At 53.2% G+C, this 106,825-nt stretch overlaps 7 protein-coding genes across 15 annotated transcripts; 4 read left to right on the top strand and 3 right to left on the bottom strand.

Moving 5' to 3' along the window:
- Positions 1-18,162: 18,162 nt before the first annotated feature.
- Positions 18,163-31,240, top strand: AARS2 (alanyl-tRNA synthetase 2, mitochondrial). Its single transcript, XM_082639496.1, has 22 exons — positions 18,163-18,839; positions 19,480-19,671; positions 20,214-20,359; positions 20,564-20,731; positions 21,286-21,430; positions 23,798-23,943; positions 24,143-24,251; positions 24,627-24,665; positions 24,742-24,853; positions 25,308-25,441; positions 25,895-26,039; positions 26,275-26,447; positions 26,570-26,683; positions 26,782-26,922; positions 27,613-27,750; positions 27,851-27,960; positions 28,113-28,221; positions 28,519-28,641; positions 28,891-29,001; positions 29,582-29,665; positions 29,779-29,889; positions 30,337-31,240. The coding sequence occupies exons 1-22, from the start codon at positions 18,597-18,599 to the stop codon at positions 30,499-30,501; spliced, it is 2,958 nt and encodes a 985-aa protein (XP_082495622.1). The 5' UTR covers positions 18,163-18,596; the 3' UTR covers positions 30,502-31,240.
- A 1,583-nt stretch (positions 31,241-32,823) lies between these two features.
- Positions 32,824-50,205, top strand: DRC5 (dynein regulatory complex subunit 5). Of its 2 annotated transcripts, none has more exons than XM_082638709.1 (5): positions 32,824-33,073; positions 42,140-42,512; positions 43,477-44,045; positions 47,602-48,051; positions 49,976-50,205. In XM_082638709.1, exons 2-5 carry the CDS (start codon positions 42,236-42,238, stop codon positions 50,183-50,185), a joined length of 1,506 nt encoding a protein of 501 aa, XP_082494835.1. In that variant the 5' UTR covers positions 32,824-33,073; positions 42,140-42,235; the 3' UTR covers positions 50,186-50,205. The 2 variants fall into 2 exon arrangements, with proteins under 2 accessions (XP_082494835.1, XP_082494836.1); XM_082638710.1 differs by lacking the exon at positions 32,824-33,073 and adding an exon at positions 33,074-33,097.
- Positions 50,206-53,741: 3,536 nt separating this feature from the next.
- Positions 53,742-58,784, bottom strand: TMEM151B (transmembrane protein 151B; the record flags this gene model as incomplete). Its single annotated transcript, XM_082638565.1, has 3 exons — positions 53,742-54,875; positions 56,108-56,548; positions 58,656-58,784. 3 exons carry the CDS (start codon positions 58,782-58,784, stop codon positions 53,742-53,744), a joined length of 1,704 nt encoding a protein of 567 aa, XP_082494691.1.
- Positions 58,785-63,636: 4,852 nt separating this feature from the next.
- On the top strand, positions 63,637-70,904 carry NFKBIE (NFKB inhibitor epsilon). Its single transcript, XM_082639288.1, has 6 exons — positions 63,637-64,692; positions 67,013-67,115; positions 67,803-68,025; positions 69,210-69,298; positions 69,393-69,632; positions 70,319-70,904. The coding sequence occupies exons 1-6, from the start codon at positions 64,325-64,327 to the stop codon at positions 70,382-70,384; spliced, it is 1,089 nt and encodes a 362-aa protein (XP_082495414.1). The 5' UTR covers positions 63,637-64,324; the 3' UTR covers positions 70,385-70,904.
- A 1,073-nt stretch (positions 70,905-71,977) lies between these two features.
- On the top strand, positions 71,978-75,435 carry SLC35B2 (solute carrier family 35 member B2). Its single transcript, XM_082638203.1, has 4 exons — positions 71,978-72,131; positions 72,640-72,833; positions 73,001-73,155; positions 73,866-75,435. The coding sequence occupies exons 1-4, from the start codon at positions 72,121-72,123 to the stop codon at positions 74,802-74,804; spliced, it is 1,299 nt and encodes a 432-aa protein (XP_082494329.1). The 5' UTR covers positions 71,978-72,120; the 3' UTR covers positions 74,805-75,435.
- A 2,029-nt stretch (positions 75,436-77,464) lies between these two features.
- Positions 77,465-83,319, bottom strand: HSP90AB1 (heat shock protein 90 alpha family class B member 1). 2 transcript variants are annotated; one of them, XM_082637857.1, is made up of 12 exons: positions 83,208-83,319; positions 81,697-81,843; positions 81,180-81,386; positions 80,919-81,078; positions 80,638-80,771; positions 80,224-80,532; positions 79,640-79,805; positions 79,237-79,427; positions 78,976-79,123; positions 78,568-78,836; positions 77,952-78,285; positions 77,465-77,837 (listed from the first exon to the last, which is right to left on the bottom strand). In XM_082637857.1, the coding sequence occupies exons 2-12, from the start codon at positions 81,841-81,843 to the stop codon at positions 77,728-77,730; spliced, it is 2,175 nt and encodes a 724-aa protein (XP_082493983.1). In that variant the 5' UTR covers positions 83,208-83,319; the 3' UTR covers positions 77,465-77,727. The 2 variants fall into 2 exon arrangements, with proteins under 2 accessions (XP_082493983.1, XP_082493984.1); XM_082637858.1 differs by having other exon boundaries at positions 83,177-83,313.
- A 5,575-nt stretch (positions 83,320-88,894) lies between these two features.
- SLC29A1 (solute carrier family 29 member 1 (Augustine blood group)) lies at positions 88,895-105,882 on the bottom strand. Of its 7 annotated transcripts, XM_082637320.1 has the most exons (14): positions 103,200-103,276; positions 99,711-99,793; positions 97,712-97,793; positions 97,395-97,597; positions 97,151-97,290; positions 96,733-96,867; positions 96,543-96,640; positions 96,317-96,395; positions 95,785-95,909; positions 95,203-95,311; positions 94,872-94,957; positions 94,226-94,425; positions 89,432-89,491; positions 88,895-89,173 (listed from the first exon to the last, which is right to left on the bottom strand). In XM_082637320.1, exons 2-14 carry the CDS (start codon positions 99,737-99,739, stop codon positions 89,122-89,124), a joined length of 1,398 nt encoding a protein of 465 aa, XP_082493446.1. In that variant the 5' UTR covers positions 99,740-99,793; positions 103,200-103,276; the 3' UTR covers positions 88,895-89,121. The 7 variants fall into 7 exon arrangements, with proteins under 7 accessions (XP_082493446.1, XP_082493447.1, XP_082493448.1 ...); XM_082637321.1 differs by lacking the exons at positions 88,895-89,173; positions 89,432-89,491; positions 103,200-103,276 and adding exons at positions 93,241-93,899; positions 105,822-105,882; XM_082637322.1 differs by lacking the exons at positions 88,895-89,173; positions 89,432-89,491; positions 103,200-103,276 and adding exons at positions 93,241-93,899; positions 103,690-103,728.
- Positions 105,883-106,825: the final 943 nt, after the last annotated feature.

The raw sequence follows: 106,825 nt of genomic DNA, 5'->3' as shown, positions 1-106,825 counted from the left end.
CCTCCTATGTGCCAGGCACTGTGCTAGGGGCAGGGATTCTAAGGTGAGTAAAACCCAGTCCCTTCCCCAGTTGAGCGCCGATGATGTGCCAATCTCTTTACATTCATTATCCCATTTAACTCTAACAATGGTAAAGGGTTGTAAGAATCATCCCCATTTTACAGATGATGAAAAACAGACTCAGAGGGCTTCCCTGGTGGCGCAGTGGTTGAGAGTCCGCCTGCCGATGCAGGGGACACGGGTTCGTGCCCTGGTCCAGGAAGATCCCACATGCCACGGAGCGGCTGGGCCCGTGAGCCATGGCCGCTGAGCCTGCGCGTCCGGAGCCTGTGCTCCGCAACGGGAGAGGCCACAACAGTGAGAGGCCCGCGTACCTCAAAAAAAAAACCAACAGACTCAGAGGGGTAAAGTACTAGTCCCATTAGTAACTGGCAAAGATGGAGTTTACACCAGCTCTCTCTAGATTCAGAGCCAGGGCCCTCACTACCGTAAGCATTCTTAGTATGTGCTCTTACAAGGTTGAGAGGATTAATGAATAAACACATGTAAAGTGCTTAGCATGACGTGCACACCTTAAGAAGCCAGTAAGTATGCACTTTTGTTAAGAGCATTCCCTTCTATAACTGATTTCTCTAACTATGAAGTACCAGCTCAAATCTGATGCAAGAGGAGCTAAACAGCATCCGACCTGTTCTGTTGGGGAAGGGGTGAGGAGAGAAAACTGTAGATGCAATTTTCACTTCTGCAAGTTGTTGAAGAGCCAGAGGCCTTTGGGAAGGGGTCAGGTCATCCCCCCTACCCCGCTCACCCTGCACTCTTGTGAGGAGGGCTGCTAAACCCCCTCATGTCCCACTCCCACTCAGGTGTTGAACCAGGACCAGGGACAAAGAGCCTTCTGAAGGACCAGCTTTAGGAAGCAAATAGGGAAGACTTCCTCCTGGGGTGGATGGGCTCCGCCACACAAACTCAAAGAAAAATGTAAAAATGGCTGGGTTAGTGAATCCAGGCAAATCTAGGAAATTCTCCCCAGGAAAAGGAGGGTGCAAGACAGAACTGGAGCAAATGTACACAGTAAACTCGGAAAATAAATTCAAGTTAGTGTTCAGAGGGACTTCCCTGGTGGCCCAGTGGTAAAGAATCCACCTTCCAATGCAGGGGACGCAGGTTTGATCCCTGGTTGGGCAACCAAGCCCATGTACCACAACTACTGAGCTTGCACACCTCAACGAGACAGCCCGCATGCCGCAAACTACAGAGCCCACGCGCCACAACTAGAGAGAGAAAACCTGCACGCCACAACTAGAGAGAAGCCCACGCGCGGCAACAAAGAGACCGCGTGCCGCAACTAAGACGCAACACAGCCAAAAACAAAATAAAGATGAAAATAAAGAAAATAAATATTTTTTAAAAGAATTTAGAAAACTCTTTAAAAAAAAAAAAGTTAGTGTTCAGAGACCAGTGTAAGGAAAAATACCCCAGCTGATGTTGTGATAAAGGTCATGTGATCCATTTTATAAAACATTAGGTGTGACAGAGAGGTCACCTAGCTCATGGTGGAAAAGCCAACTAGAAAATGGTACAGCCACAGCCCAAACTGGTGGTGAGATGGGGTGTCCTGCTCAGCTCTGCCCTCTTCTCCTTCAGGTCCACCTCCATGCTTTTTTTCCCTACAAGCTTAAGAATAAACAGACTTCCCCGAGAAAAAATGAAAACAAAAGCTGGGAGATGGGCTGACGTGGTCTGAGGAAGAAGGTAACCAAAGGTGGGAGGGTTGCTTTCTGCTTAGAGGATTGCCAGGGAGGGTCCAGGGCTTGGTCAGGTATCATAGTCCATTTGGTGGGACTCCTACCTTTACTAAATATCTGGGCTCAAGGAAAACAAGATACGTCCATTTTTTACTCAACACCAGATATCTGTTCTCCTTTCAAAATTGTAGTATGTTTATTGGTATTGATTTATGGAGGGCTTACCCTGCGCCAGGCATTGTGTCAGATTTTCACTCTCACTTACCCACATGACAGTTCTGTGTGATGGGTAATATTCTTCTTCCATTATCTCCAAATCTCAGCGCAGAGAAGTTAATTAACTTCCTCAAGGTCATAAGACCTTACAGAACCCAGCTCACACCAGGCATCTGCGTTTTGGAGGGCTGGTTCCCTGTGTTAATAACTGGTTAGAGTTAGGGAGCATCCCAGCTAATGGAGCCAAGACACATTCAGCAGAGTTCTGTCCTTAGAGCGCTCATTTTTTTCTTATTCTTTTCTTTTTTTTGCTGGTTTTATTTTTATTTTTTATACAATTTTTAAAGGTTACACTCCATTTACAGTTATTACAAAATATCAGCTATATTCCCCGTGTTGTACAATATGTCCTTGTAGCCTATCTTACACCCAATAGTTTGTACCTCTCACTGCCCTATCCCTATATTGCCCCCACACACTGATAACCACTAGTTTGTTCTCTGTATCTGTGAGTCTGCTTCTTTTTTGTTCTATTCACTATTGTCATATTTTTTTAGATTCTTTTATTGCTCCATTGACCCAATGTGACCATAAGCCCAGGTAGACCCCAAAACTGGACATCTAGACCCTGTTAGGAATCAAACTTATACTCCCTGGAAACCTCTCAGACATTGGCAACACTGAACAAAGACAGCAGAAAGGCCCAGTGCTCACCAGAGGCATAGGGGATGTGTGTGTGTGCGTGTGTGTGAGCGTGCGTGTGTGCACTGCTCCTTTCCCACCACCCATCTGAGGGAGCTGCAGCTGCAGTATTCCTTTCCTCTCATCCACCTCATTCTTCTTGGAGGCCTTTCCCCACTTGCTCTATCCTCAGATCCCACCACCACTTCCTTCCTTACTCATATGTCAGCCACCTACTTCACTTACCCTTTTTCTCTCTGCTTCTGCATTTTGGTCTTTGTATGAGTCAGCTATTGCCACAATAATGCTCCGTAACAAACTTCCCCCAAACACAGTGACCTACAACAAGCATATATTCTTATCACTCATGGGTCTAGAAGTCAGCTAAGATCAATCTACTTCAGGTTCAGGTCAGCCTGGCTCCAGGGTGTCCCTTAGATTCAGATTCACTCCACAGGATTTGTCTCATTCTCCTGAAATCAGCAGGAGGCATCCTGATGAACATCCCCAAGGCATGTTCTTCTCATGTCAAATAGCATAAGCACAAGAGGGGTTGAGTGAATTGGCACACTTTACCTTCCACCCATATTCTGTTGGCCAAAGCAAATTATAATACATGGGAAAACTCAAAACCATTGAAGTGGGGACATGTTCTCCATCCACACCAGCGGGGGATAATACAAAGTCCCATGGTACAGGGTGTGGATGTATAATTCAAGTACAGGGAGGGTCTGATGAATTGAGAATGATCATTTCATCCAGTGAATTTCACGTCCATCCTCAAGAGTTCCACCAAAACAGCCATGAGGTTAGGAGGCTGTTGGTCCTTGTTACCGTACAAGTGAAGGGAAAAACATCTTCCTCTCCAGTCATCTCCAATGCCTATAACAAACTGTGGTCCACTTTTCTGACACCTGTACTGCTCACTGGTTCACTCTATGGGGCTTTGGAAAGAGTAAGGCCTTGGCTGCAGGACTGCCCACTTCCTCCAAACCAGCGTGCTCATGATGCTCATGCTCTGAAGTAGGGAATGGACATGTCCTCTCATCACACTTCCATCTTTTCAAATTCCTATCCTGCTTTTTTGTTTTCCAGAAACATTCTAAACCAGATGTGCCTTTCTCCCGGATGAAACAGGCCTTGAAGAGTTCCAGATGTTCCTTCCTCAGCTAAACAGGATTCAGATTTAGGGAAGGGGTCAGGGCAGGAAAGAGGTAGAGCTGCATACTTAACACATTTTTCTTTTAAACAGACACTCTTGGATACAAAGCCCTCAGATTCAGAAAGCAAGTCTTTCAGAGCAGAGGAAGAAACATTCAGAAATCATCATTATTGGAAGGCAGCATCCTTCAAACATGACTTAGATTTATTCTAAAAGATGGCGTTCGTATCACCGATGAGCACGTAACAAAATCCACTTATTACTGAGGCAGGCAAGGGAAATTAACTGTGAAGTTGGCAGCTCCTATTACACTGGAGGCCGTGATCTGACACTGAGACATCAGCTGCATAGCAGTTTCTCATGGTGACGACAGAAAATCAGAAAAATCCATGAGAACAGTCTTCGAGGCACCATTGCTGGCTGGGGACTGTCATCACACAGGTGGACATTAATAAACTTACACCAAATGAAAAGAAATGGGAAACACATGGTGTCTGGTCTCAGGGCCACAGCCAGTCCACTTCATATTGAAAGTCCACGGACATATAGGAGATCCCTGGAGTGGTCAAATTTATAGAGAAAGAAAGTAGAATGGTGGTAATGGGGGCTGGGGGTCGGGGGATGGGGTGCTGTTCTTTAATGGGTATAGAGTTTCAGCGTGGGATGGTGAAAAAGTTCTGGAGACAGATGGTGGTGATGGTTGCACAACAATGTAACTGTACTTGAGAATGGTTAAAATGGTAGATGTTACATAATGTATATTTTACAATAAAAATAAATGTTTTTAAAGCCCATGACCACTGGAAAATCCATCTAGCAGTTCACCTAAGTGCACCTATGTTATACTTCAGTGACTTTTAATTTTTTTTAAATTTTTTACACAATTTTTAAAGGTTACTTTATAGTTACTACAAAATATTGGCTATGTTCTCCGTGTTGCACAGTGCATCCTTGAGCCTATCTTATACCCAACAGTTTGTACCTTCCACTGCCCCACCCCTATATTGCCCCCCCACCTCCCTACTGCTAACCACTAGTTTATGGTCTATATCGTCAATGACTTTTATATATATGTATATGTGTGTTTGTGTGTATATATATTATATATATATATATATATATATATATATATTTTTTTTTTTTTTTTTTTAATTTTGGCTGCATCGCCTGGCTTGTGAGATCTTAGTTCCCTGACCAGGGATCGAACCCGAGCCACGGCAGTGAAAACGCCAAGTCCTAACCACCGGACCACCAAGGAATTCCCTTCAATGACTTTTTTAAACAGCAGAGAAATACGAGAATGAGAGATAGAAATAAGTGCAGTGAAGACAATGAAATCAGGTAAAACAACAGAGAATGAAGGAGAGAGAGGCAGGACTCAGGACACAGGGCTTGCTAAGGCTATGCAATGGATTTCGTTCTCTCTCCTAAGAACATCAGGAAGCAATTTTATACTTTTTTTTTTTCTGGGAGAAATTAGATTGAAATTCAAGTACTTAGTGCAGCATGCCAAACAGTTACTGCTCAATATATTTATCTATTATATCAAAGAGGACAATATTAACTCATCCAGGATAAATCAAAGCCTTCTCATTTATAATTGAAATTCCATTTCAGCAAAATTCAAGGGCTTTTTGCTTAGGTATTTTATTTATTCCATTTTTAGTATCTTTTTTAAAAATCTGGGGTTTTTTACAGGGGACGGTTTGGCCACACCACTTGGCTTGTGGGATCCTAGCTCCCCGACCAGGGATCAAATCCAGGCCCTTGGCAGTGAAAGTGCTGAGTCCTAACCACTGGTCTGCCAGGGAAGGAATTCCCTAAAAAATCTGGTCACAAAGTTTTGCATGAAAAACAAATGTGATCAATCTTTATTAAAAGCTAAATTAAAATATTGATATATATATGTGTGTATATACATTTATACATGTCTATGTATGTGTATGTACGTGTGTGTGTGAAAGAAAACAATTTTCCTTAAAATAAAATTATACGCAATTTTTTTTTAAGTTCATGAGCATAAACTGCTGGATTTTGGCTTTGACTTAGGGCTCAGCAAAAATCAGGCCCAGGTCTTAACTTTGGGGACTGGAAAGGTCAGCAAAAAGTTTGGAGTGAGACCCCAAGGAAGCCAGCCTTGAACCACCATTCAGGGAAAGACCGTTCTCATGACCGCCCTACTCCAAGTTTCCTTGCTTCTCCTCTGTGTTCTGCAACTCACCCCTCTGCCCTGTCATAATCTGGACTCTTTTCCAGAGTTAATACTGTCTGGGGAAAAGAAAACATCAAGTGTCTCTCAGGCATCAATATTTCTGCAAGACTGCTCTGAAGTCATTACTGACTTTCAGTCTGCCAAGTGCCTTCTAATACCTTTAATTTATCATCCCCAAAGTCCCCTGCTCGGGGAAGGGTAACATCATCATCCACAGAACTGACAGCCAGACTGAGATAATTGGTCCATTATCTATTAGCCTGTCATTGAGGACAAGAAGGAGAGACACAGAGAGAGAGAGCGCTGACCATGCTTCTGGGGACACTGTTTTAATTCCTCAGGCTCCTGGCTGCTCCTTCCACTTTTACCACTATTTAAAGATGAAAGAAAAGATACTCAGCTGAAGACCCTTCTGATTCCTGGAAGGTATATCCTAGGGAGTATCTTTTTTTTTTTTTTTTTTTTGCGGTACACGGGCCTCTCACTGTTGTGGCCTCTCCCGTTGCAGAGCACAGGCTCCGGACGCGCAGGCTCAGCGGCCATGGCTCACGGACCCAGCCGCTCCGCGGCATGTGGGATCTTCCCACACCAGGGCACGAACCCGTGTCCCCTGCATCGGCAGGCAGACTCTCAACCACTGCGCCACCAAGGGAAGCCCATAGGGAGTATCTTTTAACCCACATCCCAAGAGGGCACCATAACACCCTAAAGTTTGCTAGAATCTGGGAGGGATAAATTAGGAATTTGAAATTAACAGATACACACTACTATATATAAAATAAACAAGGACCTACCATATAGCACAGGGAACTGTATTCAATATCTTGTGATAACCTATAATGGAAAAGAATCTGAAAAAGGATAGATATATGTACATATATAACTGAATCACTTTGTTGTACACCTGAAACATTGTAAATCAACTATACTTTAATAAATAATAATAAAGTAGAATTAAAAAGTTTGCTGGAATCTGTCCCATGGATGGGGGGAGCTTGGAAGAAGAAGGAAAGAAGAAAGGGGGAAACTCAAGGTGTCAGTTTCATGGGTCACATTTCTCAAGCCCTCTGGATGAGCTTTTCAGTCCTAACTTCCATAAAACACAAGTACTTGTCTCTTTAAGGAAAACCTAACCCTGCCAAGAGGTGGAACAGTGGCCAGCAAAGCTTCCGAATCAAGAGTCTTCCTTGATGTCCAAACTCGGGGCAGGGTGTGTGCCCACCAGCGTTGATCACTTTTTATATCCATGTGCTCATCTGTCTGTGTTCCTGCACCCCTCAACCCCCAACCCTGACTGTCAGCTCCCTGAGTACAAGGACTCTATTGGCCTTGCCTGGCATGAAGTAACTGTTCCATAAGTATCTGTGGAACTGAACTGAATTTACATATTCTCCTTATCACATCAACCAAGTAGAGTATGCTCTTTTTTTGCCAGCATTTCGAAAGTTTCTGGGGATGTTTCCAAATAATTAAAGTTGTTCCCATTAGGCCTCAAAACTTGTTATCGTAACACTTTCTAAAATGCTTTGAATATTTCCTTGACTTGTTAACAACATACAGCAAACGTAACGTAACCTTTCCTTGATGCCCTGGGTGTATCCATCGGCTTGTGAGTTTGGCTGCTCTAAGAGAGATTTAAAACAGCTTCGACAGGAGAGCTAGTTTCTCTCACATGTAACAATGCAGGAATGAACAGTCCAGGGCACCCGTGGTGACTCCACAGAGTTGGAGACCCAAGCTCTTTACATCTTTTGCTATAATCCCTGGGTGTTTCCCTGTCCCCTGAGACCGCATCCCAGCCCATGGAGAGGAAAGGCAGAAGGGCAGAGCTTCTATGACCTGGTACATCTCACTTCTGCTCCTGGTCCAAGGGCTACATGGCCACACCTAGCAGTATAAGACCCAGCAGCATGGTCCATGGAAAAGCTGAGGGTTCTATTACTAAGATAGAGAAGGGGAAATTGAATAGCAGGGACAGCTTAGAGTGTCTGCCACAGTCATCTTTATAAATTGAATCATGCTACTCTACTGTGTTTGGTGGTTCCTGCAAGGACAGCTGAAATGTGCAGGACTGACTCCTAGTAAGGACCAGACCACTTGAGGTTACTGGTTCTCTGCTCCTCAGTCACCATCAGCCCACCAGTCTGCCTCCTGAGGTTATGCATGTGCTTGCTTCTAGTGGCCCCACTCCCTAATCTGCAGAGAATTAGAATACCAAATCCAAATATCAGAGCTTTTTAGAATTATATGTGCTAAACACACACACACACACAAACACACACACACACGCTCAGATGGGAGGTGAGTAGAGGTGGTTAATAAGCTAGGCCCTGGAGCCTGGTTGCGTGGGTTCAAATTCCTACTCTACCACTCACTGTCTGTGTGACCTTAACCAAGTCACTTAACCCCTCTCAGTTTCTTCATCTGTAAAATGGGAATACTAATAGTTACTTATTTCGCTGGGTTGTTATGAGGATTAAATAAGTTACTACATAGAAAGCATGTTACCTGGCATACAGTAAATGCCCAGTAAGGGAGAGCTACCATTATTAATATAAAATAAGTTACTGATTCCACAGACCAAGTGAGTGTGGCAAAGACACTCCTTTGAATTGAGCCTTTTGAGCTTTATGGCAGCACCTTCACTGCTCAGAGGCTCTCTTCCCTCACTCCCAGGCTCTGGCCTGTATCCCAGATGGCTAAAGCCGCTGGAAGCCAGAGGACCAGAGAAATGGAGTGTCAGTGTGAATTGGAATCAGCTTGAATTTTGATATGTTTTATCTCACTCACATCCTGCATGCATTTTTAATGGCATCTCAAAGATGGAGGGCAGTAAGCTGATAGCAAGTGCAAATTGCATTAATGTTGGGATTCCTAATGCTGTGTTTACTTTTCCACTCTCCAGACATCCTTACAGACAGACAGTGGCCCCATTTCAGGAAGGGATAATGGAAATCTGTGTTAATTTATTAAATACTTATTGCAGGAAGGGCTTCTCATCATATGTCTCTAGACCAAAGCCAGAGTGACTATCTCCATCCCTAAAAGCCAAAACGACAAGAAAGAAGGAAGCCACAGGAATTCTGACGCTCTCACGAGTAAGTTGATTTGATTCCCAGGAGGCACAGCCATCACAGGATGCCGGCCTTTGCGGCATGTGTTCTAGAAGCCAATACACTTCTGCATCTCCAAATCGCACATATAGGCAGGGGTCTGCCCATATACCTTTGCGAAAGGGAAAGGGGGTGATGACAAACTTACCTGTAGAATACACGCACAAAATACAAAACAAAGCAAAGAGGGAAGTTTCCTGATGATCTAGTGTCTAGGACTCAGTGCTTTCACTGCCGAGGCCTCTGTTCAACCCCTGGTCGGGGAACTGAGATGCTGCAAGCCATGTGGCACGGCCAAAATAAAAAAATAAAAATAAAAATAAATAAAAAAGCAAAGAGAAGTAAAACCAATATCAAAATAATGCACCTTGCTGGCAGAGCCATGTGCACAATACTTAGTAAGACACAGAGTCCCTGATTCTCACAGTGTAGTGCTGGTCTTTGTAACTGAAATTCTGATTAATCAGGGAATGCCAAAGCCTTAACATTTCCCATTTTGATGTGTTCCAAGGCACTGGAGAGCATTGTCTCATGTTATCCTATATCCTCTCTTTTTACATTTTATTTATTCATTTTTCAATAGGAAATGCATTTATATAGCTTGCAAAATCAAAAACTCTAAAAAAGTATACAAGGAAAGCCTCCCTCCCACTGCATCCCTCGTTGGGACAGACCCCACCTCCATCCACTCCTGGCAGAAACCACTGTTCTTCCTTACGTATATCCCTTCCAGAGCACTACAAGCAAATATGGATGTGTGGGTTTTTTCCATCCTTTGTACACAGTAGTAGCATACAATCACACTATTCTTTTCACTTTTGGAGATGTTTTCATAGCATTACATACAGAATTTCTTTAGTCCAGACTCTCTCAAGGAAGGAAAAAACACTCCACAGGAACCACTGCCCTTGGTCAACTCTGATAGGAGAATGGATTCTTTCTCTTTTTAATTGAAGTATAATTGACTTACAATATTGTGTTAGTTTCAGGTATACAGCAAAGTGCTTCAGTTATACATATACTTTTTCAGATTATTTTCCATTATAGATTATTATAAGATATTGAATAGAGTTCCCTGTGCTATACAGTAAATCCTTGTTGCTTACCTATTTTAGGTATAAGTTTGTTAATCCCATACTCCTAATTTATCCCTCCCCCCCTTTCCCCTTTGGTAACCGTAAGTTTGTTTTCTATATCTGTGAGTCTGTTTCTGTTTTGTATATAGACTAATTTGTATTATTTTTTGGATTCCACATATAAGTGGTATCATATAATACTTGTCTTTCTCTGTCTGACTTACTTCACCCAGTATAGTATTCTCTAGGTCCATCCATGTTGCTGCAAATGGCAATGTTTCATTCTTTTTTATGGCTGAGTAATATTCCATTGTCTACATACCACATCTTCTAAAAGACAAAAACTCTAATTCAAAAAGATACATGCACCCCAATGTTCACAGCAGCAGTATTTACAATAGCCAAGACATGGAAGCAACCCAAGTGCCCATCAACAGATGATTGGCTTGAGAATGCATTCTTAATTGTGCAGCCCCTGGGAAAGCTACCCAGACACTTCCCCCAGTGAGCACTGTTGGCTAGTCAAGCGCACTGCTGAGCCACAGGGCTGGGCTCCTTGACACACTCTCCGTATGTCTTACCTGCCCTTCCCTCCCCTCACAGCACCAAATCATCTCAGGCCCATGACACAACCCCATCACTCGCAACCACGCTTAAATGAAACTACTTAATCTTCAGCTTTTTTACAATACACAGGCTCTTCTTCTGAAATTAGAAAAATGTGTAATAAATACTACTTTTAAAAAAAATCAGGGCTTCCCTGGTGACGCAGTGGTTGAGAGTCCACCTGCCGATGCAGGGGACACGGGTTCGTGCCCCGGTCTGGGAAGATCCCACGTGCCGCGGAGCGGCTGGGCCCATGAGCCATGGCCGCTGAGCCTGCGCGTCCGGAGCCTGTGCTCCGCAAGAGGGCCACAACGGTGAGAGGCCCGCGTACCGCAAAAAAAAAAAAAAAAAGAAAAAAAATTCAGTATCTAAATGATGGTGCTCTGTTATACATGGCCTGTAAGTCTTGAGTTCTTTTCCCCACTGTCTAAAATGAATACCTGTAAATTCATCCTATTTCTGATGCATGTCACAGCCAGTTGCAAATATCAGAATGCTTTACCCCTAAAGAGTTCAGCATGCATATCATCAACTAGATTCAATATTGCTTTAGTTTTTTTAAATTATACACCATAAAATGTTTTTAATTGAAGTATAGTTGATTTACAATGTTGTGTTAATTTCTGCTATACAGCAAGGTGATTCAATTATACATATATATACTCTTTTTCATATTTTTTTCCATTATGGTTTATTACAGGATATTGAATATAGTTCCCTGTGCTGTACAGTAGGACCTTGTTGTTTATCCATTCTACATATACTAGTTTGCATCTGCTAATCCCAAACTCCCAATCTATCCCTCCCCCACTCCCCTCCCCCTTGGCAACCACAAGTCTGTTTTCTATGTCTGTGAGTCTGTTTCTGTTCACCATGAGATGTTTTGACATGAGTTTTGACAAACACCTACAATACCTCAGTTAGCCAAGGTAGTGATGTTGTACACTTTTCTATCTGCCAATCAGGTGAAGAATGCTCTGCTAGGGGCTGCAGCTGAGATGATGAGAGAAGATCCCATTAGATTCAACATTAGTGGTACGTAGAGCCTTGCTTTAGCTGAAACCAAAAATGCATTTGTAGGAACAGAATGCACAGAAAAATGCCACTCTCCAAGGTATCAAAAATGGTTCCAGGACTTCCCTGATGCCACAGGGGTTAAGAATCCGCCTGCCAATGCAGGAGACACGGGTTCGAGCCCTGGTCCGGGAAGATCCCACATGCTGCAGAGCAACTAAGCCCATGTACCACAACTACTGAGCCTGTGCTCTACAGCCCGCGAGCCACAACTACTGAGCCTGCACGCCACAACTACTGAAGCCTGAGCACCTAGAGCCTGTGCTCCACAACAAGAGAAGCCACCGCAATGAGATGCCTGCACATCACAATGAAGAGTACCCCCGTTCGCTGCAACTAGAGAAAGCCCACGCGCAGCAACAAAGACCCAACACAGTCAAAAATAAATAAAATAAATTTTTTTAAAAAGTAAACACAACAGGAAAAAAAAGATATTTATGCTGGATACAGCATTCTGGGTTGATAGGTTTTTTCTTTCAGCACTTTAAAGATGAGTTTCCAATGTCTTCTGGCCTCTATTGTGACTATCTCTTTAACATAATTTTAAAATGTTACAGGCTAACACTCTCTTGTCTTTTTCTCCACCTTAAACAACAAAACTTCCGAAGGAGGGAGGGTGGGAGGAGCCATATACACATACATATATTTTTCATTATGCTTTTGTTCAAGGTTTGAGTTTTAAGATTTGAGCCATGATACTAACTAAGGCTGTTAGATAAGATGAGGGCCTGTATGGATAGTGTTTAGCACTCAAATATGGGCCAAGGTTCAGGACTTCAAACATTTCCCTGCAAACACCCTTACTCATGCCTGCCCCCCTCCCTCCATCACACTCAGATGGCAGAACTGCAGCCCTAATTACACCCAATAATCCATGTGCTCTGTGCTTGCACCTGAGCAGCTAAGCATGGCTGGAGAAAATCCCATTGTGCTGATCAGTCTCAGTGTAAATCGAAGACCTCAAATCTTAAATGAGCAGCCAATGCTACCAGCTAATCCTACCGCACCTCCCAGGTAAATCTTCTCTCTTTCAAGACAGCAATTTCACCTCTTCACCTCACTGCATATTTATTAAGGAAACAGATGCTTGAAGGTGAGTCCTCCCTTGGCTTCCCAGCCCTAGATCCACCGACCTATTGCATTTGTATCCAGATCTCCTCCTCTTATTGTAATGGAAAGAGTGTCCTTGCTTGTGGCTGCAGACTATCCCTCCACTTTGTACTGAATTTTTTAATCCCTTCAAGTACTTAAAAACTTGGCTACTGAAATGATCCTCTCATTCTCTCCTTTGTCAGTTTCTTCTCCATACTGGATCATACCCATTTGCATACAAATAAGACTTAATGTTGCAGTTCTTAAAAATAAACATGCTGGGGACTTCCCTGGTGGTCCAGTGGGTAAGACTCTGTGCTGCCAATGCCGGGGGCCCGGGTTCGTTCCCTCGTCGGGGAACTAGATCTCACATGCATGCTGCAACTAAGAGTTCACAGCTAAGAGTCTGCATGCCGCAACTAAGAAGTCCTCATGTTGCAACTAAGAAGCTTGCATGCCGCAACTAAGACCCGGCACAGCCTAAAAAAATAAACATGCTCCCTAGAGCCCATAGCCCCTGCCAAACTCTACTTTTTTTTTTCTGCTTCTCTTTTTCTGCAAAATCCCTCCAAAGTTGTTTCTATTTCCTGTCTCCACCTTCTCACCTCCCCTTCTCACTCCAGTTGGGCTTTCCATTCAACCATCCCACTGAAACTTCTCCCACTTTGCCCAATCGATTCATTAGGTCTCTGCTCTTATCTTGTTCAGCCCTCAGCAGCACTTGATATAGCTACTCCCTCCTACCTAAACATCATCTTCTCTTCCAGTTTTCCTCCTGACCCCCACGGCTTTCTCAGCCTTCCCTGCAGAGTTCTCCTCTTCCAGCTCCCCAGAATACAGGCCAGGACATGACTCTCCTCTCTTCTCCTCCATCCTGCTCTTCCACTAGGTGCTCTCATCCAGGACCACCAATGTACCAGTGACTCCCAAATCTATAGCTATAACCCTGATCTTGCTTCTGCACTCCTGACTTTTATATCCAACACTGAGTGACATCTCCACTTGGATTTCTAAACTCAATGTGTCCAAAACAAACTCTTGATTTCCCTTCCACGGACCTGCTTCCGCAGGCTTTCTGAGGTCAGTGAATGGAAACACCACCTACCTAGTTTCAGGTCAGAACTTAGAAATTGGTCTTTTCTCTCTCCCTGCATCCTATCCATCAGCTACATACATACATATATATATATGCATGTACATATATATATATAGTAGCTCTATCTCCACATATAGCCTGAATCCAACCACTTCTTGTCTCCACTGCTGCAGTCCTATCACTTCTTTCTTGGAAAACAACATCCTAATATGCATTCCTGCTTCCCCTCTTGTCCCCATAGTTCATTCTCTCCCAGGGGAAAGATCTTTCAAAAGCGTAAATCAAATGATGTTGCTCCCTTACTTAAAACCCTCTAATGGAACATTTTATCTGTAAATATATATTCTCCCTGTCTGTGTCCTCTATAAAAACCTAGAAACAATGATTAAACCAGTAGCAATGAGCATCCCCAGTACCCAGTTTGTAGTTCTGAACCATGGTTTCCCACTAAAAGTAACCAGGATTTTTGGAAATGGCTGATTCCAAGTCTGGGGTAAGAAAAGTCTGGGGTTGGCAAACTTTTTTCAAAGGGCCAGACAGTATTTTAGATTTTGCAGGCCAAGAAGCAAAATCAAGGATATTATGTAGGTACTTATATAACCATTTAAATGTAACCATTTAAAAATGCATAAGGACAAACCCGAGCATTGCGACCCTCGAAGGTCCACTAATCCTTGAATTTCCGATCCCAGGAGGCTCCGACCCTTCCAGCCCCGCCATCTGCTCTCCCAGCTCTAGCTGGGTTCCCAGCGCCGCTCCCCTCCCCCGCCGCTGGTCCTTACCACCTTCGTGTCTCTTAGCAACGGGCCGACGCAACCTCCACCCTCCCTAGACTCCGGGTGGGGAGGAGGGGAGCGAGCACGCATGCGCCCAAGGAGCTCCCGGCTCCACCCACCCTCTCCGGGAGAAAGAGGAGATCATTGGAGCACCCAAGCCCAAGGGCCTGGTCCCAAGCCAAAGTCTGTGTCCACACTCTTCCCACAAGTCCTCTACCACACCCTTGGCCTGGTAGAGGAGAGGCAGCAACAGCACCACCATGGAGCCTGGTAGAAATACAGAATTTCAACCTCACCCCAGACCTCCTGAATCAGTGTCTGCATTTTTAACAAGATCCCGGGAGATTCCTATGCATATTAACGTTTGACAAGCGTTGCTTTCACAATAAATTGTTGCTTTATTTAAGGCAAAGCCATAAATAAATATATCGGGGTCTTCCCTGGCGGCACAGTGTATAAGAATCTGCCTGCCAATTCAGGGGACATCCCTGAAGCCGATCCCTGGCCTGGGAAGATCCCACATGCCGTGGAGCAACTAAGCCCGTGTGCCGCAACTACCGAAACCTGCGCGCCTAGAGCCCGTGCACCACAACAAAGAGTACCCCCCGCTCCCCACAACTAGGGAGAAGCCCACGCACAGCAATGAAGACCCAAAGTAGCCAAAAACAAATTTATTTAAAAATTAATAATAAATACATAAAAATAGGAACACCTCTTGTAGGTTGAACTTTTAACCTAGACCCTAAAAAACAGCCTTTACGATTTACAAGCGGAAGTTCCCACAGCCAAGTTCCTTATGCTTAGCAAGGGTGAAAATCCCCTCGTGTCTCCTCTGACCATCCGTCCAGGATGGAATGCATCACTGACCTCAGGTTCCTGGTCTCAAAGTCAATGGGGAAATCAGGAAGGCCAATTTCCATTCCCAGTGCAAAGGCATTACTTCTTATGAATAATGTGGAAAGAGAAGGCTCAAAGAATAGGCTCCTTGGACTTGCCAAGATAAGTAAGTCAGACAGCAACATAAGGGCAATTCCAGCCCCAGGGAAGGCAGTACCCAAACCCTGCTGAACGGCTCCCAGGAGACAGACCCCATTTCCATTTTAAACCCCCAAACGAAATTTCTATTATTATTAAGACATATGAGAACTCCTAAGAGAAGTTCTGAGGTCAGTAACTTCCCACTCTGGTGAGTTGTCTCCATATTCATCTATCTTGGGAAACTGCAGAACTTAAATTTAACTTCCTCATCAGATGACAGTGGCAAATCAGAATAAGCACATCCCAATCCTAGAAGAACCACTTTGCTTCACTGGGGAATATCAAAGAGAAGAGACTGACTCACCAGAGGACACCACATTCCAAAAAAAAAAAAAAAAAGGACAAAATAACAAGATGGGGGGGAAAAAACGTTCTTCAAACAGAAAACAACCCAAAATACCCATTTCTAAAAATCCATGATACATACTACAACATGGATAAGCCTTGAAAACATTATGCTAAGTGAAAGGAGCCAGTCACATAGGACATATATTGTATGATTCAAATTATATGAAATGTTCAGAATAGGCCAATCTTTAGAGATAGAAAGTAATTAGTGATTGCCTAGGGCTGGGAGGGATGCAGGAATTGGGGGTTAATAGCTAAAGGGTATGGGGTTTCTTTTGGAGGTGATGAAAATGATCTCAATATTCTAAAAGTTAGATAACAACTCTGTGAATGTACTAAAAGCCATTTGAATTGTGCACTTTAAGTGGGTGAATTGTATGGTATGTGAATTATATTTTATTAAAGCTGTTTGGAAAAAAGAAATCCATGGCTCCACTCTAGATCCACAATAGTCTAAAAACATGGAGTTCCTACTATAATGCAAAGACTTTCTGGGCAAAATCTGAAGGGGAGAAAAAAGGTGACGTCAGTACTGGGTAGAGGCTCTTACTAGATTTCTCTAGCATAACACTCCCATCTGAATTTGGGGAAGAATTCCACAGTCTTGTCTCAAGATCATGAATCTCACAGAAATCCCCATCTGGCTTTAGGTTCCTGTTCCAAAAATACTGGAAAAACCAACAGGCAAAACACTTTCAAAACAACACCTTTAATCTACGTGGGCAAGGGAAGAAACAGAGGATCACAGGATAGATGCCATGGGTTCTGTCAGAATACAAAGTCGAGAATTCATTATCACTATAGAAACTCAAGTCCAAAAAAAGACTACACATTTCCCAAGGAAACTGTCTTCAAAGTCCCTGAAAAACATAACTCACAAAGAATGGTAGCCAAAAGAGTTCAGCTGGATGGCTGAAGCCTTAGAGGTGATCACACTGACCTCAGCTCTGCTGCCCCTGTTGGGCTTTAACCTTATCAAATTCTCTTCTCTACCTGCTTAATTTCCCACACCAAGAGCAGAGGGTATCAAGAGAAGCCCGTGAAGAATCTGGCTCCACCCACAAACACCTGTGTTGGCCTCATGGTCACAGCTGTTACCATGGAGAGTAAGACAGAAAGCGAGGTGGAACAGGTGTCTCTCTTATCCTAAAGCAAAACACACAAAACCCTAGAGCATTGGGAGGCTGAGAGAGAGAGAGAGAGAGAGAGAGAGAAATCTCTTCAGCAATCATCCAACAGCTTTGACCTGCCCTGACGGCCTGGAGTCTCTCTAATCCCCAGGCACATTAAAAGACCAAATGTTATTAAGCAATTAATAATGGAACAGATGCTGCTTGGCTTCTGTGTCTCCCCTGAACTCCTGCTCCAAAGGGCCTGCTTCACTCCCTAAGAACAAAATGGCCATTTCCAATGCCAAGGGCAAAAAGAACCAGGAAGTACCCAGCACACTGTCTGACACATAGTAGGTATCAATAAATATTAGTTGAATGACTCTTGAATGAATGCTGATATCACCTCCCTTGGCCATCTCTGCCTTCTTCCCTCAGCCTGGAAACACACACACACACACACACACACACACACATACATACACCACACAGAGTTGAATCCACACCTTTTCACCGCAACTGTATTTGTAAACTTGCAAAATTAATAAACATAATTGTATAAACAACAAGGTCCTACTGTATAGCACAGGGAACTATATTCAGTATCCTGTGATAAACCATAATGGAAAAGAATATGAAAAAGAATGTATACATATGTATAACTGAGTCACTGCTGTACAGCAGTAATTAACACAACACTGTAATTCAACTATACTTCAATAAAAAATAAAGAAAAATAAAAGTAACATGTAAATGAAAAAATTAAACATTAAACATAATTATCACTGCTATAATATAGATTTCTGGAGAGCAGGGACTTTTGTCAATTTTTTTTTTTTTTTTTTGGTCTGTGCCTTGTGGCTTGCGGGATCTTCGTTTCCCCACCAGGGATCCAACCCCGCCCCAGCAGTGCAAGCTCCAGAATCCTAACCACTGGACCACCGGAGAATTCCCTGTCAGTTTTGTTACTAATGTACCTTAAGCGCCTAAAATAATGCCTGGCACACAGTAGCCTCTCAATGAATATTTGTTGAATGCCAAATGAATTAAAGGCCTACTGTGTTCCAGGCCGCTTGCGTTAGATGGACTCTGGCAGGCGCCTCCTTCCCCATCACCTCCACCCAGAGGCAGAAGCTGCTTTGACTCCTCCTGCAGCCAGGGGTCGCTGTAGGAAACGCCTGGCCTCCTTCTCAAGTTACCTTCTATCCCCGCACTGCCCTTTGACCCCGTGAAGTCATTGCCCCGAGTTAAGATGGAGGCGTCGGTGGCAGCTGCAGCCGGGCGACTTCGGCGGGCCATTCGAAGGTTGCCGCAATGGCGGGGCCCCAGCCGTCGGGCGCTCTCGTCCGAGGCCCCTCCAACCCAGGCCGAGGCCGTGCGGGACGCCTTCCTGAGCTTCTTTCGGGACCGCCATGGCCACCGCCTGGTGCCGTCCGCTTCCGTGAGGCCCCGCGGCGACCCCAGTTTGCTTTTCGTCAACGCGGGCATGAACCAGGTAGGGGCTGAGACGCTAATCCGGGCGGAGTTTGTGACTTGTTCCTGAGAGAAAGGCGTTGCGGGATTGGGCAAAAGAAGCGAAGGGCGGAGCTCCTAGCTTTCGGGGGAAAGAGGGCTGTACGTGGTTAGGCTACGAGATTGGGGCGCAAATTAGACCTTGGAGAGGGCTACCCCGGGCAACTTCCGAGTTGAGGTTGAGTTTTAGGTCCAGGAATGGCGGGTGTGGAGTCCCGTGGAGGAAGTCTGGCTTCACTTATTAGTTCTTTAAATAAAGATAAGTCATTGATTAAAATAAATGTTGATGTTGAGCACATGCTATGTGCTAGACTGGGTTCTCTAAGCTTTTGACTTTGAGCACCGCTTACCCTCTCTAGACTTGCTCTGTTTCCAGCCACCAACACACTCCTCCTTCTTTTACCTTGCTTATTTTACTAGCAGAGTCTCTGTTTCATGATTTATTTACCCCTTGTCTGCCCAGACACACCAGAGATGGGTGCCCCCACGCTCCCAGTCTGCCCCCCTGGCCTCTCAGGGGCACGGTCAGCCTTCAGTCTGAACTACCATCTCTCTCCATACCCTCCACGTTTCCCTTCTGCTGAGGGTCTGGACTATCTCTCTCGCCCTTCATCTGTTTCCAGTTCAAGCCAATCTTCCTGGGCACTGTGGATCCACGAAGCGAGATGGCAGGCTTTCGACGTGTGGCCAACAGCCAGAAATGTGTGAGGGCTGGAGGACGCCACAGCGACCTGGAGGATGTGGGCCGAGACCTTTCCCATCATACCTTCTTTGAGATGCTCGGCAATTGGGCCTTTCGGGGGGTATATTTTAAGGTGAGTCTCCAGGAAGCCCTGGAGTTAGGAAAGGGTCAGTGGTCAGCCAAGAAAGGGGTCAAGGTTAGTCCTGTCTCCACTCTTAGAGTCTGCTTAGGGAGGGCTTCAGACCAGACACAGAGGCAAAGTGCTAGATGAACACTTATAATAGGAATGTGTCTCGTTTCCCTGATGGGGTTGTAAACTCCTTGAGGGCCAGGACTATGCCTCCTGCCTAATGGCTGGTCAATAATTATTGTATGACTAAATGGTGAGGCAGCAATACTAAAGTGCAGGAGTTAAAAATCATCCCAGGCTAGGGTGCATAGAGGATTTCATGGAGAAGGTGGGACTTGAAAGAATGTAGGATTCAGAAGAGGGAGGAGGCTTTCTATGCAGGAAAAACTCAGAATTAGAAATGGTCATGGCGTGTTCTGGAAACAACGTGGACAGTGGAAATGGTTTTGTCTTAAGCCGAGGGCTGAACTCATGTGGCTTGATTGGAACTTCAGTGGGGCCTTCTTCTCACCCATTTTCCTCTTCCCAATGGGTTTGCACTGCAGGAGGAGGCTTGCAGCATGGCCTGGGAACTGCTGACTCAGGTCTATGGGATCCCTGAGGACAGGCTCTGGGTGTCCTACTTTGGTGGTGACCCCAAGGCTGGGCTGGGCCCGGACCTGGAGAGCAGGGACATCTGGCTCAAGTTAGGGTGAGTCCACCCCCACTTGTGTCCACTCCTGGAGCACAAGAGGACTGGAAAATAGAGACTACCAGAGAGTCTTGGCATATCCCGGGATACTGTAGGGTCAGCCCTGTTCCTCCTCCTGCTGAGCTTAATGGAAGGGTTCTCCTGGCAGAGGGAGTACCAGGTTCTGCCTTTGTCTCCCCACCACCTGTCTGGCTTCCTTCCCAGGGTGCCTGCCAGCCGCATGCTCTCCTTTGGACCACAGGAGAACTTCTGGGAGATGGGGGATACTGGCCCTTGTGGGCCCTGTACTGAGATCCACTATGACCTGGCTGGTGGGGTGGGAGCCCCCCAGCTGGTGGAGCTTTGGAATCTGGTCTTCATGCAGCACAACAGGTAATGGGGTGCGAGAGCAGGAGGGAAATCCCCGACTGGAAGTGAAAAAGTCGGCAGTCAGGACACTTTCATCCATTTTTTATAAAAACAAACACTTAAACGGCGTTTACAATATGCCAGGCATATTTCTAAACACTTTTCAAATAGTAGTTGATTTAATCCTCATCTTTGCCCATAACAGTTGAAACTAGTCACTGCTGCTCTCCAGACTCTGCTCCCTTATATGATGGAGTTGAACTTGATGATCTCTTAAGATTTTCTACCAGCCTTGACATGTCTCTTTCTAAAGCAAAGAATTGTGTCCCAGAAAGGGGATGCCTGGGTCCAGGCAAGGGCCCAAGCAGAGGGTGAAGGCGGAGGTCACTCTTTATGAGAAAGGACGGGACCCAAGGCCATCGTCGTCTGCTTTTGGGGGTGGGGGGATGATACTGCCCTCTGGTTCCTCCCATTGTCAGCCCCCCAGACCCTCCCCCATCCCTTTATGCCACTTGAGCGTCTGCCTCATACCTGTAATCCTGTGGCGGGGCCTCACCTTGCACACCCTTCCTGGCCAGAGAGGCAGATGGAAGCCTGCAGCCCCTGCCCCAGCGGCACGTGGACACGGGAATGGGCCTGGAAAGGCTGCTGGCCGTGTTGCAAGGCAGACGCTCCACCTACGACACCGACCTCTTTTCCCCACTGCTCAATGCCATACACCAGGTGAGCCCACCTCTTCCCTTCCAGAAGCTCCTCTGACCTGCTCTCACCCGTGCTCACTGCCATTGCTTTCCATCTTTGTTGAGAACTCAGAATATTTTCTTGCCTGTGGGGACAGTGACCAGCCAAGGATACAAAGGTGTCAGACGTGAGGCTCCGATTCATATTTACTACCTGATATTGCTCCTAACTCCTTCCTTCCTTCATTTATGCAAAAAATATGTGTTGAGTGCCTACTTTGTGTTAAATCTTTGTGCTTGGTTCAGGAGATACAGCAGTAAAGAGAAAAGAGATCATGGAGATTACATTCTAGCCTAAGAAATAGGTAATAAACAAATGTATTAAAGAACAAGATAGGGCTTCCCTGGTGGCGCAGTGGTTAAGAGTCCGCCTGCCGATGCAGGGGACACGGGTTCGTGCCCTGGTGTGGGAAGATCCCACATGCCGCGGAGCGGCTGGGCCCGTGAGCCATGGCCACTGGGCCTGCGCGTCCAGAGCCTGTGCTCCGCAACGGGAGAGGCCACAACAGTGAGAGGCCCACGTACCGCAAAAAAAAAAAAGAAAAAAAGAACAAGATAGCCGTTTACAGATCGTGAATAGGCAGTAAACCTGGGTGATAGTAATTGGCAGGGGACAGGGTGTCGAGAAGAATCTTAGATGACATGTTTGGGGAAGGCTCACCAAGGAGATATCTCTGAGCTGAAACCTGAAAGAAGAATCAGCTACAGGAAACTCATTCCAGGCAGAAGCAACAGTGAATACCAAGGCCCTGATACAGGAAAGGAACAAAAAGTGGCCAGCCAGCTAAAGTAGAATCACGTGGGATAGGGTTGGAGTGTGTGTGGGTTCGCTCTTGCTGTATAATAAACCACCTAACATTTTGTGGCTGAAAACAACAACCATTTATATAGCGTACGAGACTGTGGACAAGCAATGTAGGCTGGGCTCAGCTGGGTCACTCTTGGTCCTGTATGAGCTCACTCATACATCTGTGGTCAGCTGCTAGGCACCTCTACTTCTGGGAGTTGGCTGGCTGTCAGTTTAGGGCTATGGCGATGACCGGGTTGTATGTCTGTCATCCAGCAGGGTAGCTCGGGCCTGTTCACATGACAGCTTGGCAAGGTTCCAAGAAGGAGAGTGGAAGCACATGAAGCCTCTTAGGGCCTGGGCTCCGAACAGTGTCATTTCCACCACATTCCGTTGGCCAAAGCAAGTCAAAAGTCTAGCCCAGATCCAAGGGATGGAGAAATCAATTCTATTCCCTGATAGGAAGCACCTGTAAAGTCACGCTGCAAAGTGGCATGCACACAGGAAAGGGAAGGACTGTGGCCAATTTTGCAAACAGTCTACCACAGAGAGGAAGGCAGGAGTCAGATCTTGTGGGACCTTGAAGTCCAAAGTGAGTCTTTTATTCTAAATGTGGTGAGATGGACTCCAAGGCAGGAGGTGCACAATCTGATTGACACTTTTAAAAGGCCACTCCTGTTGCCGTTTGAAGGATAGGCTGGAAGGAGACCAGAGTAGAAGCTGAGAAACCAATTGGGAGCCTTTTTCATAGTTCAGGAAAGATAATAGGGTGTGGCCTAGGTTGGTAGCAGTGGAAGTGGAGAAAAGTAGATTGATCTGAAAGATCTCATGGAGGTAGACACAAAAGACCCCACTGATGGATTGGATGGGGAGAGGAAAGAAAGTCAAGCCTGGCTCCCGAGTTTTTGACTTGAGTAATGTGGTGAATGGCAGGACTGTTTATTGAGAGGGGGAAGCTTGGGGAAGAGACAGGTTTGGAGCTGGATGAATCAAGCACTCTGCTTTGGAGCACAGCTTAATGTATTCACAGCTCACACACTCCTTCCCTGCGGCCATAGAGGCTGTAGAGGCAGGTGTGGGGAATGAAGGGCACCTGGGTGGGACGGTCCTGGTTCAAATCTCGGATCTGCTCTTGAATTGTGTGCCCTTGTAGAACTTGGCTCCTCTGAGTCTCACTTTCCTCTTTTTTTGTTTGTTTTTATTTTTTTCCACTTTTTTTTGGTCTTGTCTTTTTTTTTTTTTTTTTTTTCCTTCTCCACTTGCCACTTTCCACTTTAACACAGGAAGTTTTAGGGATTAGACACCATATCATTCAAGTACCCACCCGGTTCTGATAATAGAAATTCAGTAAATGATCGCAGCTGTGCTCCTTGTCTGTGCTGAATGTGGGCCCCAGGAGGCAGGGACTGGCTCTCTTTCACCTTTGAAGCTTCTCTGGCCCAGGCCATTCCAGATGCGGTCAGCTTTAGGGGTGAGGGCAGATGCTCCAGGAGTGATGGAGAGTGTCCCTCCTGGGCCAGGGCAGGCAGGGCCGGCAGCCATGTCTCCTCTCCTGCTTCCCAGGGTTGCGGGGCACCCCCTTACTCGGGCCGGGTTGGGGCAGCAGACGAGGGGCACACAGACACAGCATACCGTGTGGTGGCTGACCACATCCGCACGCTCAGCGTCTGCATCGCCGATGGCGTCTCTCCTGGGATGTCTGGTGCACCGTGAGTCTGGAAGGGCTACAGCAGGGGCAGGGTCTGCTGGGAGTTGCAGGGGACAGGAGGGAGGAGATGGAGAGGTGGGTCGGGTTGAGATGGCAGGAGGAGGGGGAAGCGAGCACACACGCTGGACCTTGCCCTCCCCTCTCCCCTCCCTGCTGACCAGGGGCTGCTGGGGGCTCATCTGGGCTCTGAATCCTTCTAGGCTGGTACTTCGTCAGATCCTCCGTCGAGCCGTGCGGTTCTCTACAGAGTTGTTGCGGGCACCACCTGGCTTCCTGGGCAGCCTGGTGCCTGTAGTGGTGGAGACGCTGGTAAGGGCAGAGCTTCCTCACTTCCCTGGGCCTCCCTTGGGTCTCAGGGAACCTGTTGCTGAGCCCATACAGTGCCCCGGCCTGGGTTCCCCACCCTAAATGTCCAGCCCAACGTCCTCTCAGTGGGCTTACAAAAAGCAGGGAGCCTTCAGGAGGCCTTCTGGCCCAGGCTGCTGAGCCTTTGACCTCGGGACCCCCCTTCTGCCCGTATCAGTCCCCCTCCCCCGAGAGAAACTGATTCCCCATTTGGATCCCTCCCCCGTCCATCAGCCTCTCTGAGTCTCCACGGCAGGTGTCCCCAGGGAGGCCCAGGGTGGAGGTGCAGAGTGGGCTGGTTGCTTTTGACACCTCCTCAGCCCTGTCCGCCACCCCTAGGGAGGTGCTTATCCAGAACTGCAGAGGAACTCAGCCCAGGTACTGGATTTGGATCGGGGAGGGAGGGGCTCCTTCTCAGGAGACCCAGCTCCAGCCCTGCCGTGCCCCCATTCAGATAGCCAGCGTGGTGTCAGAGGATGAGGCGGCCTTTCTGGCCTCCCTGCAGCGGGGTCGGCGGATCATCGAGCGGACCCTGAGGCGCCTGGGGCCTTCCGATATGTTCCCTGGTGAGCAGGGCACCTGGCCGAGGTGTGAGGGACCCACTTAGGCGAGCCAGGCCCAGGCCTCACATCCCACCTCCTCCCCCACGTCCCTCTCCCCGTACTCTCTCTCCAGCACCTCCCTGCTTCTCCTCACTTCCGTGCTGCCCAGCTGGCCCTGCCTCTGGTCTCTGCTTTCCAAGGCTGGCTTCATGCCAAGAATGAGCTTCTCACCTCCTTTGAAATCACATATGCCAAGGGAGGACCCTGGGCTACCCCCAGCTCTGGCTTTGGGGCCTGAAGGTGACCCCTCTCCCGGGCCTGCCCAGTGTGGGGAGGGGGCACTTGTGCTTGGCACCCAGTGGCTTCTGTGTGGTCAGAAAAGCCCTGGCCCTTACTTCTCCCTCACTTCTTCTCCCTCCCTCCATCCTGCCCCTCCTCCCTCAACACCCCTTCCGTCTCTTGTCTTCCTTTCTCATAGCCGAAGTGGCCTGGTCCTTGTCACTGTCTGGGAACCTGGGGCTCCCCCTGGACCTGGTGGAACTGATGCTGGAGGAGAAAGGGGTGCAGCTGGACTCTGCTGGACTGGAGCGGCTGGCTCAGGAGGAGGCCCAGGTACAGGCTGGGGCACTCCCACACAGGGCTCTGCTGGGGCATGTCGGCCCCTTCCCCAGCCCTGAGTTCTTGTGGGAGGAGCTACAGCTATTGAAGGAAACAGGAGTCTGAGGTAGGGTCTGCCCCTTCACTCAGGCTCCGCCCACAGTCCATGGAGGGGAACGCTAGTTCAGTGGGCCACACAGAGTAGCAGAAGGGGAGAGGCCAGCACAAAGTCCTAGAGAGGGGCCGTCGGAGGCAGCAGTGGGTGAGGGAGGCCTGGTCCTGAGACCCCCGCATGAGGGTGGTTCACTAGCCAGCCCAGGGTCTCTAGCAGCCAGCCCAGCCTGAGGGCTTATTCCAGAGGGAGTGCAGGTTTCACACAACTGTGTGGCAGGGACAGGGCTCTCTGGAGACTCAAGTCCCGTTGCACTCTCCGTGCACCCCTTCTGTGCACACACGCCTGTCCCGCAGCACCGGGCACGGCAGGCCGAGCCAGTTCAGGAGCAGGGACTGCGGCTTGACATCCACGCGCTGGGGGAGCTACAGCGCCAAGGGGTGCCCCCAACCGATGACAGCCCCAAGTACAACTACTCCCTGCGACCCAGTGGCAGTTACGGTGAGAGCCTAGACTCAGGTGGGTGGCCACGGGCTTGCCTGACCATGATTGGGAAGGACGTCAGAGACCAGCTACCAGGCCTGTGCCTTCCCTGGGGTAGCCGCCGGGGTTCTCTGGGGGCCCCGGCTGGAAGTGCCCCCCAGCCCCGTGCCTATTGACTTCAAGGAAGGCGCAGACCCACATCCTGCATCCCGAGCCCCTGCCTAGCACTGATAACCATTCTTGGCCCTGGCAGAGTTCGGCACCTGTGAGGCCCAGGTGCTCCAGCTGTATACGGAGGATGGAACAGCCGTGGCCTCCGTGGGGGAAGGCCAGCGCTGTGGCCTCCTCCTGGACAAAACCAACTTCTACGCCGAACAGGGAGGTCAGGCTTCCGACCGAGGCTACCTGGTGCGGGTGGGACTGCAGGTGAGCCCCCCCAGCCCCCCTCACACACAGAGGCTCCTGCAGGAGGCAGACCTGAGCCAGAAGGGAACCAAGGGGAGGGAGAGGCTGCAAGCACTCAGTGCCTTGGCCCTGCCCTCCCCTAGGACGTGCCGTTCCCAGTGGCCCGGGCGCAGGTCTGCGGAGGCTTCATCCTGCATGAGGTGGCGGCCCCTGAGTGCCTACAGGTGGGGGACCAGGTACAGCTGCACGTGGATGAGGTGAGGACCCCACCCCTGCTGTTCGTGACGTCCCACAGCCCCTTTGCTCTCCCCATCCCCACCTACACCCAGGACCCTGGGTGACAAAAGTGTTTCAGGCCTGGCGTCTGAGCTGCATGGAGAAGCACACAGCCGTCCACCTACTAAACTGGGCGCTGCGGCAGGCCCTGGGCCCTGGCACAGAGCAGCGAGGGTCCCATCTCAATCCTGAGTGGCTGTGCTTCGACGTGGCCACACAGGTGAGCAGGGCACAGAGGGGCAGCCTTCAAGTGAGGCGACAGGCTTAGAGGGAGTCTGGTAGTGTGGGAGTTTGGCCAGTAAGGGGGCCTGGGCTGCCTCTCGTTCAGTCACTGGGGGGCCTGGGGCAGGGGTTTCCCATCAGGCTCCTCCTGCACCAGTGAGGGTTAGGCTAGCCAGTGTGTGGAGCCACCCCTTCACCTCCAGCCACCCAGCTTCCTTTTCCCTGCTGTCACCCAAGCCATTCTTGCTCAAGCGGAGCTGCCCTCTCCCTTTACTGCCATCCTGTCTCCTTGTACCTCTGGCTCAAATCCTCTGGGAAGTGCTCACTGACTAAATCTCGTTCCACTTGATAACTCCTTGCTTCTGCGTCTCCCCCACCCTGTATTTCTCTTCCACTGGCTGACCCTTGTTGTAAGCTCCCTGAGTCCAGAGCCTCCATTTTCTGTCTCTTCATCCACTTTCAGTGCCTAGTGAAAGGCCTGCAGCTTCCGATAGGCCCAACCCCCAGGTAGATTTCTAAAGAAAAGAATTGTTAGCTCCACAAATGTGTATTGAGCACATGTTATGTACTAATCCCTGTTCTAGAACCTGGGGGTAGTTCAGTGAACACTGACTGCTTCTTCATGCATCACTCCCAGGCATGGGGCTGACTGCCTGTTGGTCTATCTGTTTCCCCGCAACGCCCCCAGGCCCCACTGACCCCAGAGCAGCTCCGGGCAGTGGAGGGCACTGTGCAGAAGGCAGTGGGGCAGGATGAGGCCGTGTACATGGAGGAGGTGGCCCTGGCACGCACTGCCCGTGTCCCTGGCCTGCGTTCTCTGGATGAGGTGTGCTGGGGGAGCCCACGGGGTGGAGGTTGCCTGCCCGCCGCCCCCACCCTCCCCTCCCCTCGGGCCCCTTAACAGACCTGTGCCCTCTCACTGTCAGGTATACCCAGACCCTGTGCGGGTGGTGTCTGTGGGTGTGCCTGTGGCCCAGGCGCTGAACCCAGCCTCCCAGGCCGCACTGCAGACTTCTGTGGAGCTGTGCTGTGGGACGTGAGTCACTCCTCTCTGCCTGCTCTGGCCTGGGGCCCTGGACCTCCTCCCTTCCCTGGTCTTTGGAGCCACCAGCCCCTGGTTTGGAGCTCAGGCTGCTCTTTTCTCTCCCGTCGTCCCCCCGGCTTCCTCCTCCCTCCCTCTGCCCACAGGCACCTGCTACGCACAGGGGCTATAGGGGACCTGGTCATCATCAGGGAGCGCCCGCTCGCCAAGGGCACCACCCGCCTCCTGGCCATCACTGGGGAGCAGGCCCAGCAGGTCAGCACGCCAGCAGGGCCTGGGAGGCTTCTGGGTGTGGATGGGGGTCAGAGAACGCATAGCTGATGCTCTCAGGCCGGGGGATGCCCAGCAGCAGAACCAGTGTTCATACCTGAGCACCAGGATGGCCCTACCAGCTGCTGGCAACTGGCATCTGTTGTGATTATTTGGTACCTTGATGGGTCCTGATTGTTCGGTGTTTCTAACTTGGTCCTACCCAGCAATGGGTTGAGAGTGCCTGTCTTGGAGAGGGAAAGTAAGCCAAGCAGTCCTGACCATCCGGTTCTCTCCCTGCAGGCCCGAGAGGTGGGCCAGAGCCTGGCCCAGGAGGTAGAAGCAGCCGCAGCACGGCTGAGTCAGGGCAGCCGGGATGTGGTGGAGGCTCAGCAGCTGTCCAAGGACATGGGACGACTCACTGATGTGAGGGCCACCCCCAGCATGGAGCTGTCCCCTCCCTCTCCTGGCCATGTCCCCTTCCGCGTGCATTCCTGGACCCTGCCCATCTCTCCCCAGCATTCCTGTTAGACGTTAGCTGGCCCAGATATTTGTCGGTTGTCTGCAGGGTGGGATGTGGTGGGTGTGGTCTCTTCCCTGGCCTTGCTGGTGGTCCCTGCCTCAGAGACCGTGGCTCAGGGAGGGCAGGGATTGTTGTACTGCTTCTGACCATAGGCCGTGGACACTGCTGTGATGCCCCAGTGGCAGCGGCGGGAGCTTCAGGCCACACTGAAGGCGCTACGGCGGCGTGCCAACACTGCCGTCCGGAAACTGGAAATGGGGCAGGTAAGAGGAGGTCCAGCTGCACCCAGGGGGGCAGATACCAGGCACACCCAGCAAGGGTCAGAGGTGCTCTAGCACACACGCCGAGAAGCCTCAAAGCCTGGCAGGGGGGTGGGGCTGGGTGGCAGCTCCCCCCTCTCCTGCCAGCTGAGTGCCATCATCAGGCCATTTCCCCACTTCTCTCTCTGCCAAACTGGGTCTCTCCCCCAACTCCCAAGTCTGGCTCAGACTCTCCCTCCAGGAAGCTGACTTGATGGCGCCATTCAGCCCTAATTGCTCCTTGACTGTGGATCCTCCCCCCTCCACCCCCTCTCACCCATCTGTGCTCCAGCCTTACTTAGTCCTTTCACCTTCAGTGGCCTATTTGTAGGGCCCTGGAGCTATGATGAAAGGGAGGAGGTGAGGGGGGAGAGGAAGGACACAGGGGGGACCCAAAAGAAGGAGGCCATTCTAGGCAGAACCCCTGGCACCTTTGCTGGGGGAAGGGGGCCGTGGGAGGGGATTTCTGGACTGGGGCTCTGTTCACAAGTGGGGGCTGATTGCCTCCCAGCCCGACCCCCATGCTGTCCTTCCTGCCTCACAGGCTGCACAGAAAACCCAGGAGCTGCTACAGCGGCACTCGGAGGGGCCCCTGATTGTGGACACAGTTTACGCTGAGTCCCTCTCAGTAAGTGTTGCGATTGGGGGTGGCCCCAGGGTCTGGGGAGGGGAAAGTCCTGGCAGGGAGGAAGCTGGGAGTCCGGGGAGCTGTGAGGTCGCCATCTCTCCTCCCTTGTGCAGGTGCTGGTGAAGGTGGTCCGGCAGCTGTGTAAGCAGGCGCCCAGCACGTCTGTGCTGCTACTCAGCCCCCAGCCTCTGGGGCAGGTGCTGTGTGCCTGTCAGGTGGCCCAGGTAAGGAAAGAGGGAGGGCAGCTCCCACCGTGCCCGTCTCTTGGTCCAGCTCTCTGATTCCACACCTTCTATTCCTCCCACACGAGGGAGCCACAGCTGGGTAGAGGCCATCTCTGCAGATACCCCAGGGTGGGGATAGGACCACCTCCTTCTCCCTAACCCACCCCCTCCCCCGCCCCACCCACGAAGGCACCGAAAGACTCCCTAATTCCCACCACGCCACCTCCAGGCTGCACATTTCTTGCGAACAGGTAGCAGCCATTCATCAACCTCCACTCACGCATTCCCAGCCCATCCCTCTCCTGTCTCCTCGCCTCATTACCCCCACCATGTGCCCGGCTCGGGAGAGGGTCCTAATCGCCATGACTCCACTCTCAAAGGTACACTGAGTGGATGGTGGCAGGGAGGGCTGCTCTGCATCACTGCCCCTTCTGTTTCTGTCCTCAGAGTGCCGTGCCGGCCTTCACCGCAGAGGCCTGGGCGCTGGCTGTGTGCAGCCACATGGGGGGCAAGGCCTGGGGCTCTCAAGTGGTGGCCCAGGGCACCGGAAGCACTGCTGACCTGGACGCTGCCCTCAGTACAGCCCGAGCCTATGCCCTCAACAAGCTCTGATCCAGGCTCACTCAGGGACTCACAGAGACTAAAGAGACAACAGACAGGCCAGTGCCTGGAGCCCTGAAGGAGCGAGCAGAACCTCCCCGGAAGCTAAGCAGAGGACTAGAGGCTGGAGGCCAAGGAGCTGAGCCGAAGAGGACCACCCTGGGCTGGGCTCTGAGTGGACACAAGAAGATGTGGGCTGGGGAAGGCAGAAGTGGGCCTGGCAAAAGGCCCCCGCTAGTTGAATGTGAAGACATGGCTGTCCCGTCTGTGATTGTTCATTAAAAAGTATTTCACAGAGGATAGGAAGCTCCAGAAGGTTCTTTTGCCTAAAAAAGAGCAGCCTTTTGCCCCCAGCAACCTGGAATGGGTGCCCCATGACTAGTCTGACCCCTCACACTGGGCTGAAAGGCCACCCGGCATCCAGATCAGAGATCTCCTCATCGCCACAAGTGCTTGGACAGGCCCTCTATGCCAGCCTGTTCTGGGCACCCACAAAGGCCTCCTTGGCCACCAAGATCCATTAACTCTCACGTAAAAGTCATGAGAGCCAGGTAGATCCTCTCTGGTGTCACTTGTTTCATTAACAACAACTTCTCATTTTAATGAAGTCTCTGGTGATTTGTTGATAAAATGAGCTAATAGGTACCGGTCAGTTGCTGAGAATGTGGCAAGAACCAACCAGACTTCCTGCCCGTGTGGAGTTTGCTTCCAGTGGGGAAACAGCAATGAAGAGAAAGAAGAGGGTGTCAGACGGGGATGAGGTCTGCAGAGAGAGCAGAACTGGGGAGTGGAAGGGTGGGGGTGGCATCTGGGGGAGGGTGTGAGCCACGTGGACCTCCAAGGGAAGAGCCAGTGCAGGGGCCTAAGTGGGTAGTGAACAGGCAGGTGTCAGGCCTTGGGGTCAGAAGGGAGCGGAGCCAGAGCAAGCCTACTCTTAAGTTGCACAGGGGCTTCCCTGGTGGCGCAGTGGTTGAGAGTCTGCCTGCCAATGCAGGGGGCACGGGTTCGAGCCCTGGTCCGGGAGGATCCCACAAGCCGCAGACTAGGCCCGTGAGCCACAATTACTGAGCCTGCGTGTCTGGAGCCTGTGCTCCGCAACGAGAGAGGCCGCGATAGTGAGAAGCCCGTGCACCGCGATGAAGAGTGGCCCCCACTTGCCACAACTAGAGAAAGCCCTCGCACAGAAACGAAGAGCCAACACAGCCATAAATAAATAAATAAATAAATTAAAAAAAAAAAAAAAAAGTTGCACAGCACCTGCCCCAAGCCTGAGCTGAAGCTGAAGCTGAAATTGGCAGCTCAGAGCAGGAGGAAGCCAAGGGATGGAGGGCAGCCCTCCTCCCCTACCAAAATGAATCCACCCAGGACCAAGCCAGACACGGGAACTCCACGTCTGTTCGCAGATCTCTGTCGCTGGATGAAAGAAGGGACCTCGGGACCCATCTCCAAGTCAGAGGCTCCCTGGCTGTGAAGTTCTGTGGCCATTTAGTCAAAATTATTAGAGTGGAGCAGGCCCTCCTGACGTCATTTCCTGCATGATTTCTTGTTCTAAGTGAGGCACCAGTGATTCGTTAGTAAATCACTGATGAGGGCTTGAAAGGGACCTGAATTCTTGGACCCTGGCTGCTTGTAGCCCTGAGGAGTTGCAAAGCTTTCCCTTGGGATTTTGGCAACTGCAGCAGTGGCCACTGTTCAGTGGTGCTCAGCAAAGACCTGTCTCTCTACATGTGGACACCAAGGTGAGGAGTTGGGGGTACCCATTTTATTAATGAGTTAATTGAACTTCTAAGGTGCTAACCTGTCCAGGGTAACCAACTAGTAATCATCAGCAGAGCTGAAATTAAAGCTAAGCTCTGTCTGCACTGAAACTTCCTACTACTCTTGGTTGCTCTTCCCCTCTTGAAGGACAATTTCCTTTTCTAACTAGCCAGCCCCCATGAAGTTGGTCATTCCTGGTATCAGGCTTGGGGCTGTGGGAGGGAGCACTGTGGAGGCCTGGGCTTTCCTGCCTGGTGCCACTCTTCAGCCTTGCTGACACCCTGAAGAAAGGCCAAGGGTACCTCTGCAGGGATGCCGCAGGCCACTGCTCCCCTGCAGGGCCTGGAGTCAACTGGCGGCCTCAGGGGAGTTCAGGAACGCCTACAGGTGCTCTTCCACCCTTCTCCTCTTCCAGAAAAGACTGGCTGCTGATGCTTTTCCGAGACCCTCTTTCCATTCGTCATGCCCACCTCCATTTCCACACAAAAGGCTCCGAGAAGGAAGAGCACTGTAGCGGTCCAGGAGCCCTGCCGCCATCCCCCACTCCCCACCTTCCCCCTCAAAAGCCCACCCGTTCCTAAACATGTCCCCAAGACGCACAAAGCGTGCCGCACCGCCAGGGTTCCCACTGCCCGCTTGGTGGCCCCACACAGCGCCTCAGACGGACACTTCTTTGCGTCGACCCTGGGCCAAGGCGCGCTGCAACAACCTTCCAAGAGCGGAGACCGGCTTGCAGAAGTGCGCACGCGCACTCGTCGTCTAGGATCCGGCCCCTAGTGACGCAGGGCGTCCCTAACGACCTGCGCCGCGAGGGACCTGCGGGAAGGTGAGCGCCCAGGCCTCCGAAGCGGTGAGGCAACCTCGACCCCGGTCTCCCCTAGCCGGCTGAGCTCCCCCTGCCTCGACTCCCACCCACGGGGCGCGGGAACTCCTCCAGCGTCCTCCCACCCGGCCGAAGTCTGCAGGCTGCCGCAGCCTTGGCTCCATATTTCGCGTGGGGAGAAAGAGCCGGTCTGTACCTACGAGAGGCCCCCAACCCCACCCCCATTTGAAGTGGGATCCGTGCCTCCTAACCCGCTACAGCCACTGCAAATGCCCAGGGTCTGCGAGTCAGGGGAGGGAGTCCGTGAGATGGAGAAAGGGGAAAGTGGAGCAAGAATAGGTCGTGGGGGAAAGTAGTCCCAAGCCCCCCCGGCCCCAGTCTTCCCATAAAGGCCGACCTCTATTCCCAGCTCCTGCTGGCTGAAGTCCCTCAAGACAACAGACATAAGTGGGCCTGGCCCAAGGGTGTGATAAGACTGTTTCACCAGCCAGAGACCAAGGGTGGTGGACCAGAGCTGTCAGAGAAACTTTTGTGCCCCTCATTTATGATTCTGCAAACTGTGAATTCCCAAATGTGAATGTGCCAGTGACTTGGCCTGAGGTAGGGTCTGATACAGTACGCGTGAAAGGGATCGGCGGGGGGGATGTAGACAAAAGCCCAGGGCCCTGAGGAGAAGCTGGCTGAGAAGGCAGAGGAAGCACCATCAGAGAAGGTGGCGGGGGAGGTGGGGTGAGGGGGCATCAAAGCCCAGCCAGCCCAGAGGGGGTGTCCAAGGCCACAGAGGTGCTCAGGGGCCTAAAGAAGGCCAGGTGCTTCTGCTTCTCAGTTCTGAGGGAGGGAGGTGAGGACCTGGGATGTGGTGAGCAGGAAGGGGAGAGGGCACTCCCTCCCCTAGCATCTTCAACTTTCCCGTTTGGGCAGGCAGGAGGAGCCTCTGCACAAAGTGGTTGGATTTAACTGAGGACTCGAGAAGGATGGAGAAGGTCTGAGAACTTTCTGAGAAGAGGGAATGTGCTGGAGAGTCGAGCATTGAATCCTAGGTCTGGGAGGAGCATGGAGGGCCCGGTGTGGACCATGGGGCAGGAGAGCACAGCTCTGCAGTATCTCTTGGGTCCTCGTGGGGCCTCAAAAGCTTAAGGATACAGGTGATAATCCAGTTTTGCAGAAGGACCCTGTGCCTGGAAGTGACTTAGGGGGTGAGGGAGCCTGGGCTGTTTAGGTCAGCAGCAATGAGGGTAACCCTGGGCTCCACGCTGGAGAGAGTGGAAGGCCCACTGGAAAAGTGCTGTGACGACTGGGTCTAGGGCAATTTAGGAAGCAATCCCAGCATCTCATGATTTGTCTCTGGTTTTGTGCAGAAAAGTAAGGGAGAGCTTAGGACAGACATCAGCTCAAAGCTCAGCTTCTCCACGTACTCGCTGTGTGATGCTTAGCAAGTTACTTAAGTTCTCTAAGCCTCTGTTTGCTTTGTTTTCCTGTTTGTAAAATGAGGATAATAGAGTTTTCATAATAGTAATCCTCAAAAATAAAATTGAAGATTTCATAGGCTTACATAGGTACAGCATCTAACATCTTCGTCGTAATATCTAACACAACTACTGAAGCCCGTGAGCCACAACGAATGAAACCTGCACGCCTAGAGCCCATGCTCCACAACAAGAGAGGCCACCGCAATGAGGAGCCCGCGCACCGCGACAAAGAGTAGCCCCTGCTTGCCACAACTAGGGGAAGCCCGAGCGCAGCAATGAAGACCCAACGCAGCCAAAAATAAATAATGAGGACACTCCTGGCCAAACTGAGACATCTCATCACTTTTTTTTTAATTTATTATTTTTTAGGCTGTGTTGGGTCTTTCTTGCGCATGGGCTTTCTTTTTAGCTGCTGTGAGTGGGGGCTACTCTTTGTTGCGGTGCTCGGGCTTCTCATTGCAGTGGCTTCTCTTTGCTGCGGAGCACAGGCTCTAGGTGTGTGGGCTTCAGCAGCTGTGGCTCGCAAGCTCTAGAGTGCAGGGTCAGTAGTTGTGGCACACAGGCTTAGTTGCCCTGCAGCATGTGGGATCTTCCCGAACCAGGGCTCGAACCCATGTCCCCTTCATTGGCCGGTGGATTCTCAACCACTGCACCACCAGGGAAGCCCCTCATCACTTTCTGTTGCCTGTGCTTGGGCATGTAAAGAGCAGACCTTAACACCTAACCCTTTGAGTTATAGGTTGAATGTGATTTCAGGACCCTGGACGCTGGTCCTGAGGACACAGGGTTGGGACCAGGGAAGGAGGAGGAGGATTTACCTTTCTTCAGGGATTGTGGCCCTGGGTTGGCAGGGTTGATGTTGGAGACATAGCATGTGAGGCCCCACAAGCCCATGAGACAGGTATCAGGAGATGAAAGATCACTGGGTTGTCCCCACTTTCCCATCTGAGGGCAGGGTGTGCCCTTAGAGGGGGACACAGATGGTGGCATAAGAGGCACTCACTCTCGGTGGCGCTCACCTTTCTGGAACGTCAAGAGGATTCCTGCCCCAGAGAAGGACAGAGTCTTGAACACCCTCCCGGTCTTCAAACTTTGGGATTCTCTGACAGCCCCACTGGCTCCCCAGGGAGAGAAGGCTCCAGAAGGGAAGGTACCCACTCTGCCACTTCTGGGGCTGTGCTCTATGGGCCCTTGGGGGCTGTGGGAGGCTGGCTAATGGGTGTCTACCTATCCACAGGCTTCTAGGGAAGATAGTGTCACTAGAACCACCCCCAGCTGCAGACTGGTGATGCCCAGGCCAGACTAAGGCTGCCCTGAGAAGGAGGAGGAGTTACCTCAGTTCTCCTGGCTTCTCATTCTCCTGTGACGCCTCCCCAGTCCCCCCAACTCAGCGGTGCATTCTCCTTGCCCCCTTCCCAACTTTGCTTTTTGGACCTGAAACTCATTCACACCGAGGTGTGGACGACTGATAAGAGGGGAGATATATCTATATCCCCTTTCTGACTTAAACTGTAAGATAGGATAATATATTGCATGACCTACATTTTTTTAAAGTTTGCTACATTAATATCAGTATATATTTCATAATTTACTGTGCTTCTGTTTGACCTAAAATGATGAGATGCATTTTCATAATTTTTTTTTTTTTTTTTGCGGTACGTGGGCCTCTCACTGTTGTGGCCTCTCCCGTTGCGGAGCACAGGCTCCGGATGCGCAGGCTCAGCGGCCATGGCTCACGGGCCCAGCCACTCCACGGCATGTGGGATCCTCCCGGACCGGGGCACAAACCCATGTCCCCTGCATCGGCAGGCGGACTCTCAACCACTGCGCCACCAGGGAAGCCCTACTATGCTTTTGTTTGACCTAAAACAATGAGTTCAGTGAATACCCTGGCAGTCCAGTGGTTAGGACTCAGCGCTTTCACTGCCATGGACCAGGTTCAATCCCTGGTTGGGGAACTAAGATTACGCTAGCGGCATGGCCCGGCCAAAAAATAAAATAAATAAATAAGTAAATAGCAGTTCAAGGTTAACATAGGGATATATACACACGCATGTATGGACTGTGAAGATTTCAGTTCATTAGGGAGGAAATGCATTTTAATATAACAGGGATGAAAGCCTCATGTTAGGGACCTGAAATTCCCATAGTGGGGTGCCAAAACCCAGCCTGGGGAGACCCTCCCTGACAGATCCCTGGGACGCCTGCTTCCCAGGGAACAAGAACAGGCTTTTTCTTTCCTAGTGGAGGCAGGGGAAGTGACTGGAAGAGCAGGGCACTTTGGATAGAGGCAACCAAGGCCCTGACCCTGGCCCCAGCCCTCCTAGATATCCGGGGACTTGTTACTTCCTGGTCTGGTCTTCAGTTTCTTCATCCATAAAATGGGGGTGAGAAGCCTGCCCTGACTCAGTGTAGAGAAGCATTCTGAAAGAAACTTGTAACTGTTAAGTGCTGATACTGTCCTGTGGCTGGAGAGATGGGAGATGAGGTCGGAGGCTCAGGTGGTCGGGAGAGGAACAGGCCTTTGGAGCTAGACGTCAGGCCAGGTGAGTAATAGCCTGGCGGCCCCTGGCCAACCCATTGAACTAGTTCATCTACCGATTTAGGATTTTTCCTGTAATTTCATTCACCAAATGGTGAACCACCCAAATGGTCAGGACCCTTTGGTCACAAAGGGGCAGAAACCCAACTCTTAGCTTCAGCAAAAGGGACTTGTCAGAAGGCTGTCGAGTTAGGTCTCAGAACTGAAGGAAGCCCTCAGAGGGCCCTCGGGGACGAGGCCTGGGGACCAGAGGTGCCCAGCGTGCTCTGTCCACCTCCCATTCCTACTGGTCTCCACCAGGCAGCATTTCCTCCTGCCTCAGACAGGCCTTTTCCATGTGAAGGGAAACAGCTTCCAGCAGCAGGGGATCCGTATCCTTCAAGGACATATGTCCTTTTGTCTACCTCCACTTGGACAAGTCCCAAGAAGGACTCTGATTGGCTTACATCAGGTGCACCCCTGAACCAATCACTCTGACCAATACAGGGCACTCCTATTGGCCAGAATCTATGATCAGAGGAGGTGGGGCAGCCCCAATCACCAGCTGCCTCCCCAGCAGACCTGACACTGGGTTAGGGATTAGAGACGAAAATGAGTAAGAAATTGTCCCCACACCGGGAGGAGCCCACAGTCTAGTGTGGGTGTGGGGAGAGAGTGGTCAGTCACCACCGAAGTGACACAGGTACTGGGGTGGGGGGGTCTGACAAAGGGAAGGTGGGGCACAAGAGAAGCTAAAAGGCTCCAGAGGGAAAATGGTGCTTGAGCTCAGGCTCACAAGACCAGTGAGGGTCCGTTTCCCAGGCCAAGACCGTGGGAAAGGCATTCCAGGAAGAAGGAGCAGCTTGAGCAAAGGCTGGGTGGCATAGACTGGTCTGCAGGGTTCCAGATGCAGAGAGGAGTTTATTTCAAATAGAGCGTCCGGTCACAGAGGGCCTTCTACACGGAGCTGAGGAAGCTGGGCTGCACCCCATGAGTGGCGGGCTTACACGGAGGCCTGCCACGGCAACTCTGGGAAGGCTAGATGCTGGATGACACACCCAGTGCTGGGCAGCTGCAGCTACGGTCCAGGTGGACAGTGAGGCCCTGAGCTAAGGCTGCAGCAGGAGGGGAGCGGAGGGACCCTGGGGTGGGAGAAGCAGAAGTGAGGGGAAACAGCAGTAACCAGGTGGGGGGCCTGAAGGAGAGAGGTGGTTCCCAGCTTCGGGGTTCAGGCACCTGGAGGGCCCCTGGTACCCCTGGCCGAGGTAGGGAGCCAGGAGGAGCAGCAGCTCGCAGGAGGCACTGAGTTCTCTTGGGGGGCAGGTTGAATCTGCGGGAGCCGGGAGGCAGGCCAGCGGCCCTGAGTCTGGAGCTCAGAGGCGACGGGAGAGCTGCAGCCCAGCAAGAGGACGAAGTGAGGCCGGGCAGCCACAGCTAAACCCTGAGGGCTGGGCCGAGTCAGAGGAGCCTGCGATGGAAGCTTTTGGAGAATGATCCGGAGGCCCCGAGCAGAGTTGAGAGAGTGGCAGCTGTGCAGTGGTTGAGAAGGGCAGGGTCGGGCATGCGGCTTGCGACTTGATACCGTCTTTGTAACATCAGTGCCTGGGAGGCAAGGAGTTCGTCTTGCTCCTTATCATTTGAAACATACTTTGTTTTATATTTGATTGGTTCTCTTTTTTTTTTGCGGTACGTGGGCCTCTCACTGTTGTGGCCTCTCCCGTTGCGGAGCACAGGCTCCGGACGCGCAAGCTCAGCGGCCATGGCTCACGGGCCCAGCCGCTCCACGGCATGTGGGATCTTCCCGGACCGGGGCACGAACCCGTGTCTCCTACATCGGCAGGCGGACTCTCAACCACTGCGCCACCAGGGAAGCCCTTGATTGGTTCTTTTAAGTATTTTTTTAAAGCAACTTTTGGAACTAAAATCCTTCTTAGAAGAATCCTCTGTCTGGTAACAATTTGCTTGCCAAAAATATTTTTGTAATGTCGACTTTTAAAAAAAAATTCAGGAAGTGATGAGTGAAAACTATCAACTCTGACCTAATTATGAGGTTAATGTTGTCAATATTTGCCTTAAAGAATGACATCAGACCTCGTGGTATGGAGGTCTCTGTAAACGTTGCAGGACAATAGGAGCTCTTTTTTTCTACCAGTGAAGCATGCTGAGCACATGGAGGGCCGCCCTGCCCCTTCTTTCTGAGGAGGGGGCTCAGGGCCCTGGACCAGCCCTGGGGGGTGTCCTGCAGCGCCCTGCCCGGAGAAGGCTGCAGGCTCCAAACAGCGGCCAGAGCGGTTAGGCCCAGACCTTAGGAAGGGCTGCCAGGTCCTAATGCCTAAGGCAATAGGCAGTGAGAGCAGAGCCACCCTGTTCCAGAGAGCACCCCACCAGGCCCCAGGTGGGGTCTCCCAACATGTGGCTTCCTGAGAGGAAGAAGGGACCACCAACCAGGACGGTGAGGCCTGGCAGTGCTGTGAGAAATGCCTGGAGAGCCAGCTCCCCGGGCCAAGCTGGGTTCTGCTCCCTTGGGCATGGCCCACAGGGTGTCCTGGGATGCATCTGGGACCAAGGGGAATACCGGCATGTCTTAGGCCAGAACTGTGGAGGGAGCCCCAGGCGTCCAGGTGCGGAGCTGGCAGGAACAGGGCTGGCCTGTTGTCCCTTTCCTCCTCCTCTTGCCCAGACTGCCAGGCTCCTCATCCTTCTATCCAGACCCGAACACCACCACCACCTTGCCCTTCACGTGTCCCCTGGAGACAGGGAAGGGCCTCACTCAAAGACACCATCTGAGGTCGGCACTCAAGAAGCAGGTCTCTAGGGCTTTCCCTCCCCAGCCCAAGACCCCTGTCCCTCAGAACGCCTTTATCCTCCACACACCCCTTCCAGTACTCTTGTCAAATATTATCAAATACCTAGGGGGAATCTCCACCACAGCCTGCATAGGAAGATATTACTATCCCCTTTTACAGATAAGGAAACTGGAGCTCAGATAAACTAAGTAACTTGGCCGAGGTCACACAGCAAGTCACTGGCAAAGCCAGAAATGCAAAGTCATCTGGTGCCTCCAAGCAGCACCCCCTCCCAGCCACACCCTCTGAAGGACCATTAGTCAAAAAGCACCAGCTGCTTATTCCACAATTCTGGACCCAATCTGTTTGTCAATTTGCATTTGATTTGCATAAGTGTGCCACAAAAATACATAGATATCTTCCTTACACTGCCCCCTCCTGCCTCTCTCTCTCCCTCCTCTCTCTCTAACACACACACACACACACACACAAACACACACACACACAGAGCCAGGCTCTTCCTCCTTGAGATGCCTGGAGGACCAGGGAGCACCATCTGGTCCCCTCCATCTGCCAAGGACACCTTTGCTGGTTCAGATTGTCCTTCCCACCAGCCACTACACAGTGCATCGAGTCAGGGAGCAAACCCAGAGCACGAGCTGTGTGCCCGGCTGAGCGGCCCCTGTTCCGCCTGCAGTCTCGGGGCAGGGACACCTGCAGCAAGGGTGCAGGAATGGACAAATGGAAGGGCGGGGGCAGCCCCGGACACATTCTCTGTCTTCTGACTTCAGCCCCAGATTTAGCTGCCTTGTCGCCTCCCACTCCTTCCCGCTGCCGTCTGGAATGCCCGGAGGCTGGGAGAACTAGGAAGACTGGGATGGGGAGATTGAAGGGAGGGAGCTGAGCTGGAGCCCTCAGAGGGAAGAGGAAAAGGTGCTGGCACCCTGGGCAGGGCATGAGTCCAGTTCCCCTTCTCCTTCCCCTCTCTCCTGTACCACCCAGAACAGTAGCCACTAGCCATCAGATTTTAAAGGCTTAATATAAATACATACATAATATTAATAATTTTCATATTGATTACTTATTTAAGCGATAATATTTTGTTCATATTGGGTTAAACAAAACTAATTTCACTTGTTTTCTCTTTTTTAATGTCTGTGCGAGAAATTTTTTTTTATTAATTTAATTTTATTCAATGCCTATTATTTGAGAGACAACATAGTATCTTTTTTTTTTTAAAGACACCAATTGTACTTGAACATTTGTTACTTTTTTTTTTAAATTTATTTATTTACTTTTGGCTGTGTTGGGTCTTCGTTTCTGTGCGAGGGCTTTCTCTAGTTGTGGCAAGTGGGGGCCACTCTTCACCGCGGTGCGCGGGCCCCTCACTATCGCGGCCTCTCTTGTTGCGGAGCACAGGCTCCAGACGCGCAGGCTCAGTAGTTGTGGCTCACGGGCCTAGTTGCTCCGTGGCATGTGGGATCTTCCCAGACCGGGGCACGAACCCGCGTCCCCTGCATCGGTAGGCGGACTCTCAACCCCTGCGCCACCAGGGAAGCCCATTGTGCGAGAAATTTTTAAATAGTATATGTGGCTTGCATTTTGGCATTCATTATATTTCTGTTTGTATGTTTCTATTGGCCAGTGCTGTTCTCGACCCCATCCTCCTGGTCAGGCAGTTGCTGTTCTGTAAAATACTTTGTGCAGGGAGCTGTTTTGAACTAAATGGTTCTTTATCATACCCCAGTCTTTTGGCCCAACTTGATAGACTGAGTTTAAATCCACCTGTGTTATTTATAAGCTTTGTGACATTGGGCATGTCAGTTAACCTCCCTGTGCTTCAGTTTCACATCAGAAAAATGAGTCTATCAGTGCCTATCTCAAAAAGGCTTTTGTGAGAATCAAATGAGCTGATATGCATAAAAAACTAAAAACAGGGTCCAGCATCCAGCAATTGCTTGTAATTGCTGTGTAGCTATTCCTGTCTAAACTGCGGGGCTGTTGCTTGCTACAGTTTTACGTGTCACAGTAGGCTCTGCCGCCTTGGATGCATCATTTTTATTCACTCCTCCCGATCAGCTTACTGGTAATCGTTAGCCTCATTTCACAGAGGAAGCGTCTGAAACTCAGAAAGTTTCAGTAACTGGCCCAAGGCCACCCAGCTAGTGGGATTTGCACCTGGATTTGCTCTAATCCAGAGATTGACCCTTAAGAACCACCCCGGCTATGTCTCTTGGTAAAAGCCCACCAAGACCCTCCAAAGTAACAACTCCATCCCTTCCTCTTGCTCCAGGTTCCCGCCTGCATCCAGGACCCGCCTGTCTGAGAAACTCCCTGTCACAAGGCCATCACCAAGAGGCCACTTGTCCCTGTGTTGTCAGTCCCCAGCATGGAGGAAACCCAGATAACACCCTCACTGTCGGTCCCCAGCTGGTCCTCAATCTCCACCCAGGACCAGTCCTCCACTGCCGGCCAAGCTTCGAGCACAGGCCCACAGCCCTCAAAGTCCTCTGTCATCCCACCCCCAGTGAAGTCCAAGGGCCCGAGTTCCGGGGCTGGGGTACGTCGGATGCGCAGGATCATCGCTGAGGATGCTGAGTGGTCAGTGGCCATTGTGCCCCTCCTCACAGAACTCTGCATTCAACACATTGTCAAGAACTTCCAGAGTGAGTCTGTCCCTGCCTCGGTCGGGAGAGAAGGCCAGGAGTGGGGCCCAGCGGGCGGGGACTGCCTGGAGGTGAGGCCTCAGAGCTGGGTCCTGGGGCAGCCCCTGCCCTCCCACACAGCATCCCCATCCCCACTCAGCACCTCCCTTCCCCCCTCCCCAGAGGCCAGGACAGTTTCTCTGGCCGTCCCCACTTCCAGGTCCCACCAGGCTCCCACACACACTGTGCCCTCCATGCCTATGCCTGTTCCTCACCTTTCCCACTCTCTCCAACAAAGCCCAGCCCAAGCCATACCTACCTCCTCCTCCAGAAAGCCCTCCCTGATTGACCGTCCTCCACTCTCTCGGAGTCTTCCGTGGCGTGTATAGGTTCTTGGTTTGTTCTGTACTTCAGTCTCTGTAAATGTTCATCCTTTTCAAAGATGAGTTGCCAACCTCTCTTACCAGATGGGGAGCTCTCTGAGGACAGGGCCATCATTTTGTCTACAGCACTTGTCACCACCAGACCTACAATATATTCATTTGACTTGTTTATAGTCTGCCTCTGTTCACTCTTGTATCCTCAGCACTTAGAACGGTGTGTGGTGCATAGTAGGTGCTCAAAAAAACATTTTGTTTTGAAATGAATGAATCAAATCAAACTGGGAGCCTCTGAAGTCAGGGATTGTCTCCTCTACTAGATTAAGGAATGACTGAGGGCTGGACCTGAGATTCTGCCTCAGACTGGGAGCTCCCTGAGACCAAATGCTAAGACATCTACCTTCAACTGGGAACAACCCAGAGTCAGGGGTGATGTCTCCCTCCTCAGACTGAGCCTCCCTGAGAATAAAGTCTGCCTCCTCTCTCAAACTGGGCTTCCCTAAAGACCGGGGGTCTTCCCTTTCCTGGGTGCCCCCAGACAGGCTCAGCTCAGGGTAGCATGTGCAGCGTCCCCAACACTGTGACTCCTATTTCTGTTCCCAAAGACAACCCTATCCTGAAGCAGCTGCTCCCAGAGCATCAGAAGAAGGTCCTGAACCGCCTGTCCCCCGACCTGCCTCTGGCTGTGACCGCCAACCTGATAGAGGATGAGAACTACTGGCGCCGCTGCTGCACGCAACGCTGGCCCGTGTGCCACGTGGATGAGCACGGCGGCAGCTGGAAGCGCATGTTCTTCGAGCTGCACCTGGAGAACCTGCTGAAGCACTTCATCCCAAGCACCACGGACCCCGAGGTGATCCTCAGCCTGCTGCCGCTCTGCAGGAACTACGTGCACACGATCCGGGTGGATCAGTTCCTTCCGCCCGTGCAGCTCCCGCCCACACTTCGGGGCGGGGATCAGTCCGACTCCGGCAGTGAAGGAGAGATGGAGGAGCCGGCCACGGACCACTACCAACTGGGCGACCTGGTGGCTGGCCTGAGCCACCTGGAGGAGCTGGACCTGGTGTATGGTGTCAAGGACTGTGGCATGAACTTCGAGTGGAACCTCTTCCTCTTCACCTACCGCGACTGCCACTCCCTGGCGGCCACAGTCAAGGCATGCCACACCCTCAAGGTACCACCTGCCATTCTCAGCATCTCTCTGATTCCCTCTTCCCTTCCCTTTCTCTTGTATCCCCACCTTCTCCTATTTCCTTCTCGCTCATTGACCAAGTGTCCTTTTTCTTTCTTTCTTTTTTTCTTTTTGGCTGCGTTGGGTCTTCGTCACTGGGCGCGGGCTTTCTCTAGTTGCAGTGAGCAGGGGCTGCTCTTCGTTGCGGTGCGTGGGCTTCTCATTGCGGTGGCTTTTTTTGTGGCCGAGCACAGGCTCTAGGCACGCAGGCTTCAGTAGTTGCAGCACTCGGGCTCAGTAGTTGCGACACATGGGTCCTAGAGCGCAGGCTCAGTAGTTGGGGCGCACGGGCTTAGCTGCTCCTCGGCATGTGGGATCTTCCTGGACCAGGGCTCAAACCCGTGTCCCCTGCATTGGCAGGCGGATTCTTAACCACTGCGCCACCAGGGAAGTCCCTGACCAAGTGTCCTTTTATGCACTCTGCACCAAGCTGGGTTCTGGGGATGCAGAGATGCACAAGGCACTGCCCTGCCCATTCACCAGCCATTTAGTCATCCAACACACATCTGCACTCCAGGCCCTGTCCTAGGTGCTGAAGATTCAATCATGAGCACAATTATACCATTTGTGCCCTCCAGCTAACAGTCTGGTGGGGATAAAAGGCAGTAATCAGCAATCATATAAATGTAAAATTGCAACTCGAACAGAGTTGCCAGATTTACCAAATAAAAATATAGGACATCCAGTTAAATTTGAATTTCAGATGCACAACGAATATTTTTTTAGTTTAAGTATGTCCCAAGTATTCTGGTTGGAAGAGAGAGAGCCTGCCAAGAAATCAGAGGTGGGAGGGAAGAAGGACACAGCACTGTGTCCCAGAGCAGAGGGAGGGGTGCTTTTCAAGAAAGGGGTGAGCAGCAGGGAAGTGGGATGGAGCTGAGGACCAGATTTAGCAAACTTGGAGGTCACTGGGCAGAAGCTGTGTCAGTGGAGTGCCAGGAGCAGAGGCCAGATTGGAGTGGTTTATGGAGAGAGTGGGAAGTGAGGAAACGGAATGACCATGATCAGCTTTTTCAAGAACTTGGCTGTGAATGGGGGAGAAAGGTAGAGCAGTAACAGAGAGGGGGTTAGGTTTTCTTAGGAAGAAATTTGCACGCGTTTAAAAACAATGTATAAAAACAAAAATAAACAAATGGAACCTAATCAAACGTACAAGCTTTTGCACAGCAAAGGAAACCATAAACAAAATGAAAAGACAACCTACAGACTGGGAGAAAATATTTGCAAATGACGCAACCAACAAGGGCTTAATTTCCAAAATATACAAACAGCTCATACAACTTAATAACCAAAAAACAACCCAATCAAAAAATGGGCAGAAGACCTAAAAAGACATTTCTCCAAAGAAGACATACAGATGGCCAACAGACACATGAAAATATGCTCAACTTTGCTAATTATTAGAGAAATGAAATCAAAACTACAGTGAGGTATCACCTCACACCAGTCAGCATGGCCATCATTTAAAAGTCTACAAATAATAAATGCTGGAGAGGGTGTGGAGAAAAGGGAACCCTCCTACATTCATTGCTGGTGGGAATGTAAATTGGTACAGCCACTGTGGAGAACAGTATGGAGGTTCCTTTAAAAACTAAAAATACAGTTACCATATGATTCAGCTATCCCACTCTTGGGCATGTATCCAGAGAAAACTCTAATTCGAAAAGATATATGCACCCCAGTGTTCACAGTTGCATTATCTACAATAGCCAAGACATGGAAGCAACCTAAATGAATGAATAAAGAAGATGTGGTATATATAAACAATGGAATACTACTTAGCCGTAAAAAAGAATAAAATAATGCCATTTGCAGCTACATGGATGGACCTAGAGATTATCATGCTAAGTGAAGTAGGTCAAACAAAGTCAAATACCATATGATATCACTTATATGTGGAATCTAAAATATGATACAAGATATTTACAAGACAGAAATAGACTCACAGACATTGAAAACAAACTTATGGTTACCAAAGGAGAAGGGGTGTGGGAGGGATAAATTAGGAGTTTGGGATTAACAGATACACACCATTATATATAAAATAGATAAGGTCCTACTGTATAGCTCAGGGAACTGTATTCAATATCCTGTAACAAACCACAATGGAAAAGAATATGAAAAAGAATCACTTTGCTGTACCCCAGAAACTAACACAACATTATAAATCAACTATACTTAAATAAAATAAGGAAAAATTAAAAATAAAAAAAACAAAAGTAAAAAATGAAACCAATGTAAAGCTCCACCCAATTGCAAGAAAGGAGCTGAGTACAGGAGAGAGGCACAGGTTCATTGACCAAGGAAGGTTCCTGAGAAGACAGGAAGAACAGGGTCTAGGGATGAGGTAGGGCGGTTGGCTCCAGGCAGAGGGGACAGTGGATGCGGTGGGTTGCAGTGGATTTATGTTTGGGATTAGGAAAAGGAAGGGTTCCTACTCAATGGCTGAGGAGACCCACCTCAGGCTGTAGGGTGAGGGGCTGGAGAAGGTTGAAATCGTCGTTGTTGTAGATTATGAGAGAGTGTATTGTCCAGAGAAGCAGAGTTGAGTTGGCACTCAGCACTGAGGGCCTATCGGTGGTTCCGGTGATACCAGCCAGTCCTGTGATGTGACATTTTCCATCACGTCAGTTGCTTGGGCCCAGACATACAGAAAATAGAGTGGGGTTGATCCACAGTTGGAGCTTTGCCAGATAGAGGCAATAAAAAAGAGGGACAAAAGATTCTGAGCTGGCTAAGAGGGATGTAGAGAGAGGAGAGGACTGAAGGATGGGGAGGCCAGCCACTCAGGTCTCAAGGCAGAGGGAGCAGTGGTCCAAGCCAGTGAAAAGGAAAGGGACAGGGGTCCCACCTCCGATATTCATAATGCTAGTCCCACCCCCTTTCTTTTATCTTTTTTCTTCATCCCCTCCATCTACTGTTTCTCAACATTTCCCACTTTCTCCCTGGTTCTTACGCTGGCACTCTCCTTCAAAGAGTTCCTCTCCTTGCCGCGGTGGAGCTTAGCTGGCTGAGGAGGGTGCAGTGAGGGGCTGCGGCATCCAACAGACATGGATTCAAAACCTGCCTCCGCAGCTTAATCATTGTGTGACTCTGGGCAAATGATGTATCCGCTCAAAGCCTCCATTTTCTACTGTAAAATGGAGAGAACTTGTTCCATCTCACTGGGATGCTGAGGGTTAGAGATATGGCTATGGAATGTTCTAGCAGCATGCCCAGCACATAGTCATTTCTCAATAAGTGGTAGTCTTTTCCCCCTACTAGCTGCCACCAATTCTGCACTACTGTGTCATGCTGGGTAGGCTGCCCTGCCCAAGAGCCAGCCAGGTGGCCGAACCCCTCATCCATTACCGCTCTACCTTTCTCCCCCTTCCCAGCCAAGTTCTTGAAAGAGCAGAACTCCTCCTCCCTGGGGCTCCCTCCTCTACCTGCAGGAGGTAGGTAGGCAGGCAGATTATTCCAGGTTGCAGGGTGCTGTGGCCCCTCTACCTGCCCACAGATCTTCAGGCTGACCCGAAGCAAGGTGGACGACGACAAGGCCCGCATCCTAATCTGCAGCCTCCTGGACCACGCGGCCCTGGAGGAGCTGGACCTGTCACACAACCTCATTGGAGACCGGGGCGCACGCGCCGCCGCCAAGCTGCTGGGCCACAGCCGCCTGCGCGTGCTCAACCTCGCCAACAACCAGGTGCGCGCGCCCGGCGCCCAGTCGCTGGCTCACGCCCTGGCGCACAACAGCGACCTCATCTCCCTCAACCTGCGCCTCAACTGCATCGAGGATGAGGGCGGCCAGGCGCTCGCCCACGCCCTGCAGACGAACAAGTGCCTCACCACACTGCACCTCGGGGGCAACGAGCTGTCCGAGCCCACGGCCACGCTCCTTTCCCAGGTGCTGCCCATCAACACCGCGCTCACGAGCATCAACCTGTGCTGCAACCACATCGGGCCGGTGAGCCACCGCTTCTGGGACAGGCAGGGCCAAGGGGAGGCCCTGGGGCCTTGGGAGGCGGGAGTGAATCTGATCGCTGTGGGGTGCCTAGGGGATAATTGTTAGCATCACAGCCCTTACCCGGTTCTCACCCCAGCTCTGCCATTTAGCACTTGGTTAAGTTACTTAACCTTCTGGGGCCTCCATCTCCTCCTCTGTAAAATGGGAATAATAATAGCATCTACTTCTAAGTGTTGTTACTAGGAGGATTAACTGAGTTATGCTTGTAAAGCAGTTATCCATTGCAGGCACTGGCTAGGTCCTCAGTAACTGCTAGCTGTTTCTATTACTCGGGGTTCTATAGTATGGATACTGGGTGCCTATGTTAGGCACCCAGTATCCATTCGTTATTCTGTAACCCTCGCAGTTATCTAGTAAAATGTGTATTCTTTTTTTTTTTTAAATATATTTATTTATTTATTTTTGGCTATGTTGGGTCTTCATTGCTGTGCACGGGCTTTCTCTAGTTACGGAGGGGTGGCGGGGGGGCTACTCTTTGTTGTGGTGCACAGGCTTCTCACTGCAGTGGCTTCTCTTGTTGCGGAGCACGGGCTCTAGGAGCACGGGCTTCAGTAGCTGTGGCACGCGGGCTCAGTAGTTGTGGCGCATGGGCTTAGTTGCTCCGCGGCATGTGGGATCTTCCTGGAGCAGGGCTTGAACCCATGTCTCCGGCATTAGCAGGCAGACTCTTAACCACTGTGCCACCAGGGAAGCCCAAAATGTGTATTCTTAACCCCACTTTACAGATGGAAAACTGAACCTCAGCGAGGTTAGTGAGTTGCCCGAGAGCATCCAGTCAGGCTGAAAACCTGGATCCTTTCCAATAGACAATGTCTTTCAAATCTTGACCAAGTCTCAGAGTAAGAAATGCAATTATCATGAACACCTAGTGAACGTATACATCAATATAACATACTTGAAAGTTACTTGTACTGCTTGTGATATATACTGATGATTTCCTTTATAATGTACACGGCTTCATTTAAAAAAAAAATGCTTCTGTGACCCATTGAATTGACTTTGCAACACGCTGTCAGATCACAACCTTAGAACAGCAGCATTCTGCCTCCCAATGTGGAATTTTTCACATTAGGCCTGGCCCACCCAACCCAGAAGGGGCTGGAGCTGTAGGAACTAGCGAGGACAGCCCTCCATGTACTCCAGTTAGGGCCCTGCACCCTCTACCAAACCTCCCCCGAGGACGGTCTTGCTCACATAGACGCTGTCTCCAGAGGGGGTGCTCTTGGCTACAAGTAACAGAAAGCTTAACCAGAAAATGGCTTAAACAAGAGGAATATTCATTGTGTCCCATAATCAGAAGCCCGGGGGAAGGGGGCTCTGGGGTTGGTGAGATCCTTGGCTCAGCACCATCCTCTGCTCTGCCTACCTAACCACACAGCCACGTCCTCTCTTGTGCGACTCTCATGAGCCCAAGATCGTGGCTGCATTTTCCATTGGGCCACGCTCAGAGGCAGAAAAAGAGAGACCACTACTCTCTTTTGCTCTCTTTTATGAGGAGAAACTTCCCAGAAGTCACTCCCTCCAAACTTCCTCCTCATATCTCACGAGCCAGATTTGTCTCACATGCTCATGGCTGAACCAGAGGAGCGGAATTGCCATCACTGACATAGCACCATGTTTTTCAAACCATTGGGGTTGAAAAATCAATTTAGTGAACTTTGAGCACCATTTTTCTCAGGGAATAGGATGGAACAGGATAGAATAGGATAGAAAATGTCAGTGCCACACAAATAGGTTAAGAATTGTTTTGTGAAACTGTTGTTTCAGTCACATCTATATAAATATGTGTATGTGTGTACACACCCATGTGTGTGATCCTGGGTAGTGGCGGCAAGTGATGCTTTCCTTTGTATTCCTGACCCAGGATGGCGGGAAGCAGCTTCTAGAAGGCATGTCAGACAACAAGACCCTCCTGGAGTTTGATTTGCGCCTGTCAGATATCACCCAGGAGAGCGAGTATCTCATCGGCCAGGCCCTCTGGGCCAACCGCGAAGCAGCCCGCCAGCGGGCCCTGAGTCCCAGCCACTTCATGTCACCAGCCACTGCCAAGGGCCCTGAGAACCCGGTGGGATAAGATGGGGACAGGGCTGGGGCAGTGACCAGACCTGGGTCACTGCCCTAGCCCCATCCCTCATTTCATGCCCCTGCCATGCCTGCTGCAGAGTGTCACACTGGTCTGGAGGGAGTGGGGAGGGAGACCAAGAATATCCTTGGGATGAGTGATCAAGGGTTGTGCAGATAAAGATGTGAGGAGAGGAAGGGGCCTGGGGTAGGGGTAGGAAATAGGACTTAGCCCTGGTACGCAGGGAGAGGATATTACCGGGCTCACTGAAATGACTGACTTCTCCCAAGAATAGGGAAGGCAAAGCAGACTCTAAGGGACTGTGCCTGCCCAGAATCTCCCACGGGGGTCGCCCATCTCTCTGACCACCCTCCTCCTCACCATTTTTCTACCAAACAGATCCTTGACCTCTTGACCTTCAAACACACTCACTCTCTCTCCACCCCCACCCCCCCCGCCAGGCTACAGCATAGCTTTGCCTGGCTCTTCCACCATCACCCCTGCGGATGCCACCTCCCTTTTACTTAACTCCGCTTAAGTCATCCAGTTCTATAAGCCACGCCATCCCCAATCCATTCCCCCCAACCTGGGAAGGGGGAAACAGAGGTGACAGGAGGGGCTCAGACCCATCGGCCTCCCCAGATGGCTGCTCACGGACGGGGATATGGCGAGAGAGGTGCGACACTGGGAAGGGAAGTCAGTGAGTCATCTGCAACTTTATTATCCACCCGTTTGATTTATACAATCTTTGCGCTTGGAAATCCACGACAGAAAGGCCACAGTGTGATGCACCCAGTTGACAGAGACCTGTCTTCTCCCCAGCCAGGCCCAGCCCACCCCACAAGCCCTTGTCCCCAGGACACATGAAACCTTCCAGGCATCCTCCATGAGTCCCCGTCACTCTGTGGCTGCCCGCCTTGGGGCCACACCCACGGGAATCACATCTACCCACAGGGCCACAAGAGGGCCTGATGATGGATTCAGGCTGAGCCCCATCTCCCATCCTCCTTGGGCTGAACCTCCAGCCCTGTGTTTCCAAAGGGTGTGTCATGGGCTGCACCCACAGCCTTGGGGCGCTTTCCAGGGACTCCTTCCAACAAGCAGAGCACCAAAGGGGGCTTGGGAGTGACCGCACGTGTGTGCCTGTCTGGGCAACCTTGAGTCTGTCTGTGCCTGACACCCTCTGACAGTTCCGAGTGCAAACGTGTAGGTGTGAGGATGTGTGTGAGTGTACATAGCCACAGCTGCTAGCAGAGGGTCTAATTAGAGAAACAAGAACATTCAGTGTAAAGTTTAATTTTAGAGATTAGTTCATTTTCTGGTTTTGTTTTCCCTGGCAATCAATAAAGCTACCAAGAAAACAGACCAAAGAACTGGTTTCTCTCTAAGTCTGTGCATATGTGGGAGGTGTGAGGCTGTCTGTGTGAGAAGACCTAGGCAGAAATGGTCAATACAGGCAAAAATAATAACAGCCCCTCCCCTTTCCCCCTCCTCCCAGCTCAGGTTCTGTCTCAGGAATGGGCCTGAGGCAGGAGGAGCTGAGTTCCTCCCTCTTTGGAGCCATGAGATGGCCAGGATGCCCCACACAAGGGCGTGACATCCGGGTGCCAGCTGGCCAAGAACTGGGTCCTGAGGCCACAGCTCACCACCTGTACCTTGAAGATGTCCGTTCAGAGGAAAGGGGTGCTCCAACCCCCAGGCCCCTGGAGAGCACAGTGCTGGCGGGTAGGTGGCACTGTTGCCCAGGGAAACCTAGTGGGCAGCTGTTCCCTCCTCCCCAAGCCTCCTCTTCTCCGGCCTCCTCTCTCCCCACTCAGCCATCTCCACCTGAAAGTTAGGCTCAACCCTGATGGGCCACAGGCCGTGGTGTCCCCACGATCTGTGCCCCCCCGTCCCCCAGGAAAGGAGGTTAGGGGAGCCAGAGGAGATGTTGCATAGGTGGAGGCCATGCCCTTGGGGGGTGCAGGCCTGGCTAGGCTGGAGGAAGAGGGGAGAGGCTGGAGGAGGGAAAGGAGCAGCTCTGATGGCTCAGGTGACATGAGAAGCATCAGGGGTGAGCCATGTTGGAGGCCTGAGGGTTTTCCTCTCCAGCTGGAAATGTGAGCTCAATCCCTGGGCACTGTCAGCTGGGAAAACATTAGCCAGGGTATTTGGGAGGGCAGGGGGTTTGTACACAGACATGCACACGGAAGCACATCAGGGTAGTAGTAGTGGGGGAACAGGACACAGGGCCAGCGCCCTGGGGTGGTGGCAGTTTGCCCCTTTGAAGACCCTGGGACACACAGCAGGGCTTCAGCTCATGGGCTAGGGGAGGACAGAGGGGTTGGGCAAGATTTCGAGATGCCTCTGACCCTGCCACTGGAAATGAGTCTTTCTCCAGCTGGAGTTCGTGACCATGTCCTCAGCCCTGCAGAGGCTCTGCTTGCAGACGACCACTCTCCACTCTTCCCCACAAGTTCGGGGGAGGCAAGGGCCGTCCCCCACAGACACCCCGACCTTTGGGGGGGTCTTTTCACGACCCTCTCCTCTTTGACTCCCACTAGCTTCCTGAGTTCCCCCTTGTCACCCAGGCCTATCTCCTGCTCTCCCCACTTAGTCATTCATTCACCTTGGTCAGCTTGAAGGAATGCTGCCTGGGTGGTCTCCAACCCTCTCTGAAGGGAGTGCCCTCCCAGAACCCAGGTGGCAAGGCTGCAGTTTAAAGGACTGAGGTGCACTGCCCTCCACAGTTTGCCTTGCCCCTCACCCCTGGCAACAGCTCTTCAGAGCCAGGGAGCAGGAGGGGAGGGAGAGGTGTGAAATCTGCGTGGTGAGTACAGTTCCCCCCAGGACCCAGCCTCTCAGGGCCCAGTGAGATAAACAACAGCAGAGGGAGTGGAAGAGAGGAAACCCCGATCTTCGGATCTTCGGATCTTCGGGGCCAGCGCCAAGAGATCAACATTTCCATGGCTTTGAGGCTTTGAGATAGAATATCGCGGCTGACACCTGCCCCGGCCTCAGACCCACCGAATTCATTAGCTTGGATGGAAGCCAGCCCTGCTGTTCTCCAAACCACTGCCCCCTCAGTAGAGAGAGGCCCCAACGGGGCCAGGCTGTGGAGGAAGGAAAGCCCCAATTGCCCTTCCCCTGGCCTGTAAACCTCCCCAGCTGCATAGCGAAGGCCTCTCCCTCGAGGCGAGGCCCAACATGGGTCCCACAGCACAGTCGCCACGTAACATAACAGTCATTAGATCCGTTGAAAGGCGGGACTGGAAATTCCGAGTATGCGAGTGGGAAGTGGAGGTGTCCCCCTAGAACTCAGGGGCGGGGCTGGAAGAGACGACTCTGCCAGGGCAGGATTCCCTCCCCTCCCCACAGCTGTCTCTTTATGTACAGGAAAGGCGGTGGGGGGGTGGGTGCTCGAATCGGCCCCTTCGGGGTCTGTCCCTTGCCCCCTCGCCTCCCCCCACCCCACCTGCACCGTGCCCAGCACAGCCTCGGCCACATTCTTGACTCCCCCCGCTACACGGGGAGCACCATCCGGCGAGGGGCAGGGATGAGGCCGGCGGGCCGGTCCAGGACCCCGGGGTCACAGTGAGGTCTCTACGCAGGAGCCGTGGCGGTGCAACGGCCGGTGGCTGTGGCCCAGACATCCCTCCTGCCGGTGCACGATGAGCACCGGGAAGTAGAGGGCGTCGTGGTAGGGCGGCGGCGGCCCGGCCTCCTCCTCGTCTTCGTCGTCCTCGTCGTCCCCCATGCTGGCTTGGCTGGACAGCCGCGTCTGCTCGGTGGGGCAGCTCGCCTCGTTGACGCTCCCGCTCCGGCTGCGCCACAGGCAGCTGCGCCGGGAGCCGTAGAGGCGGCCTAGGGAGAAGCGGCTGCCCCCGCAGCCCGCCCCGCCGCCGGGCCCCGGTCCGGCCCGAGGGCTGGCGCATATGCTCAGGGCGCTGCGCGAGAAGATGGACGAGCTGCTGACGGCGCGCTGGCAGTGCTCGCAGCTGCGCCGGTACGGGGCCAGGCCCGCTGCGCCTGGGCCACCCACCCCGCCGTAGCGGCACGTGGGCGTGTAGCCGCCCGACGCGCCCCCAGCACAGCGCGCGCCCAGCCCCGCCAGGTCCATGAGCACCGCCTCCGAGTAGCTGGGCACCAGCTGCTGGTTGGAGCGGATGTGCCACTCGAGCTCCGTGCTGTCCACCGTGTTGACCCGCGGCAGGCGGTGCGTGAGCGGGGGCAACAGCTCGTCGCTGGGGCTGAGGCCTCCGCCCGCGCTGCCGCCGGCCGAGCTCGGGCCCTCCAGGCCGAAAAGCTTCTCCACGTGGTAGTGCGCGTAGGCCGTGCGGTACTCGGCCAGCACGCGCAGCGGCCACGACAGCGTGAGCAGCGCCGCAGCCCAGAAGGCCGACGAGCAGGCGTACCAGGGTGGCCTGGCCGGGTCGGGGAAGGCCACCATGAATTCGCGGAAGTCCACGTTCTTGAGATGCATGCCCTCGCGCGCCTCCATGTAGTCGTCCAGGCCCTCGTTCTCCGCGAAGAAGCGCGCGCGCTGGCACAGGTACGCGTTCTCGGCCTCCACGCTGGCGAAGCTGAAGCACTTGGTGAAGCGCAGCCGCGTGGCCGGCGCGCCCTCCAGCCCCACCAGCGCTTTGGACACGTCGCGGACGCCACAGCGCTCGTAGTCGAACTCGGCCTCGGCCACGTGCGTGTTGACGCGCTCATGGTAGACCTGTGGCGCCGGGGAAGGCGGCAGGAGTCACTTCTGTCCGCTTACCCTGCTCCGCCCCATCACTGCTCTTGGCGCCGGATCAAACCCTCAGCCTGTCCTGGTTTAGCTCCCGGTTGGGGCCAGGTAAGATCTTATCATCGGGTTTATAGAGACATTGAGGCCTTCAGCTTCATCAGTGAGTTAGAGATGAGGGCGGGTCTAGGAACTCATCCCTACTTATGTGCCTTCTCACTTTAACTAAGCCCTGCTCCGTCTAGGGGTCAGTCCCAGGCCCTGAATTCCCTCCGGCTTGCCTGATCCTTTTGCCACTGCACCCTTTGTCCCACGCTGCCCCCTCATCAGCCCAAACAGCCTACCCGTCTTCCCTTTTACAAGTGTGTTTCCAAATGGGCCCCCCAGAGGAGGTCCCTGTGGACCCCCTTTGTCTCTGGTCTCCCTGCTGCCACCTTAGCTAGTACCCGGCTTCCTTCCTGATCCTTACAGGGCCCAGGCTTTGTTTACCCAGCCCGATACCGAGAGAGTGGAGAGGTCCCCCCTATCTGGGAAAATCTCCTCTTCCACCAGGACTCTAATATGCCTAATCCCAGCAGGTATACGGAGTGCTGCTTGACACCCCCTCCATGCCTCCCAGGCCTACCTCCACCTTTTTGCCAGCTGACCCCCACCTCTGGGAGCCTCACACTTGGGATCCACAGCCTTGAGTTTGAGTCTAGCACTACCACTTAGAAGCTGCAGAACTTGGGCAAGTCACTGAGCTCAGGTCTCTTTACCTGTGAAAGAGGACTCGGTAGCAGGCGCCTCACTAATCAGCCTGTGAGGCTGTGCATGTGAAACACCTCCAACCATTAGGCACTAAACCATACAGACCCTGGAGCCAGACTGCCGGGGTTCAAATCTCAGCCCCACCACACACTAGCTGTTTGACCTTAGGCAAGTTATTGAACCTCTCCAAGCCTCAGTTTCCTCATCTATAAAATGGGGGTAATAGTTACCTACCTCATAGAGTTATCATGAGGGTTAAATAAATGATTTGATATTTGTAAAGTAGTTAGAGCAGACCCTGGCTGCTAGTAAGTGTTTGCCGTTATAATTATGGTGGGTGTTATTGTCCTCCTGTTGCAGTGCCCACAAGAGCTCACTGCTGCCTGTGCTCCTCCCCCTGAGGACAGTCGAGCAGGGTCCCAGCACCCCCTCCCATCGGGACTGGCCTGTGCTCCCCTCCAGCTCCTCACCTGGGTGGTGGTGTAGGCGTCTCCATTGCGGTATCGGGTGACCTGGCGGGTGCGGCGGACATAGTGGTAGCTGATGGCCTTCCACCAGATACAGGGCGTGGCCTGCTGCATGCGGCCCACGCGCTCCCGCACGCTGCTCACATCCACGCGGTGCTGCAGCTCGTGGCGGGCTTGGCAATGCCAGCACTCCACCAGGTAGACAGCGTACAGCATGAGCAGGAAGGCCAGGGGGATGTAGACATAGCCGTTGGAGCAGGGGCTGTCGTGGTACATGAGGCTGTTGCCCTGGTAGGCGCTGCTGAAGGTGAGGCGGGTCACCGTGGTGACGTGGCACCAGGCCACGGCCCCCAGGCAGCCGTACATGAGCAGCGAGAGGAGCAGGCACTTCCAGTGGGACTCACGGCAGAGGGACTTGGTGAAAGAGGGCTGGATGGGACGCTGCTGCTCAGAAGGGCAGGCAAAGGGGCCAAGATGAGTGCGGAGTGAGACAGAGTGGCAAGGCCCAGCACAGAGATGGATGGCGGGCCAGAGGCCGACACCGGAGATGACAGGCAGAGACAGACAGGCACGTGCAGAGAAGAGTCAGACCAAGATGGGAGGCCAGGACCAGAGATAAACACAGAAGTAACCCAGAGTGAGCCATGAGGACAGGAAAGAGGGACGGAATGCCAGTATAGGGAAGTGCAGAGGCAGAGGGATCAGAGCCAGAGATGGAGGGAGAAGGCCCAGGTGGCAGTGAAGACACAGATGGATAGGATGGCACCCAGAGAAAGAGTCCAAAGACAGACACAGAGATGGCAATGAAACAGGAGAAGGTGTGCATAGGGAAGACAGGGAGGACAGATAGGCATCAGAGAAGGCAGGTCCCCAGCCCGGACCCCTTCCAGGTATTCCAGGAAAGGGGAGAGGGGCCCACTGACATCACCTTCCCACTTCACAGGTGGGGCCTCCCTTCTTCCAGAACCTAGGAGGAGCCACTTCCTCTGACCTATCCACCTCCCTGTCCCTCACAGACAATTAGCCTCATACCTCCCAGGAAACCCCAAGCCCTGTCTCTTTCCCCATACTCTGGACCCCAGGTCCCCTGTGAGTCTCCCTAACATCTACCCCTGTTCTAAGATAAAAGGCAGGGGGGTTTGTGTCCCTGAGGAGCAAGTGGTCCAGGAGGATATATCCAGAAGGGCAGAGGCATGTGGCTGGGGAGAGGGGATGTGGGACGGGGGTCGGGCGTCAGGGAGGGAGATGTTCGCAGCCCAGCCATTTGTCAAGAGAAAACGATTTTTGGTACGGGGGCCTATTAAAGCACTTATCACGTTCTGGCCCACAGCTGTCCCGGTGAGTTGTTTACATGTGTGGCTCCTCCACTAGACTGGGTGCTCCTGAGGGCAGGGCCTCATTCCCTTTGCACCCTGGGTGCTGGCACCCACAGCCACTCAGTGATGAGTACTGAGTTGGATTTCTGGTAGCAGCCTGGGCTTTCCCTCTCCTCCCCTCACTGTCTAGCTCTAGGAACCCTCCACACACCCTCCTGCTGAGATCCTGACTTTTTCTTTCAATTCCCCAGGCTGGACCTGGAGGCTAGCCAAGGGAGGGGAGAGAAAGGAAGGGCACAGTAACAGACAGCAGGCCCTGGACCCGGTGTGAAATCCGAGGAAAGATCTGGAAGTAGATAGGTAGGTGGGCTGGGAAATAGTACTTAGCATATGCAAACAAGATTAGGGTACATGTGCCTTTCAGGGAGCCTTGCCCTGCGAGGGGAGCATATGTGCCCCTTGGTGTGCCTGAGTGTGCACTTGTCCCAGTGAGAGGGTGTGTGGAAGGGGCTCTGCCTGCGAGTCCTGCCTGTGTGCTTCTGCCCCAGTGCCGTGTGCAACGTGTGCACGAGTGTGCATGGGAGATGGAGGAGCCCCTGGTACTCTCCTCCATTTCTTTGTCTCCAGGTTCAGAGGACTGAAGAGTAGGACCCCCAACAAGGGATGTGCTGGGTACCAAAACTGGGAAGGATTCCTGGGCTCAGGGCCCCCTGGAGGGGGGCCTGCATGGATATGGGGAGAGAGAGGCGCACATCCCCCACGCACACACTCCCAGTGACTCCAGGGGAGGGATCGCCTCTGCACACATTCGACCTTTTTAGGACCCCAACTCACGTTAACACTACCATTTCCCCCGTGGAACTGGCAGGTACTCTTCTGCCTCCGCAGCCCCTACAAGTTACCCTGCCTGGCCTTCAAGATAGCATCCCCTCCGCGAGATGGGATCCCGGACACCATCCCCACCCCGACCAGCCCGGGATCCGCGAGGCTCCGCCCCTAGGCCCCTCCCCCTGCCCGGGACCCCCGAGCCCCGCCCCCGGCGCGGCCCCTTCCCTGCCACCGCGGACAGCTCCGGCCGCCGGGTGGGGGCAGCGAGGCGGGACTGCGGCTGCGGCGGCCGGCTCGGGGTGCGGGGCGCCGGCCGCGCTGCGGCGGAACCGGCGGGGGCCGCGCGCGGCGGGGGATGGGGGCCAGGCTGCGGCCGCGCCGGGGGAAGGGGCGCCGCCGGCTCTCACCTCCTCTCGGGCGGGGCCCTCGTCCGCCGCCGCCGCCGCCGCCGTGGGCTCCTCCGGGACCCCGGGGCCGCCACCGCCGCCGCCGCCGCCGCCGCCGCTCTCGCCCGCGGCCGAGCCAGGGGGGGACATGGCGTAGAGGGGGCGCGTCGAGCTCAGGGCCTCCCGGGGGGCTGCCGGGGGCCGGGGGCATCCTGCGCCGGCTCTGGGGAAGGGGCGGGAGGGGGCGGGGCCCTCGCTGCTCCCCACCCCCCGCCGGGGGGAGGGGGCCTGGAAGGGGCACCACGGGTAAGGGGCTAGGGGATGGGGATGGGGAGGCGGGCTGGGGGGCCGGGCCGGGGGGGCCGGGGCCGGGGGTGGGTGTCACCTTGAGGCCCTCGCGGCGCCGCTCCGCCTCCCGCCCGCTCCCGCCGCCGCCTTTTGTCTGAGCCGAGCTGGAGCCAGCGCGCCCCCCCTCTTCCTCCCAGCGCAGGAGCCCCGCCCCCGGCCCCCCAAACTCCGCCTTCCCCAAGCCTACCTAATGGCCACCCCAAAGGGGAAAAGCAACAGGGGCTCCCCGCACCCCTTCCCCACTCCCAGCCCTGCTCACCACACGCACACGCACCATCCCAGGAAGATCTAAGCCGAAACTCCTCGGTCTATTTGTGAAGGGGGCGCCAGCGGTTTAACCAACATCCCTCCCCACCTTTGGTTCCCGCAAGTTCCCGGGGCTGAGAGTGGGGAAAGGAAATTGAGTCTTGGAACCCTAGGGAAGAGCCTTATTCCCAGTTGGATGGTAAAGGGTTAGGGCAGGAGCCAGACTTCAGAGGCCAGACCCATCTGAACAAGGATGGGATAGGGTGAAAAGGAAAGGATTAGAGCTAGATGTGAGAAAGGAGTAACAGAGGGCAGAAGAGGGGACATTGAAACCAGCCTTCACTGAATCATCTTCCTACCCTAGGACAACAGCCCCAGAGAAGCAATGAAGTGTGTACATAGCCCTAGGCTGGAGATCAGGAAACCTGAGTACAGATTCTTAATCCTGGCTCTCTCATTAGCTGTGTGACCTTGGGCAAGTGCCTTCCCCTCTCTGAGCCTTAGTTTCCTCATCTGGGCAGTGAGAAAGTTGACTGGACAATCTCTAAGTCTCTGACTTTCTTCTGTGGGTGTAGGAGGCAGAGTCACAGGCCACAGGCCAGGCTGAGTGACTGCAGGTCGCCTGTCCCTTCATGCCATCCACCCACAGTGCTTTTCCCTGTCCCGCTCAGGGGCAGAAAGGAAACTGCCATTCATTCACTCCTGAATGCATCCATTCAATAAACAGGTATTAAGGGACTTCCCCAGTAGTCCAGTGGGTAAGACTCCATGCTCCCAATGCAGGGGGTCTGTGTTTGATCCCTAGTTTGGGAACTAGATCCCACGTGCATGCCACAACTAAGAATCCACATGCCTCGACTAAAGATCCCATATGTCCTGATGAAGACCCGGCGCAGCCTCAATTAATAAATAAAATAAATATATTTTTTAAAAAATCACATGTAACTTAAAAAAAAAAGGTATTAAATACCTACTGTGTGCCCTGGACAGAAATGCAAAAATACAATTTCCTGTCCTCAAGGAGCACAAAGTCTAATGGGGAAGGAGTACATGGAAACCAATCATTATGTTAGAATAGGATAAAGGCTACACTTGATCAATCTGTGTGTGCACAGTCACTGCGGAATCCTGTTGTGTGTCATGTGTTACATTAGAGTCTTTGACATATAGTGACTTTCCCCATTTACCCACAAGAAACCAAGGCAGAGGGAGGGTTAGTAACTTATTCAAGGTCACTTGCTAGTACTCAAAGAGTGGTCCTAGAATCCAGACCTTTCCATAGGGATCTCTGGGGGGCAGGAGTCAGCTTGAGGCAAAGCCTGGATATCTGATCTCTGGGAATAGAGGAAAAGCCCACTGATGGTCCTGCCTCTCATCTGGGACAGAAGAGCCTCTGCCTCCACCCACACACCCACCTCCCACTCCTGGTCCTGCCTCCATTTTCCTACTCTTCCCTTTCCAGGGAAGGTGAAGGGGGTTCAGCCTGCCTGTCACTTCAGAACTATCCAGCCTACATGATCCTCCCCAGGTCAGTGAGTCCATCCTCCCTGCCAAAACAGAGGAAGGGTGTGGTCCCAAAAAGCATGGTTCTCCTTCATCCCCGTTGGCAGAGGAAGAATCTCACTTGGTGGCTCATTCCAGTGTCTCTCTCCTACCCATGATTTTTGGGAAGTCCTGCCTACAGCTAACTCCAACCCTTCTTCTTCTGGTTATCAGTTCACTCCACCTAGTTCAGTGCTTACTGCAGATGGAGAGCAGAGGTCCTAACCCTGGCCTTTCCTAACCCATATAGGATCTTCACATTCCCCATTTAGTTGTTCTAATCTTCCTCCTGTCCCCCAGCCCCACTGCCTTCCTGACTCCATTTCAGGGGGCTTTGGAAGAGAGGTAGCCCAACTTCTTTGGGCCAACTCCAGAGCTCTCAAGAGATAAAAGACCACCTCTCCTTTCTCCATACACACACATGCCCCCTCCTTGGAAGCCCAGAGAAAAGAGGGGTGAAAGGAGGGGGCTGTGGAAGGAGCCAGCTAACCGGCTGGTCACCTTGGCAACTGGGCCTGTTTCCTGAAGATGAGCCTGGCTGGAGTGGGCATAGATGGGAAGTGGGAGCACGATAGAGGGAACCAGAAAACAGAGAAGAGGACTGGAGGGGCCCAGCATTGAAGATGGGAGCTGAGGGGGTGAAGTCAGGACCCTGACCATGCTGTGACCGGAGTCAAAGTTCCCAGGTCATCTTTCCAGATGACGCTGCCATGGTCCCTGTTCCCATTCCTAAATTTTCCCCAGAAGGGCTTCCTGTCCGAGTGCAGGCTAGATTCTGGAAGTAGTCAGTGACTCAATGCTGACCTCATGTGGCCAGAAAAGGGGCTGCCAAACACCTGTTACGGTTTAGAGCCAGACACTGGACTGGATTGGGGTAGGTTTTTCCTTAAAATCAGCCTCTGTACGTATGAGAGAGGCGGTCCCTGCACACTCCTGAGTTCTTGTGTCCTTGCAGAGAGCTCAGATGTCCCCAACCCCTTAGATCTTCAAAAAGGAAAGAAAGTTTCACTGAAAACATTTTTTAAGTTTTGGATTAGGAACAGGAAAACGCAGCTCTACACTTTCAGATTGTTTGACCTTGGGCAAGCCAACTCACCTCTCTGGGACTCAGCTTGCAACTTTAAAATGGAGGTGATTTTGAACCCAAGTGTTTAGGGTTGTACTTTTTGCTCCAGCCTTTGAGGTTGGGAGAGGAACAGGTCAGGGGAGGAAGTTGAGAACATCTGAAGTCACACTGACTCCAGGGGAAGGAGATGCCTCAATTTCCTTGGGCTTTCCCCTCACGGCTCCTCACTGCCTCATGCTCAACACATCCTCCCCACTCTGGTCATCAGCGGGGATGGAGAGCAGTGGGTCATCTCCTCCCTTCTGCCCTTCCCCCTCTCTTCTCCATCCACTCACCCCCTCCCCAAACAGAGACTAGGTACTTCTCCCAGCCCTCTTCCCTTCCCATCTCCAGTTCAAATGGAACCTCCCCTCCCTCTCACCCCACTGGGTAGTTGGCCCCATGCTGTGCCTTTCTAGCACCCTGTTTTCACTCCTATCTTAGCCCAATCACTCTGTGTTGTAACTTTGAGGGGGCTTTTTGAAGGCTGGAACCATGGGACAATTTTTTTTGTGGAGGAGGGGGGTTGTTGGTTATTACTGTTACTGTGATACTCGGTTTTGCTTCCAGCAGGGAGAACAATGTCAGGCATTTAGGAGAATCTCCATACATGTTTTTCAAATGAATGAATAAAATGAGGTTTCATGGGGATGGTGGTAGGGAAGCTGCTTAGTAGCTGCCCGTGCACACCCCAGCTTCCTTCCCCCAATGCCAGAGATGGAAAAGGGAGATGTTTTCTTGGGCATGACCTTCTAAGTGCATTGCTGGAACTTGGGGTAGGGGATAAATCATGGGGCAGTGATTTGGGGCTCACCACGTGAGCGGGGTTTGCCTACAGCCTCCTTAGCCCAAGGAGAAGTAGGGATGGGGAAGGAGGAAAGATGTGCTGGGGCTGGGGCTGCAGAGGGAACCTCAGCAGAGTGCTGCCCAGCATATCTCGGGCCTCCCCATCCTGGTCCCACCATGAGGAACTAAACTTCCCTAACCAGATGTCACCACCCGAGGCCACTGTTTCATCCCTGTGAGGAATGACCCCTCTGCTTTTTTAGACAACAGTGTTCCTGAGAAAAAACGCTTTCAAAAAGCACATCCTGGGCTTTCCTGGTGGTGCAGTGGTTAAGAATCCGCCTGCCAATGCAGGGGACATGGGTTTGAGTCCTGGTCGGGGAAGATCCCACATGCCCCGGCACAAGTAAGCCCCGTGCGCCACAGCTACTGAGCCCGCGCGCCTAGAGCCCAGTGCTCCACAAGAGAAGCCACCGCAATGAGAGGCCTAAGCACCGCACCGCAACGAAGAGTAACCCCTGCTCGCCGCAACTAAAAAGAAAGCCTGCGTGCAGCAACCAAGACACAACGCAGGCAAAAATAAATAAATAATTTTTTTAAAAAAAAGCACATCCTCATGTCCAATTCTATGTGATCTGGGAAGTTGACACAGGAGACCCTCTATCCAGGACCCAAAGGGAGAAGTTCTCCTTTAAAGACATGGGTGTCCCCTTTGTCTCCTGGAAAAGCAAGAGAAATTGAGAGCAATGGTCAGGAGACAGGTAGCAACGCTTCCCCGTCCCACCTCCCACGTGCCCTCCCCAGAGGACGCCCAGCTTGTGCAGATGATTAATAAATATTCCTTTAAAAACAAACTAATGGGGTCTTACCTGGTGGTCCAGTGGGTAAGACTATGTGCTCCTAATGCAGAGGGCCCAGTTCGATCCCTGGTCGGGGAACTAGATCCCGCATGCATGCCTCAACTAAGAAGCCCGCATAAAGTTGGCATGCCCCAACTAAGAGTCCGCATGTTGCAACTAAGAAGCCTGCATGCTGCAACTAAAGACCCTGAGTGCCACAACGAAGATCCCGCGCGCCGCAAGTAAGACGCGGTGCAGCCTAAATAAATAAATAATTTTAAAAAAAGATCCTAGGAAGCATTAAAAAAAAAAAAAAGAATAAATGAATGAATGGGGGAAATGAATGAAGAAACAGGAAGTGAAGGAAAGAAAGAATGAACGGAATTAATAAATGAAATGAAGAAGGAAGGGGGAAAGAGTGAATGGATGGTTGGATGAATGAATGAATGGGTGAATTAACGCACGAGTGAGTCAGGACCGGGGAACCCCTGACTCGGAGCCAACGCAGAGGGCGGGGTAAGGGGGATTCCGAAGGGCGGGGTCTCGGTCCGGAAGCGCGGCGCCTGCCGGGGGCGGAGCCTGAGGGCGGGGCGAGCGAGCGCATCATACTGGGCTACCCAGCTGCCCGGAGTAGCGGATGCCGAGGACCCCGCCAGCGTTCCGAGCCTCTCCACGCTTCTCGCCGACCCCTCGGGCCCCCGCAGCCCGGGAAGGAGGCCACTCCGGGCCCAGCACCCGCTCTGCAAGGCGGACCTGCAACCCGGAAAGGCGGCGCGGAGTCGGCTCCTGCTCGGACCGGGCCCCGGCGGGCCGGCGCCGCGGGGATGTCGGAGGCGCGGAAGGGGCCGGACGAGACGGATGAGAGCCAGTATGACTCGGGCATCGAGTCTCTGCGTTCTCTGCGCTCTCTGCCCGAGCCTACCCCGGCCCCAGCCTCTGGTCCCTCAGACGGAGGGTGCCCCCAGCCCTGGACTCATCCTCCGGGAACCGCCAAGGAGCCAGAGGAGAAGGAAGACACAGACGGGGAGCGGGCTGACTCTACCTATGGCTCCTCATCGCTCACTGAGCCCCTGTCCTTGTTGGGGGACCCCAAGACCGAGGACCCAGCCCCAGACTCGCCGCTTCCCGCCGCGGGGGCGCTGAGCCCTCAGCAGCTGGAAGCACTCACTTACATCTCCGAGGACGGAGACACGTGAGTATGGGGGCTAGGCTAAGACAGGATCCCTTCCTGCTTCCCAATGGTAACTCGGGGCCTCCCCCAGGAGCCGCAACCCCCTATGTGAGAATCCCTCAAGGCACCAGCTCTGGAAGGGGCCGTCCCCACTCTCTCTTTCAAACTTAACTCTCAACCCATTTTTGAGCTGTAGCCAGTCCAGAGGACCTGGCATCATCTGCCTGCCCCACCTTTTGGCAGGGCCCTTACCAGGCACCTGGAAACCCAGCTATCATCTTGGAAATCTGTCAGTAACCCATCCCTAGGAAGAGAAAATTCCCCTGACCAGCTCAGTTTTGTTTTGTTTTGTTTTTTCCTTACTGGGAGACAGGGCATCCTTGTTTGCTCAATATCTGGGATTCCCGGCCTCTGACCTCAGAATGCCCGGTCTCAAGGAACAAGAGGGGCCAGTTACAGGCTGCCAGTGGGCCCAGGAAGCTGGGCTTGGGGGTGCTGCCAGGGTGCATTGCTGAGGCTGGCCCTAAGGAGGAGGAGGTGAGCCAGGCTGGGGCACTCTTGCCCCAGCAGACAGACAGGCGGCTGGCTGCCCCAGCTAACTTCCTCCTCTGCTGAGAAAGGGGAAGTGAGGGCTAGAGTCAGCCTTACCGACACTCTCCACCTCCTGAGCCCCACAAGTCCCCCTCACTGTCCTGTGTGACCCCTTTACTTCATCCTTCCTCCCCAGGCCCAGGTGGAGCTTGGTGGAGACTGGGCTGGGGGGCAGTTGAAGTAAGAGACAGTTATGTGGCAGGGACTGGCCAGTTGAGGATTTGCCCCTCGGGAAGAAGAAAACACCGACAGGAGAGGGGGTGGCTGAGATTTGCGGGGGGTGAGAAACAGAGTGGAGGGGGGCTGGGGTCCCAGATCTGGGGTGCTGAAATGAATGGGGCTGAGGAGGCAGGAGATATCTGTCTTGACCTGCTTTTTTGGAGATGCAAGGGTCCTGGGTGGCCTTTGACAAAGATAGTCTCTGGACCCATTGGGTGACCCTAGGCCTTTTTGTACTCTGTGTCCAAATCACCAGCCCTCAGGCCCACAACCAAGATTGTGCGGGCTCTGTGCAGAATACCTATGGCTGACCTTTGACCCAGGGAGTGGCTTCTGAGCCTGCCCTCCTTTGTTAACCTCCCAGCCCCTGCCTTGACCTTCTCTAGTTAAAGACAGATGTGGTGTCTAGACCCAAGGGGGGTTGGCGGGAGAGGTGTCAAGACTCCCCTGGGGGTTCCCTGAGAGGAGGGGGCACCTTCTTCCCTCCGGAGGTGTCTGGGCTGTGGGACATATGGAAATGGGAAGAGGAAGTGGGAGGAGGGGAGACTGAGGGAGAGAGGGAGGTGGCTGCAGGAATGTGACCAGAGAGCAGGCCCTGGCCGAGGGGATTTCCAGCACGGTTCCTCCCTCCCTCCCTCCGTCACTCTCTCCTGGGCCTCGCCTGCCACCAGAGCCAGCGCCCCTCCCACCCGAGCAGCCCCCTCCCCAGCCCAGACGGGCCTTTCAGCCAAGCTACCCCCCTGTCGAATGCCCCGAGGCAGCTGTCCCTGGCCTAGACCCTCCAGCTCTGGCTTTCATTTTCCCCACCTGATGTGGGGAAACCCCAGGGCTGGAACTTCCCCTCCTAGCCACCCCCCGCCCTCCAGGTTACGGCTCTTTATCCCCCACCAAGCACACATTTTCTGCACTGCCAGGCCTCCCCTCGGAGGTGTGCACGGGAGCGGGGGCCCTAGGTCAGGCCCCTCCCACGCCCTGCTGTCTGAAGAGTGGCCCTCTGGCCGCCCTGTGGAGGGCAGCCGGACAGGGTGCTGCCCTGCTTCCTGCTCCTCTTCCAAGAGCTTCTGTCTCGGAATGTGTTTCTGAGGGGGGAGGGGAGTGATCCCACCCCTGCCCTCTCTGTCCTCCCCGCTGAGGCGGGCAGAGATGGGGAGCCCAGCCCTGGAAACCACCTCTGCACTACCCCAGCAGCTTTCAGTTTGGCTTTGAGCCTGCAGCTGCCTGGCAGGGCCCTGGGGCCAGAGGGGAGCAGGGTGTGGGCAGGCTGGACAGGAAGGACCTTGTCCCGTCAGCACCCTGCCCGCACTCTCACTCAGCCAAGGCCCTCCTGAAGGCCAGAGTTGGGAACTTGGAGCTCCCACCCCCAGGATCCTGGCTTCCCGCACCAACCCTCACTTCCTGGCCCAAACTCTCACTTCCCGCACCTACCGTACGGGTGGCAGCTTAGATGTTGATGTGTTCCTTCTAACCCCAGGACCCCAGCCCACTCTCTCTGGCCTGGGCCCTGACCCCAAACCTTGCCTTTTCCTCCCAGGCTGATCCACTTGGCAGTGATTCACGAGGCCCCGGCTGTGCTGCTCTATTGCCTGGCTTTGCTGCCTCAGGAGGTCCTGGACATTCAGAACAACCTTTACCAGGTGGGTGGAGAGAGTGGGCTGAGCCCAGATACCTATGTCTGTAGGTAGGTGTCTGTCCCAGTAGCAGCACAGCATCCTTAGGCTGCTCCCTCAGGAAGTCACATGCCAGACACTGGGCTAGAAGCTGAGGATGCAGAGAGGACAGCCTCTGCCCACAAGGTGCTCAAGCCTGGGCTAGGGGACTCGTGTCGATACCTAATTACACAGCATGGTGATGAGAGTTGTGATGGAGATGCATGCCAGCTGCTGTGGGAACCAATGTCTGTGGGAAGCAGCCAGGGAAGGCTTAATACGGGAGGTGACTCTGCATGGAGCATTCAAGGAGGAGTTTGCCAGGTGGAGACTGCCTGGTGCCTCTGTCTCCTCCCCCCAACTCTCCCCATCACCTAAGGTAACAGAGGTCTCCCCAGAAGGTGAGATACTAGACCCTGCCCCCCACTCCATCCTTTCTCCGGGGGCTTAGGCGACCTAAAAGGAGAGCAGGGGCCCACTCCCCTTACCTTGCCTCCAGAATTGGGGTCCCAAGAACTTGGTGGGGGGTAACAGAAGGAAGACCAGGACCATAGCATTTATAAGCAGTCCTCAAAGAAGGTGCTGGCCTCTGGCAATTTCTGTGCCCACGCTAGCATGTTCCTGGAAGTGGGAGCACGCTGCAGTGGCCCTGTGACCCTCTCTTTGTGCCTGCAGACAGCACTCCATCTGGCCGTACATCTGGACCAGCCAGGTGCAGTTCGGGCCCTGGTGCTGAAGGGGGCCAGCCGGGTGCTACAGGACCGACACGGTGACACGGCCCTGCATGTGGCCTGCCAGCGCCAGCACCTGGCCTGCGCCCGCTGCCTGCTAGAAGGGCAGCCAGAGCCAGGCAGAGGACCGCCTCACTCCCTGGACCTCCAGCTGCAAAACTGGCAAGGTGCGGGCAGCCTCAGGGCCCATGAGATGAGTAGGGGACAGGAGACAGGGACCCCGCTCTTAGGGAAGGGAGGGTCACAGCTTGTCCATTGATGATGCATCTCCAGTTCTAAGCACATAGGTACTCAGAATACCTTTGCTTAAAGAAAGAATGAATGGACAAATGAATGAGTGAATGGGTTCTATTTAGAATTTATTGAGAACTTACTGTATGCTAAGCAGAGAGCTAAACTTTTCCCCTCAAGATATTCAGTTTAATAGAGATTAGATGAACTCATTAATTCATTCAACAAAAATGTACTGAGGGCTTTCTGTGTGCCAGACACTATTGTAGGAGCCAGGCTTGCATCTGTGAGCAAAACAGAGAATGTCTGAGGCAAACAATAAACGTAAGAAGTGAGTCCTCTAGGAGGTTAACGCGCAGTCACTGCTGTGGATACAGCAGAGCCGAGTGAGGGGACTGGAGTGTGTGGGGGGGGAGGTGATGTGATTTTTAAACAGGGTGGTCGGGGAAACCCTCGTGGAGCCCGGACATTTGAGCAGAGATTTGAAAGAGGTGAGGGGTGTGAATTTGAATCTAGTTCTCTAAGCAGAGAGGGGCAGAGAGGGGCCCAGGCCAGGAAGGAACTAGCAAAATGGCTAGGGGAGCTCATGGGAGGAGGTGACCCCTGGGGAGGGGCTGGGGCCTGAGGATCCAGAGAGCTCTCAAGAAGGTGGCTTTTGGAAGGGGCCTGAAGGCAGGTAGAGTTTTAGAAAAAGAGTGACTGTGTGTGTGTGTGTGTGTGTGTGTGTGTATGGGGGGAGTGTGTATGTGTGTGTATGGGGCAGGGGGGTGTGTTGGGGGAGGGTGTGTGTATGGGGGAGGGGAGTATGTTGGGGGAGTGTGTGTGCATGGGGGAGGGTGTGTGTGTTGGGGGACGGTGTGTGTGTGGGGGTGTCACTCAGCAACCTGACCCCTGAAGCGTGAAAGTTTCAATAACATGACTCTGAAAAGGTGGAAACTTTTGAGTTCCTTTCCCCCCAGACTTTTGAGGGGGTTTTTGGGTTTGTGTTTTAACAGTCCTGTGATCAGAGGCACTGAGTGGGCAGGGGGTCCCTTGGGACTGAGGGGTAAGGGAGGCCCCTGAAGAAAGGGAGAGAGAGCGGAGCTGGTGGATGCAGCCCCCACCCTCACCCCATTCCCAGGTCTGTCCTGTCTCCACATCGCCACCCTGCAGAGGAACTGGCCACTCATGGAACTGCTGCTGCAGAACGGAGCTGACATCAACGCACAGGTGAGGCAGCCAATCAAGGTGCTGCCCAGCCCAGGGCCCAGGCCCGGGATGCTTTCTCTTGAGGGCCTTGGCTGACACCCTTCTTCCCCCGCAGGAGGGCACGAGCGGGAAGACAGCGCTGCATCTGGCCGTGGAGACCCACGAGCGGGGTCTGGTGCAGTTCCTCCTCCAGGCTGGGGCCCGGGTGGACGCCCGCATGCTCAACGGGTGCACACCCCTGCACCTCGCCGCGGGCCGGGGCCTCAGCAGCATCTCATCCACCCTGTGCGAGGCAGGTGCCGACTCCCTGCTAAGAAACGTGGAGGACGAGACTCCCCAGGACCTGGCCGAGGATGTAAGAGGCGGACACTCAGCTCTGCTGTCCAGGACCTCCCTTGTGGAGACAGGCGCTGTAATAGCTGAAAGGGCCAAGGAGTTAGGAGCCCAGGGTGTAAATCACGGCTCTGCCGCTCACCAGCTGTGGGACCTTGGGCAAGCCTCTGCCCCTCTCGCAGTCTGTGTTCTTAATTGGTCAGGACCAGGGGCCCAAACATGGACTCCTACAGGAGCCGTGCAGCTAAAGTGCATCAGAGAAGCAGGCTGGGTGTAAGAGAGCCAGGTGGTGGTGCCTGCAGGAGACCAGACAGTCTTGTCTGAAGGTCACTCTACTCAGCTTCAGCAGATACTTGCAGAGGAGGAATGTGGGCCCAGTATTCCCAGGTCTTGGAATTTTTTAAGAGAGATGAAACCTAGATTTTCTGTAGCATCTTTCCCATTTTTAAATGTTTGATGTAAAAAAATATTCAAAGTGTTTTGTGAGTACACTTTCCCAACACCCTCCTCCCCAAATAAAAACAAAAACAGGCCCTAGAAGCCCTGGGGGACCACTGTTTTGGGGGTTAGTAGGAAGATTTGTTCCCTGATGTCCTTCAACGACACTTGGTGGGGAGGAAAGGGCCCAATAGGTCTCCCAGCCCCCTTCCCCCACCGCTGCCTTTGTCCACGGGCCCTGATCTTGCTTCTCTCCATCCTCTTCCTCAGCCCTTTGCCCTTTTGCCCTTTGATGATCTGAAGATCTCCGGGAAGCCACTGCTGTGTGCTGACTGAAGCCGGGACAGGCTCTAGGGCCCTGGACGCTCCACCTCTTCCCATCTGAAAGCTGGAGCCATAGCTGCTACAGTCTGGGCCCAGGCCATGTGCCCTGGGGACTGCTGAGGCCAGAGCTTGGGGCCAGCACAGTCCCGAGCTGAGAGGAGGGACCGCAAGTAAGAGAGCCAGTCTGGAAGGAAGAGCTTCCAGGTGGATGGAAGGACCCCCAAAGCCCCAGGCAGCCTGGGCGAAGCCTGTTTACCTCTGTTGAAGATGGCGGGGCTCTTGTCTCTACCCACGTGGGGTCAGCCTGAAGCTGCCAGCCGGTAGGCAACATGGACTCTCCTGAGTGAGGAGAGACACTGAACTGTGAGTGAGCAGGGCCCTGAAGGGTTCCATCTCACTGCTGAGGAGGACTTTGAAACACTGTTGTTTAAAGACTTCACACAGAAGGCCCTGAACTGAGCCTTTGGGGATGGGGAAGTTTCAAGAACATGACACTAAAACAGCAGAGACTTTTAAACACCCCCCCACCCCACTCCCGCCCCAAGTTGTTTTGTGTGTGTGCCTGTTTGTGTGCATTGGGGATTTTGAGACAGGCCTGCCCTGTGACCTTGTGGAGGCAGAGGGAAGGAAGTTGTCACTTGAGCAGGGTAGGGCCTTGTAGGGAGGGTAGGGAGGCTAATGGTCCTCAGGCCTCTCTGTCCAGCACAGACCCTTGCCCCTTCTGTGGAAATGCAGATGGATGGAGGAAGAGAAAGAGGAGTGAGAAGATGCAAGTGGGAGGCCTCACCACGGCCCTAGAGGAGCCTGGAGAGAAGGGCTAGCCTGTGGAGGGTGACACGAGGGAGCGTGGCTTCGTATGTTGTTTTCTCTCATTCCACGTATGTTTGAGGCACCTATTAGGTCAGGCCTATGCTGGGATAGAATTTGTGGGAATAAAACAGTTTCTGGCCACTTGGAGACTTAGTCTAGTGAGGCAGCCATTAAAATCATAAACATCCAAATAAATATGTAATTGCAAGTCGCGATGGAAGGAAAAGAATCGTGGGAGGGAGAGCAGTGGAGTGGGTGTAGGGCCATACTTTGGGTGGTCAGGGGAGGCCTGAGTGTGGGTTAGGGGGAGAGCTTTCAGGGGAAGGCTTTTGGTGAATTAGAACTGAGAGCAGTGGGGCTCTGCAGCGGGGTGAGTGAGGGGGCGAGGTAGACGGGGGCCAGGTCACGCAGAAGGAACCTCCGAAGGTCATGAGGATGCGGGGACAGAACTGCTGGCCCAGACCCCGAAGGAAGGAGACATCTTCTGCCAGAAAACGGGGAAATGGTAACATAAGGGGATGTGCCTGGGATGCAGAACCTGTGTCCCCGTTCCTAGGATGGCAGTGGTCACCACCACCTCCGGGCCGGTGGTGAGGGCTGAGGGCGATGACGAAGCGGGGGCGGCACCGGGCTGGAGCTCCCGCTCCCCGACCCCACCCCACCCCACGCGCCCACAGAGGCAGCCAGCCTCCCGCGCGCCGAGCCGCGTCTCCCGCCGGGCCGCGAGGGGGCGCTGTGGCCCGGCGGCGGCCCGGGGCGCTGCGTGGTCGCGGCCGGGGGCGGAGGGGCGGGCGCGGGGAGGGAGGCGGGAAGAGCGCGGCACTTCCGCTAGCCGGCCCCTCGGCTGCTGCTCCTGGAGGCTACAGCGGGAGTGGTGGGAGCGCGCGGCCCGGGGACCCGCATTCCCCGGCCCCGCTCCGCCCCACGCGGCCGGGACCATGGACGCCAGGTGGGGGGCTAGGGGGAGTGGCGAGTCCACGTGACCGAACCCCGCGCCACGTGACCGCCGCTCCTCAGCGCGGGGGGACGGGTGGGGTCCCATCTGCCCGGTGGGAGGCCAGCCTAGCGCTGCCCGGAGCCGGCGCGGGGAGGGGGGTGCGGTGGGTGGAGGCGGGCGCCGTGGCGTTGTGCTCCTCGGGTGCTCCGGGAGTGTCGGGCGAAGAAATCGGGGGACCCTGGGGCTCTGGGAGCCCCGAGGGCGGGGTCAGGGAGCGCTGGAGGGAACAGAGAGAACCTGTGTGGCCGGAGGGGCGGGTCCGCTCTCGGGGATGAAGGGAGCCCTGCCTGGCTCGCGCCGGCCACGTCAGGAGAGAGAGAGGCTCTTTGTCCGCGCTGGGCTGCAGCTGAGGGGGGCGGGGAGGAACTCCGGGCCCTTCTCCAGTGTCGTCCCCTCCGGAGGGCCCAGAGGGCGAGGAGGAGGAGCTGGACCCTGATGCTTCTGCCCGCGGTCCCCGCAGGTGGTGGGCAGTGGTGCTGCTGGCTGCGCTCCCCTCCCTCGGGGCAGGTGGAGAGAACCCCGAAGGCCCTCTGGAGTCATGGACCCAGCTATGGTTCTTCCGCTTTTTGGTGAACGCGGCTGGCTATGCGAGCTTTATGGTACCTGGCTACCTGCTGGTGCAGTACTTCAGGCGGAAGAACTACCTGGAGACAGGTGTGTGGGGAAGTTTGCTCAGTCTGTATTACGAGTGTTGGCCAGCAGTGCAAAGGGGAGGTGGCGTGGCAAGGGAGGAAGGGCGGCCAGCAGGGCGGGCTAGCAGCTGTGGGGGAGATGAGGTGCTAGGGAGAAGTTCGGGGTTTCACCTTGTGTGCTTTCTCCAGGCAGGGGTCTCTGCTTCCCCCTGGTGAAAACTTGTGTGTTTGGCAATGAGCCCAAGGCCCCGGATGAGGTTCCTCTGGCTCCCCGGGCAGAGCCAGCAGAGACCAGTCCCACTTGGCAGGCCCTGAAGCTGCTCTTCTGTGCTGCGGGGCTCCAGGTAAGTAGGCAGGCTCTGCAGCTCTTCCTGGGTCGGTCCCCGCGGACAGGGACTCTGTGGAACCAGAGCTTTTACCCCACCGGTCCCAACAGTTTGCTGGTGGTTGCGTTGTGTGTCCTCCTCCTCCCAGAGGCACACCATCTTCTTGGGGGTGGTTGGAGGAAACGCTGTCTTTTCTGTCCTCCTGTCTCTATCCTCTGTGATTTCTCCCATCCCCTTGTAATGATGTCTCATATACCGTAAACCCACTGTTTAAAGTTTCAGCCTTGCTCACTACTGCGTGTGAGAGGGGTGCTGAGATGCTGACCTCATGGCATTTTGGAGTGGGCACTTCTGGTTCCACCTAGTGTACCATGTTGAACTAACAGGTGTGCAGTCTTTAAGAACTCTTCCTCCCACAGTTGGTTGAAAATAGAGAAGAAAATACTTGGGGTGGAGTCGGCTCTAACATCCCTACTGTGGGGACAGACAGGGTCTGGTCAGTCCTAAAGCATTTGTTGTTTTGTTTCACACACACTTGATTGCCTGCAAGGTGAATCCAGATTTGGGAGGGAAGAAGAAGAAAGTAACTTCTAGTTACTACAGATATTTATGCTGTCCATCCTCATCATTTTCGATATCATCCTGAGGAAGGAGGCGATTGTTGCGCTTTTTGGCCTGCCTTTTCCTTCTCTTGCTTACCTCCTCTCCCTCCGCCCTTCCCCATCCAGGTGTCTTATCTGACGTGGGGAGTGCTGCAGGAAAGAGTGATGACCCGCAGCTACGGGGCCACGGCCACATTGCCAGGTGAGCGCTTCTCGGACTCACAGTTCCTGGTGCTAATGAACCGCGTCCTGGCACTGATGGTGGCTGGCCTCTACTGCATCTTATGCAAGCAGCCCCGGCATGGGGCACCCATGTACCGGTACTCCTTTGCCAGCCTGTCGAATGTGCTCAGCAGCTGGTGCCAATATGAAGCTCTCAAGTTCGTCAGCTTCCCCACCCAGGTGCTGGCCAAGGCCTCCAAGGTGATCCCTGTTATGCTGATGGGAAAATTGGTGTCTCGGCGCAGCTATGAGCACTGGGAATATCTGACCGCCGGCCTCGTCTCCATCGGGGTCAGTATGTTTCTGCTGTCCAGCGGACCGGAACCCCACAGCTCCCCAGCCACCACGCTCTCAGGCCTCATCCTGTTGGCAGGTTACATTGCCTTTGACAGCTTCACCTCCAACTGGCAGGATGCCCTGTTTGCCTATAAGATGTCATCGGTGCAGATGATGTTTGGGGTCAACTTCTTCTCCTGCCTCTTCACAGTGGGCTCCCTGCTAGAGCAGGGGGCTCTCCTGGAGGGCGTCCGCTTCATGGGTCGACACAGTGAGTTTGCCGCCCACACCCTGCTGCTGTCCATCTGCTCTGCGTGTGGCCAGCTCTTCATCTTCTACACTATTGGGCAGTTTGGGGCTGCCGTCTTCACCATCATCATGACCCTCCGCCAGGCTTTTGCCATCCTCCTCTCCTGCCTTCTCTACGGCCACACTGTCACTGTGGTGGGGGGCCTGGGGGTGGCTGTGGTCTTTGCTGCCCTCCTGCTCCGAGTCTACGCCCGGGGCCGTCTAAAGCAGCGGGGAAAGAAGGTCGTGCCAGTCGAGTCATCTGTGCAGAAGGTTTGAGGGGCCTGAGCGATGAAGTGAATAGGACCCTCTCACTGTACCAGTTTTCCTGTCCTACTGTAACGTCTCGGAGGCGGCAGGCTCTAGGGCAAAATGCAGGTTTCTTAGTATCACAGACCAGCTCTGCAGTTGGGGGTATGGAGACCAGGAGGCAGCCTTCCCCTTTGCCTTAAGTCCCCCATCCTCTAGTGGGCAGGATTCTTCCCAGGGTGGCAGTGACAGTGGGAAGGGGCAGGGGGCCGTGTTGAGAAGGCAGAGGCACCTTCCAAAGCCCCTCCCTCCTCCAATTCCCTGAAGTCTTGCCCTGTAGGCTCTGCCAACGCCTCACCTGTGCTTGTCCCCTACCTTGAATACCCACCCTTTCAGACTCCAAGAGACCTGCATTTCTTACTCTGGCGAGAGAAGCACAAGTGTTCTAGGCTCCAAATGCTGCTTTCCCAGGAGAGTAAGTGAAAGACGGTGCTGTGCTGCGGGAGGGGGTTGGGAGTCCCTCCCGCCCGCCCAGCACCCCCCCCCCCGCCCCTGCTCCTGGATCCCTAGGCTCTGCTCCGTGAGCCAGTTGCAGGTTTTGGTACTTTGGAAATGTAACTTTTGCTCTTATAATTTTATTTTATTAAATTAAATTGCTGCAGTGGGCTCGGTCCTGTGTTTTGGTTGACTGAAGTAGAGACTTTCAACTTCAGGTGGGTTATGTCCTATAAACCCATCAGAAGTTGAAAATGTGTTTAATACACCTGACATAGCTTACCCTACCTAAGACTTCCATCAGCTCAAAACATCCTACAGTTGGCTGTTTTACAGGTGTCCAATATCTCACCTAACTTGTTTAATACTGAAAACGAAAAGGCAGTGGTGGTTACGTGTACCACTTGTTTGTGGCCAGGTGGCTGGGAACTGCAGCTCAGCGCCCAGCCACACCAGTGAAGGTACCTCATACTGTCAGCCCAGGAAAAGATCAAAACTCAAAAGGAGTTCCTACTGCATGTGTGTGCTTTTGTATCAGCACAGTAAAGTCAAAAAATTTTGAGTGGAAGACCCTCTATGTGCTTTAGGAAAGGGACTTTTTAACGTGTTATATGGTAATTCAAAGATACCATTTTAAAAAAAATACCATTGGGCCTCCCTGGTGGCGCAGTGGTTGAGAGTCCGCCTGCCGATGCAGGGGATACGGGTTCGTGCCCCGGTCCGGGAGGATCCCATATGCCGCGGAGCGGCTGGGCCCGTGAGCCATGGCCGCTGAGCCTGCGCATCCGGAGCCTGTGCTCCGCAACGGGAGAGGCCACAACAGTGAGAGGCCCGCATACCGCAAAAAAAAAAAAAAAAAAAAAAAAATACCATTTATACCTTCAGTTTTTTTCTTTTAATCAGTATTTTTTAAAATTGAAGTATATAGTTGATTTAGTGTTAATTTTTGCTGTACAGCAAAGTGATTGTTACACGCACTTTTTTAAAGTAGTTTTCTATTATGGTTTATCATAAGATGCTGAATATAATTGTGTGCTGTACAGTAGGACCTTGTTGTTCATCCATTCTTGTTCATATAAAAGCTTCCATCTGCTAACCCCAACCTCCCATTCCATGCCTCCCCCATCCCCCTTGGCAACCACTGGTCTGTCCTCTGTCCCTGATTTGATTCAGAGGTTCATTTGTGTCATATTTTACATTCCACATGTGATTATCATATGGTATTTCTCTTTTACTTAGCATGGTAATGTCTAATTGCATCCATGTTGCTGCAAATGGCATTTCATTCTTTTTAATGGCTGAGTAGTATTCCCTTGTGTATATGTACCACATCTTTATCATCTGTCAACAGACGTTTGTTTCCATGTCTTGGCTATTGTGAGTTAGTGCTGCTGCAGACATAGGGGTGCATCTATTTGAATTAGTTTTGTCTGGATATATGCCCAGGAGTGGATTACTGGATATGTAATTCTATTCTTAGTTTTCTGAGGAACCTCCATACTGTTTTCCTCGGTGGCTACACCAACCTGCATTCCCGCCAACAGCGTAGGAGGGTTCCCTTTTCTCCACACCCTCTCCAGGCTTTTGTCATTTGCAGACTTTTTTGTTTGGTTGTTTTGACCACACAGCACACAAGGATCTTAGTTCCTGAACCTGCACCCACTGCAGTGGAAGCACAGTCTTAATCGCTGGACTGCCAGGGAAGTCCTGTTATTTCCTTACTTTTTAATGTGAGGTGGTACCTCATCATCATTTTGATTTGCATTTCTCCAGTAACTATGTTGAACATCTTTTCATGTGCCTATTGGCCATATGTATATCTTCTTTGGAGAGATGTCTATTTAGGTCTTCTGCCCATTTTTAAATTGGATTTTTTTTTTGTTAGTAACTTGTATGAGCTGTTTGTATTATTTTGGAAATTAAGCCCTTGCCAGTTGCATCATTTGCAAGTATTTTCTGTTCTGTAGGTTTTTTTTCTTTGACCGTTTCAAGTTTCATTAGATCCCATTTGTGTGACTTCTAAACTTATCAGTGACCTTTTAAAAACTTTTAAAGTCCTACTATGTATCACGTTATCTATACTCAGGATGATGGCAGGTTAAGACTTGGGAAACAGAAACTAGGGAAACTCCAAAGGCAGCATTATACATACTTGGGGGGGGGGGGCGTCCACATGATTTGAGAGAGCAGAAGCGTATAAAAAACCTGCATCATCTTTATTTTGCATACTTTAATTTCAGAACAAACAAAAAAACACAATACACAACATTCAAACCCCATGTCAAATGTGGAAAGAAATAGGGCTTGAGGCCCTTATATCCTGCCTTAGACAGAAGGACAGAAATAAAACCACTAGACATCAGCAGAAGGAACCAAGTGGGCCAAGGCCTCTGGGGCTGCTGCTGGGGGAGCCATGGGGACACTATACAGAGGGAACAAAGTCTGCAGGCAGAAACTCCTAATCTACTTCTTCCATGCGAGAGGCATCCTCATCGCCCTCAAGGGGGGGGATCTCCTCGGGAACAGCAGTACTGGGCTCCTCTGTTGTCACTTCATCTTCATCAATGCCTAGAAGTAGGAAGAATGCCACTTGAGATCTGACCCAAAAAGCACTCAGTCCAATCTGCCCACCAGACCAGTTCCTCATCTCCTTGCCACACTCAAGAGGACAAGAGTACTCACCCAAGCCTAGCTTGATCATGCGGTAGATGCGGTTGGAGTGGGTCTGGGGATCCTCAAGCGAGAAGCCGGAAGAGAGCAGTGCAGTTTCGAACAGCAGCACCACGAGGTCCTTGACAGCCTTGTCATTCTTGTCTGCCTCTGCCTTCTGCCGCAGGGTCTCCACAATGGGGTGGTCAGGATTGATCTCCAGGTGCTTTTTGGCCATCATGTAGCCCATGGTCGAGTTGTCCCGAAGTGCCTGGGCTTTCATGATGCGCTCCATGTTGGCAGTCCAGCCATAGGTGCTCGTCACGATGCAGCAGGGTGAAGACACAAGCCTATTGGAGATTGTCACCTGTGGACAGTCACAAAAACCTTGGGTTCATATTAAATCAAATTGCCACCTCGAGGCAAACGTGATACTTGAAGTTCTGTTCTCGGGGGGAAAAATACCTCATCTTTGTTGAGTTTAATAGAAACAGCAACCTTAAAATCTGCCTGGTTAAGAAAACAAAGGGTAGGATTGGCGCTAAACAAATTAGGCTGCCCCAAACCACTAACTGTATAGCAACCAGAGATGCAGGGAAATAGCCCTGAAGGCATCTGTTACACATCACTTAGTTCCAGAGTTGCTTACCTTCTCCACCTTCTTATCCAAGATCTCTTTCATGAGTTTGCAGAGGTTCTCAAACTTAGCCTTGCTCTCCTCCATCTTCTTCTTCTCCTCCTCATCCTCAGGCAGCTCCAGGCCCTCCTTGGTAACCGAGACCAGACTCTTCCCATCAAACTCCTTGAGCTGCTGCACACAGTACTCATCTATCGGCTCTGTCATGTACACCACCTCGAAGCCCCGCTTCCGCACTCGCTCCACAAATGCAGAGTTGGCAACCTGCTCTTTGCTCTCACCTGTAGGATTACTTAGTGTGACTCAAGGGCCAGAATGCCTCAACCTGCCAGTTCCCAGGTATCCTTGAGTGCCCTCCCCTTCTCCCCACACCTCTAAAGAGAGGCTTTGATCAGACCCAGGCTCCAGGCTCCAACGTACCAGTGATGTAATAGATGGACTTCTGGGTCTCCTTCATGCGAGACACGTATTCTGAGAGAGAAGTCATCTCATCTCCAGACTGGGAGGTGTGATAGCGCAGCAGCTCAGAAAGGCGTCGCCGGTTAGTGGAGTCCTCATGGATTCCAAGCTTTAAGGGTGGAAAGAAAAATACAATCTTGCTAAGAAATAATTTATCCTCTATGTGAGTAAGAAATAATCCATCATAATTATTAAGCCAAAAAGTACTTGCTGCCTCTATACCTTTAGATTTTTAGAGAACGCCTCATAGAATTTCTTGTAGTTCTCCTTGTCTTCTGCCAGCTCTGAGAAGAGCTCAAGGCACTTCTTAACAATGTTTTTGCGAATGACCTTCAAGATTTTGCTCTGCTGGAGCATTTCTCGGGAGATGTTCAGGGGAAGGTCTTCAGAGTCAACCACACCACGGATGAAGTCTGAAATCAAGTACGTAAGCTCAGTTTTAAAAAGGTAGGGGAGTGGAGAGGATAAAAATAAAGGTATACACAGGGTTATCTGTATTCAACAGGACCAATTTTCTCACTGAACCTTCACTTGTTATGTTGCAGAAGATCCTTAATCTAAGATAAAGACTTCAGTCCCCTTGAGAATGCTGAACGCAAGTACATTAGGCCAAAAAGATACTCACTGAGATATTCTGGTATTAATTCATCACAGCTGTCCATGATAAACACACGGCGTACATAGAGTTTAATGTTGTTCTTCTTCTTTTTGTTCTCAAAGAGGTCAAAAGGAGCCCGACGAGGGATGAACAGCAATGCTCTAAATTCCAACTGACCTTCCACAGAGAAGTGCTGAAAGAAATCCAAGATAATCCAACTGTGTATTTCAAAATAAGAGTGGCTTTTTGTCCCAACCCCAAATTATCCAATATTTGGAACTAAAATCTTCCCCCTAAGCACCAGGAATAGAGTGGACGCTAAGGCAACTGTTGAGAAAATTTAAGCTCTAACGCCCTAAATGAACCCAACATGGTACAAGCTGTGTATAATTCCTGGGTCAATGAGGAAATCGTCAAATCAGGACCCCGGATGGGTAAAGCTGCCACAGTACAAGTGAGGTAACTGGGGAAAATGTCATTTCTCCACCCTGGAAAGGTCCATTAGCAAGTGAACTCATGGCATTCACAGCTCCCAGCTCCCAACCAGTTGGGTAAGTTGCATTTGCCCATTATCGGCTCCTCCTATTGAGCCAACAAGTAAGGCTTCTTACCTTCACTGCCAAGTGATCTTCCCAGTCATTGGTAAGGCTCTTATAGAACTCTCCGTATTCCTCCTGGGTGATGTCATCAGGGTTTCTGGTCCAAATGGGCTTGGTCTTGTTCAGTTCTTCTTGATCAATGTATTTCTCCTTGATCTTCTTTGTCTTCTTTTTCTTATCTTTGCCACTATCATCCTCCTCATCTGAGCCCACATCTTCAATCTTAGGCTTCTCCTCATCATCTTTATCTTCCTCTTCTTTCTCACCTTTCTCTTCCTCTGCCTCATCATCACTGATTTCCTTCTCGCGTTCCTTCTCCAGCTAAAAGTATCAAAGATGATAAATGCAGGATACAGAAAGCAAAAAACCAAAGGTCCATTTAGATTCTCTAAAGCATCTTCACTTGAGTTACCAGTCCATACTTACATAGAGTGTGATGGGATAACCTATGAACTGTGAGTGCTTCTTCACCACTTCTTTGACCCGCCTTTCTTCTAAGTACTCTGTCTGGTCTTCCTTAAGGTGGAGAATAACTTTGGTACCCCGCCCAATGGGCTCACCTAGAAAAAGTCAATCAAAATGGAGTAAAAAATGAAACTAAATGCAAAACTATAAAAATAATTGCTTTATAGATAAAATGCTCAAGATCTTTATTACTGTTTCCCCAGAATTCTCACCCAGACACCTTAAGAGGAAAGCCAACTTACCATGGTCAGCACGTACAGTGAAGGAACCCCCAGCAGAAGACTCCCAGGCATACTGTTCATCATCATTGTGCTTTGTGATCACAACCACTTTCTCTGCCACTAGGTAGGCAGAGTAGAAGCCAACACCAAATTGCCCAATCATGGAAATGTCTGCACCAGCCTGCCAAAAAGTTTATAGAAGTCGAATGCAAGTTTCAAAGAAACAGCAAACCAAACACCAAAAAATACGAATGGTGTGTGCCTAGCTAAAATACCACATACCTGAAGAGCCTCCATAAATGCTTTAGTACCAGACTTGGCAATGGTTCCCAAATTATTTACAAGATCAGCTTTGGTCATGCCAATGCCAGTGTCTACCAGAGTCAGGGTGCGCTCCTGGGGGTTGGGGATGATGTCAATTTTCAACTCTTTACCACTGTCCAATTTGGAAGGGTCTGTCAGGCTCTCATAACGAATCTTGTCCAAGGCCTGGAAATACAAATTGCAATTTTACAATTCTGCTTCCTTAAAGCCCATTTCATCCAAAAGAAAAAACTTTTTTTATTCCCAAATACCCTCAATCTGATTACCCATTTAACTTGTAGTTTGACAACCGCATCCAACTATAGTCTCTATCCACCTACCCACCATGGAATAAAGCAAACCTTTTTGTAACTGAAGCCAATTTATATCCCTTTCAACACTGAACACCACAAAATGCCAAACCACCCCTTCTCCTTTTTTTTTGGAGTACTTGGAAAAAAAACGCCAATGAAATGAAAACACCCAAGGCACTCACATCAGAAGCATTACTGATCAACTCCCGAAGAAAAATTTCCTTGTTGGAATAGAAGGTATTGATAATAAGAGACATGAGTTGGGCAATTTCTGCCTGGAAAGCGAAAGTCTCCACCTCCTCCTCTCCATGGTGCACTTCCTCAGGCATCTAAAATACGAAAACTCAAGAATTTAAGACTACTAGAGTTCACCCCGGTTACAATAAAGACATTAAGAGATTCAGTTCAAACTGTTTTGAGCTGTGTACTGAGACAAAATCCTTTCCTGTAAAAATTTCAGGCTGCATCCTTAGACGCAAAACAATGGGGAGAGATGGTGCGCCTAACACACTCGATGAAACGTGTTAAGGTGTCTTGTACTTTGGAACCGAACTACTGTTGAAATGATCCATGGATCAGCATCACCTGGTAATTTGTTAGGCATGCAGAGTATCGCCCCTAACCTAGGTATCTCGAATGCAAGTAATAACCCCGGTTAATTCACACACATTTAAATATGTAAATCACTACAGTTCTACCATTTTGGGTGGGACGACCTCCAACATGACTAGTTTTACGTTAAAGGGCAATGACTTGAAACTGCTCTCCCTTGAGGCATCTCCAAGCAGATGTGGGATTACTGCCTCACGTGGTAGGGGAAGCTAACTCGAGAGATCGGTGGGATGCCCACCCAGGGTGGCTATTAAGACAAAGAACCGATAAAGCAAGAGCTCCACCGTGACCCCTGAGCACACGTCACTGAGATGCAAGTCCAAACCAAACACAACTAAGATGGTGGCCGTAGTCGGCTGGGCCGACTCTAGTCCTTGCCGGACATGCGTCGGCCAGGACCACGCGGGAAGGGGGCGCCACCGCGCAGCCTCCCTTCGCCCCAGCATCCGGGCACCAGGGCGGGGCACTGGGCTCCAGAAGCTTCCAGAACAATCTCAGCTCTCGAGAAGGGGCGGGGGAGGAATAAACCCATGAATCCCAGAGCCTGCCCCCTTCCCTCTCCCGTCCCTCCTCCTGCACCAAGACCGCAGGCCAGAGACGACCGAAAACATCCCTCGCCGCAGACCCTCCCGGAAAGCACTCGAAAAAACTTTAAAACCGCGTCCAATAGAAGAGATGGCAAAACCTGATCAGGACCGAGCTGTGCTGACTCACACCGAGCGCGCACACCCACAACCCTTGGGGACCCTCCGGCGCCCCGTAGCCGCGTCCGGAAGTGGAGAGGCAAACATGGCAGCGTCCCGGGCCGGCGCGGCCACCACGTGCAGCTGCCCACTAGCCCAGACCCACTCCGCGGCCCACCTCGCCCATGGCTAATAGCTGCCTAGAAGCAGCCCCGCCACCAAGCACAGAAAAGAGGCTGAACTCAAGAGCTCCCCCCCACCCCCAACAGAAAATGGGAGCGTTATCCCAAAAGCCGCCCCAACACAACAAAATGTGGGAGTCGGAAAGGACGCGAGAGACGAAAACAACTAGGAAGAACAATCTAACCTGAAAAGCCCGGAGAAGACTGCAGCCTTACCTTAAAGAATAAGAATCGCAGGCACTAGAGAGCTGAGCGGGCAAGGACTGCCTCAACCTCACTCGCCGCAACAGAAGTGCACTGGGGTGACTCAAAAGAACGGTTGTGCGCCCCCAGTCGCCTTATATAAGACGAAGCACAGACTAGCTGCCCGCCCCCGGATCCCTCCGCCTTAAAGGAGGATGCCTGTCAGCACCGCACCTGCCGCCGCCCGCCCACCTTGACGTCATGGTCCAAAATAGGGGAGGGGGCGGTGAAGAACGGGAGCATCCGGCCTCAGTCTGCACGGGGAGCGCATGTATTTACTCGTTTTCATAGCCCCGTCTCTGCGCTTCCAAGACAGGACACCATCAGAAATAGATGTTGGGAATGCTCTCATGACGTAAGCGGCGGATCAGGGGCGAGAATCCCCACTGACCTCCATAGAAACCTGTAGGGCAGGCGTCTCCACACCCAAGAGTCCCGGCCTCGAAGGACGCCTAAAAAATGGCCAACCACTCCCACCTACGCTCCCAGGCTCGATCTCCCTTTAGAATCTTCGCTACACATTCCAACAGACCGATAAGGGGAAGGGGTCTTTTCCGCGGGCGGTGCGGAATCGGAAGCCCAACTCTGGGCAGGCCGGGAAATCCCGGCCCTCCCGGGGGCAGGGCCAGCGTTTCGCCGCGGGGCGTGGCTCCGGCTGCGGGAAGAGTGCCGGCTCCGGCTGGCGGGGGACTCTTTGCCTGCATGCGGCGGAAGGAGCCATGGCGGCGGTACTGCGACACTTCCAGCAGGTTCCAGGCCCGCCTAGGCGGTCCCGCCCCGCCCCCTTCCCTCGAGGCCCCGCCCCGCCCTCTGCGGCCTGGGCTGTGCCTCTGCGGCGGCTCCGCCCCGCGACTGTTCTGCTAGGATCCTGGGGTTGAAGTGGGCTGCCCTAATCCCGTTTACTGTAGGAAACTGCAAGGGGCACCCTTTACCCCACCTGCCAGGCCCAGCTAGCCCAGCACTCCGTCTGGGGTTGGGATTGACCCCACTTCTCCCCCATCAATCACACGGGCTGTTGGGGCAGCTCTAAGGGCGCCGCCTTCAGAGAGTGGAAACTGGGGATGGGGTCGCTACGCGATGGACCCTCCCCAGCTAATGCAGCCTCCCACAGGTGTGGAGCGCAGAGACATGCACATCGAGTTCTCAGTCTGGTTTCTTTCTTTTTTTTTTTCCACCCTCTTCTCTCTTTCTGCAGCTGCCTAGATCTGGGGAGGGTCGGGTCTCCAAGGACCCCTCTGCAGGGTGGCAGAAGTTCTTGGAGGCAGCATGAAGACTCTGGCCAGAGTGTAGCCCGCTCCAGGCGGCTGGAACCACGTCGTTACCCTTCAGCGGTGGCGCCGGAGGCTTCAAGCCACGGGCCTGCCCAGCGAGCTGCGGGACGCCGCGCCTCTTCTGGCTCTGCCCCTTTTGCGTGCCCTCCGGCTGGTGAGCTGTCCTTGCCTTTCCAAGGCCTCATCTTGGAAGCCTACTGGACCCACAGACCCTCCAGGAAAGAATGGCCACCCCCTACGCTGTGACCTTGTGGATGTCCAGCAACTCCCTTCGTGGCCCACTTTGTCGGCCCCTGGCTTGCTGGGGAGGGCTTCCGCCACCACCACCCGCCGACCTTCCCTCAGCAGCCCTGGTGCCCAGTCTTATTCTTTCATATCTTCTTGGTTTATGTGTTTAGTTTCAAGGAACAAAGGACCCTTGCTTTCTTTTTCCTCGTTCCACACTCCAGACCTCATCAACCCTGCCATCACTACCTCAATTTCATCTCTCCTTACACTTCCACTCCCCTTCTTTATGGTCTGGGAGGAGTCAGTGAGTGGGGGAAGGGCCGTGGTGCTGCTGCTAGGAGGCCCCCCCGGATGCTGTGTTCCTGATGGAAACCTCAACCCAGGAGCGTCACCCCGCAACACACCCTCCCTCCCCCTGGGCAGAAGGGGCCTAGTTAATTAAACACCTGCTCCCTTGTTCACAAAGAGGATTCACAACATCTCACAGTCCTGTGAGGAGGTGGGAGTGAATCTGCACATTCTAGAAACTGGGCGAGGAAGGCTTCAGTGAGTACCCCAGGGTGGGTCAGCTCAGAGCCTTTGCTCCACTAACTCCCTTGCTCCCTGCTCCAGAAATGGAGTAGGGATGCTGTTTCTTCTCCCAGGACTCAAGCCCAAAGCAGAGCAAGAATCACTCCTGTGGACCAGTGTCAGGACCAGAGATTCCTCGGGGTTTTCCTAATGGGAAAATCTCAAATCTCGCACCAGCACAGAAATTCTGCTTCCTCTTCCAGAAATCTTCAGGATGACCTCTTCAGCTCATTGACACTCACTAATCCCCCGTGAGCCTTGTCTGAGGATACAGAGATGCATAAACAGGACAAGGAGCCCTTAGCCCACTAGGGGGAGCTGCAGCAGACCAAGTGTGAATCAGAGCAGCTGGCAGCAAGGGAGAAGCCTCAGTTTCCCAGCTCAGCCTGGGTAAGGGGGCAGGCTCAGGGCTACGTGGCACAGGTCTACTCCCCAGCAAAGGGAAAGCATGGGAAAGGCACAGCCCTGCCAGAGGGACCACAGCCCAGGAACCCTCAAGGGAGGCAGGAGTCACTGAAAGTGGCCCTGCAGGCAGGGGTTAGGTCACAGAGGGCCACAATGCCATGCTAAGTAGTTCTGACCTTAACTTAGGGTCAGGGAAGCCAGTGAAGGCTATTAAAGATGACTTAACCCCCCCCCCCCGAATCCCCAGAAGCCTATTCCCAGCAGCATTTGCAACCCTTGATGTTCCCAAGATACCCTTTATTGCCGACCAGGCCTCAAAGACCCAGCCCAACCTTCTGCTGTTTGGAGGGCAGCCAGATGAAGCAAGGACTGATAAACTATGGCCTGCAGTTGGTGGGCTTATCACTTGTTTTTGTATGGCCTGTGGAAAAGGATGGTTTTTACATTGTTTAATGGTTGAAAAAAAATCAAAGGGAAGATAATATTTTGGCATGTGAAAAGTATAGGAAATTTGAATTTATGTCCATAAAGTTTTACTGAAACAAGCTCTACTTATTTGTTTACATGTTGTCTTTGGCTAGTTTCGCACTGTAATGAGGGAGTTGATAGTTGTGACAGAGACCGTATAGCTTGCAAAGTCTAAAATATTTACCCCCTTACCTTTTACAGAAAAGCTTTGCAGACCCCTGATCTAGCTAAATCTAAGTAGGGCCTCGGAGGGAGCACAGACTCAGCCTGGGCAGAGGCCTCCGGCTGCTGCTCGGACTGGGACTTCTCCTAGTTAGGAAGCACCACTGGCCTTTCAAGGAGGTCAGGGGGCCACTGAGGGGAGCTTAGATAAGGGGCCATGGATGAATCAAGCAACCGGAGGCATCAGTACATCAGGGACTATTTAAGCATGGGGAGTAGCTCTGGCTCCTTAACCCCCAGAACAAGCAGCCTCCCAAGCTCAGCACCTGCCAGGCGTGCCCTGTCAGTTCTGGTCTTCCCAGTTCCACCAGGCTTACATCTCTGAATTCCTGAGCTGACATCCTCCTGGGCCAACAGACCTGACATTCAGATATGTTGGACAGCTGAGCAGGTCTGCATGGCCAACCAGGGCTCCATCTCTTTGCCTCAGTTTCCATGTTCTGTGGGGACATGTCTCTTTGCACCACTTTTGCTCATCTGATTGTTAGTATGTTATTTTTTGATGCAATGGCACATGGAAATTTGCCTTCATTTTCTGTTTCCTGGAGAGTTTGAAAAACGATTGTTGTGTATTGATCCCACAACTTGGTAAGCTACCTTATTCATTTTTCATTTGTCTGTCAGTCTTTTGTTGTTTTCTAGTACAACCCTAGCTATCATCTGAGAACAATGATAGTTTGGTTTCTGCCTTTCTAACCCTTGCATCTCATATTTCTTGTTACACTGCACCAGCTAGGACCAGCAGAACAATGATGTGTGGAAACGGTGATTCTGGGCATCCCTGTCTCCTTTCTGATCAGAAAAGGAACTCTTCATCATTGAGCATATTTTCTCTTTCTGCTCCTAACTTGTTATACATCTTAATCTGAATGGGTATCAAAATTATTTTTCTGCATCTGTTGAGAATATTGTTTTTAAATTTTCCTTTATGTGTTTAATTTGTTAATAGACTTATTAACATTAGACTGAAATTATCCATTTCTTTAAAGTTTTGTAGAACTTACCTATAAAAATGCCTGTTTCTATTGTTTCCTATACGAAAATATTTTAACTAGGAACTCAAAAATTTTTAATGGCATAGGTCTATTCAGGTTTTCTACTACTCCTTGAGTGAATTTTGTTTAATAATTTTTCTGGATGTTTCTTGAAAGCTTTAAAGATTATGGCATACTATTTCCTTTGACTATCTTTTTAGTCTCTGTTCTATCTCAAGTATGTCCCCTTTTTTCACTCCTAAAATTGTTTTTCATGTCTTTTCCCTTTTTTTCATGATCAGTTTCACCAGCGATTTATCTATTTTATTACATAATTTGTTTTCTGCTTCTTTAATTTACTTTATTCCTTTATTTTTTTAAATTTCTGCTCAACTTTTTCTCATTATTTCTACTTTTTGAGGGTCAGGTCTGTTGTTCTTTTTCTATTTCCTTAACTTTAATACTTAGCACATTAAATTTCATCCTTTCCCCTTTTCAGACATAAGGATTTAAGACTATAAATTTCTTTTCAAGTACTATTTTAGCTATATCCCACAAGTTTCAATATATAGAATTTTTTATTATAATTCAGTTTTAAGGATTTTGATTCCCCTTACGGTATGTCTGTTGATCAGAGATCAGTGGTATCTGTTTAAAATGTTCAATTATTTTTATATTATCTTTTCATTATGTTGTAGACATACAGTGGTGTGTATGATACTGAACTTTTGTATTTGAGACTTCCTTTGTAATCTAGGATGTGGTTAATATTTATAAACACTCCACGTGTGCTTGAGAAAAGTATCTATTGATATTACCTAGTTGTTGGATAGGTCTAAATATGTTAAATCTATTAAATCAAGCCAGTTAATTCTGTTGTTCCATACAAACAAAAATCCCACTTGGAGACTCCCCGGGACGAAGCTTGGAGAAGGGAGAGGCTGGAGGTGTGGAGCTCACACAGGGGTGGGGAGGAGGCACGGTGTACACCTTCTCTGAGGTAGGATGATAAAAGTGGGGCTGAGGGGAGGGGAGGACCACTCTGGGCTGGAGGGGTCAAGAAGTCTGTTTTAGGCATTGTGGGGCACCAAGGAGAGGTGTCCAGGAGGCAGAGGCTGATGGCTGAAGTCATGGGCAAGAACAAAATCTCTCAGGGGAGTGGGGTGAGAAAGCCAGAAATTGTGGTCTAAGCCATTCTGGAATTGTAAATGGAGCGTCTTTGGTAACCTCCTCTTTAATACCCATATCAGCGTGTCTTGACTCTCTAAGGGCACAGTATCTGTGGCCTGGGGCTGTGACTGAGTCCTGCCTACCTGCCATTGTCAGCCCAGCCCCAAAATGTCTGTCCTCCTCCTGCCGTCACACCCACCAGGCATCGCTTTCTGTCTTGGGCGTTATTTAGTGTTCCAGGCCCCCTTTGACTAAGAAGCTAAAATGTAACCCTAAATTGGTTCAGCCCAGAGCAGATTATAGGCAGAGAAAGGTGCAGGGGGCGGGTGACACCACAAACAACCCTGACCTACTTAACTGTTCTGCCTGCCACCTGTCCTGCCCGAGGCACAAGTCACTGCTCAATGTTCAGGTCTCAACTGGCTGGATTTCTAGGTCATCCACTGGGCCCAGTGCCTGCCTGGCCCACCTGCACCAGATGAGGGACCGGTAGGGCTGTGGTACTTACTGCTGGTGGGTGGTGAGGAACTCACAAACAGGAGGCACTGAGGTTACAAATCAGGAAGGACCTTGCTGGTTTCAACTGGGAAGGATGTCATGCGAGCTCAGGATCCTAGCAGGCTTAGGATCCCTGGGATGTGAAAAGAGAAGATGCCTCTCTGGAATGTTTTGGAGGCTGGGAGGAAGGTGCACCACGCCTGCATTACATGCCCCCCTATCTCATGAGGCCGTGTACCTTTCCATGCTCTTCACTGCCTGGGAAGTCGTGTGTGTGTGTGTGTGTGTGTGTGTGTGTGTGTGAGAGAGAGAGAGAGAGAGAGAGAGGGAGGGAGGGAGAGGGAGAGAGACGAGGACTGACACAGAGATAGAGAAACAGACTTAAACTTACCTGGTGCTTTGCAGTTTAAAAAATATTTTTCCATCCTTTAAACCTTTCAGCCTCGGTTTTCTGGAGTAAAACAGGCATGGCAATAGTTAGCACTCCATCGGAGTCAGTATATGTACGAGGAGCGGCAGGTGAACGTTATTCATTAACTCAGTGGAGTTTCACAACCGGGAGAGGTAGGCAAGGCTAGTAGTATTACCCCTGCTTTACAGCTGAGCGGCTTCGAGATGGAAAGTGCCTGGCTCAAGGTCACCCGGACTTAAGGGTCAGTAGAGTCTGGACCCCCATCTGCCAGGGGTCAGATGAGAGGGGCTGCGTGGTACAGGCCGCGCTCCAGCCAGGGGGCGCGCGCGTCACGGGTGACGTCACTTCCCCTTCTAGCGGCGGGCGGGGCTGAGCAGAACCCAGGCTTCCCTCGTTCGCGCCCCGGCCCTGCGGTTCTCTGCTGTCCCGCCCGAAGGCAGTGGCCGTTCGCACTTGGCTGGGGTGAAGGAAATGAGGCCTGGTTCTCGAAGCTTCGGGGGCTGAAGATGCGGGGGAGGGGGCCGAACGGCATGCAGGGAGAGCAGCGAGCCCACCAGGCTGAGGTCATCCTAATGACTCTTGGCACCACGTGTCTCTAGGGTCCTCACCTCCTGCACCCAGGCTCTGCCGCAGACCCCCTTAATTTCCTTAGCAAGCCGTACATGTTACCCCGTTTAAAGAACAAGGGATCTGGGCCACAGAGGATAGATGGCTCGTGCAAGATGACACAACTGGTACTTGGCAGGCCCAAAATGGAATCCTGAATCTGAACCATCACCCAACCCGTAGGAAGGCATGGGAGTGAGTAGCTGTCATGAGCAGAAGCCCCTGCTTTGTGGGGTCTTGCTGACTCATTTAGCACTTGCCCGGCTGTCTGGAGCCGGAACGCCAGGGGCTGACTGGCAGGGAGCACCAGGACCGCCGAGGCTCTGAGGGGCTCTAGTGAGCACATGCTCTCCCAGAGGCGACCCGTGCAGGAAGCCAGGTCGGGCAGAGATGAGCTGGAGAAGCCAAACTGCTACAAAGGCCCCTGATGCGTTGGGGGGCGGAGCAGGGGGAACGCCGGCTCTGCCCATCTCCACACTCACTGCCGACCTGCCCCAAGAACCAGCCTGGCCCCTCTTCCTCAGACTGCCACTCTTCCAGTGTGTCAGGACTTGGGTTTCAGGCGGGGCCTGCTGGCCACAGCTGGGCTATCTCTTTAAGGTGACTCTGCACTTCTCTGCTTACATCCATTTTGAATCCCTATCAGAGTTTAACATTCTGAGGATAATTTTCCCAATAATTGGGGGTTTCCTGTCAAGCACCTGCCCCCATCATACTGCCCCCCACCATGCTCTTTCCATGTTTACCCCAAAGAATACAAACACAAGTATATTGCAATTCATCCGTTATACCCGACGCTTCACTTCTATTTTTAAGGACGACTGCTAATTTTTACTGGGGCTCTTAGCTTTTCAAAAGTTTGAAGCTGCAACAATTCACCATATAAGATTAAACAAAAGGGAAATTTGTGTTGCAGTGGCAGCCACCCCAGGGAATACAGCAGCCTAATACACAGACCACCCCTTGGGGCAGAAACGCCGCACGGAAGGAAGGTGACGACCAGCACAAGTTCAGCCCTTGCCCACCTTACAGGAAGCAAAGTGCTAGGAGGAAAGGTGGTGAGGCCCCAGAGCGGCCTGCCTCCCACATTCAGTGTTGTCTGCAGAGCGCCCACCTGTGGCCGGGGACTATCACTGCAGTTGGGTCGGCAGGAGTTACTTTTCCTAAGCCCCCAGAGCTCCCCATTCTCAGGTGAGGACACTGAGGGTATGAGTGAAACGAGTGAGACTCATATTTTCTGGCATTTGCATTAGAAAAAAAATTGGAAAAAAGAGTCCACTCATTTTTTTTTTTTTTTTTTTTTCTTTTTGCGGTATGCGGGCCTCTCACTGTTGTGGCCTCTCCCGTTGCGGAGCACAGGCTCCGGACGCGCAGGCCCAGCGGCCATGGCTCACGGGCCCAGCCGCTCCGCGGCATATGGGATCCTCCCAGACCGGGGCACGAACCCGTATCCCCTGCATCGGCAGGCGGACTCTCAACCACTGCGCCACCAGGGAGGCCCGAGTCCACTCATTTTCTTCATCAATTCCAGTTCAGAAATATGTGACTGTAATCTAAATGTTTGTCCTTCAAGCCATTGCTGGAGTTGTGAGAAACCTACTTAACACCCATCTGTATCTTGTGGGAACAGGCACTGAAATGAGTGCTACCACACAGCTGGAGTCTGGCCTGTGAAGACTGTGAGGCTGGACAAGCAGATGCAAGAAAGCAAACATCATCGAGTACCTCTGGGAGCTTAAAGAGTGAAAACATAGAATGTAGACCCAAACCTGAAAAACATGACAGTCTGGTAACTGGAGTAAGAGCATAGTCACAGTTACAAAAGTTCTGAGGTGCAGAGGGAGAAGGAATTGTAGAAACTGGCTGTTGCTGGTGGTGGTAATCAGGAAATGTTTGGCGTGCCCCAGGGAGAGACCCGCCTGTGATTAAATGTGTTTTCAGATTATTCTGCAGCCGTGTGTGGCATGGGCTGCAGGAGACCTGGCAGGAGTCCTGAAAGGCCAGGCAGGAGGCAAGAAGGGACTCAGGGAAGAAGCACAGGGTCCCTGAGGGGCTGTGGTGCTGAGGAAGGAACACAGGAGGACTCTCGGAAGTTGAGATGGAGGGAGAGGGAGCAAGGGTGCAGTTTCCTCTCGGCCTCGTGGCCAAAGGGCACCGCAGGGACGAGAGAACACTCAGGGCACCCTTTGCTTTTGAAACTGATAGGAAAGGAACACCTCGTTTCCCACCAACCTCAGATTCTGTACCCTGGTTTGGCGTGTACCCTGGGGTATTTCTGTGGACTCCAGTTCCCCCTATGATGATGTATTTAACTCCCCTGTTATGACTTCAGAGCTCATCAAAAGCCCTTAAAAATGTGCTAACAGCCCTTAATGAAGCCTGAAGCCTTCAATTAAACTGTCAGAAATAAAGCCCTGACAGCAGTGCCAAGGGCGTGGGGCATGGGGGCAGTGGCAGCTCAGAGGCCAGAGCTCTGCTTTCACTTCCTATCTGGAAAAGCCCTTTTTGAGAAGGGGGACCCAGCAGTATGGCCCCGTCCACCGACGCCTCTCATGGTCCCGAGCCACCGCACACCTCCCTTGGCCAAAGTTTGCGAAGAGAAAGGGGGCCCAGCTTCCCTGAGGACACACAGGCCCCTTGTTCGCCAAGAAGTCTGCCTTGACTTCGGTGTCAGGGCCGAGTGCCAGGCAGGGCAGAACCCTTGGGCTGCAGCCTCTTCCTGCTGGGAGTGTGGGAGTGCAGCCACGAGCGCGAGCGTGGGGGGGCAGGGTGGTGGAGCTGGTCATGTGTAGAGAACTCAGCCCCCGGGCTGCGGGGTGAGGACAGAGTGGAGGGGGTGACCGTGATGACAAAAGAAAGATGGGGCACTGTCTCCACCCCCAGGCCTATGAAAGAAGGGATGAACCGGCAAAGGAAAATGGCCTTTCTCCGACTCGGCCAACAGTTTGGGTGTCCTGGCTCCAGGCCTGTCCCTCCTCTGCAGCCCCAGCAGGAGGTACCGTAGTCACTCTGAGACTAAGAGGACCAACACCCACCCCCACCCCCCGTCTTGGACCCTGGCCCAGTGCTGGCCAAGGCCCATCTGGGTCAGGCTCATCCCCCCCAGACTCAGACTGCCATCCCTCCAGCCTCTCCAGGGCATGAAGCCATGGCTGGAGCACACAGGGAGCCATGGAGGGGGGGAAAAAAAAAAAAAAGTTTATTTAATCAGAGAGCCTTTGAAGGCACCTGGTTTGAGTGTAAAAAAAAGGCAGTAAAATGGCAACTGTACAGGGTTCATGATGGGCAAGAACATGGAGAGGTGGGGGGAAGAGGCACGTGGGGAGAAGGGGGCAGAAATATCAGATAAGACTTCAGAACAAGCAGTCCTGACCCCTAGCCACCCCTGGTACAGGGAAACAGATAGACACATGACACACACTCTCTGAGACTAGGAGCCTCTGCTGCTCTGCCAGGCAGGGATCAATCAGAGCCAAGTGCGAGGGTAGGGGGGGCACATGAGCAGACACAGAGGCCATGTCCCCTCCCTCAACTCTGACCCTCAGGCCCACAGTGTCCCCACCGTCCATCCTCCGAGGCTCTCTCCTCCAGGCCTGGATGCTGGGCCCGGCACAGGCCGTGAGACAGAAGTCAGCTAGAAGAGAAAACCTCCAGCGGTCCCCTGCCCATCCCTGAAGGAGAAGGCAGGCAGGAGCAGGCGGCCAGTGCCATCCTTCCGTCCATCCTCGGTCACACGATTGCCCGGAACAGGAAGGAGAAGACAGCCCCCAGCGCCAGGCCCAGAGACAGAAAGAAGGCCATGATGGCTCCAGCTGTCTCTGCCTCGGCTGGCTTCACTTTCCTAAAGGAGGGAGGGCGAGCCTACCTTAGGATGGCCCCTACCCCAGCTCCACCCAGAGCATCTAATTCTGCTTACCCACCTGTCGTACTTCCCCTCTTGGGGGGATGTGTACTGGGGCTGTCTCTACCTTTCCCTGGGAGCCGCTCCCTCACCCGACCCCTCTCCCACCCACGACTGCCTGGGACCCTAGGGCCAGCGGGCTCCTCTCTCAGCCTGGAAACCCTGAGCTCCAGGATCGGGAATCTTCTTTTGCCCTCTCTCCCTCTATTGAGTGTCCCCCACTGGAGCACTAGCCCCCTCCTAAGACCACCACACTCCCCACTCACTTGGGCCCAAAGCACATGCAGAGACTGGCGAGATAGCCGTTGGAGAAGGCGAAGGCAGCCATGAAGAAGATGAACCAGGCATCGTGCTCGAAGACCACAGGCAGGCTGTGGCGGGGATGGACGTTACACAGCAGCAGCAGGGGCACGAAGGCCAGCCGGGCCAGCACCAGGATCGGCAGCCAGCGGCTGTCCTTCCCAGGCTGCGGAGACCAGGCAGTGTCTCAGTCAGGCTGCGCCAGCCCCCAGGGCACACCCAGGCCACACCCAGGCCCCCAGGGCTCCAACCAAGGCCCCCAGAGCTCCATTTGGGGCCCCTCAGGATCTGAATTGAAATCTCAAAGCCTAGTTACCCTTCAGGGGTACTGACTGGGAGGGGGCATGATAGAGCCTTCTAGAGTGCTGGCCATGGTCTACATCTTGACCTGGGTGGTGCTTATCAGGGGGGTGTGTATGTTTACTTGTGTGTGTATATACAGTCATTAAGCTGTACACCTACAACTTGTACACCTTACTATACGTAGATTGTGTCTTGGTTTTTTAAAAAGCATGGTCGCCTTTCCACCATACTTTCTTGGTTCCCTCTCTGGGCCTCAGGCTGGACTCTCCCCTCTCACAGGGTCTTGGTGCCCGCCCTTCCTGCACTTACCCACATGGTGAAGGCTGTGAGGCTCCGGCCCAGCCAGTCAAAGATATTGAAAGTCAAGAAACAGGACACAGGAATGAAGTAGTCTCCTGGAAGAGAAAGAGTAGATTAGGGAACGGTTAGCAGGTCCAAGAGAGGCAGAATCTACAACCCTGACCCTCACTGGGACTCAGTTCTCCCAGGTCTAAGATGGAGAAGATGCTTCCAGCTCAGGGAAGGGCAGATGGACCAGGAGTCTGGCTGGGGACACAGCAGTCCAGGCTCCCCTCCCCTGGAGTCCTTGTCCTGCTGGAGCCCCGTCCTTCCCCATCCTGGGAACCCATGGGGTCCTCACTCCAGGCGCTGGTGCCCGCAATGCTGGACTTGACCTCAGCAGCCACGGCAGGAAACATCCCGATAGTGATGGTGAAGACGAAGCAGACGGAGAGAGCCGGGACTAAGATCTGGAGGAAAGGGACTCAGGTCTGTGTCTTCGTGGTGGTTGTGCATCATTAAAGGACCAAGATTCCCCAACACACACACACACGCACGCACGCACGCACGCACGCGCGCGCGCGCGAACGAGAATCCAGGAAAGTGGCCAGTCTCCACGCAGAAAGGGAGGGGATGGGGTCTTCCCAGGTGGTCCAGTGCGTAAGACTCCGCGCTCCCAATGCAGGGGGCCCGGGTTCCATCCCTGGTCAGGGAACTAGATCCCGCATGCACGCTGCAACTAAGAAGCCTGCATGATGCAACAAAGATCCCAAGTGCCGCAACTAAGACCCGGAGCAGCCAAAATAAATAAATAATTAATTTAAAAAAAGGGGGGGGGGAGAGGATGGGCAGTGCCGGGAAGGAGGAGGGTGGGGTGGGGAAAGGAACAAAAGGAGAGAAAGAGGGTGAGGGGTAGAAGGCAGGATGCCCAAGCCCCACATACATTTCGGAGGATGGCGCAGACAGAGTGGCTTTCGTTGGCGGGCTGAGAGTTGGGGGCTGAAACTCCAGCCTCCTCGTGGCCTGCTTTTGATTTCGCTCCTGGGGGGTGACAGGTTGTGCAAGGATCTTCAAGTTGTGGGAGGGACAGGGCAAAAGATGACACAATCCCCAAAAGGGCTGGTGTCAGCTGGGGGTGGACATTCCCTTAACCAGTGCACAGCCCCGCCCTGACACTTAGCCCAGACGGCCTTCGAACTCCCACTGTGCAAGTCCCCTGACCTCTCCCAGGAGCCTCAGGTCAGGTTACGCCCTGTCCAAGAATCTGAAATTGCTTCCCAATGTCCTCAGGCATTCAAGGCCACCCAGGATCTCCCCCCAGCTTCTCTATCCCAGCCCCTATTTACTATTGTTACCCCTCACCCCATCCCTGGTCCCTCTCGCCTCTGGCAGCATGCTCATTCTTGCCCTCAGCTCATGCTGCCTCCCTGCTGGGCAGACTGTCCTCCACCCCAGCTTCCTCAGGCTCTTCAGACCTTTGCTAATGAGGTCCAGCTTGGTCTCCTGCTCCCCGGGCCCTTCGAGCTTGAGTTGCTGGTAATAGCGGTAGAATTCCTATCAAGTGAGGGAGACCAGGAAGGTGGATTCAGAAGCAGAATCTCCAGAATTTCCACCTCCCCCAGGTTTCATACCCAGAACACCCTTGATCTGGAGTCCTGGACCCGCCCTAGACCCCAAACCCGGTATTCTCCAAGAGCTCACCAGCCTCGGCAGGCCCAGATAACAGGCGATCGTCAAAATGATAACCCCACAGGCTGTGATAAAATAGCCGAAGGCACTTTCCGACAGCTCCGAGCCACCTGGGGTGGAGGGTGTCAGCGATCAGAGACAGGCCCCGTCCCCTTCTCCCCACAACAACCAGGGCGACAGGCGGACAGATGGCGAGACTTACTGGCGATGGCGCAGATCATGGCCACAGAGGCAAAGAAGCCTGCCAGGCCCTGACCACTCATGATGGGGGCTGTGTAGCTGGCGGGCAGGAGGCCGGCCAGGCCAAACAGGCTGCCCTGCAGGATGGCACCGAACGCTGGGGAACAGGGTGGGCATCAGCAGGGGAGGGAGGAGCCGGGTGGGTGGCCGGGGCCCCTGTAATTCCTGCTTTACTCCCAGTAAGTCTTGACGCTGAGCAGCCCTTTTCTCCCCACTCCCAGGGCCTCCTCTCCCACACCTGGTCCATGCCCGCTCAGGCTTCTGAATCCTGACCACCCAGAGGGAGGAAGAGATTTCTCTCTGGCCAACTGTGGGTGTGAAAGAAAGGGGCAGGTATGTGGGAAGTTCTCCGCCCCAGGTCCCCACCCAGCCCCGCTTACAATTAATGAGCATGATCTTGATCATGGTGATGACAAAGAAGGGCGGAGCGTCCAGGGGCACCTTCACCAGGATGGCAGTGATCAGGAACACCAACAGGATGGCCACCAGGCTGCCCAGGATCCGCACAGACTGGGGGATCCTGCCAGAGAGGCCACGATGGCAGAGATGGGTGGTAAAGCCAGGGGCTCAGCCCAGGGAGGGCAGGAGGCAGTGAGGGGTCAGGGTGGGGGCCCAGGCACTCACCTCTGATGCAGGAAGGAGTTGAGGCAGGTGAACAGCAGTAGGGGCAGCATGGCACATAAGGTCATGACGTTGTTGAAGATGGCGCTGAGATAGTTCCGCTCTGGCAAGGGTGCTGAGGGGCTGGCCGAAGCCTGGATGTCCTTGCTCGGTTCAGCAGGGACCAAGGACGCATTCTGGGACATGTCCAGGCGGTTTGTGAAATACTGTGAGGGTTGCACAGAGGAGTGTTAGAACCTCTCTCCCCGTGCCCACAGCACAGATCCAGGCCCGACGTGCCCAGTGGACATGCCCCCGGAAGCCCATCCCACACATCTCACCGCAGTGGCTGTCATGAAAAAATTCCAGGGTAGCAGCGTCCCCAGACCCAGCATAAAGAAGATAAGCCAGACGGCTTTGTACCTGGGGATGGAAGGGGAAAGTGAGGCCAGGTGACTCACCATCCCACCCTCCTTCCCAAATCAAACCTGGGGCAGCCCCCTCCCCTTCTATCTCTCCAGCTGTCCCAGGGCACAGGGCATGCATCCTCCCATTTGTGTATGTGGAGGGAGAGGTGGCCTGGGATGGGGGAGAGGGCACAGATGAGTCCCGAGAGGGAAGGGGACCAGGGACATAGGACCGAAGGGCATGGCCAAAAGGACCATTCTCAGCCCCAAAGACCCAGGGGACGCTGCAGGCTTGGGAACCAGTGTGACCCACACATCCGGAGGTGGTTTTGGAAATCCTGCTAAAGGCTAGGGGTGGGAGGGTGAGTGAGAAAGCAAACACAAGTCTTCCACCCCCGCCAGGCAGGCTGGAAGTGATTACACTGTCAGGGCAGGGCCGTGTGGCTCTCCAAAGAGGATTCTGAGGCCAGGAAACTCCCAGACCATTCTGGATCTAGGAGGGCAGGCAGGCAGGGAGCCTTGGGACATCTGGGAAGTGAGGGAGCTGTTTTTTCCTGGCCTAGACAGAACCAGCTTTGTAGGTTGCACCACGTAGGAGAGGCCAGGAGGGACCAGGCCACTGGACATCATCTGGGCCCCAGAGTGTAAATAAGCACCACCCAGCCTGGGCCAGGTCAATGCCCCAAGCCCTACACCTCAGGGCCTGTCTGGGATGGGACAGCTTTCCCCAGACAGCCCTGGGCCCTCCCACTGTGGTCTCCAGATGTGTCTACCATACTTTCCCCAGAGCCCACACCTGCTTTCTTCACAGAGCTGGCAGGGACAAGCCCAAGGCAATGAGCAGATGGGTCTAGCCAGAGCGCAGGGCCTGGCCGCACCAGGTGGAGGCCTGGGTAAGCACCCCAAGTGGGCAGGTCTGAGCCCTGACAAGTGCAGCCCCCCCATCTCCCTCATATATTCCCCACCTTGAGGAAGAGAGGTGAAGCCTTGATCGAGAGGCCCAAAGGAAGGGAGAATTCCCAGCCAAGGTCCCACAGGACAGAGGGCCAGAGTGGGGCTGGGTGAGTGCCACAAGGCCAATGGAGAAGGGGAAGGGGTTCAGAGAGCTGCCACCAGGTGGGGGTGCTGGGATAGGGCGGCAGGCAGCCTGGGAACAAAAGACACCGGGGAGGGAACCAACCAAACAGCTTGGGGCCTGTACTTACTATGTGTCCTTAAATTCCCTCCCACCCAAGTAAACCTCACATCTCTTTTACAGGTGGGAGATGGTTTCAGAGAGATAAAGCTAAGTGCCCAAGGTCCCACAGCTAGAAGTGGCCTAGTTCCATGGCCTTTGGCACAGGGGGACAGGATGGGCAGGGGAGCGGTGATGGGATTGGGAGTCCTGGGTGGAAGGCTGTTTTGGACCCCAGGCACGGCTTCATCAACTTTTTGGGGGCCTAGACTCCTGGGAGAACTTGCATCCAGCTACAACCTCTCCCCCCAAAACACACATGCATGATCATGGATGCAGGTCTAACTGGAGCGAACTCCTAGGCTCCCGAGGTGGGGAAGTGAAAGGGAGGTCAGAGTGAGGATCAGGGTGAGGCAGAGGCCAGCCCTGCCAGCCGGCCAGCTCAGAAATGAGGTGTGCTGCCAGATGGCTCCCCACGGTGGTGGCAGGAGCTGGAAGCTGCTGAAGAGTAACACTGGAAACTCCGACAGGCCAGGGAGGGGCTGCTGCCCACCACCCTGGGCCTCACCGGAGACACCCCCATCAGCACCCAGCCACAGCACGAAGGGCCCCCACCCCTGATGCAGACCTGACTCATAGCTACCTCATAGCTGGAAGGCCCGTCAGTGGTGGAAACCCCAACTTCCAAAGGATATGGCACCCAGCCTCCTGGAGACCCCTTTCCACTCCCCTGGATTCACAGCCCAGGTCCCCCAGTACCTGTCCTGAGGCTGGTGACTGGTTGTCATGGTGATGGCGTTCTTGGTTATGCCTGGCTGATAGCTTCCTCCCTCCGGTGCTTGCTGGGGGCAGAAGCAGTGTGAGGTCCTGTCTTGGCCCTGCTTCCCCACAGGCCTCTGCAGACTCTTGGTTGGGGGGTGAGGAGGGCAAGGGCGGACAGAACGGGCAGGCTGAAGAGTCCAGAAGGCCCCACTCCCGGCCCTGCCTCTCAGGACTGCTCCCTCTGACCCCTTGGGCCTGGCCCGCTGGGCCCCCCTGCCTGCTCAGGCTCTACCTGGCTCCCGGCCTGGCCTGGCCACTGCCACCGCTATTTTTATCCAGCAGTTGAAGCAGTTTGTAAGCAAGGAAACAGGAGGGTGGAGGGCAGGAGGGAAGGAGGAGGAGGTATGGTTGAGAGGGAGAGAAGAACAGTTAAAGGCAGGGGAGACAGCGGGAGGGGTCAGGGACAGTGTTGACAATGGAAGTGGGGACAGAAGGAGGGAAACAGAAAGGAGATAAGAGCGAGAGGATAGGGGGAGGGAGGAGGGAGGACACAAAACAAACAGATCCGCAGGAGCAGCAGCCTCTCTGCAAGTCTGACCTCTCTGCACTCCCAGGGAGCCCCTGGGCTCATGGCTAGGGTGGGCTTTGGAGAGCCTGTCCCCTCCTGGGGGCACCCCAGACTCCAGTCGCTCTGCTGGTGGCACCCTAACCATCCTTACCAGCCACTGCCCAGAGGCTCCCTGGTTGCTGGCCAGTCTTCCAGGAACATACTTCAGGATGAGTGTGGGGACCCAGCCTCTCCCCTGACCCCCAGTCCTGGCCACAGGGTCATCCCATCCCCCCCGGATTCCTCTCTGACTCACTCCCAGGCCCCTGTCTTCTTCCCCTTTCTGAGAACAAAGTTGGAGGGAAGACTGGAGGGATGGGAGCAGAGGTTGCCTAGTGCCCAGGCACCCAGCCTCCTCCCTCAGTATCCCTTCCCTGCTCGGGCAGGGAGAGGCTCTACGGCACCAGCAGAGGAAACAGCTTTCCCTCGGATGGCACAGAAAGCCAGGCAGGCGTGTGCTGGCGTGTCCCCAACGTGTGGGCCTAGCTCTGGAGCCAGCTCTACCGTTTTGGGCGAGGACTGGCTTCCTTGCCCACCTGGACCAGCACTCAGACTTGCCCAGACTTGCCAGCAGAAGGGTGGGGGCAGAGGGGACCCGGGCGGTCCGTGGGAGGTGGTCCTAGCTCAGGCTCAGGCAGCAGGCCTTTTCCATGGGCTCCTCCAGAGTAAGGGTCCAGAATGAAGGTGGCAGCACAGGGCATATCAGGAGAGAACCCCCCAGGCCTCATTGTGGGAGGGAGCAGCCCCATTCTGAGAAGCCTCCGCACAAACACAACCAGGGAGATAAAACCCAGCCCTGTAGCTTGGGAGATAAGACAGCCAGCAGTCTCAAGCAGGGGAGCTGAGGGGGTAGGTCAACTCACAGGTGCAGCCAGTGCTCCAGACCCCAGCCTGAGACCACAGCCCTGGGGACCCCAAGAAAGGACCTTGATGGGCCTTTCTACCCCCCCAATAATTCCTCTCAACCCCTCCCTGGGTAAACTCCAGCCTCTCCAAGGCCTTCCTCAGCCCCCCAGCCCACATCTGGGCCATAGGGCAGGGAGGGGAGGGGCAGACCCACATAGCTCCAGGTGGAGGCGCTCTTCCTTTCCACAAATATTTACCGAAGACCTCTGCATGCCAGCCAGGCACTGTTCTAGGCACTTGGGACAGTGGTGAATGACAGTTTATTCATTTTCTACAAGGATGGGGACGAGAGGGCTCTACACTGGGGTGTGGGCAGAGGAGGTGAGGGGAATCCCCCCCAGCTTCTCACCTCACCCTAACCTGTGCTCCACCCTCACCCCCCACAGGCAAGATTCCTGGCAGTAAAGAGCAGGTGCAGCTTCAACGCAGGCAGGAGATGGCGGGGGGTGGGGTGGGGGGGGGCGCGGAGAGTAGAGTATCTCCCCTTCCTCAGTAAAATCTCTCTTAGGCTCAGAGGAGTATTTCTTTCTGCTACACCCCTTCTCTCTGTTCTCAACTGCCCTCACCCCAGTCCTGGGCACAATTCAACTCCAGGAGCAGCCCGCTCCCCCTGCCCACATCCTGACGTTCAGCCGACCAGCCCAGGTATTTTGTTTTTGTCTGCCTTTGCCCAGCAGCAATCAGGGATTTGATACCAGCTCAGAGCATCTGGTGTTCCTCAGCCATGCCTTGGCCTGCCGAGATGAGGCCTTGAAAGCAGCCACCAAACTGAGCACCTCCCCAACTCCAGGCCCCAAACACGTCTCATGCACCGCAGCTTCTAGAGACACCCCTGTGGTAACATCAAATTCACCACTTCCTTGGATCCCACATAGGGCCAGCCATTACCTGGAGATACCTCCTCCTGCCCTTGGTTGCCCTCGCAACCACCATAAGCTAATACAAAACTGTCTCCACTAGAACAGACGAGGACAGCTGAAGTTCAGAGAGGTTGAGTCATTTGCCAAAGGTAACAGAGCGAGTGAATGGGTGAGCTGGAATTCAAACTCAATGTGCAGCTTACTCTAGGCTCCTTCCGGGGTGGGGAGGGAGGTATAAAGGCTGCTTCCCAGCCAGCCTCCTATACTGGGAGATAGGGTAACTCTACTCCAACTAAGGGGTTAAAAATAAGGTAGGGGTCGAGGTCACCTCCAGCCTGAGCTAAGTGTCAGCTGTAAGGCACTCCCCCACCCCATTACACACACATCCTGGCAAGGAGAGCTCACACAGGCAGGAGGACAAGGCAGGAAGGTCTGGAGGTGATCGAGAGGAATGGGCAAAGGGGCGGCCCCAAGAGGGGTGAGGGGCAGGGGTGGGACCAGCCCTCCTCCACCACAGCTCTCCCCTGGGAAGAAAATCTGGGGTATGTCTTTGTTCTTTCTCTGAGTGAAGCAAGGGTCATCTCTCCGGGAATAAATGAGGACGCTGCCAGGAAGGGAGGCCAGGTACACGAGTTCGGCCAATAGAAGGCGAGGGTTAAAGAGACAGCTCCTCCACCTCCATTCCGCCTGCCCTCTTCCCCATTCCCTGCACCCAGCGCAGTTAACGGTGCGGCCCCTCCCCAGTACCAACGACAAGAATTGACCGAGGTTAACCTTCAACTCGCCCGCCCCTTGCAGAGGTCAGCTCGGCGACAACCGGTTTCAGGCCCGGGAGCCAGGTCGTCCACGCCCGCTCGGGTCCGGGTCCCCGCAAGGTGCCCCTGCACCCGGGCCTCGACGCGCCACGTGCTGCGCGGCTCCGCACGCTCAGCGCGGGGGCGGGGTGGGGCCCGGGGATGGGGGGTGCGGCCCACCCCCCACCCCGCGTCCGCTCTCCCGGCCGCACAGCTGCCAGGCCCGGCCTCCCTGCTCTCGTGGCAGGCGGCAACCGGCGCCTTCCACCCCGGCGACCCCCGGCCCCCGGTTCCCCGGCCCCCAGTCCCCGGGTAGCACCTGCTGGGAAGGAGTCCTCCCGCGTGGAGGTTTGCGCGCTCTCCCTGCCACTTCCCGCGCCCGCCTGAGCACATTCAAACCCGCCCTCCGTTCGCCCCGCCCCGGCTCGCCCCGGCCCGCGTCCGCTCTCTGGCCTCCGCCGAGGCCCCGCCCCCCGCACGCCGACTGCCGGCTCAGAGGGACCCCCCGACCCGAGACCCTCCGTCGCCTGGTCTACACCTTGCACTATTTCTGTAGATAGGACCTCTGGGGGTCCTGCCACGCCAAACCCTACCCCATCACGGAGCACGTGGGGCTGGAGGGTATAGCAGCCCCCTGGTCTCCGCGCTGGGGTTACACAAACTCCTACACAGCTGTCTCGGGACTCTGCCAGCGACAAACCCGCTCAGACAGATCCGGACGGCCCCCCCCTCCGTCGCCCCTACACCATCTCAGACGTTCTGTTATGGCTCCCTAAGCCCCCTCCCACACCATCTTTTTCACACTGCACCTTTTTCCTTTCCAGCGCCCCCTTCCCTTTTCAGTGCCACTTTCAGTGCCACTCAAAGTCAGACTATCCTTTCCTCTCCCCAGACCCCACGCCGGGGATCCCTCCGACGGAATCAGCATGATGTGTGACCTGGGTTTTCCGACACAGATCCGCTCACCCACAGCTTTGACTTAGAGAGGGATGTGTGTGGCGTGGCAGGGGGAGCCACAGCCCTGTAGCCTTCTCATGATTCACCCTTTCTAAATCCAGAACATTGGAAAAGCTGAGGCAGAGCTGGCAACGGGAAGAGAAAAAGCCCGGAACAGCCTTATAGCCTGAGTGAATCCTGTGGTCCTGATACTCAGAGGTGGAAGCCTTGCGGAGCCCCACATCCTCCCTGGCTGAGGAGGAAGGGGGTGGGCATGCTGAGGAATGATCAGTCCTTCTTTACCTCCAAGGGAGGGGGAAGGATTCCCTCCTTTTTCGTTGGTCAGTAAATCTGGGGGACGGGGGGATCACTGCCCCTACAGCAGCCCTCACTATAGGAGGACAATCCAAAGGCTAGAGAGACGCTGAGGACAGAAAATTCAATCCACCCCCTACACCCTTGCCCCAGTTACCCAAGAGGCCTGTACCCTGGAGAAGCCATAGACACTAATTAACAATTAGCAGTACTAACATCGTAGGGATAAGGCAGAGTCACGCCTTCTCCGCAGAGAACAGACTGGGCTCTGAGGGGAAGGGTAGTTTTTCTACTTACGATTGATCAGTGGACACACTCCAAGATACTCAGAAGGGCTGTTCCCAGCCTACTGGCTCAGGGCCCCACAGAGACATGACACACCAACATGTCCTGGTCTTAACCAAACAGAGGGCAGGAAGAGGGGTACGCGTGGTATTTTTCTAGGCACTGCCCCATGCCTTGAGGGCAGCTTCATGTCTGGGTCTCCCTCCCCCCATTCCTAACCTGTGTTTGTCCAGCCTCTCTCTTCCTCTCCTGGCCCTCTTCTCCCCTTTTGCTCGGCCCCTGTCTCTCTCCCCATCCTCATTTCCCGTCTCTAAGTCTGTGGAGGTGGCAGGCCTTAGTGTTCAAATGGATCCCCCAGGCTGGTGGCCATTCGCTGCAGCTGTGTGCAAAGGGGGCTGGAAGTGGAAAGAAACTGGAGGGAAGTGGTGAGGGTCACAGGCCAGACAGCAGAAGGCTGGTTTCCCTCCCCACCCCCGCTGAAGCTCAGCCTGCTTACTAGATGGCAACAGCCAGGGCTGTTATTGCTGGACAGAAGCCTGTCTGGCACTCTCCCCGCCTGGGCCCCCAGCCAGTACCCACACCCCTCCAGAACCACCTCCCTATGCAGAGATGGTTGCTGGGTGCCAGGGCCCTCTGCTGGGCAGCCTCGGAGCCCGACTCACAGTGGCCTGTGCCCTCCAGGCCCAGCCAGTCCTTGTCACCCTCTGCCCAATCTTTTGGCTCCCTCAGGTCCCGGGTACAGGGGTAGGGTGTGAAGGTCTGATCCAGCTGCACCCCACCCCCACCGGATCCCCCACCTATTTGAGCCTGTGGCTTGCTCTGATTCCCTCCTCCCCCTTCCAGGCCCCAAGCCTTCCTCATCACCTCACACAACCAGTCCTATCCTTCCCCAGCCCTGCCTCCATCTGTGTTTGCTGGAAGTGGGTTTGCTTGGCTCCGCAGTTTTTCACCAACGCGTCTCATGACAGTTATGTTCTTAGTCCTGTTTGCGACTCTATCTCCATGGTCCTCTGGCAGGCTGGGACTAGGGAGAGGCCAGAGAGGCAACTTGCCTGAGTCACAATATTTAAGGGGGCGCCCAAATATTCCAGAATCCAGATAAATAATGTTTAAAGGCAATATTTTTTTAAAATCAAAGTTAATGCAAAAAGAAAAAAAAAAAAGAAAAAAATCCATGATGAACAAAACATCAACTAAACTAAAGCCAGAATCCGGCCCTCTCAGGGTCGGACACCTCAAGTCCCTCACCTTTCTTGTGGGTGTGTACGGGGATCAGGGTTCAAGAAGAAAACTGGACTTGGTTTTCCAGCTTCATTTCTCAGACCTCTACCCCTATCCTCTGCTCTGGGAAGGTCTCCGACCTTGGAGACAACTGACTGTGGTTAGGGTAAGGTAGTCATCTCACCACGGCCTCCAAAGTCTGGGAAAATGATCTCCTCCGCCAAAAACCGCAGATGCAGACTCCATTGATTTCCCCCGCCCCACGAGCTCCGCGCGCTCCGCTCTCCGCCCCGCCCCACACGCGCAGACCCCGCCCCCTCGCTGCGGCCCCGCCTCTGCTCGCAGCGCACCTGCAGGGACTTCGGAGGGGTCATCCGGAGTCGGGGAGCGCGGACGGAAGTTCACAGGCCAGTCGGCCCCTGGTCCCCGTTTGGCCTCCTCACTTCGGAACTGGGGCCGTCGTCGTGGCCGGAAACCGCAGTCCGCGCCGGGTCTGACCGGACTATGCCGCCGGGCGGCAAAGGGGCTGCAACTGGCGATCCCGGCGCCAGCCCCGCGCCCCGCGGCCAGCTCGGTCCCGCCGGCGCCGCTTGGGAGTGAGGAGCGCTCCGGAAGGCTGGCGGGAGGGGAGGCGCGGTCCCCTCCTTATTTCGGAGCGGGCGAAATAAATAAATAAAGGCGCCCGTGACCCTGGAGGGGACCAGGGGTTCGAATCCCCTTCACCCCGCCCCTCCCCCGGGCCACCTTCCCGAGGGGGCCGAACACGTGCACTGGCTTTTCAGGACTCCGGGAGGAAGATGGTGCCGGGGTGTGGGGAGGCGGGGGTCTGGCGGAAAGGCCCGCTGGGCCGGCTTGGGGGCCCACAGCTCTGGTCTCGGTTCTTCCCCCAGGCCAACCTTCTGAGGGGTATGCTAACAGGGTGAGGGTCCTGAAAGGAGCCTGTACCCCTCACTTTCCCGCTTTGAACCGAGAGCCCAGGACTCGCTGGAGGAGGGTGGGAGGGAGGAGTATTGCATGGGAACCTTAAGCAAATTATCCGGAGGCTGGTATGCAAATACCTCTGACAGCTCTTATTTGATCCCCGAGGGGCCTCCCACTGGGGAGGGGAAATAGGTGAATTCCTCAGATCACACCCCACCCACCCCCTACCCCTTAGATCCCATCCTGAGCAGAGGACCCCTCAGGGGT

This window comes from Mesoplodon mirus (assembly GCF_964341445.2).
Source record: "Mesoplodon mirus genome assembly, chromosome: 12".
NCBI classification, from domain to species: domain Eukaryota; kingdom Metazoa; phylum Chordata; class Mammalia; order Artiodactyla; family Ziphiidae; genus Mesoplodon; species Mesoplodon mirus.
This window is presented reverse-complemented; position numbering and strand designations above follow the sequence as displayed.

Coding starts and splice junctions, on each gene's coding strand:
- AARS2 (XM_082639496.1), top strand. CDS start 18,597: ATGGAGGCGTCGGTGGCAGCTGCAGCCGGGCGACTTCGGCGGGCCATT. Junction 20,360..20,563: donor GACATCTGGCTCAAGTTAGG/GTGAGTCCACCC, acceptor CTTCCTTCCCAG/GGTGCCTGCCAGCCGCATGC. Junction 24,666..24,741: donor TGCAGAGGAACTCAGCCCAG/GTACTGGATTTG, acceptor GCCCCCATTCAG/ATAGCCAGCGTGGTGTCAGA.
- DRC5 (XM_082638709.1), top strand. CDS start 42,236: ATGGAGGAAACCCAGATAACACCCTCACTGTCGGTCCCCAGCTGGTCC. Junction 42,513..43,476: donor CATTGTCAAGAACTTCCAGA/GTGAGTCTGTCC, acceptor CTGTTCCCAAAG/ACAACCCTATCCTGAAGCAG. Junction 48,052..49,975: donor GCTGCAACCACATCGGGCCG/GTGAGCCACCGC, acceptor TTCCTGACCCAG/GATGGCGGGAAGCAGCTTCT.
- NFKBIE (XM_082639288.1), top strand. CDS start 64,325: ATGTCGGAGGCGCGGAAGGGGCCGGACGAGACGGATGAGAGCCAGTAT. Junction 68,026..69,209: donor CCAGCTGCAAAACTGGCAAG/GTGCGGGCAGCC, acceptor CCCCATTCCCAG/GTCTGTCCTGTCTCCACATC. Junction 69,299..69,392: donor GAGCTGACATCAACGCACAG/GTGAGGCAGCCA, acceptor CTTCCCCCGCAG/GAGGGCACGAGCGGGAAGAC.
- SLC35B2 (XM_082638203.1), top strand. Junction 72,834..73,000: donor GAAGAACTACCTGGAGACAG/GTGTGTGGGGAA, acceptor TGCTTTCTCCAG/GCAGGGGTCTCTGCTTCCCC. Junction 73,156..73,865: donor TCTGTGCTGCGGGGCTCCAG/GTAAGTAGGCAG, acceptor TTCCCCATCCAG/GTGTCTTATCTGACGTGGGG.
- HSP90AB1 (XM_082637857.1), bottom strand. CDS start 81,843: ATGCCTGAGGAAGTGCACCATGGAGAGGAGGAGGTGGAGACTTTCGCT. Junction 80,772..80,918: donor CACTGTACGTGCTGACCATG/GTAAGTTGGCTT, acceptor GACTTTTTCTAG/GTGAGCCCATTGGGCGGGGT. Junction 79,806..80,223: donor AAGATCACTTGGCAGTGAAG/GTAAGAAGCCTT, acceptor GATTTCTTTCAG/CACTTCTCTGTGGAAGGTCA.
- SLC29A1 (XM_082637321.1), bottom strand. CDS start 99,739: ATGACAACCAGTCACCAGCCTCAGGACAG. Junction 97,291..97,394: donor AACTCCTTCCTGCATCAGAG/GTGAGTGCCTGG, acceptor CCTCTCTGGCAG/GATCCCCCAGTCTGTGCGGA. Junction 95,910..96,316: donor GCTGGACCTCATTAGCAAAG/GTCTGAAGAGCC, acceptor CACAACTTGAAG/ATCCTTGCACAACCTGTCAC.